Source organism: Ranitomeya imitator, chromosome 3 (genome assembly GCF_032444005.1).
Source record: "Ranitomeya imitator isolate aRanImi1 chromosome 3, aRanImi1.pri, whole genome shotgun sequence".
In the NCBI taxonomy this organism is placed as follows: domain Eukaryota; kingdom Metazoa; phylum Chordata; class Amphibia; order Anura; family Dendrobatidae; genus Ranitomeya; species Ranitomeya imitator.
The window spans coordinates 752,935,545-753,079,723 of NC_091284.1; the positions used below are offsets into that span (position 1 = coordinate 752,935,545).

The window sequence follows — 144,179 nt, forward strand, 5'->3', positions numbered from 1 at the left end:
GAAAAACAAGTGTCCAGTTCATCCGCCTCAGTCCTGAAGCCGTAACACACTCAGGAGGGTTTCACCTCCACACATACCTACCTGTGTTAAGCATTAGGCTTTCTTTTATATGTCTAACCACACCCAGAACCCATCACATGACCAGACATGTGGTTGTGACATCACCACAGGTCCTGAAACACATATAGGTAGCCATGGTTACATCACAGCAACAAGCCATCTATAAGACACATATCTCCCATCGATTAGACATCCTTTAGCCACGCTACAATATATATATATATAATATAATAATAATTATAATAATTTTTATTTATATAGTAATTTGTAAAGCGCTGCGGAATATGTTGGCGCTATATAAATAAAAATTATTATTATTATTATTCCACACTCAGCCATGTTCCTTAGAGCCATTCTGTAACCAACCCTTCCTACCTCTCAAGTTCCAGATCTCATACTACAGGGTTGAACCGTCAAGTCTTCACATGCCTCAGGGCAGCCAGTATTCCGTGACATATACAGCTTGCTGGCCACTTTCAAGCTAATGTGGAAACCGTCAAAAGGAACCTGAAGACCTCTTCGGACAAGCCTACAACCTGCAGTAACCACATATCCACCAAACCACTGCACAGCCATCTCTTCCCTCGCCTACTGTATCCTCACCCATCCCTTATAGATTGTGAGCCCTCGCGGGCAGGGTCCTCTCTCCTCCTGTACCAGTTGTGACTTGTATTGTTTAAGATTATTGTACTTGTCCTTTATTATGTATACCCCTCCTCACATGTAAAGCACCATGGAATAAATGGAGCTATAATAATAAATAGTAATAATATCCCACAGTTTTTAGTAGACCCAGCTATTGCCATCCCAGGGTTATTATTTTCTGCAACTCAACCAATGTTCGCTCCCTATGTTTGACATCTCTCTCAAAGCTCCAGAAGACACCCCAACAACTGACTTCTATTAAAGTTTTAAAGTTGACAGCACAATCAGTCCCTTCCACTTAAAGGACAACCTTTATCACATTGTCCTGCAAGCTGGCCCACACCGACCGCTGCACTATCCCAGACCACTACCCTGAAATAGCAACAGTTTTCCCAGTCAGCCTAAAGTCTGCTCCAATGACTTTCCTCAAGCCTTGATAATGTCTTGATTGTAGATCTGGCCTATGAAATCCCAAAATGCACATTAACCCCTTACCGATCTCCAACATACTATTACAGCGGAGGTCGGATCCCCTGCTTTGATGTGGGCTCCGGCGGTGAGCCCGCATCAAAGCTGGGACATGTCAGCTGTTTTGAACAGCTGACATGTGCCCACAATAGCGGTGGATGAAATCGCGATTCACCCGCCGTTATTAACTAGTTAAATGGCGCTGTCAAATGCTGACAGCGGCATTTAACCAGCGCTTCCAGCCATCGGGCCGGAAATGACCTCATCGCAGACCCCCGTCACATGATCGGGGGTCAGCGATGCGTCGGCATAGCAACCGGAGGTCTCCTTGAGACCTCTATGGTTGCTGATGTCAGCTTGCTGTGAGCGCCACCCTGTGGTCGGCGCTCATAGCAAGCTTGTAATTCAGCTACATAGGAGCGATCTGATGATCGCTCCTATGTAGCAGAGCCGATCAGGCTATGCCAGCTTCTAGCCACCCACGGAGGCTATTGAAGCATGGCAAAAGTAAAAAAAAAAGTTTAAAAAAATATGAAGCAATAAATAAATAAATAAAAGTTTAAATCACCCCCCTTTCGCCCCATTCAAAATAAAACGATTAAAAAAAAAATCAAACCTACACCTACAATTTGCTAGGTGAAATCCCAAGAAACAATGAAAACCCTATATTAAGGGTCACCAATCTAACCCAAGAAGAGGTGCGAAATCGGCTAAATAAGATTAAAATAGATAAATCTCCGGGTCCGGATGGCATACACCCACGAGTACTAAGGGAACTAAGTAATGTAATAGATAAACCATTATTTCTTATTTTTAGGGACTCTATAGCGACAGGATCTGTTCCGCAGGACTGGCACATAGCAAATGTGGTGCCAATATTCAAAAAGGGCTCTAAAAGTGAACCTGGAAATTATAGGCCAGTAAGTCTAACCTCTATTGTTGGTAAAATATTTGAAGGGTTTCTGAGGGATGTTATTCTGGATTATCTCAATGAGAATAACTGTTTAACTCCATATCAGCATGGGTTTATGAGAAATCGCTCCTGTCAAACCAATCTAATCAGTTTTTATTAAGAGGTAAGCTATAGGCTGGACCACGGTGAGTCATTGGACGTGGTATATCTCGATTTTTCCAAAGCGTTTGATACCGTGCCGCACAAGAGGTTGGTACACAAAATGAGAATGCTTGGTCTGGGGGAAAATGTGTGTAAATGGGTTAGTAACTGGCTTAGTGATAGAAAGCAGAGGGTGGTTATAAATGGTATAGTCTCTAACTGGGTCGCTGTGACCAGTGGGGTACCGCAGGGGTCAGTATTGGGACCTGTTCTCTTCAACATATTCATTAATGATCTGGTAGAAGGTTTACACAGTAAAATATCGATATTTGCAGATGATACAAAACTATGTAAAGCAGTTAATACAAGAGAAGATAGTATTCTGCTACAGATGGATCTGGATAAGTTGGAAACTTGGGCTGAAAGGTGGCAGATGAGGTTTAACAATGATAAATGTAAGGTTATACACATGGGAAGAAGGAATCAATATCACCATTACACACTGAATGGGAAACCACTGGGTAAATCTGACAGGGAGAAGGACTTGGGGATCCTAGTTAATGATAAACTTACCTGGAGCAGCCAGTGCCAGGCAGCAGTTGCCAAGGCAAACAGGATCATGGGGTGCATTAAAAGAGGTCTGGATACACATGATGAGAGCATTATACTGCCTCTGTACAAATCCCTAGTTAGACCGCACATGGAGTACTGTGTCCAGTTTTGGGCACCGGTGCTCATGAAGGATATAATGGAACTAGAGAGAGTACAAAGGAGGGCAACAAAATTAATAAAGGGGATGGGAGAACTACAATACCCAGATAGATTAGCGAAATTAGGATTATTTAGTCTAGAAAAAAGACGACTGAGGGGCGATCTAATAACCATGTATAAGTATATAAGGGGACAATACAAATATCTCGCTGAGGATCTGTTTATACCAAGGAAGGTGACGGGCACAAGGGGGCATTCTTTGCGTCTGGAGGAGAGAAGGTTTTTCCACCAACATAGAAGAGGATTCTTTACTGTTAGGGCAGTGAGAATCTGGAATTGCTTGCCTGAGGAGGTGGTGATGGCGAACTCAGTCGAGGGGTTCAAGAGAGGCCTGGATGTCTTCCTGGAGCAGAACAATATTGTATCATACAATTATTAGGTTCTGTAGAAGGACGTAGATCTGGGGATTTATTATGATGGAATATAGGCTGAACTGGATGGACAAATGTCTTTTTTCGGCCTTACTAACTATGTTACTATGTTACTATGTTACACATATTTGGTATCGCCGTGTTCAGAATCACCCGATCTATCAATAAAAATAAGCATTAACCTGATCGCTAAACAGCGTAGCGAGAAAAAAAATTTGAAACGCCAGAATTACGTTTTTTTGGTCGCCGCGACATTGCATTAAAACGGGTGATCAAAAGAACTGCACCAAAGTGGTATCATTAAAAACATCAGCTCAGCACACAAAAAATAAGCCCCCACCTGACCCCAGATCACGAAAAATGGAGACGCTATGGGTATTGGAAAATTGCGCAATTTTTTTGGGGGGGAATTTTTTTTACCACTTAGATAAAACGTAACCTAGACATGTTTGGTGTCTATGAACGCGTAATGACCTGGAGAATCAAAATTGCAGTTATAAAAATTATCAGTTTTAGCATTTAGTGAACCTAGCAAGAAACGCAAACAAAAAACAAGTGTGGGATTGCACTGCAACTGTCCCGCGAAAAACAAGCCCTCAGGCCGGTTTCACACGTCAGTGGCTCCAGTACCTGTAGTGACAGCTTTCTCACATACCGGAGACACTGACACACGTAGACAAATTAAAATGAATGTGTCTGTGCAGATATCAGTGAATTTTCCCGAACCGTGTGCAAAACACAGAGACATGTCAGTGTCCGTGGTAGCGCACGGCTCACGTGGACCCATTAAAGTCAATGGGTGCGTGTAAATACGTACCGCACACGGATGCCGTCCGTGTGCCATCTGTGTGCTGTCCGTGTGCGTTTTTAAAATTAGAGGGTTAACATTCAAAGCAATTGTATCAATACCAGACAGGTGTCTAGACATTGCTTGGCCAAAAGTTTCCCATAAGTCTAGACAGCATTTTAGGCTCTGAGGTGAAGTTGGCAAGTTATCAGAATGCTGGCATCTTTATACTCTGGTGACTGTGGATAATATTATGGCCTCGTGTGGACACAGAGCAGCTAATAAGTTTGGTGGAGCAACATCCGGAACTATGGGACACACGATCCGAAGGATATCATGACAGGTTGGCGATTGAACGTGGTTGGTTTGCTGTAGCTGAGCAGCTGTACCCCAGACCTGGTTGGTCCACATATTCCTCAGCAAAGCAGGCAAAGTTTGGTAAGTTACCCCATAGATGTTCCTTGTTTAATTTAAAATGGAAATAATATAAACATATTAAACTACTTCACATTGTGCTTTATATATGTTATGGTGCATGTCTTACCATCCTAAGCATTATAAACATTAGACTTATGTGTTATTAAGCTTTGTATTTACATGGACCTTATCATATACACTTTACAATATTCTTAGTACTTTACAGTATGTTCCCTGGGTTTAATATCATAATTACTCATAAACCATGCTTGTTAGAAATGGCAAAAAAATGCAGTGTGTGTCTGTGGCAGCATTTTAATTTCTGGTGTGCATCTTTATTTTTCTAAAAGTGTTGTTTTAATTTTTTAAAACAATATTTAATACCTAGGTAAGTCAAGGCCTAGTTGTCTGGCATGTGCCCAAACTGCATTTTTTGCCCACACTTCCCTGGCGTACCAAATCGTGTCACATCATATTTTACACTGTGAACTGTATTCAAGCATATCTCTACAGATGTCTAACATTAGTTGCTCTTATGCTTAACAATGTTTTTTTTGGGAGGATATCTGATAATTGACTGGTGTAATATATGCAAAAAGATTTGCCCTTAAAGTCTCTCATACATTTATTTTTTCAAATTCTGCGAATATTACAATTTTAAACATGTAAGGATCAACATGTGTTGACTGTTCTTTTTAATCCAACATCCATAAAAAATCAAACATAGTAGCTCCTTGGAGTGTTTGATTTTAACAAGTCTTGCTGGCGACACCACAGTTTGCATGTGACTGAGTTCAAACCAATGTTTAAACTTCATTCATGCCATCATACACAATTATTCACACAAGGCAAGCCCTTACATATGGCTAATGGTCATTGCTAATTGGGGTAATGTTTGTGTTGTTATACCCAGCCAAAGTCCTGCAGGCTATATTTGTTCAAACAGTTGAGAACACTGCTCATAGAAGTAAATACTTAATTTTTTAAATTACAACACGGTGATAAATGATCACACACTTCTTAGTCTCAATGGCAAGGGATTAGCTTTTTTATTTCAAAATGTCTTCTGGTACCAGGCATGATGATCAAAAGACAATCTGACATAGCTGAACACATTGTGTTGTTTAATGAATATGTTGCTATTTGTGGGAATGTGACTTGTTGTGTTTACACTTTCCCAACAGTTGATTTGGTTAAACGGCGATGGCGCTCAGCGAGGGACCAGTTTCAGCGGGAATTTAATCTCCTCCCCTCCACGTCAGGTGTTTCAAAAAAGCGGCAATATGTTTTCTACAGAAATTTAGCCCTCCTTCGCCCAATCCTCGAGGTAAATCCGTAAGTGTCACTGTGTATGATTTTACCAACATATTAAAATAACTACACTGTATTTTAACAGATTTACGAATATTCAACATTGAAAAACATTCATGTAAATCTGGGATCACTAGTTATCTTTCATAAGTACATTTGTCCTTTATATAATACTCATGTTTATATGTTCAATTAACAAAAAACAACTTGTTCAAAATCTAACTTAATTTATTATAAAAATAAATTGTTTTGGAATGTTATTTAGGATTAGTTTAACATTGTGACATAAACTGTTAATGTTATCCTTTATCTGATTTTAACTGATGACAACCTTGAGGACTCTGATGAATCGCAAACAACAACAAGATCAGTGCTATGTACCTTGGCATCGGAGACCGAAGCCCAAGCAGAACCCACTCCAACAACACAGCCTGATGAACAGGTGTCTGATGCTGCGGAAACCTCCACTGATTCTGGTCCTGGAAGCACCCAAACAACAGCCCCAACAACATCACAAACATCAGCCCCAGCACCACAGGCAGCATCAACATCCAATCTACCTCAGTATTTATCACACACTCTCCGAGATAGGCGAACCAAGTGACATGAACAGCAACGTATGCTGCCCGAGCTCATTGATGCTCGAGTTTTATCCATACTAAATTCCATGACACCTGAAAATTCCGTAGATTGTTTTTGTCGCTCCCTCTCTCCTTGCCTTGGCAAAGTTCCTGATGGACGACAGGAACGAGTACGGGCTGCTATCTTGACCCTCATTGCTGCAAGCCAAGGAGAGCAGGAACCAAACCAGGTGCTAGGGCCCATTGAACAATGACGAGCTGCCCAGCACCAAATACAGATGCCATCTGCTACCAACATACCACATGCACAAAATGTAGGTACACAACAATCACAGCAAATGCCTGCACCCTCGTCCATGCTTCCACCTCCTGCCTTCAGACATCATTATCCACAAATGTCTGCTCCTGTTTGGTTTCTTCCTGCCCGTTGCTACACCCATGATTATGGGCAAATGTCTTATCCTGACTCAGTGCCTCATGCTCGTGCCAGTACTCAGCAGTATGGGCAAATGTCTGATCCTGACTCACTGCCTCATGCCCGTGCCAGTACTCAGCAATATTGGCAAAGGTCTGATCCAAGCACAACCTACAGCCGACATTCTGAAACAATGTCCTCCAGCATGTCTGGGGTGATAGTAGTGGTGCTCATTTTGCTATGCCACAGCCATACAATCTGCCATCAAGGCACCAGACACCTGTGGTCACCCAATTTGGTCTGCCCAACCGTATGGCAAGAGGTGCTACCTATAGTAGTTCCCAATCATATCCGAGCCAGATTGTTGATTCACAACCTACTTTACCTCAGCCACAAAGTGTTTCTCAAAGATTTTTGGATGTGTCTTACAAGACACAACCTTATCCCCATCTACATCTGTACCAGCATCAGTTTTGCACAACGAACCTCCTCCAACAACCACACGTCAGACCACAATGCCTACAGGACAAATGCCCACACCGTCCTCCAGCCCCGAACGTGTAAGCGCAGAAAACACCACAGATGAATTATTCTCCAGTCATGGTGACTTTGTTGATTTATGACTAACCTAACTAAGTATGTTACCTTTATTTGGTTATTTCAAACTTTGCTTTATTTTGGCTACACACTCGGATTCATTCATGTGTTGTAAGAAAAATAAAACACATTGTTAAAGTGTTAATATGCCTTGTTTATTTGTAAATATATCTGTAATTTTAACAATAATAATTAATTGATATGAGCGTAATCATAATTCTCAAAAAAAAAATAATCTGTCCACCGTTATGTCCCAATAAAGTCAGCCACATCTTGCCCATACACAAATTCCAAACAGGATGGTGGTAATATTTATCCATCATGGATTAAAAATAATGGTAAAGGAGGAGATGGTGGTGAAATTGTACTCTTCAAGTTCAGTATGTCTGAACAACATGATCGAAAGGTCACCCACTCTCCTTCCAGAACACAGTCAGTCAATGAGTGAGGGTCTTAGGTATTTGTTGTAAGCCCACAATTATGTGACCAAATACATACTTTAATACATGGCATATTTAGGACACCCACAGTAAACACATTATAATGAGGTATTAGTTATTTGTTAGGAGTAGCAATGAGGCTTTGAGATGGCCATGTATCAGTTACCCACATCAAATGTAAGCTCGCAACCCACGTCAAGGGTCCTCATTGCCTTGCGAGTCCCTGAACAATTTGTAATTAAAGGAACCTACAAATTTAAAAAAAAAAAAATCTTGGACAGAATGCATATTTAAGTGTAGCATTAGTTGTGCTCCTCCATTTGCCATTGCACAATACCCTCTGGTGTTAGAAAAAAATCAGCAAAAATATTCCTCACTATAAAGGCAGAGTGAGCTACTCGGAGAGCATGCTCTCTATCCTCTGGTAATGCCACATTAACCACTCTCCCATCATCAACATCATCCAAGGATGGTTCTTGTTGTCGGCAGAAATTATGCAAAAGAACGGTTATAACTGCCTGGACATTTTGGGGATGAATTTGGATTTGTGTTTCAAAAATATGCCATCTTGAAGTCAAGATTCCAAAAGCACACTCAACCAATCGACGGGCTTTCATCAGTCGAGTGTTAAAAATTCTTCTCCAGTTGTCCAAACCTTGACGTGGAAAGGGTCTCAGAACATGCCTTGAGAGCGCAAAACCCTCCTCAGCAACGTTGATAAATGGTGCAGGTGGGTCTGACGTACCAGGAAGCACACATGGTTGTGGCAGATTTAAATTAGTGTCAGCAAGTCGCCGAGCTAATCTGGAAGCTCTAAAGATGTGAGCATCACGGGCACTCCCATATGCCCCAATGTCAGCAAGCACTAAACAGTAGTTGCTGTCGGCTACAGCCAGGAGCACAATGGAAAAATATTTTTTGTAATTAAAATAACGAGAACCAGAGATTGGCAGCTTCTTGACACGAATGTGTTTACCATCCAGGGCACCAATGCAGTTTGGGAACTCAGTGGCTTCCATGAAACCCTGGGCAATCCGCAACCAGCCTTGTGTGTTTGGTGAGGCATGAGGTGGCTCTTTAGCTTGTCCCAAATCACATCACAGGTTGAGCGCAGATATGGTTGATGTACCAAGGAGGAATTCAAAATGAAGTGAAGAATATGAGTGGCCAGTAGCCTGGAATCTGTTAAAAAAAAACATAGTTTGGATATCAAACAATCGCCATCAATTGTTGATTATGCTAATGAAAATTTAGAAAGAGTTTTACATAGTGAAGGTAATACAGCACAGATAAACATAAAAAATAAGTTTGCTCCAATATAACCCACACCCATTAATGCACCACACAGGTGTCACTTAGAATGAACATTTCACAAAGTGTCCATGTTATGAGTTTGGTTGAGGACCCTACTATCTGTTTGCTAGTAAGAATACATATCCAAACTGTGTGTTTGGCTTAATTTCTAAGTCAATGTTAACCAAGACATGTTTTGCAGTTACGATTATGGTCATTGTATAACCTAATGAACTGGAACATTACTCACTACTCACTAGAGATTGAAACACTTAACCCACTACAATGATTTGCACGTTATTGGTCACAATATCATGTTTGTTCAAAAATTCTAACTTCAAGGTTACGAGCAAACGCTCCTCCGGAGAAACACTGAGTCGAATGCAGGCGTCTTGTCTGAGAAGGTAAGGCCGCAAAACATGAAGTAGGTTGTCAAAGCCGAGAATGGAAAGACGACAAAAAGCAATAAACTTCACCGGGTATCTGCGAAGTTCATTATATAATTTGGAAAAATGACCATATGCCCCATGTAGCAACAGTAGAGGGTAAACCCATAGCCTCTTTTGCAGCTGTGGTTCCTCATTAAGCATATGGTGGCGAACCCCAAAGCGACGTGATACAAGCCATGCCAACCACAACAACGCCTCATTGTCAGTAGACATATTTGTGACACCTAAGGAGTCCTATCACACACCCCTAAGATGATATGTCATTGTCCAAAACTTTCTAGGAACTGTTTTAAAACATCATCACTAATGGATCACACCTTTGCAACTTCCAAGCCTTTAATTAATGCCTTAACCCCTCATATGGACCTCTAAACCTTTGTGTGTGATACGTATGCACACGGATGGCATACGTGCGCACACGGACACGGATAACTTCGGTACCGTTTTCTCCGATACCGTTTTCTCCAGTACCGGAATTATCTGGACGTGTGAGACTGGCCTCACATGACTATATTGACGGAAAAATAAAAAAAGGTATGGCTCTGGGAAGAAGGGGAGCGAAAAACGAGAATGCAAAAACGGTAAAGGGCAAGGTCTTGAAGGGGTTAAGTGGGTTATAAAGCCTTAGGGTACAAGTGTGAAGTTATTTTATGTGACTGTAGACTTGTGAATTCTCACAGCCCGCATACTGTGCACTGTGAGAATTCTCCAGTGCTGGAACGACATGTCCATGACCGGAAGTATGCAATTTGCATACAAGTGGTCACATGTCGACTAGACATGCACAACCTCACTCAATGCAAGTGAATTGAGCGAGGTCGGACACATCTAGTTGCTATGTGGCCAGAATTATGCAAATCGCACATTTGCAGTCACATGATTGCCTGCTTCCAGCGCTGGAACTGGAGAATCCTCACTGTGCAGTGGGCGCACTGCGAGGTTTCACAAGTCTGCAGTCATGCAGTATGCCTTCAGACTTGTACCTCAAAGCCAGACAACCCCTTCAAATGACTCACTATACAGTATTTCCACAGGTTATTTGCCGCTCACTTAGGTCTCAAGCCCACTCTCTCTTGTGATTAACAAGCCACCCTACCCTTCAGACAACCAACACTTCATAAATATCAAGCTAGCTTCCAGCGCCTGCAATAACGCCGGCAACTCCTGCTTCCTCTATAATGCTGACAGATTCTATGACATATGATGGTGCACTTGTGTACTGTAGTACATCACTCTACCGAATAATACGAAATAGCAAATTATACAGTAACAGAAAAGAATACAAGGCAAAAAAAAATCAGTCCTGTAAAACAAAAAGCTGAAACAGATTTCAATTTCTGACTCATCAACAAATAAAGACTTGCTAATTTTATTAAGGCATCTTCATGAATTAGATGCAGCTTACTGCTCTCCAGCGGGCTGTTGATTCCGGACTTTCATATATAATGCCTGAGTTTCTAAATTCCCCCCCAGACTTTTATAAAGGGGTTGCCTTATCTTGCTTTTCAGGAGGGCACAAGTGGACTGGGGGCAGGGTGCTTGTCAATGATTGACATTTAGGACTAGTGGCATTGCAGCACCGCTGGCCAGGACTATGCACTTTCTAATGCTCCAAGCAGAAGCAGTTTTATCTCTGCAGCATCGGAGCAGCAGTGGCTTTGATCCGACCAGCTTCAGACTAACGCTTAGGCCGGAGTCACACTACAGCCAGATACGGCCGAGTCTTCCAGGTTAAAACCAAGCTCTGGCAGCGGCACTCCAGCATGCGGCTCCATGTATTGCTATGCGGCCGCACGCTCCGCTCCGTGGTGCCGGTGCCAGAGCTTGGTTTTAACCTGCGAGACCCGGCCGTATCTCACTGTGTGATCCCCGACCTTACAAGGTCTTTAGCAAAGAGCTTGTAAGTACTGCTCTCTTTTACTAGGATAGACTGCAGAGATGATCAGTAACCTAGGAAATGAGACACATATCTTGTGAGCACAAATAGAAGTAAATTGCAAAGTTGCATGCTTTTATAAACACATTGCAATTTTAACCATTAAAGCGCCTGAGAATAGCCCTATAAGGGTGAAGAATTATGGATATTCTACCCTTCATCAAGCTGCATTCACATTGCTCCATAATAAGGTATCCCAAGAAATGGACATTGGAGAGTCCATAAGGTTATGTGCACACGTTGCAGATTTGCCTGTGGAATTTTCTGTGCAGATTCTGAATTTCTTGGCAGAAAACGCAGGTCAGAATCTGCACCTTTTTAAGGGTGAGGATACTGGGGAGCATACAAGAAGGACAGTGGACAATAGTGTGCAGATGTCAGATGTCTGCTGGAGAACATGTGGGTAAGGGAGTGACAGCTGCAGGGAAGATTCCTGTTTATTATTTGTTAACACCTATATTTTTAGACTTTCCGAGTTGTTACAGAGAAATGTCCTTGATGTTCTTCAGAAGCATAATATTTGCCTGCACCAATAAAATGTACACAAGCATAAAAGCTGATGCCTTTCTAAGGAAGCACTAAAGCTGCCAATAAAAGGAGCAGGATTTGCCTGATAAAATAAACCGTCATATAATGTTCGTGCTCTCACGGGCAGTGCACAGAAACATCAGGGGATGGAAAGCAAAAATACTTTCTGAAAGTTCTGTCATTATTTTTAGCATATCGTTTAAAGAAGCAATATATCCATTGCTGACATTTATATGGCATTTATATGTTGTGTAAGGATAAAAGTGTACACAGCCAACAGTGAGAAATCAGCAAATCTGTGACCTATGGGACTGCTTAGAATAGGGTATATAACAGGAAAGCATGTATACTATGCAGCAGGGGTGGGCAATTAATTTTCCAGAGGGTCCACATGAGAGCCCGTCACTGTTGTGGAGGGCCGAACCAATAGGCTGAATTAATTCTACTTAATAATAATTATTTTAGATTAATATTCTTTGTATCACTTACAGGGAACCTGTCACCCCCAAAATCGATGGTGAGATAAGCTCACCGTCATCAAGGGCTTATCTACAGCATTCTGTAATGCTGTAGATAAGCCCCCGATGTATCCTGAAAGATGAGAAAAAGAGGTTATATTATACTCACCCAGGGGCGGTCCCGCTGTGGTCCGGTCAAATGGGTGTCTCAGGTCCGCTGCGGCTCCTCCCATCTTCATTCCATGACGTCCTCTTCTGGTCTTCACGCCGCGGCTCCGGCGCAGGCGTACTTTGTCTGCTCTGTTGACCGCTATGTCTTCTGGGTAATTTCGCAAAGCATCGCTGGGAAAGGAAGATGGCGGCAGGCGCGAGCGCCTCAGCGGACAACGGAGGGTGAGTATAGCAGGTTTTTTGTTTTTTTACTATTTTTAATATTACTTTTTTTTACTATTGATGCCGCATAGGCAGCATCAATAATAAAAGGTTGGGGACACACAGGGTTAATAGCGGCGGTAACGGAATGCGTTACCCGTGGCATAACGCGGTCCGTTACCGCCAGCATTAACCCTCTGTTAGCGGTGACCAGAGGGGAGTATGGAGCGGGCGCCGGGGACACTGAATGCTGGGAGCGGAGTGCCGGGGACACTGACTGCAGGGAGCGGAGCGCCGGGGACACTGACTGCGGGGAGCGGAGCGCCGGGGACACTGACTGTGGGGAGCGGAGCACCGGGGACACTGACTGCGGGGAGCGAAGGGCTAGGGACACTGACTGCAGGGAGCGGAACGCCGGGGACACTGACTGCAGGGAGCGGAGCGCCGGGGACACTGACTATGGGGAGCGGAGCGCCGGGGACACTGACTACGGGGAGCGGAGCGCCGGGGACACTGACTGCGGGGAGCGGAGCACCGGGGACACTGACTGCGGGGAGCGGAGGGCTAGGGACACTGACTGCGGGGAGCGGAGCGCCGGGGACACTGACTGCAAGGAGCAGAGCGCCGGGGACACTGACTGCGGGGAGCGGAGCGCCGGGGACACTGACTGCGGGGAGCGGAGCACCGGGGACACTGACTGCGGGGAGCGGAGGGCTAGGGACACTGACTGCGCGGAGCGGAGCGCCGGGGACACTGACTGCAGGGAGCGGAGCGCCGGGGACACTGACTATGGGGAGCGGAGCGCCGGGGACACTGACTACGGGGAGCGGAGCGCCGGGGACACTGACTGCGGGGAGCGGAGCAACGGGGACACTGACTGCGGGGAGCGGAGGTCTAGGGACACTGACTGCGGGGAGCGGAGCGCCGGGGACACTGACTGCAAGGAGCAGAGCGCCGGGGACACTGACTGCGGGGAGCGGAGCGCCGGGGACACTGACTGCGAGAGTTTGGAGCGGCCATTTTCTTCCGGACTGTGCCCGTCGCTGATTGGTCGTGGCTGTTTTGCGGCGACCAATCAGCGACTTGGATTTCCATGATAGACAGAGGCCACGACCAATGAATATCCGTGACAGACAGACAGACAGAAGGACAGACAGAAGTACCCCTTAGACAATTATATAGTAGATGAGTCTATACACAGTCCTCCTATATACAGTATGAGCCCTCATGTAATGAGGTGGCAGGGCCCCTCATAAGCCTCCTCACTCCTGAATATCAAGCACGAGTGTCGCGTGCAGTTCCCTAACGTTTTATTAATGTCATGTGTGGTTTCCATTGTTCTTGTATGGAATAATGTGTTGTACTATAATGTGATGTTTACTACCGTAATTATGTATTCTTTAGCTAAGGGACAGACTGGGGTATTAAGGGTTAAACAGTTGGGAGGAGTTAGGGGGGCGGTGCAAAGCCTCCAGGATGTAGGGAGAGGATTTCCAGCATTTAGAGTAGAGCCTGGGCAGGCTTGCCCAGGACAAGACATGCTTCATAGCAAGGACATATGAGTCCCCGGTCGGGGGGATAAAAGCTGTCCTAGCTTGATGGGCAGCGTGGATGGACACTGGCTCTATGGGATCGTCTAAAGGAGAAATACGCGGTTCAGGACCAGGATAGGAGCTGGTGGCGTGCAACATACTGAGGCCGCAGGGAGAGGATAGGAAACATTGCCTTGTTTGTACCGTGTCACGGGTGTGACTGTTCAGCAAAGTTTTACCATTGGAACCGAACTATGGCTTGTGGTGTTTCCTGAGATCTGGTCCCCTGCAACCGAAGTGAACGTGTGAGGAAGGTATCTGACTGTACTGCAGGACTGGGACTTCACTTGTCTTCCCATGTACAAGGTGCCAGGGTGCTCACTGACTGTTGCTTAAGCGACTCGCCCACGACTACCACCCCGTGCCGCCTTGTTACACTCACATAGCCTCTCTATATAGAGTATGAGCCCCACATAGTATGTAAAATATGAGTCTACACATGGTCCTCCTAAAACAGTATGAGCCCTCACATAGCCTCTCTATATAGAGTATGAGCCCCCACATAGTATATAAAATATGAGTCTACACACAAGCCTCTGATATACAGTATGAGGCCTCACAAAGCCTCTCTATTTAGAGTATGAGCCCCCACATAACATATAAAATATGAGTCTACACACAGTTCTCCTATATACAGTAAGAGCCCGCACACAGCCCCCTTTTTACAATATGAGGTTGCACATAGCCCCCTTTGTACAGTATGAGCCCACACACAGCCCCTGTATAAAATATGAGTCCACCCACATTTCCCCTGTATACAGTATGAGCCCTGACATAGCCTCCCTATATACAGTATCAGCCCTCACATAGCACCCTATATACAGTATGAGCCCTCATATAGTCTACTATATACAGCATGAGCCTAATCATAGCCTTCTATATACAGTATGAGCTCCCACATAGCCCCCTATTTAGTATGTATGAGCACTATATGCACAGTATGAGCCCCTACATGACCCCATTATATAGTATGAGCTCCCACATAGCCCCCTATACACAGTGTGAGCCCCCAAAATGCCTCTCTATATACAATATAAGCAGTGCTGTATTTAGAGTTTCTGCTGCCCTAGGCACTTTTAGTTTTGCCTCCCCCATTGGTGAGTATGACACTATCGGCAGTGACTTTGGCAAAAATCGCTGATGTAAAAGTCGCCTTTTGCAGCAGATCCGGCAGTTTTTCCGCATCTGCCACGTAAAGGATCACTTGTAAGGAGGTTGCTTTCCCTGCTCCTTGCCTGGAACCACTTAGTCAGACAGCTGGGTTGTTGGGGGGAAGACTTTCTGCCCTGGACAGAGGGGATGAGGTGACTGCTGGGAAGAGAGAGGGTGTGGTCAGAAAAAGAGCGAGAGAGCAGAGTGAGGGCAGCGTGCCAAAGAGAGGGCAGGCTGCAGCGCTGTGCTCCCCTAAAGGTAGTGCTCCCCGTGAGGGCACTGAGGCTGAGATACCCACCATAGTGAGGCTGGATGTGAGAGTGTGGACTTGGCAGCCTCTGTAATCCGAAAAGACGCATCTCCTGACAGTGACCTGAGCGCACAGCCCCGGTGACCGCAGTGACAAGCCAGAACCCCTGAGTGTGATAAGTAAACTGCTCAGTGTGTGTAGCATTGCAACTGCAGAAAGCCTGCCAGCCTGATATACAGAGACTGGCAGCAGAGAGTGGCTGAGTTAGGCTACGTTCACATTAGCGTTTCGCTAATGTGCGTCGCTGTTGCGTCAGTGATGCAGCGGCGACGCAGCGGCGATGCGCCCCTATGTTTAACATGGGGGACGCGTGCGTTTTTTTGGTAGCGTTTTCCGACATGTGCGTCATTTTCGACGCTAGCGTCGGACGCAAGAAAATGCAACAAGTTGCATTTTTCGTGCGTCCGATTTTCGTCAAAAAACGACGCACGCGTCGCAAAACGCAGCGTTTTTGCGCGCGTTTTTGGTGCGTCGTGCGTTGCGTCGCCGTTGCGTCGCCGACGCACCGGCGCGCAACGCTAAATGTGAACGTAGCCTTACTTCCTGCTTTCAGCTTCACTGGAAGAAAAGGCTTAACCCCGGAGTCTCCAGTTCCTAGGAGACAGTGAAGAGACTTCAGGATCTTCAAGCGCTGCTGGTGACTGTATCCACATTGGAATAAGGACCCTCAAGTCAGGACCTCCCTGGATTGATAAGTTACCAGAACATTTGTTAACCGTTTGCGATTCCACTTAGCTGTTTACTGTTTGCTTTATCTCTATTAACCCCCTGTTTACTTCCTGCGAGGAGAATCTTACTCCTGTTAATAAATTCCCCTCAACAGTTGGTCTGTCTGTTCCGTGGTGACATACTCAACCCTGCACTCTATTATACTCTTACGGCAACAGTGCATTCGGCCTCTTTCTTTTCCTATGGGACTTGCGGACATGTGCGGCACTTGCGGTTTTGCCGCGATCCGGCAAATGCAGTACTTGCAGCAATGGAAACAAAATGCTGCTAGCAGTGTTTTTTGTCTCACTGCAAGTGCAAAACCACAAATGCTGCACATGTCTGCAAGTAGCCAACACTACTTGTCCCTGCACCTTGCTAGCTCATCCCTAACCATCCCTCCCTGACCTAAAACTACACTATAAAGCTTTATAAAAGCAATTTATTAACTGACATATTCCTATGATAATGAGGGCTCCAGGCTACGGCATAGACTGAGATGGGCAGTCTCCGGGTCTCCATTCTCTCTCTGTGCACACCCTCAGTCCCTGCCTCACTGCCTGTGCACAGACATCCCTCCACCAGACCCGGTAATCACCGCTCACAGTAGCATACCGCCAGGGTTTCTGGCACCCGGGGCAAGAATTCAGTTTGGCCTACCCCCCCACCAAGGTCATATGTGATTTGCAGACTCAGTCATGTGCCCACGAGCTCCTCTCCCTAATGCTCTCAATGATCAGTGAAAAACTGGGAGAAGCAGAAGAGAAGCTCGTTGTCAAATGACCATGAGTATGAAAATCACATATGAGTGAAGTGTCCATGTGACGACTATTGGAACCTGCAGAGCTGAATCCTGACATTGCAGCTTCTGAATTCTCACAATGAATGAGCACTGCACACTTTTAGGATTCTCCCTGGCCGGTGGACGGTCATGTCAGCACAAGTATGCGATTTGTATACTTCTGACCACATTCCGACTAGATGTGCCTGCCTCGCTCAGTTCATTTTCATTGATGGAGGCCACAGTTGTCTAGTCAGCACGTGACAGCATGAATGTAAATTGCCAGCACGAGAGAATCCTGACAGTGTGCAGCGCTCACTGTGAAAATTCAGAAGTCTGCAGTCACAAAGAATGACTGCAGACTCATTACAAACCTGGACATCCCCTTTAATGCTCTTAACATAAATATAAACATGAGAGTTAGTCAGTATCACAAATAACATTTACATCCAGGTAACTTATAGGTGATGTTGTCTCTGGAGTCGTTCTCCTTTTCTTCATCTTGTCCAGACCCCATGATGAGTATTCTCATCCACAGCCGTCTCTGCAGACTTCCATCTTCTCCGCTCTTTTGCAGAAAATCTCCACACGATGCCCCTAAAGATACAAGTGTCATTATAATGCTCCTGAATAAAAAATTGCCCCTCACTATATTGTCTGCACAAAATATGACCCCCACATTGTCCCTATTATGGTACATGATCTTCACACCGACCTCTCCTTTCTATATGGCCCCCTCTTCACACTGTCCTCTCACACTGAGTCCCCCCTATAGGGACCAGTATTTATACTATCATCACACTACCCCTCCTTGGTATACTGGAATCTCCTGGCTGTGCCCTTACACTGTCCTCCCATGCTACGCCCCCACTACTCAGTTTCTATTCTGTGCCCACTCGCTTATCTCCCCCCATACTGTCTCCTCACATTATTCCCCTCTCTCCTCATACTGTCTCCTCTCACATTCCTCCTGTTCACCATACTGCTTCCTCATATATTTACCCCCTCACTTTATATACTGCCTGCTCACCTGACTCCCCATTCTGTGTCTGCACACATCCCATCACCCTCACTCCCAGTACTCTGTCCACATACATTTTTCACATCTCTACTCACTGTGTCCACATACATTCCCCCTTCGCTCCCCATACTGTCTGCACCCATCCCCCATACTGTTTCCTCATACATGCCCCCCATTGCCCAGTACTGTTTCCTCATACATGCCCCCTTTCCCCTGTACTGTTTCCTTACACATGCCCCCCATTCCCCAGTACTGTTTCCTCATACATGCCCCCCATTCCCCGGTACTGTTTCCTCATACATGCCCCCCATTCCCCCGTACTGTTTCCTCATACAAGCCCCCCATTCCCCTGTACTGTTTCCTCATACATGCCCCTCATTCCCCTGTATGGTTTCCCCATCTCCCCCTTTGTTCTTCATTTTGTGTCCTCAAATCTCCCCCACACATTAAATAACCCTATCCCCACTCCAATTCTCCCCACATATAATAAATCCCCCTATCCTCGCTCAAATTGTCTCCACACACAATAAATCCCTCCATCCCCACTCCAATTCTCCCCACTCATAATAAATCTCCCCATCCCCACTCCAATTGTTCCCCCCTTGTGCACTTAATCTTTGGTGTCTTCTGCTCCACTGGAGCACTTACATAGTTACATAGTTACATAGTTACATAGTTATTAAGGTTGAAGGAAGACTTTAAGTCCATCTAGTTCAACCCATAGCCTAACCTAACATGCCCTAACATGTTGATACAGAGGAAGGCAAAAAAAAAACCCTGTGGCAAAGAGTAAGCTCCACATTGGGGAAAAAAATTCCTTCCTTCCTTCCTGACTCCACATACGGCAATCAGACTAGTTCCCTGGATCAACGCCCTATCAAGGAATCTAGTGTATATACCCTGTAACATTATACTTTTCCAGAAAGGTATCCAGTCCCCTCTTAAATTTAAGTAACGAATCACTCATTACAACATCATACGGCAGAGAGTTCCATAGTCTCATTGCTCTTACAGTAAAGAATCCGCGTCTGTTATTATGCTTAAACCTTCTTTCCTCCAGACGTAGAGGATGCCCCCTTGTCCCTGTCTCAGGTCTATGATTAAAAAGATCACCAGAAAGGTCTTTGTACTGTCCCCTCATATATTTATACATTTAAATAAGATCACCCCTTAGTCTTCATTTTTCCAAACTAAATAGCCCCAAGTTTAATAACCTATCTTGGTATTGCAGACCCCCCAGTCCTCTAATAACCTTGGTCGCTCTTCTCTGCACCCGCTCTAGTTCAGCTATGTCTTTCTTATACACCGGAGACCAGAACTGTGCACAGTATTCTAAGTGTGGTCGAACTAGTGACTTGTATAGAGGTAAAATTATGTTCTCCTCATGTGCATCTATGCCTCTTTTAATGCATCCCATTATTTTATTTGCCTTTGTAGCAGCTGCCTGACACTGGCCACTGAATATGAGTTTGTCATCCACCCATACACCCAGGTCTTTGTCATTGACGGTTTTGCCCAGAGTTTTAGAATTAAGCACATAGTTATACATCTTATTACTTCTACCCAAGTGCATGACCTTACATTTATCCCCATTAAAGCTCATTTGCCATTTATCAGCCCAAGTGTTAGGTCTCGAGTTCCCGCTTCTGCACAGGGGGAATCTCGAGCCATCTCCGCTGCGGTCTCCCATTCTTATCCAGCCGCAGTGGAGCCTGCTCAGCAGGAACGTCAGTCTCACTCTGTACAGAGAGTTACTGCTGCTTCTTCAGCTTCTGCCATTAAAGCCAGTGCTGGTCAGCAGCGAGCGGACTTCTCTGGGACTAAGTCCTTGTCTGCACACACTGAGCATGCCCGGGGCAAGATCTCCCGTTGGAGATCGAGGGTCATGTGCTCAGGCTCTGCAGCACATTCCATTGGTCCTCTTGGCAGGTCTTGGAAGGGCAAAGTTTCTGTGGCCACTTCCTGTGCTGCAGCTATATAAACTGCGCATGACCGCACGGCCATGCGCTAGTGTACAATTGTTAATGTGTGTATGTTGTGAGTGCAAGTCGTCCTTGGATACCCCTACCCTATTGAATGTCTGTTCGCGGAAGGTGTATGGCTGCTATCTAGCGCCCGACTTATCCTACTGCACGAATCACACATTACAGCGTCCAGTTGCTGTGACCGCCAGTACGGCGCCGTGCACTTCCTCTGTGCTTTCCTTACCCAAGCCTGGGTGGTTAGTGGCGTTCGTCAGTGCGGCACCGCATGCACTCTTGTGCCTTAATATTGTTATATAGTTTCCTTACACACCCAGTTGCGGTGTTGTGCCAGCAAGGGTCTAATCGGACTTCAATCCTAGTTGGGGTTGAGTTCGCTGACTACTTGCTCGCGCTCTATGTGCGGTACCGCGGTCCTGTGACGCAACAGGATCGCTTCCTTCACGCTGGGTGAAGTTTAACCCACGTGTGTATACTTATGAGTACCGCCATATAGTCCGTCATTACTTGGCAGCAGGTTCCATCTCTGCACGGTGGACCCCGGGCTGCGAACGCACCATACTCTATCTGTCTTATTATTTGGTGCGTTCCGCTAGCCCTAACACCAAGCTTCTAGTTTACATAAATCATCCTGTAATATAAACTTGTCCTCCCCTGTATTGATTACCCTGCAGAGTTTAGTGTCATCTGCAAATATTGAAATTCTACTCTGAATGCCCCCTACAAGGTCATTAATAAATATGTTAAAAAGAAGAGGGCCCAATACTGACCCCTGTGGTACCCCACTGCTAACCGCGACCCAGTCCGAGTGTGTTCCATTAATAACCACCCTTTGTTTCCTATCCCTGAGCCAGCTCTCAACCCACTTACACATATTTTCCCCTATCCCCATTATTCTCATTTTATGTATCAACCTTTTGTGTGGCACCGTATCAAAAGCTTTTGAAAAGTCCATATATACTACATCTACTGGGTTCCCTTGGTCCAGTCCGGAACTTACCTCTTCATAGAAGCTGATTAGATTAGTCTGACAAGAACGGTCCCTAGTAAACCCATGCTGATATTAGGTCATGAGGTTATTTCTCTTCAGATACTCCAGCATAGCATCCCTTAGAATGCCTTCCAGGATTTTACCCACAGTAGAGGTTAAGCTTATTGGCCTATAATTACCGAGTTCAGTTTTTGTCCCCTTTTTGAATATTGGCACCACATTTGCTATACGCCAGTCCTGTGGCACAGATCCTGTTATTATGGACTCTTTGAAGATTAAAAATAATGGTCTATCAATGACTGTACTTAATTCCTGCAGTACTTGGGGGTGTATCCCATCCGGGCCCGGAGATTTGTCAATTTTAGTGATTTTTAGATGCTGCCGTACTTCCTGGTGGGTTAAGCAGGTGACATATTGTCTGCCATGGGATTTTCTTTTGTAAATACTGATGAAAAAAAGTCATTTAGCATATTGGCTTTTTCCTCATCCTCATCCACCATTTCACCCAGACTATTTTTACGGGGGCCAACACTATCATTTTTTAGTTTCTTACTATTTACGTAGTTAAAGAATATTTTGGGATTATTTTTACTCTCTCTGGCAATGAGTCTCTCTGTCTCAATCTTTGCTGCCTTGATTTGCGTTTTACAGACTTACCACCAGTGTCCGCCTCTGCAGCGCGAGTGAACGACGTCAGCAGCGTGATCACATGATCTGATCACGCTGCTCACGTCGCTCTGACCCTGCAGTCAGAGCCTCAATTGTACTCACTTCTGTAAGATGCGAGTACAATTGATCCCTGGGCAGGGGTGGACACTGACAACTTGGGGCCCCTGTGCAAGAACTGTGTCTTGGCCCCCCTCCTTTTATGGCGACAAAGCTATATATAGCCACACACACATACATGTGTATATATTACATACCATATATATTCAAGTATAAACCGACCCGAGTATAAGCCGAGGCACCTAATTTTGCCACGGAAAACTGGGTAAGCTTATTGACTCCCCCCCATCCCATCTTGTATATGTGGCACCCCAGGGTCCGGGTCGTCACAGTAGCATTGCTTTCCTCATGTTAAGTTTGGAAGCGATAAAGGATAACCCTCATCAGGTAACCACAATACACATAACATGTTCACACTCCATGCCACAAGGGGGAGCTTTTGATTCTAATTTCTAGGCGACTCCCCTGCATATAGAAATATATTGTCATTTGGAGGGAAAGTTAGTCAGATAGTGCCGGACAGCAGACTGGAGCGGTCTGAGGCAGGAAGAACGCATGACGGGCCGTGCAGCCACAAGAAAAGTGCTGCAGCTCCTGGACAGAGATAATACCGAAAGCAGAACATTGTTCAGTGAGTGTGTAGGAGAGTGAAGCACAGGAGAGGGATATCAGGGGAGACCAGCTGCGAACAGGCTGCCTCCCTCTGAAGCGCAGATAACCAGTAGCCGGACCACCAAGGTTGTAAGGGACTCTACGGCTTACAGCAGAGACCGGCAGGACAGCTGAACTGCAAGTTACCTGTCCACCACACACACCTGAGACACAGTAACACTTAGAGCCCAGGGCATAATAAAGTCCCTGTAAAAAGGCTTGAGTTACGTGTCATGCAGGTATTGTCCTATCCTATATGGGGGACAGAGAAGAACAGTGAGGACCTTATCTAAAGCCATAGGCAGTAAGGGACTACAACACCACTGCACTTTGAGGAAGGCTTTTAACTCCACCTGGTAAAGGGGACTCTGGATTCGCTTCCAAGCCAGCCGGACCGTGCCTACCCTGTGATCTGGTACCCTGGACTGTGGCTGCCTGAAGTCTTTAGTAAACCAGGTAAAGAGACTGCAAACCTGTGTCCTCGTTCTTTACTGCACCATTCACCATCTTCCATCTAGACAACGGGAGCCCTGGGGATTTACTTCACCTGTGGGAAGTTATACCATCCAGCTGCCATAACATCACCCCAGAGGACACCTCAAAGCAGCGTCGGTCCCCACTGACCAAATACCACAGGTGGCGTCACAAACATAACCTTTATTCAATTTCCCCTTTTACATGGGCGTCCAGGGCCACGGACCGGGTCGCCACCGTGACATCCCCCTGTGAACACCGGATCCGGTACTGGGTACCCCACGGCCCTGGCGGGTGACTCATCTGCATGGCTCTGCTCCCCCTGTCCCATCTTGTATGCATGGCTCCCCCATCCATCCCCCATCCTCCTCTGTCCTCCCTCATCCTCCTCCCGTCCTCCTCCGTCCTCTGTCATCCTTCCCCCGCCCTCCCCTGTCATACTCACCTTTCTCACACCATGCCAAAAGTCCCTGCATCTCGGTCCCGGCGCGGCAGCTTCTTCCTGAGTGAGTGGTCACGTGGTACCGCTCATTAAGGTCATGAATATGCATCCATATTCATCACCTTAATGAGCGGTACCATGTGACCGCTGATCACAGGAAGAAGCTGCCGGCGCTAGATCATCGGAGTTGCAGGCACCGCTGGAGAAGGGTGAGTATGATGAGTTCAAGGAGGTGGTGAGGTTGGCGGGCAGGCGGTGACCCCAGACTTTAAAAAAAAACCACTGCTCAGGTGCCGCCCTCACCCACATCCTGCCGCCCTAGGCACATGCCCCCTCAAGTGCCTAGTGGCAAATATGGCCCTGAATATAAGCCCCTATATACAGTATAAGACCTTACCTAGAACCATAACTACAATATGAGCTTTCATATAGTCCCCTATATACAGGAACACATCCCATACACATACAGTGCCTACAAGTAGTATTCAACCCCCTGCAGATTTAGCAGGTTTACACATTTGGAATTAACTTGGCATTGTGACATTTGGACTGTAGATCAGCCTGGAAGTGTGAAATGCACTGCAGCAAAAAAGAATGTTATTTCTTTGGTTGTTTTTTTTTAAATTGGGAAAAGTTTTTTCAGAGGGTCATTTATTATTCAACCCCTCAACCCACCAGAATTCTGTTTGGTTCCCCTAAAGTATTAAGAAGTAGTTCAGGCACAAAGAACAATGAGCTTCACATGTTTGGGTTAATTATCTCTTTTTCCAGCCTTTTCTGACTATTTAAGACCCTCCCCAAACTTGTGAACAGCACTCAAACATGGTCAACATGGAAAAGACAAAGGAGCATTCCAAGGCCATCAGAGACAAGATCGTGGAGGGTCACAAGGCTGGCAAGGGGTACAAAACCTTTTCCAAGGAGTTGGGCCTACCTGTCTCCACTGTTGGGAGCATCATCCGGAAGTGGAAGGCTTATGGAACTACTGTTAGCCTTCCACGGCCTGGACAGCCTTTGAAAGTTTCCTCCCGTGCCGAGGCCAGGCTTGTCCGAAGAGTCAAGGCTAACCCAAGGACAACAAGGAAAGAGCTTCGGGAAGATCTCATGGCAGTGGGGACATTGGTTTCAGTCAATACCATAAGTAACGTACTCCACCGCAATGGTCTCCGTTCCAGACGAGCCCGTAAGGTACCTTTACTTTCAAAGCGTCATGTCAAGGCTCGTCTATAGTTTGGTCATGATCACTTGGAGGACTCTGAGACTGACTGGTTCAAGGTTCTCTGGTCTGATGAGACCAAGATCGAGATCTTTGGTGCCAACCACACACGTGACGTTTGGAGACTGGATGGCACTGCATACGACCCCAAGAATACCATCCCTACAGTCAAGCATGGTGGTGGCAGCATCATGCTGTGGGGCTGTTTCTCAGCCAAGGGGCCTGGCCATCTGGTCCGCATCCATGGGAAGATGGATAGCACGGCCTACCTGGAGATTTTGGCCAAGAACCTCCGCTCCTCCATCAAGGATCTTAAGATGGGTCGTCATTTCATCTTCCAACAAGACAACGACCCAAAGCACACAGCCAAGAAAACCAAGGCCTGGTTCAAGAGGCAAAAAATCAAGGTGTTGCAGTGGCCTAGTCAGTCTCCTGACCTTAACCCAATTGAAAACTTGTGGAAGGAGCTCAAGATTAAAGTCCACATGAGACACCCAAAGAACCTAGATAACTTGGAGAAGATCTGCATGGAGGAGTGGGCCAAGATAACTCCAGAGACCTGTGCCGGCCTGATCAGGTCTTATAAAAGACGATTATTAGCTGTAATTACAAACAAAGGTTATTCCACAAAATATTAAACCTAGGGGTTGAATAATAATTGACCCACACTTTTATGTTTAAAATTTATAAAAATTTAACTGAGCAACAAAACTTTTTGGTTTGTAAGATTTATGCATCTGTTAATAAATCCTGCTCTTGTTTGAAGTTTGAAGGCTCTAACTTATTTGCATCTTATTAAACCTGCTAAATCTGCAAGGGGTTGAATACTACTTGTAGGCAATGTATGAAAAAAACAGCACATATTCACTTCGCTCCCGTTCCCTCAGAGCTCTGCTCTAGTCTTCGGTGCACTGACGCTCTGCAGAAGTGATGCAGTGTAGTTATCGTGTTTGCTGTCTCAGTCACACAGGCTGATTAATGGAAGTAGGCTCCTTCCTCCACCAATGCAGTTACCGCTATCTGTATTCATAGGATCCTGAGACTTCAGACAACAGTGATGTAAAGATAGGGGCAGCGACGGACAGGGGGTGCACAAGGGCCTGGTGCGGCCTGTGGTCTACTGTTTTTAGCCCTTTGGCTGGCGGACTGGACCGGAACAGCCAAGATGGTAGGATGCGGCCCACAGACCACACTTTACCTGATCCGCTGTATAGTAATGAGAAAGTTCTGAAAATGTGCTGTTTATGTTTTAAATGCAAAATTGCAAAAAGTTAAAGAATTGATTTGTTTACGAATGTAGGAGAGCTGATTTACTAATTTAACTGTTTCTTTTCTGTAACTGTATGATTTAAAGAGTTATTCCCATAAATAAAAGTAATCAGCTATTCATAGGAGCGAGGAGGGTATGACTGCTGGGAAATGCCTAATCTAAGAGTAAGTTGTACCTTTTAGATTTATGTTTTATAAACGGTATTTTCCAAATCTAAAGTGTTTTCTGTATTATCAAAGGGTTACTATGGCATTTCTTTTTATTGACCTCAATGGCTAAAAACAAAATTTTAAATTCCTAAGACAACAGGATGTGATAAATAATCTTTGTTTTACTGTATGGTTTAAGATGCGGCTGCTGCACAGCTTGACACTGCATTACCACATTAATAAGAACTAATGTTCTTTTACTCCAATGCTGTGAAGCAGCGACTATACTTCCATCTCTGGAACTGCGAGCAATGCTGGCATATAACAGGGCACATTTCCAGATTTTTTTTCCACCCCGCACACTTAAAGGGTTTGTCTCAAGTTGTGTCTTGACCAGCACACAGCTCTTCAGTCTCTTTCACCTTCTAGTTGCCTTGTGTGGTGGACTCTCATCCCCTTCTACTTGCTACTATGACACATTAACAGTATCTCATATTTACATTGTTATCACTATATTTGCATTCAGATATAACAATGCCTAAGTATGCATAGAGCATAAATGAGCAATGAAAAGAACTACTGTGAAAATTGCAGATGGTGCAGATTGTGGACACCAACCAGAGGATTGTGATTTTGCAGGACTGATAACAGATCAGGAGCTGTGAGAGAGTGGGAGGTAGATGAGCAGGTAACTGCTTTAAAAACATCAATAGGCTGAATGGAGCTGACTGGGATCTTAGGAGTTAACTCCTCAGCTAGGATTGTAACTACTGTGCACACTCAGCCAGGCTCTGGTTATCGGTCTCCTTGGCAACAAGCTGTACACTATGTCAGATAAAAGCTCTCATAATAGCAGAATGAAAACAGTTAAAAAAAGCAAATTGATTACAAACTTACTTATTTTCATGCTATGTAACTAAATGAGACAACCCCTTTAAGGCCTGTTTAAGCAAAATAATAATTGGGAATCAACATTTGTTAAAATGCTCATTCACAGATTATCAGCTTGTAGAAACATGCCAGCATTTAAATAATCATTGTTAAACATTTTTGTTGATATTTTAAGGGTCTAAACAAGCCATTCATTTTCATGGCCACATAACAGTTTGGGGCGGCAGGAGTAAATGAACATGGAGTGTTTTGGAGGCTGAAAATTCAGACAAGTTTTTCAAGTGGAACCCACTTCAAGAAATACTCTTATTTTTGTTTATTGGAAGCATTTTTTTCCCTGAAGCGGTTTTGAAGAGGTTTTAAAGAGATCTTTGATGCATTTCTTCCACACAGTGTTCTGCAGCCTTTTTTTACTGAAAGAAAAGTGACATGTCATTTCTTTATTTATAGATGAGAGGTTTGTTTTATTTTAAATACTCAACAAACTGCAACGTGGATTTTATACTGGAATGAAAAGGAAGATGAAGGGTATACAAAGCATATTTGAAGGACGATTCCAAAAGTCTTCTAAAAAAACAGTAAACTTAGCTGTGAACTTGGCCTTAGGATATGTCAAGATGTCAGGGGGGTTTTTTACACACAAAACTCCGGAAAGTTTTTTAGGCAATATCGCTTAAGGAAATGTTTGTTTTGCCTTTTTTCTTTATTGCGCCATTTCTTCCTTTCCAGTGTATGAATCTAGCCTTTTAACCCCTTCATGACCTTGGGATTTTTCGTTTTTCCGTGTTCGTTTTTCACTCCCCTCCTTCCCAGAGCCATAACTTTTTTATTTTTCCGTGAATTTGGCCATGTGAGGGCTTATTTTTTGCGGGACGAGTTGTACTTTTGAACGACATCATTGGTTTTAGCATGTCGTGTACTAGAAAATGGGAAAAAAATTCCAAGTGCGGTGAAATTGCAAAAAAAGTGCAATCCCACACTTGTTTTTTGTTTGGCTTTTTTGCTAGGTTCACTAAATGCTAAAACTGACTTGACATTATGATTCTCCAGGTCAGTACGAGTTCATAGACACCTAACATTACTAGGTTATTTTTATGCTAAGTGGTGAAAAAAAATTCCAAACTTTGCTAAAAAAAAATAAATAAAAATTGCGCCATTTTCCGATACTCGTAGCGTCTCCATTTTTCGTGATCTGGGGTCGGTTGAGGGCTTATTTTTTGCGTGCCGAGATGACGTTTTTAATTATAGCATTTTGGTGCAGATACGTTCTTTTGATCGCCCGTTATTGCATTTTAATGCAATGTCGCGGCGACCTAAAAAACGTAATTCTGGCATTTCGAATTTTTTTCTCGCTACGCCATTAAGGCTATGTTCACATTTGCATTGTGCGGCGACGCACCGCACAACGCAAACAAAAACGCAACAAAACGCATGCTAAAACGCTGCATTTTGCGACGCATGCGTCCTTTTTTGCCGAAAAATGGACGCGAAAAAAATGCAACTTGCTCCGTCCTCTGCACCCTACGCTTGCGGCCAAAAAAACGCATGCGTCGCAAAACGCAGCACAACGCATGTCCATGCGCCCCCCATGTTAAATATAGGGGCGCATGACGCATGCGTCGCCGCGGGTGCGCCTGACGCAACCGCGCAAAACGCTAATGTGAACGTAGCCTTAGCGATCAGGTTAATGCTTTTTTTTAATTGATAGATCGGGAGATTCTGAGCGCGGCGATATCAAATATGTGTAGATTTGATTTTTTTTTATTGATTTATTTTGATTGGGGCGAAAGGGGGGTGATTTAAACTTTTATATTTTTTTTATTTTTTTCACATTTTTTTTTACTTTTTTTTTTTACTTTTGCCATGCTTCAATAGCCTCCATGGGAGGCTAGAAGCAGGCACAACGCGATCGGCTCTGCTACATAGCAGCGATCTGCTGATCGCTGCTATGTAGCAGAAATGGAGGTGTGCTGTGAGCGCCGACCACAGGGTGGCGCTCACAGCCACCGGTCATCAGTAACCATAGAGGTCTCAAGGACCTCTATGGTTACAATGGAGACGCATCGCCGACCCCCGATCATGTGACGGGGGTCGGCGATGACGTCATTTCCGGCCACCCGGCCGGATGCGGTAGTTAAATGCCGCTGTCTGCGATTGACAGCGGCATTTAACTAGTTAATAGGTGCGGGCAGATCGCGATTCTGCCCGCACCTATTGCGGGCACATGTCAGCTGTTCAAAACAGCTGACATGTCCCGGCTTTGATGCGGGCTCACCGCGGAGCCCTGCATCAAAGCAGAGGATCTGACCTCGGACGTACTATCCCGTCCGAGGTCAGATAGGGGTTAATGGCAAGACAGGGGAACATAAAAAGATTTGATGCTTATTCTACAATCTATATAAATTAGTAATCATTATTGTATCATTAACAAGTGGAAATACAAATACGTCTCGATAAATTAGAATATCATCAAAAAGTTAATTTATTTCAGTTCTTCAATGCAAAAAGTGAAACTCATATATTACATAGAGTCACTACAAACAGAGTGATCTATTTCAAGTGTTTATTTCTGTTAATGTTGATGATTATGGCTTGCAGCCAATGAAAACCCAAAAGTCATTATCTCAGTAAATTAGAATACTTTCGAACACCAGCTTGAAAAATGATTTTAAAATCCAAAATGTTGGCCTACTGAAATGTATGTTCAGTAAATGCACTCAATACTTGGTCTTGGCTCCTTTTGCATCAATTACTGCATCAATGTGGAGTGGCGTGGAGGCGATCAGCCTGTGGCACTGCTGAGGTGTTATGGAAGCCCAGGTTGCTTTGATAGCAGCCTTCAGCTCGTCTACATTGCTGGGTCTGGTGTCTGTCATCTTCCTCTTAACAATACCCCATAGATTCTTTATGGGGTTAAATTCAGGTGAGTTTGCTGGCCAATCAAGCACAGTGATACTGTTGTTTTTAAACCAGACATTGGTGCTTTTGGCAGTGTGGACAGGTACCAAGTCCTGCTGGAGAATTAAATTCCCTTCTCCAAAAAGCTTGTTGGCAGAGGGAAGCATGAAGTCTCCTGGTAGACGGCTACGCTGAATTTGGTCTTGATAAAACACAGTGGACCTACAACAGCAGATGACATGGATCCCCAAACCATCACTGATTGTGGAAACTTCACACTATACCTCAAGCAGTCCACTTGAATATCCCCAAAATTTTTGAATGGCCTTTTCTTAACAATCCTTTCAAGGCTGCTGTTATCCCGGTTGCTTGTGCACCTTTTTCTACCTTACTTTTTCCTTCCACTTAACTTTCCATTAATATGCTTGGATACAGCACTCTGTGAACAGCCAGCTTCTTAAGCAATGACCTTTTGTGGCTTACCCTCCTTGTGGAGTGTGTCAATGACTGCCTTCTGGACATCTGTCAAGTCAGCAGTCTTCCCCATGATTGTGGAGCCTACTGAAACAGACTAAGGGACTTTTTTTGGCTGTAAGGCACAATCATCAACATAAACCGAAATAAACACTTGAAATAGATCACTCTGTTTGTAATGACTCTATATAATATAGGAGTCACTTTTTGTATTGAAGAACTGAAATAAATTAACTTTTTGATGATATTCTAATTTATTGAGAAGCATTTGTATGATATATTTTATGCTCTAGGGAAAGGTAAATAAGCAGCTCTGCAACATAAAACTGTAGAGAAGCATTATAGGTGCAAAGAATGCCCACAGCTACCTAAGACAAAGCAGCCATGAGTCCCCCTTCCCACTCCTCCTAATCCCTACCAGGTTCAGATCACCAGCTGCTGAGTGGTTGCAGTGGTGATGTTCTGTCTGAGCTGGAAGAAACAACCTTAGCTATTTTTCTGGTTTGAACAGAGTATGACCACTTACACTGCAGCCATGGAGGAGCGACAGGGGTGAAGTTCTTTAACCCCTTCGCGCCATGCGCCGTACTAGTACGGCGCTGCCGGCACTGCATTAGTGCCAGCCGCAGTACTAGTACGGCGCCGCCATTTTCCGGTCACCGCGCGGCACCGCGCGGTGATCGGGTTCCGGTGTCTGCTGTCCCTGACAGCAGACCATCCGTGCACGCAGCCCCGAGTGCCTGCACCGCCCCCCCGCATCAGCGATCGCTGTGATTGGCTGGTCAATTCTGACCAGCCAATCACAGCGATTTGACAATAAAGTTTAAAAAAAAAAAAAAAAAAGCATGTGACAGGCTGTGATTGATGCTGTGTGACGTCGCACCAATCACAGCCGTCACAGTAGGTGGGGTGATCACCACGTCACCTCACCTGATTAACCCCTATGGCGCTGATTGGCTGAACAATAGCTTCTAGCCAATCAGCGCCAAAGGGGTTAATTTAAAATACCGATCAGCGCCCTGCACGCCATCATTCTCTCAGATTTGGCGTGCAGAGCGGTGGTCTAAGCCCCTCTGTCACCTTAGTCAAATAATCCATTGGTGGCCAGTGCGATCGTCCCTGCGATCTCCTGCTTCCAGCTTGTGCTCCAGCTTGTGCTCCAGTGCTGTGTGCTCTCTGCTGCCATCTGCCTGCTGTGTGACTCCTGTGATCACAGCAGCAGCAGCACCTCCCCCACCCCTTTCCCATCCCCCCATCCCTGTTCCAGTACCCCCTCCCTCCCCCACCCTCCAATTGAAATTTTTGCGCACTTTTTTGCGCTTTTTTTCCTGTGCGCGGCGTCCCGCGCAGAGCATTCGTGCTCTTCCTGTGTCCGCAGCGCTCTGATCAGTATCGCTGCTGATCAGAGACTGCGCCACAGGACTTTTTTTTTTTAGTTAGTTAGTGTAGCGGACATTGCAGTCTAAGCGACGTCCGTTTTTTTTTTTTTAGAAAAAAAATTGTAGTTAGTACAGTGTAGTTTTAGACGTAACAAGGTAGCGTAGCCGGCGTCAGTGTTTGGTGACGTCCCTCCATCCCTGTTCAAGTACCCCCCTCCAATTCAATTTTTGCGCACTTTTTTGCGCTTTTTTTCCTGTGCGCGGCGTCCCGCGCAGAGCATTCGTGCTCTTCCTGTGTCCGCAGCGCTCTGATCAGTATCGCTGCTGATCAGAGACTGCGCCACAGGACTTTTATTTTTTAGCTAGTTAGTGTAACGGACTTCGCAGTCTAAGCGACGTCCGATTTTTTTTTTTTTTCTTTTACAAAAATATAATAGTAGTTTGTACAGTGTAGTCTTAGACGTAGATTAGCTGGTGTCACAGCGTTCGTGACGACCGGTCTTTTTTTTTTTTTAGAGAAAAAAAAAAATTGTACAGAGTAGTTTAGTGGTAGCGTGTTAGTGTAGCCGGCGTCACAGCGTTAGTGACGACCGATCATCTTTTAGAAAAAAAAAATCGTACTGAGTTTTATAGGTAGGGAGGTAGCGTCTTGTGCATAAAAAAAATCTGCTATCGCCGGATAATCTCTAGTGCATTAGGGGAGCGTACGTCACACTGTTAGTGGCGTTCGCTTTTCTTTTGTAAAAAGAATAATTAGTTGCGTCGTCTAATTTTTAGTGCGTTTGGGAAAAAAAAAATGGCCCATTCGTCAACAAGGCGCTATTCACCAGAGGAGGCTTACGCCATCCTTGCGTCTGACACAGATTCAGCCAGTGAGGAAGATCCCACGTTCCTCTATTCCTCCTCCTCCTCCTCCTCATCCTCCTCCTCATCTGGTGAGGAAAGACCCCTAATAAGGCGCCGTAGGACCCAGGCAACTCCTGCAGCAATCGATCCCGTATGGATTGCACCCCCGGAAAATTTTCAGCCCGTCATTCCGGATTTCAGCAGCAGCTCAGGAATCCAGTTTGACACGACTGGCCTCACTGAAATTGATTTCTTCAAATTCTTTTTCAGTGATGAAATAATAAATATTATGGTGGCCCAGACGAACCTGTATGCCCAACAATTTTTCACCCAAAATCCCACGTCATTTTATGCCAGATGGACCCCCGTAAATGCAGCAGAGATGATGACATTTTGGGGAATTGTGCTGCATATGGGCCTAATCAAAAAGCCAAAGCTTCGGCAATACTGGAGTACTGACATTCTCTACAGTACACCGGTATTCCGCATGGCCATGAAAAGGACACGATTTGAAGCGATCCAAAAATTTTTGCATTTCAGTGATAATGCGCAGTGTCCTCCCCGAGACGATCCAAACTTTGATCGTCTATATAAAATTCGTCCAGTGGTTGAACACTTCAGCAGAAAATTTGCTGAGGCGTACACACCCCAGAGGGACATCGCTATTGATGAATCTCTCGTTCATTTCAAAGGGAGGCTAAAATTCCGACAGTACCTGCCCAGTAAGAGGTCCAGGTACGGAATAAAGTTGTACAAACTGTGCGAGAGTACCTCAGGGTACACCCACAGATTTAGGGTCTACGAGGGTAAGGACACCCAGATTAACCCCCCTGAATGCCCCCCCATCCTGGGGGTGAGTGGGAAAATTGTGTGGGAATTGCTGCACCCACTGCTGGATAAGGGTTATCACCTCTACATTGACAACTTTTACACCAGCATCCCACTCTTCAAGGCCCTCTCTGCCAGAGGTACAGCTGCATGTGGCACCGTGCGAAAAAATCAGCGAGGCCTCCCTAAGCCGCTAATTGGGCAAACGCTAAGAAAAGGGGAAAGCAGAGCCAAATGCAGCGACAACATGCTGGTGGTCAAGTATAAGGACAAAAGGGATGTCCTTATCCTGACCACCATACACCGTGACAACAGCACCCTTGTCACTGTTCGTGGGACCACAACACAAGTCCCAAAGCCAGATTGTATCCTGGATTACAATCGGTACATGGGTGGTGTGGATCTCTCAGATCAGGTTCTCCAACCATACAGTGCCATGCGAAAAGCTTACGTATGGTACAAAAAATTGGCCATGCACATTGTACAGATGGCACTGTACAATGCTTTTGTGCTGTCCCGATCTGCAGGCAATACGGGGACCTTCCTTCAGTTTCAGGAGGTAGTCATCAAGGCCCTAATGTTTGGCACTCAGGGAGGTGAGGGTCCCAGTACTTCTGAATCTGATAGTGCCCGTATTGTCCAAGGTCAACATTTCCCAGGACAGGTTCCCCAAACAGCGAGGACAGGACGATCACAAAAACGGTGCAGAGTATGTTCCAAGAGGGGAATCCGAAAGGACACAATTTACCATTGTGAAACCTGCCCTGAGAAACCTGGCCTTTGCATTAAGGATTGCTTCAAAGCATACCACACGTCCACAAATTAATAAAAATTAGTTTATACCCTGTTGACACAACACACTGTGTAGTTTCCAACATGGGGTCACTTGTGGAGTGAGGCACTTGCAGGTTTACGGTGCTCACCACATATCTAAATAAATTCCTTGGGAGGTCCAGTTTTAAAAATAGGGTCACTTGTGGAGTGAGGCACTTGGAGGTTTACGGTGCTCACCACATATCTAAATAAATTCCTTGGGAGGTCCAGTTTTAAAAATAGGGTCACTTGTGGAGTGAGGCACTTGGAGGTTTACGGTGCTCACCACATATCTAAATAAATTCCTTGGGAGGTCCAGTTTTAAAAATAGGGTCACTTGTGGAGTGAGGCACTTGGAGGTTTACGGTGCTCACCACATATCTAAATAAATTCCTTGGGAGGTCCAGTTTTAAAAATAGGGTCACTTGTGGAGTGAGGCACTTGGAGGTTTACGGTGCTCACCACATATCTAAATAAATTCCTTGGGAGGTCCAGTTTTCAAAATGGTGTCACTTGTGGAGTGAGGCACTTGGAGGTTTACGGTGCTCACCACATATCTAAATAAATTCCTTGGGAGGTCCAGTTTTCAAAATGGGGTCACTTGTGGAGTGAGGCACTTGGAGGTTTACGGTGCTCACCACATATCTAAATAAATTCCTTGGGAGGTCCAGTTTTCAAAATGGGGTCACTTGTGGAGTGAGGCACTTGGAGGTTTACGGTGCTCACCACATATCTAAATAAATTCCTTGGGAGGTCCAGTTTTCAAAATGGGGTCACTTGTGGCGGTTTTCCACTGTTTAGGCACATCAGGGGCTCTGCAAATGCAACGTGACGCCTGCAGACCAATCCATCTAAGTCTGCATTCCAAATGGTGCTCCTTCCCTTCCGAGCTCTGCCATGCGCACAAACAGTGGTTTTTCCCCACATATGGGGTATCAGTGTATTCAGGATAAATTGGTCAACAACTTTAGTGGTCCATTTTCTCCTTTTACACTTGTGAAGATAAAAAAATTGTTGTTAAAAGATCATTTTTGGGAAAAAAATGTGAATTTTTATTTTTACGCCTCTACGTTCTAAACTTTTGTGAAGCACCTGGGGGTTCAATGTGCTCACCACATAGCTAGATAAGTTCCTTGAAGGGTCTAGTTTCCAAAATGGGGTCACTTGTGGCGGTTTTCCACTGTTTAGGCACATCAGGGGCTCTCCAAACGGGACATGGTGTCCGATCTCAATTCCAGCCAATTTTGGTTTGTAAAAGTCAAATGGCGCTCCTTCCCTTCCGAGCCCTGCCGTGTGCCCAAACAGTGGTTTTCCCCCACATATGGGGTATCAGTGTATTCAGGATAAATTGGTCAACAACGTTAGTGGTCCATTTTCTCCTTTTACACTTGTGAAGATAAAAAAATTGTTATTAAAAGATCATTTTTGGGGGAAAAATGTGAATTTTTATTTTTACGCCTCCACGTTCTAAACTTTTGTGAAGCACCTGGGGATTCAATGTGCTCACCACATAGCTAGATAAGTTCCTTGAAGGGTCTAGTTTCCAAAATGGGGTCACGTGTGGCGGTTTTCCACTGTTTAGGCACATCAGTGGCTCTCCAAACGGGACATGGTGTCCAATCTCAATTCCAGCCAATTTTGGTTTGTAAAAGTCAAATGGCGCTCCTTCCCTTCCGAGCCCTGCCGTGTGCCCAAGCAGTGGTTTTCCCCCACATATGGGGTATCAGTGTATTCAGGATAAATTGGTCAACAACTTTAGTGGTCCATTTTCTCCTTTTACACTTGTGAAGATAAAAAAATTGTTGTTAAAAGATCATTTTTGGGGGAAAAATGTGAATTTTTATTTTTACGCCTCCACGTTCTAAACTTTTGTGAAGCACCTGGGGGTTCAATGTGCTCACCACATAGCTAGATAAGTTCCTTGAAGGGTCTAGTTTCCAAAATGGGGTCACGTGTGGCGGTTTTCCACTGTTTAGGCACATCAGTGGCTCTCCAAACGGGACATGGTGTCCAATCTCAATTCCAGCCAATTTTGGTTTGTAAAAGTCAAATGGCGCTCCTTCCCTTCCGAGCCCTGCCGTGTGCCCAAACAGTGGTTTTCCCCCACATATGGGGTATCAGTGTATTCAGGATAAATTGGTCAACAACGTTAGTGGTCCATTTTCTCCTTTTACACTTGTGAAGATAAAAAAAATTGTAGCTAAAAGATCATTTTTGGGGAAAAAATGTAATTTTTTATTTTCACGCCTCTACGTTCTAAACTTCTGTGAAGCACCTGGGGGTTCAATGTGCTCACCACATAGCTAGATAAGTTCCTTGAAGGGTCTAGTTTCCAAAATGGGGTCACTTGTGGCGGTTTTCCACTGTTTAGGTACATCAGGGGCTCTCCAAACGGGACATGGTGTCCGATCTCAATTCCAGCCAATTTTGGTTTGAAATAGTCAAAAGGCGCTCCTTCCCTTCCGAGCCCTGCCGTGCACCCAGACAGTGGTTTTCTCCCACATATGGGGTATCAGTGTATTCAGAAGGAATTGCACAACAACTTTCGTGGTCCATTTTCTTCTTTTACCCTTGTGAAAATAAAAAAAATGTTGCTAAAAGATCATTATGTGGAAAAAAAAGTTAAATGTTATTTTTTTCCTTCCACATTCCGTTAATTCCTGTGAAGCACCTGAAGGGTTAATAAACTTCTTGAATGTGGTTTTGAGTACCTCGGGGGGTGTAGTTTTTAGAATGGTGTCACTTTTGGGTATTTTAAATCCTATAAGCCTCTCAAAGTGACTTCAAATATGATGTGGTCCCTACAAAAAATGGTTTTATAAAAGTTGATGAAAAAATGAGAAATCGCTGTTTAACTTTTAACCCTTATAACTCCCTAACGAAAAAAAAATTGGTTCCAAAATGTTGCTGATGTAAAGTAGACATGTGGGAAATGTTATTTATTAACTAATTTGTGCGATATGAGTCTCTAATGCAAGGGTATAAAAATTCAAAGTTTAAAAATTGCAAAATTTTCAAAATTTTTGCCAAATTTCCATTTTTTTCACAAATAAACAAAGGTAATATCAAATAAATTTTACCACTATCATGAAGTATAATATGTCACGAGAAAACAATGTCAGAATCGCCAGGATCCATTGAAGCGTTTCAGAGTTATAACCTCATAAAGGGACAGTGGTCAGAATTGTTAAAATTGGCCCTGTCACTTAGGTGAAAACAGGCTTCGGGGTGAAGGGGTTAATTAGGGGGACAGACCCCACTAGACGTCACAGCACCCCCTGTAATATGAACTAAGCATATATTGGCTCAACATCAATAAACCAGACAATAGGAACAGTTCCACTTGGCTTTACTTACAATCTTCCAGGATGGAGTCACTTGTACTTTTAACATTGCACAAATTTTCCAAAAGTATATAAAGTTTCTATTCTCTCCACCTTTCCTGGCATGCATGAGCTCATGTCGCAATTTAATCACTGGACTTTTAACCATACTGTCAGTCCACATCATAAAGACCACAGATTATGAGGCTACACAATGCTACAGACCCCACAGATTTCAGCCCCATTTACACCTACTGACCCTGTCTACTTAATGAAAAACAGATGCACCTATGATCATGTAAAATAAAACAAATCAAGCCATCACCCAGCCCCAGATCCCAAAAAATTAAAAATGTCACCAGACTCAGAAAATGGTGACACAAGCAAACTTTTTTTTCTAACAAATTTTGAAACAAAATGTCTAGATAAAGTCCTTGAGGAGTCTAGTTTCCAAAATGGGTCACTTGTGGGGGATTTTCACTGTTTAGGCACAACAGAGGCTCTCCAAATACGATATGACACTTCCAGACCATTCAATATCAATCCTTCCTTTCCGTGCCCTGCCATTCACCCAAACAGTTGTTTTCCCCCACATATGGGCTATTGGCGTACTCAGGAGAAATTGCACAACACATTTTGGAGTCAATTTTCTCCTGTTACCCCTGAGAAAATAAAAAAAATTGAAATAAAACAACATTTTTGAGGGAAAAAGTTAAATGTTCATTAATTCCTGTGAAGCACCTGAAGGGGTAATAAACTTCTTTAATGTGGTTTTGAGAACTTTGAGGGGTGCAGGTTTTTTTTTTAGAATTGTTCCACTTTGGGGTATTTTCTGTCACATAGGCCCTCCAAAGTCACTTCAAATGTGATGCGGTCTCTAAAAAGTGTTTTTGTAAATTTGATTTTGTAAATTCTCAAAAATTTGAAATTAAAGATCAACTTTTAACCCATCTAAGAAAAAATTATGTTTCAAAAAAATGATGCAGATGTAAAGTAGACATGTGTTAAATGTTATTTATTAATTATTTTGTGTGAAATAACTGTATAGTTGAAGGGCATAAAAATTAAAATTTTGAATACGCCAAATTTACGATATTTTCACAAGTAAATGCAAGTCATATCGAACAAATTTTACCACTATCATGAAGTACAATATGTCACGAGAAAACATTTTCAGAAAAAGTGGGATCCGGTGAAGCGTTCTAGAGTTATGACCTCATAAAGTGACACTGGTCAGAATTGAAAAAATTGTCCTGGTCAGGAAGATGAAAACAGGCTTGGGGGTGAAGAGGTCAACAAAAACAGTTGCATAATGTTATTTTTGTCTTTAAGTTTTCTAACTGTGCAAAATTTTAATAATTTCAATACGGAAATATATCTATCCAACATATAAATATTTTATTAGAAATTAAGTGATGTCTGCGCAAAGCTTTTTTAATATCCCATGAAAGATTTGAAGTGTGCAATTACTTCTGTGATTTCACACCGTGTATAAAAAGGCTGATTGCTAGCAAGCATAATTTGATTTTCCACCATATATCTGCAAGGCATCTATCATCCAGTCATTTAATTAGATGCCTCTGAGCAGCTGATTTTCATTTATAGAAAAAGACTAATGCTTATTCTCTAAGAAGACTAAATGCAGTAATCATAGCTATTCATTTCTATTAATTTTTCATAGTGCACGTGGTCATTCTTAGATCTATATTTCATTGACCTACACATCTAAAATGTTATCATTATACTTCTCTACTCAGGGTATGTGGACATATTAGGTATTGCAGACAATTTTGCTTCAAAAACGTGCTCCTTGCGAGGAAAAACACAACATATAAAATGTTCGTTTTGATGCCATTTTTACGCTATTTTCTCATTTTTTACAATGGGTGAAAATGCTGCAAAAATACTGAAAAGAACTGACATACTGCAGATACGAAACAGCTTCAAATCTGTAAGGAAAAACTAAGCAACATGTGCTTGAGATTTTAAAAATGTCACTCACTTTGTTGGGACAGCATTTTTCACATGAAAGAAAACGCACGGAAAAACGCGGCAAAAATGTAGTGTGTGAACATTCTCTTACATGGATAATCAAATAACGAATTAGGGAAGGTTCAAATGATCATATTGCCTCCACATGTTGTCATCTGTATTACAGCCTCAACTCCCGCCCAATCATGGGTATCGCAAATAAAACTGAGTTCATCATATATAATAAATATGGAGTTATAAATTCAGGTCATGAGACACAGAAGCTGAAGCATCAAGACTGGACCAAGAAACATCTGAATAAAGATTTTTCAAAGGTTTTATGGACTGATGAGAGGAGAGTGACTCTTAATAGACCACATGGATATGTCGGTGGTTGGATCAGTAACTGCACAGACCTCCACTTCAACTCAGACACCAGGAAGGTGTAGATGTAGTACTGCTAAGGTTTGTTATGAATAAAGATGAACTAGATGGAACCTTTTGGGTTGAAGATGGATTCAAACTAACTCTGAAAAATTCCAGTTTTTATACACTTTCTTCAAGCAGTGGTACAGGAAAAAGTCTGCATATTTAAAAAAAAAATAATGATTTTTACGCAGAACAATGCTCCATCACAGCATCAATGTCTCCACTGTTAGGCTGCCAGTAAAGGCCTTATAGATGAAATGAGAATGATATGGCCCCTTCATCGCTTGACCCAAACCCTATTGAGAACTTGTGGGTCCTTCTTAAATGTGAGATTTATGATGAAGGAAATCAGTCACCTCTCTGATCAGTATCTGAGAGGCTGCGGTTGGTGCTGCCCAAAAAGTTAATTGTCAAGAGATTAATAAAACTCACAGACTTCCTAGTTTGAAGGCTTATGACTAGGGTTGAGCGAAACGGATTGGTCATTTTCATAAGTCGCCGACTTTTGGCAAAGAAACCCGACCCGATCCCTGTGTGGGGTCGGCCACGCGGTCGGCGACCTTCGCGCCAAAGTCGCGTTTCATATGACGCATTCAGCACCATTTTTCAGCCAATGAAGGTGGACGCAGAGTGTGGGCAGCGTGATGACATAGGTCCTGGTCCCCACCATCTTAGAGAAGGGCATGGCAGTGATTGGCTTGCTTTTTGCGGCGTCACAGGGGCTATAAAGGGGCGTGCACGCCGACAGCCATCTTACTGCTGTCGATCTGAGCATAGGGAGAGGTTGCTGCCGCTTCGTCAGAAGCAGGGATAGCGTTAGGTAGGGTAGATTCACCCCCAAACCACTTGTGCTGTAGCGATTTCCACTGTCCAACACCACCTTTTCTTTGCAGGGACAGTGGAGGCTAGATTTTTCTTCATCAGCTCTGTAGCTTATTGGGCTGCCCTAGAAGGCTCCCAGATAGCTGCATTGCTGTTTGTACGCCACAGTGCAAACCAACTGCTTTTTTCAAAGCACAAATCCTGTTGCTCCTTCCTTTCTGCACAGCTATCTTGTTTGTTTGTCCACACTTTTGTGTGCAGCAGTCCTTTTTATTGCTGCCTGCCATACTTTTCTGAGATTATTGTAGGGAGATAGGAATTGTAGTATAGCCCCTTTTTTATACATATATATATATATATATACCTTCAAGCCACTTTCTGCCCCTGAAACTGTGTAGTGTAAAAGAGTGGGCCTGTATTTTTCTGCACCGTCCCACACCTAAAAAGGAGATTTATATTGCCAATCAGTGCATCTGCGCCAGTCCAGTCTGCGGTATCTCTGTCAGTCATTTTCTGCCACAGAAACTATACTGTAATACAGTGGGCCTGATTTATTCACTACTCTCCCAGAAAAAAAGAAAAAAGGGGGAGATTAAGTTTGGCAAATCTGCATCTGTGCCAGTCCTGTCTGTGGTATCTGTCACTCATTTTCTGCCACAGAAAATATACTGTTATACGGTGGGCCAAATTTATTCACTAGTCTCCCAGAAAAAAAAAGGGGGGGAGATTAATATTGGCAAATCTGCATCTGTGCCAGTCCTGTCTGTGCCATCTGTCTGTCATTTGCTGCCACAGAAAATATACTGTTCAACAGTGGGCCAGATTTATTCACTAGTCTCCCAGAAAAAATAAAAAATGGGGGAGATTAATATTGGCACATCTGCATCTGTGCCAGTCCTGTCTGTGGCATCTGTCTGTCTTTTTCTGCCACAGAAAATATACTGTTCAACAGTGGGCCAGATTTATTCACTAGTCTCCCAGAAAAATAAAAAAGGGGGAGATTAATATTGGCAAATCTGCATCTGTGCCAGTCCTGTCTGTGACATCTGTCATTTTCTGCCACAGAAAATATACTGTTCAACAGTGGGCCTGATTTATTCACTAGTCTCCCATAAAAAAGGGGGAGATTAATATTGGCAAATCTGCATCTGTGCCAGTCCTGTCTGTGGCATCTGTCTGTCTTTTTCTGCCACAGAAAATATACTGTTCAACAGTGGGCCAGATTTATTCATTAGTCTCCCAGAAAAGTAAAAAAGGGGGAGATTAATATTGGCAAATCTGCATCTGTGCCAGTCCTGTCTGTGGCATCTGTCATTTTCTGCCACAGAAAATATACTGTTCAACAGTGGGCCTGATTTATTCACTAGTCTCCCATAAAAAAGGGGGAGATTAATATTGGCAAATCTGCATCTGTGCCAGTCCTGTCTGTGGCATCTGTCTGTCATTTTCTGCCACAGAAAATATACTGTTCAACAGTGGGCCAGATTTATTCACTAGTCTCCCAGAAAAAAAGGGGGAGATTAATATTGGCAAATCTGCATCTGTGCCAGTCCTGTCTGTGGTATCTGTCTGTCATTTTCTGCCACAGAAAATACAGTGGGGCAAAAAAGTATTTAGTCAGTCAGCAATAGTGCAAGTTCCACCACTTAAAAAGATGAGAGGCGTCTGTAATTTACATCATAGGTAGACCTCAACTATGGGAGACAAACTGAGAAAAAAAAATCCAGAAAATCACATTGTCTGTTTTTTTTAACATTTTATTTGCATATTATGGTGGAAAATAAGTATTTGGTCAGAAACAAACAATCAAGATTTCTGGCTCTCACAGACCTGTAACTTCTTCTTTAAGAGTCTCCTCTTTCCTCCACTCATTACCTGTAGTAATGGCACCTGTTTATACTTGTTATCAGTATAAAAAGACACCTGTGCACACCCTCAAACAGTCTGACTCCAAACTCCACTATGGTGAAGACCAAAGAGCTGTCAAAGGACACCAGAAACAAAATTGTAGCCCTGCACCAGGCTGGGAAGACTGAATCTGCAATAGCCAACCAGCTTGGAGTGAAGAAATCAACAGTGGGAGCAATAATTGGAAAATGGAAGACATACAAGACCACTGATAATCTCCCTCGATCTGGGGCTCCACGCAAAATCCCACCCCGTGGGGTCAGAATGATCACAAGAACGGTGAGCAAAAATCCCAGAACCACGCAGGGGGACCTAGTGAATGAACTGCAGAGAGCTGGGACCAATGTAACAAGGCCTACCATAAGTAACACACTACGCCACCATGGACTCAGATCCTGCAGTGCCAGACGTGTCCCACTGCTTAAGCCAGTACATGTCCGGGTCCGTCTGAAGTTTGCTAGAGAGCATTTGGATGATCCAGAGGAGTTTTGGAAGAATGTCCTATGGTCTGATGAAACCAAACTGGAACTGTTTGGTAAAAACACAACTTGTCGTGTTTGGAGGAAAAAGAATACTGAGTTGCATCCATCAAACACCATACCTACTGTAAAGCATGGTGGTGGAAACATCATGCTTTGGGGCTGTTTCTCTGCAAAGGGGCCAGGACAACTGATCCGGGTACATGAAAGAATGAATGGGGCCATGTATCGTGAGATTTTGAGTGCAAACCTCCTTCCATCAGCAAGGGCATTGAAGATGAAACGTGGCTGGGTCTTTCAACATGACAATGATCCAAAGCACACCGCCAGGGCAACAAAGGAGTGGCTTCGTAAGAAGCATTTCAAGGTCCTGGAATGGCCTAGCCAGTCTCCAGATCTCAACCCTATAGAAAACCTTTGGAGGGAGTTGAAAGTTCGTGTTGCCAAGCGAAAAGCCAAAAACATCACTGCTCTAGAGGAGATCTGAATGGAGGAATGGGCCAACATACCAACAACAGTGTGTGGCAACCTTGTGAAGACTTACAGAAAACGTTTGACCTCTGTCATTGCCAACAAAGGATATATTACAAAGTATTGAGATGAAATTTTGGTTCTGACCAAATACTTATTTTCCACCATAATATGCAAATAAAATGTTAAAAAAACAGACAATGTGATTTTCTGGATTTTTTTTCTCAGTTTGTCTCCCATAGTTGAGGTCTACCCATGATGTAAATTACAGACGCCTCTCATCTTTTTAAGTGGTGGAACTTGCACTATTGCTGACTGACTAAATACTTTTTTGCCCCACTGTATACTGTTCAACAGTGGGCCAGATTTATTCACCAGTCTCCCAGAAAAAATAAAAAAGGGGAGATTAATATTGGCAAATCTGCATCTGTGCCAGTCCTGTCTGTGTCATCTGTCTGTCATTTTCTGCCACAGAAAATATACTGTAATAGAGTGGGCCAGATTTATTCACTAGTCTCCCAGAAAAAAAGGGGGAGATTAATATTGGCAAATCTGCATCTATGCCAGTCCTGTCTGTGGTATCTGTCTGTCATTTTCTGCCACAGAAAATATACTGTTCAACAGTGGGCCAGATTTATTCACTAGTCTCCCAGAAAAATAAAAAAGGGGGAGATTAATATTGGCAAATCTGCATCTGTGCCAGTCCTGTCTGTGGCATCTGTCATTTTCTGCCACAGAAAATATACTGTTCAACAGTGGGCCTGATTTATTCACTAGTCTCCCATAAAAAAGGGGGAGATTAATATTGGCAAATCTGCATCTGTGCCAGTCCTGTCTGTGGCATCTGTCTGTCATTTTCTGCCACAGAAAATATACTGTTCAACAGTGGGCCAGATTTATTCACTAGTCTCCCAGAAAAAAAGGGGGAGATTAATATTGGCAAATCTGCATCTGTGCCAGTCCTGTCTGTGGTATCTGTCTGTCATTTTCTGCCACAGAAAATATACTGTTCAACAGTGGGCCAGATTTATTCACCAGTCTCCCAGAAAAAATAAAAAAGGGGAGATTAATATTGGCAAATCTGCATCTGTGCCAGTCCTGTCTGTGGCATCTGTCTTTCATTTTCTGCCACAGAAAATATACTGTTCAACAGTGGGCCAGATTTATTCACTAGTCTCCCAGAAAAAAAAGGGGGGAAGATTAATACTGGCAAATCTGCATCTGTGCCAGTGCTGCCTGTGGCACCTGTTTGTCATTTTCTGCCACGGAGAATATACTGTTCAACAGTGGGCCTGATTTATTCACTAGTCTCCCATAAAAAAGGGGGAGATTAATATTGGCAAATCTGCATCTGTGCAAGTCCTGTCTGTGGCATCTGTCTGTCATTTTCTGCCACAGAAAATATACTCTAATACAGTGGGCCAGATTTATTCACTAGTTGTCCCAGAAAAAAAAAGGGGGAGATTAATATTGGCAAATCTGCATCTGTGCCAGTCCTTTCTGTGGCATCTGTCTGTCATTTTCTGCCACAGAAAATATACTGTTCAACAGTGGGCCAGATTTATTCACTAGTCTCCCAGAAAAAAAAGGGGGGGAGATTAATACTGGCAAATCTGCATCTGTGCCAGTACTGCCTGTGGCACCTGTTTGTCATTTTCTGCCACGGAAAATATACTGTTCAACAGTGGGCCTGATTTATTCACTAGTCTCCCATAAAAAAAAGGGGGAGATTAATATTGGCAAATCTGCATCTGTGCCAGTCCTGTCTGTGGCATCTGTCTGTCATTTTCTGCCACAGAAAATATACTGTAATACAGTGGGCCAGATTTATTCACTAGTCTCCCAGAAAAAAAGGGGGAGATTAATATTGGCAAATCTGCATCTGTGCCAGTGCTGTCTGTGGCATCTGTCTCTCATTTTCTGCCACAGAAAATATACTGTTCAACAGTGGGCCTGATTTATTCACTAGTCTCCCATATAAAAAAGGGGGAGATTGTTATTGCCAGTGTGTGCATCTGTGTCAGTCCTGTTAGTGGCATATCTGTCAGCCACTGCCTGCCCCTGAAGCTGTGTACTGTTATACAGTGGGCCTGATTTTTCCTCCAGTCTCACACACCTATAAAGGGAGATTTAAATTCACCACAAGTTTGCGTACACCTTCTAACTGGTTTTACAGTACCAAATACCGTTTGTTTGGTGACATTTTTCAAAGAATGAGGAAGTCTGGTGGAAGAGGTCGTGGCCGTGGGCGGTCATTGCCAGCTGGTAATGATGGTAGTCTTGGTGGAGCATCAGGTGGTCGTGGGAAAAGCAATATAGCAATAAGCAATAAAGCAATAAGTCTAGAGTTGTTGAGCCAGCGTCATCGTCTGGCTACACAAGGCCTCGAACGCTCCCTTTTCTGGGAGTAGGAAAACCGCTTTTAAAGCCGGAGCAGCAGGAACAAGTTTTGGCTTTCCTTGCTGACTCTGCCTCTAGCTCTTTCGCCTCCTCTTCGGAAAGTGCAAAATGTAAAAGCAGCACGTCGTCAGTGGATGTTCCCGGTCAGGGACAAGTCGCTTCCTTGTGTTCTTCACCCAGAACAACAGAGAAGGATGCGTCAGGCGACAACGGGTTACTCCATGGAGCTCTTAACAATTTCCCTTTCTAACCCAGGCACGGTATGTGTTAACAGGCCATGCCCATTACAAGATGAATCGGACATGGAGTGCACAGATGCACAGCTACAGCCAGATTATTATGCTGTTCCTTTGACTCAGATCACAACATTGCCCTCGCAGTGTACTGAGCCAGAATCTGACCCTGATGAGACTATGGAGCCCCGTCACGAACGCTATAGCACCGGCTTACACGGTGACACAGAGGAAGGTGCACAGGACATAGAAGAGGAGGTCATAGATGACACAGTTGTTGACCCCGATTGGCAGCCATTGGGGAAACAGGGTGCAGCCAGCAGTAGCTCTGAAGTGGAGGAGGAGGAGCTGCAGCAGGCATCAACATCGCAACAGGTTCCATCTGGCAGGCCCGTATCTAGCCAAAAACATGTGGCAAAACCAAAAACAGTTGAAGGACAGCGTGGCCATCCGGTTAAAGTGTGCAATGCCTGAAAAGGTATCCAATAGTAGGAAGAGTGCAGTCTGGCATTTTTTTAACCAAGATCCAAATGATCAGTGCAAAGTCATCTGTAAGAAATGCTCAAGGACCTTCAGCAGAGGTCAGAATGTAAAAATCTAAATACAAGTTGCATGCGTAGACATTTAACCACCATGCACTTGCAAGCCTGGACTAACTACCAAACGTCCCTTAACATTGTTGCACCCTCTCACAATGAAGCTAGTCAGCAACGCTACATCCCTTCCCTCACTGTAAGCCCACCATTTACCACACCACCTGCAGTAAATGTGGAGGTTTCGTCGCAAGGCCAAAGCAGTCAGGGAATCACCAGGTTCGTGGTAGGAAACACTGTATGTAGGGCAACAGCAAGAATACCATCACCAACCCTCTCTCAGTCTGCCATGTCAACCAGCACCCCCGCTAGTTCCACCATATGCAGCTCTACAGTCCAGCTCACCCTACAAGAGACTCTCATTAGGAAAAGGAAGTACTCATCCTCTCATCCGTGTACACAGTGTTTGAACGTCCACATTGCTAGACTAATCTCGTTAGAGATGATGCCCTACCGGTTAGTTGAAAGCGAAGCTTTCAAAGCCCTGATGGTACGCTGTACCACGCTACGAGCTACCGAGTCAACACTTCTTTTCAAGAAAAGCCATCCCAGCCCTCCACCAGAATATAAAAGACCGCATTGTCCATGCACTCAGGCAATCTGTGAGTAGAAAGGTGCACCTGACAACAGATGCATGGACCAGTAGGCATGGCCAGGGGCGTTACGTCTCCATCACGGCACACTGGGTTAATGTGGTGGATGCAGGGTCCACAGAGAACAGCAATATTGGGACAGTTCTGCCTAGCCCACGGTCTATGAAACAGTTGGTTGTAGGTGTTCGCCCCCCCTCCTCCTCCTCATCCTCCAGCAGAAGCGAGAGCTCGTCCACAGACCGCAGTCGCATGACCACTCCATCCGCAGCTGCCACTGTTGCAAATGAGGTGTCCCATTATGGAATAGCTAGTGGTGAGCGTCAGCAGGTTGTATTGGCAATGAAGTGTTTGGGCGACAACAGACACACCGCGGAAGTTCTGTCCGAGTTCTTGCAGCAAGAAACTCAGTCAAGCTGGGCACTGTACATCTTGAGGCAGGCAAGGTAGTGAGTGATAACGGAAGGAATTTTATGGCTGCCATAGCCCTTTCACAATTGAAACACATTCCTTGCCTGGCTCACACCTTAAACCTGGTGGTGCAGTGCTTCCTGAAAAGTTATCCGGGGTTACCCGACCTGCTCCTCAAGGTGCGCAGACTTTGCTCGCACATCCGCCGTTCGCCTGTACACTCCAGCCGTATGCAGAACCATCAGCGATCTTTGAACCTTCCCCAGCATCACCTAATCATCGACGTTGCAACAAGGTGGAACTCCACACTGCACATGCTTCAGAGACTGTGCGAACAGAGGCGTGCTGTTATGTATTTATGGGAGGATACACATGTTGGATGGCAGACATGGAGTTGTCAGGTGTGCAGTGGTCGAAGCTACAAGACCTGTGTCAAGTCCTTCAGTGTTTTGAGGAATGCACATGGCTGGTTAGTGCAGACAACGCCATAATAAGCATGAGCATCCCCCTAATGCGTCTGCTGATGCAAAGTTTGACGCACATAAAGGATCAGGAGTCTGCAGCCGAGGACGAGGGAAGCCTTGATGACAGTCAGCCATTGTCTGGTCAGGGAAGTCTACTGGACGAGGTGGCGGGCGAGGAGGAGGACGAGGAGGATGATGGGGATGAGTATTTTTTGGATGAGGAAGCTTCTCAGGGGGCAATAAAAACTGCTGGCGTTGCAAGGCCATGTTTAGGGTTTTTGAGGGAGACAAGTGACGTTGATTTGCCCGAAAGTGCTCCTCAACCCAGCACAAGCAGTGATTTGACAACTGGAACATTGGCCCACATGGCGGATTATGCCTTGCGTATCCTCAAAAGGGACCCACGCATTATAAAAAATGATGCCCGATGATGATTACTGGTTGGCCTGCCTCCTAGATCCACGCTATAAAGGGAAATTGCAAAATATCATGCCACATGAGAACCTTGAACAAATCTTGGCAACCAAACAAGCAACTCTTTTAGACCGTTTGATTCAGGCATTCCCAGCACACAGTGATGGTTCTCACACGAGCTGCAGGGGGCAACAGGGCAGAGGTGTTAGAGGTGCACAAATCAGAAGTGGCATTGGACAGAGGGGTTTTCTGACCAGGTTGTGGAGTGATTTCGCAATGACCGAAGACAGGACAGGTACTGCAGCATCAATTCAAAGTGACAGGAGACAACATTTGTCCAGTATGGTTATAAACTATTTTTCCTCCCTTATCGATGTTCTCCCTCAACCGTCATTCCCATTTGATTACTGGGCATCCAAAATAGACACCTGGCCTGAATTGGCCGAATATGCATTGCAGGAGCTTGCTTGCCCAGCAGCTAGTGTGCTATCAGAAAGAGTATTCAGTGCTGCTGGTTCAATACTGACCGAAAAAAGGACTCGTCTGGCTACTCAAAATGTAGATGATCTAACCTTCATTAAAATGAACCACTCATGAATTATTTGCCCCACCTTTCCCGGCTGACACCTAGCTTTCCTGTAAAAAGGTCTTGCTTTCGGACAGGTCTTACTCACTGTTCCAATCTCATATTTTGCCGCTGCTGTATGTCCAGCATACGACATGTTTACACCTCCCTAAATGGGCTGACTCCCCCCACAGGGCCATGGTCGCCACTTGGCGCCAGCACCCGTGAGAGTGCCATTTGTCTGAAGAGGTGGGTGTGCCCACTTTTGGGCGACGGCACTGGCACTGGGTCCCTCTTAGTACAATGAAGTATCTCTGGCGGTGGTGGCGCGCACCCAACGTCAGACACACCGTTGTAACATGAGGGGCCCTGGGCCAGTACCGCCAGACACGAGAGAGTGTCCCCCCCCCAGCTCAAGCAGTGCCCTACCACTTGCAAAATTATCTCTCCACCACTGTTTAATCTATGCAGTGAAATCCTTCAATGCCTGGCACGGACAATACCAAATTGTTGACATGTATGATGCTAGTTGAAATATTCAGGGGCCCTGTCCTACATTTACACCAGTAAATACTTTGCGCCAAATAACAATGTCTGAAAGTCAGCAGAGGAGCCCACCCCTGTACCAAAGTATGCCACCTGTTTTTTGTTTTTTTGAGAGAGATATTAACATCTATTTATTATTTTGGAGTACTAACTGTGTCAGACACTACTTCCAATTGTCCTCCGCTGACCACACCAATGCTGCCTGTGCACTCCTGCAACATAATCGAACCTGCATAGAAGCTATTTTTTTATTTTAGGCCTACTAAGTCTGTCTGCGGCCCATCCTTCAAATTGTCCTCCGCTGACCACACCAATGCTGCCTGTGCACCCCTGCAACATTATTGAACCTGCATTGAGCCAATTTTTTTATTTTAGGCCTACTAAGTCTGTCTGCGGCCCATCCTTCAAATTGTCCTCCGCTGACCACACCAATGCTGCCTGTGTACCCCTGCAACATAACTGAACCTGCATTGAGCCTATTTTTGATATTTTAGGCCTACTATGTCTGTCTGTGGTCCATCCTTCAAATTGTCCTCCGCTGACCACACCAATGCTGCCTGTGCACCCCTGCAACATAATTGAACCTGCATTGAGCCTATTTTTTGTTATTTTAGGCCTAAAAAGTCTGTCTGCGGCCAATCCTTCAAATTGTCCTCCACTGACCACACTGTTATGAAAGGTAATTCAGTACCACAATGGACATAGAGGTCAGCGCACATACAGTGACCTGGCAATAACCCAAAAAACAAGAATGAGCTCTGAGACGTGGGAACTCTGTTGACCGCAATCCCTAATCCTCTCCAACACACTAAAGGCAGCCGTGGATTGCGCCTAACGCTCCCTATGCAACTCGGCACGGCCTGAGAAACTAGCTAGCCTGAAGATAGAAAATAAGCCTACCTTGCCTCAGAGAAATACCCCAAAGGAAAAGGCAGCCCCCACATATAATGACTGTGAGTTAAGATGAAAAGACAAACGTAGAGATGAAATAGATTTAGCAAAGTGAGGCCCAACTTTCTGAACAGAGCGAGGATAGGAAAGGTAACTTTGCGGTCAGCACAAAACCCTACAAAAACCACGCAAAGGGGGCAAAAAGACCCTCCGTACCGAACTAACGGCACGGAGGTACACCCTCTGCGTCCCAGAACTTCCAGCAAGCAGTAAAAAACAAATAGACAAGCTGGACAGAAAAAAACAGCAAACAAATAGCAAAGAGTAACTTAGCTATGCAGAGCAGCAGGCCACAGGAACGATCCAGGAGGAAACAGGTCCAATACTAGAACATTGATTGGAGGCCAGGATCAAAGCACTAGGTGGAGTTAAATAGAGCAGCACCTAACGACTTCACCACATCACCTGAGGAAGGAAACTCAGAAGCCGCAGTACCACTTTCCTCCACCAACGGAAGCTCACAGAGAGAACCAGCCGAAGTACCACTTGTGACCACAGGAGGGAGCTCTGCCACAGAATTCACAACAGTACCCCCCCTTGAGGAGGGGTCACCGAACCCTCACCAGAGCTCCCAGGACGACCAGGATGAGCCATATGAAAGGCACGAACAAGATCGGGAGCATGGACATCAGAGGCAAAGACCCAGGAATTATCTTCCTGAGCATATCCCTTCCACTTAATCAGATACTGGAGTTTCCGCCTTGAAACACGAGAATCCAAAATCTTCTCCACAATATACTCCAACTCCCCCTCCACCAAAACCGGGGCAGGAGGATCAACAGATGGAACCATAGGTGCCACGTATCTCCGCAACAATGACCTATGGAATACGTTATGTATGGAAAAAGAATCTGGAAGGGTTAGACGAAAAGACACAGGATTAAGAACCTCAGAAATCCTATACGGACCAATAAAACGAGGTTTAAACTTAGGAGAGGAAACCTTCATAGGAATATGACGAGAAGATAACCAAACCAAGTCCCCAACCCGAAGTCGGGGACCCACATAGCGTCTGCGATTAGCGAAACGTTGAGCCTTCTCCTGGGACAAAGTCAAATTGTCCACTACATGAGTCCAAATCTGCTGCAACCTGTCCACCACAGTATCCACACCAGGACAGTCCGAAGACTCAACCTGCCCTGAAGAGAAACGAGGATGGAACCCAGAGTTGCAGAAAAACGGTGAAACCAAGGTAGCCGAGCTGGCCCGATTATTAAGGGCGAACTCAGCCAAAGGCAAAAAGGACACCCAGTCATCCTGATCAGCAGAAACAAAGCATCTCAGATATGTTTCCAAGGTCTGATTGGTTCGTTCGGTCTGGCCATTAGTCTGAGGATGGAAAGCCGAGGAAAAAGACAAGTCAATGCCCATCCTATCACAAAAGGCTCGCCAAAACCTCGAAACAAACTGGGAACCTCTGTCAGAAACGATATTCTCTGGAATGCCATGTAAACGAACCACATGCTGGAAAAACAATGGCACCAAATCAGATGAGGAAGGCAATTTAGACAAGGGTACCAAATGGACCATTTTAGAGAAGCGATCACAGACCACCCAAATGACTGACATCTTTTGAGAGACGGGAAGATCTGAAATAAAATCCATAGAGATATGTGTCCAAGGCCTCTTCGGGACCGGCAAGGGCAAAAGCAACCCACTGGCACGAGAACAGCAGGGCTTAGCCCTAGCACAAATCCCACAGGACTGCACAAAAGTACGCACATCCCGCGACAGAGATGGCCACCAAAAGGATCTAGCCACTAACTCTCTGGTACCAAAGATTCCAGGATGACCAGCCAACACCGAACAATGAACCTCAGAGATAACTTTATTCGTCCACCTATCAGGGACAAACAGTTTCTCCGCTGGGCAACGATCAGGTTTATTAGCCTGAAATTTTTGCAGCACCCGCCGCAAATCAGGGGAGATGGCAGACACAATTACTCCCTCTTTGAGGATACCCGCCGGCTCAGATACACCCGGAGAGTCGGGCACAAAACTCCTAGACAGAGCATCCGCCTTCACATTTTTAGAGCCCGGAAGGTATGAAATCACAAAGTCAAAACGGGCAAAAAACAATGACCAACGAGCTTGTCTAGGATTCAACCGCTTGGCGGACTCGAGATAAGTCAAGTTCTTATGATCAGTCAAGACCACCACGCGATGCTTAGCTCCTTCAAGCCAATGACGCCACTCCTCGAATGCCCACTTCATGGCCAGCAACTCTCGATTGGCCACATCATAATTTCGTTCAGCAGGCGAAAACTTCCTGGAAAAGAAGGCGCATGGTTTCATCACCGAGCAATCAGAACTTCTCTGCGACAAAACAGCCCCTGCTCCAATCTCAGAAGCATGAACCTCGACCTGGAACGGAAGCGAAACATCTGGTTTACACAACACAGGGGCAGAAGAAAAACGACGCTTCAACTCTTGAAAAGCTTCCACCGCAGCAGAAGACCAATTGACCACATCAGCACCTTTCTTGGTCAAATCGGTCAATGGTTTAGCAATACTAGAAAAATTGCAGATGAAGCGACGATAAAAATTAGCAAAGCCCAGGAACTTTTGCAGACTTTTCAGAGATGTCGGCTGAGTAAAATTATGGATGGCTTGGACCTTAACAGGGTCCATCTCGATAGTAGAAGGGGAAAAGATGAACCCCAAAAATGAAACCTTCTGAACACCAAAGAGACACTTTGATCCCTTCACAAACAAAGAATTAGCACGCAGGACCTGAAACACCGTTCTGACCTGCTTCACATGAGACTCCCAATCATCCGAGAATATCAAAAAGTCATCTAAGTACACAATCAGGAATTTATCCAGGTACTCTCGGAAGATGTCATGCATAAAGGACTGAAACACTGATGGAGCATTGGCAAGTCCGAACGGCATTACTAGATACTCAAAATGGCCCTTGGGCGTATTAAATGCAGTTTTCTGCTCATCGCCTCGCTTAATACACACAAGATTATACGCACCACGAAGATCTATCTTGGTGAACCAACTAGCCCCCTTAATCCGAGCAAACAAATCAGATAACAATGGCAAGGGGTACTGAAATTTAACCGTGATCTTATTTAGAAGGCGGTAATCTATACAAGGTCTCAGTGAACCATCCTTCTCGGCTACAAAAAAGAACCCTGCTCCTAATGGCGACGATGACGGGCGAATATGCCCCTTCTCTAAAGACTCCTTCACATAACTCCGCATAGCGGCGTGCTCAGGCACAGATAAATTAAACAGTCGACCTTTTGGGAATTTACTACCAGGAATCAAATCGATAGCACAATCACAATCCCTATGCGGAGGTAGGGTATCGGACTTGGGCTCATCAAATAAATCCCGGTAATCAGACAAGAACTCAGGAACCTCAGAAGGGGTGGATGACGAAATAGTCAGAAATGGGACATCACCATGTACCCCCTGACAACCCCAGCTGGACACAGACATGGATTTCCAATCTAATACTGGATTATGGACTTGTAGCCATGGTAACCCCAACACGACCACATCATGCAGATTATGCAACACCAGAAAGCGAATAACCTCCTGATGTGCAGGAGCCATGCACATGGTCAGCTGGGTCCAGTACTGAGGCTTATTCTTGGCCAAAGGCGTAGCATCAATTCCTCTCAATGGAATAGGACACTGCAAGGGCTCCAAGAAAAACCCACAACGCCTAGCATACTCCAAGTCCATCAAATTCAGAGCAGCGCCTGAGTCAACAAATGCCATGACAGAATATGATGACAAAGAGCAGATCAAGGTAACAGACAGAAGAAATTTTGACTGTACCGTACCAATGGTGGCAGACCTAGCGAACCGCTTAGTGCGCTTAGGACAATCAGAGATAGCATGAGTGGAATCACCACAGTAGAAACACAGCCCATTCAGACGTCTGTGTTCTTGCCGTTCAACTCTGGTCAAAGTCCTATCGCACTGCATAGGCTCAGGTTTAAGCTTAGGTAATACCGCCAAATGGTGCACAGATTTACGCTCGCGCAAGCGTCGACCGATCTGAATGGCCAAAGACATAGACTCATTCAGACCAGCAGGCATAGGAAATCCCACCATGACATCCTTAAGGGCTTCAGAGAGACCTTTTCTGAAAATAGCTGCGAGCGCACCTTCATTCCACTGAGTGAGTACGGACCACTTTCTAAATTTCTGACAATATACCTCTATTTCATCCTGACCCTGACACAGAGCCAGCAAATTCTTCTCTGCCTGATCCACAGAATTAGGCTCATCGTACAGCAATCCGAGCGCCAGGAAAAATGCATCGATATTACTTAATGCAGGATCTCCTGACGCAAGAGAAAATGCCCAGTCCTGAGGGTCGTCACGCAAAAAAGAAATAACGATCCTAACTTGTTGAACTGGGTCACCAGAGGAGCGAGGTTTCAAAGCCAGAAATAGTTTACAATTATTTTTGAAACTCAGAAATTTAGTTCTATCTCCAAAAAACAAATCAGGAATAGGAATTCTCGGTTCTAACATAGAATTCTGAACCACAAAGTCTTGAATACTTTGTACTCTTGCCGTGAGCTGATCCACACATGAAGACAGACCTTTAATGTCCATTGCTACACCTGTGTCCTGAACCACCCAAATGTCTAGGGGGAAAAAAAGGCAAAACACAGTGCAAAGAAAAAAAAATGGTCTCAGAACTTCTTTTTTCCCTCTATTGAGAATCATTAGTACTTTTGGCCTTCAGTACTGTTATGAAAGGTAATTCAGTACCAAAATGGACATAGAGGTCAGCGCACATACAGTGACCTGGCAATAACCCAAAAAACAAGAACGAGTTCTGAGATGTGGGAACTCTGTTGACCGCAATCCCTAATCCTCTCCAACACACTAAAGGCAGCCGTGGATTGCGCCTAACGCTCCCTATGCAACTCGGCACGGCCTGAGAAACTAGCTAGCCTGAAGATAGAAAATAAGCCTACCTTGCCTCAGAGAAATACCCCAAAGGAAAAGGCAGCCCCCACATATAATGACTGTGAGTTAAGATGAAAAGACAAATGTAGAGATGAAATAGATTTAGCAAAGTGAGGCCCAACTTTCTGAACAGAGCGAGGATAGGAAAGGTAACTTTGCGGTCAACACAAAACCCTACAAAAACCACGCAAAGGGGGCAAAAAGACCCTCCGTACCGAACTAACGGCACGGAGGTACACCCTCTGCGTCCCAGAGCTTCCAGCAAGCAGTAAAAAACAAATAGACAAGCTGGACAGAAAAAAACAGCAAACAAATAGCAAAGAGTAACTTAGCTATGCAGAGCAGCAGGCCACAGGAACGATCCAGGAGGAAACAGGTCCACTACTAGAACATTGACTGGAGGCCAGGATCAAAGCACTAGGTGGAGTTAAATAGAGCAGCACCTAACGACTTCACCACATCACCTGAGGAAGGAAACTCAGAAGCCGCAGTACCACTTTCCTCCACCAACGGAAGCTCACAGAGAGAACCAGCCGAAGTACCACTTGTGACCACAGGAGGGAGCTCTGCCACAGAATTCACAACACCACACCAATGCTGCCTGTGCACCCCTGCAACATAATTGAACCTGCATTGAGCCTATTTTTTGTTATTTTAGGCCTAATAAGTCTGTCTGCGGCCCATCCTTCAAATTGTCCTCCGCTGACCACACCATTGCTGCCTCTGCACCCCTGCAACAATATTGAACCTGCATTGAGCCTATTTTTTTATTTTAGGCCTACTAAGTCTGTCTGCGGCCCATCCTTCAAATTGTCCTCCGCTGACCACACCAATGCTGCCTGTGCACCCCTGCAACATTATTGAACCTGCATTGAGCCTATTTTTTTATTTTAGGCCTACTAAGTCGGTCTGCAGTCCATCCTTCAAATTGTCCTCCGCTGACCACAACAATGCTGCCCTTGTACCCATGTAACCTTTTTTAAATCTGCAGCGAGCAAACTTTGTGGTGTAAGGTCTACTAACAGTGTCTGTCTGCGCCACTCAATACAGCTGTCCTCCTCTTAAAAAAACTGAGCTGCAATTGTCAGGTTTTCAGCCTGTCGGAATTTTAAAAGTGCATTGGGGCCACAAGTTGGGTTGGGTTCTAGAAACGGTGTCTGCCGCTCCAAGGTGTTCTCCAGGTTGCCTTTTCTTAGCTTCAGTCTTGAGGCTCTCGTTAAGAAGTTGGTAATATAACACTGCTTTAGGCCTACAAGTTGGGTTTGGGTTCTAGAAACGGTGTCTGCCGCTCCAAGGTGTTCTCCAGGTTGCCTTTCCTTAGCTTCAATTTTGAGGCTCTCGTTAAGTAGTTGTTAATATAACACTGCATTAGGCCTACAAGTTGGGTTGGGTTCTAGAAATGGTGTCGGCCGCTCCAAGGTGTTCTCCTGTTTGCCTTTCCTGAGCTTCTATCTTGAGGCTCTCGTTAAGTAGTTGTTAATATAACACTGCATTAGGCCTACAAGTTGGGTTTGGGTTCTAGAAACGGTGTCTGCTGATCCAAGGTGTTCTCCTGGTTTCCTTTCCTTAGCTTCAATTTTGAGGCTCTTGTTAAGTAGTTGTTAATATAACACTGCATTAGGCCTACAAGTTGGGTTTGGGTTCTGGAAACGGTGTCTGCGGCTCCAAGGTGTTCTCCAGGTTGCCTTTCCTGAGCTTCAATCTTGAGGCTCTCGTTAAGTAGTTGTTAATATAACACTGCATTAGGCCTACAAGTTGGGTTTCGGTTCTAGAAACGGTGTCTGCAGCTCCAAGGTGTTCTCCAGGTTGCCTTTCCTTAGCTTCAATCTTGAGGCTCTCGTTAAATTGTTTTTAATATAACACTGCATTTGGTCTACTTGTTTTGTTGGCCCTACTAACGGTGTCTGCCACTCCTTGCTGTTCTCCTCCACTGAACAAACCAGTGCCGCCTGTTTACTTCTGTTTCCAATTTTGAACTGCATTTAGCCTACTTACTGATTTGGGCCTACTCACTGTGTCAGCCTCTCATTACAGTTGTCCTCCACTGAACAAAGCAATGCCGTCAGGTTAGTCCTGTTACCAATTTTGAACTGCATTTAGCCCACTTTATTATTTGGGCCTATATCTGTGTTTCCTCCTCATCCTGCCCATTGCCCAGCCAGTGATAGATGAGTCTGCTGGTACATTGACCCAGAACGCTACATTCCCCGTGCACGCTACACAGCCAGAATGTGACCCTGCTGAAAGTCAGGTTCCCCTTCCCGCATACCATACCACCTTACACGGGGACAAAGAGGAAGGTGCAGATGAAAGTGCAGGTTCCTTCATCAGGTGGGGGGGAAATAATCATTGGCGACGTCACTGGAACAGGGCCCCTCATAGTGCGCAATTGTGTCGCTGCCGGTGGGAGGCGCCCCCGCCGTGCAAACACACCGCCGTACTTTGAGGGGCCCTTTGCCAGTGGCAATGCCAACGAGTGGGCCCCCCCTGCTTGCTCAGGATCACAGCACTTGCAAAGTTTAAATACTTACCTCTCCCTGCTCCACTGCCGTGACGTGGTCCAGATTTCCTGGGCCCACTAAATACTGGAACCAGCCCTACCCCCCACAACTTTAGCCAAATGACCCCCACTTTCCAATGCCTAACTATTATTATAAGGTAAATTAAGATTGGCAAGCTTCAGTAACAAGAATGGATGTTTTTGCCATTAAAATGGGCACTGTAGGTGTTTTCCTGGCCCCCACTCACTGCCGACTATGCTTCCCCATTGACTTGCATTGGGTTTCATGTTTTGGTTGATCCCCGACTTTTCGAGATAATCGGCCGATTGCACTTGACTTGACTTTTGAGATAGTCGGGTTTCGCGAAACCCGACTTGACCCTAAAAAAGTAAAAGTCGCTCAACCCTAGTTATCACATCAAAATGCTTTATAGAGATGAGCGAACTCTGGTTCGTACTGGACAGTTAGTGTCCGGTGCTATTTGCCGAACACAGACTACTCCCAAAAGTCTTTTGTAATGTTCGGATTTCTGGAGGAAGTCCAAAGAGAGAGAGACAAACTTTTCAGGTCTCCATTGTTTTCAATGGGGTTTGGGTTCTGGCTCAAGTTTGTGTACAGCACTGGTATTCAAATCGAACTTTGGAATAAAGTTTGGGTAGGGTACCAGAACCCAAAATTCCATGGGTTCACTTATCCCTATTTGTAAAGAAGAATGACAATATATCACCCATCATATGATGTGGCTTGAGGCATCTGTGGTGCCCCTGGGGTCCAGTCATCACAGAGATGCTGGACCTCACCCAGAGGTGTGGTATCCCACTCCCGGGTAATGAGGGAGCACTACCCAGAACTCTAACACTCACATCCAACATACATCAGTTCAGTCGGGGCATCTGGGTGTACCCTTAGGGAGGAAGGCCTCATCCCAGGCTGGATAGGAAAGGGTGTTGGGGGAGTGGGTGGGGTAGGTCGAGTAGGGGAGGAGCTTAGGAAGCAAGAGTCAGTCAGAAGGAGGGAGGAGTGGAGCAGACGTGTCAGAGGGAGCTATAGAGTGCTTGTGAGAGAAGTGGAGCTGAGCAGACATGTGGGTCTGCAGCAACTGACAGACAGAACAGAGAATTGAGAGAGACAGAAAGAAGCTTCCAGAAGGACAGAAGGGGCCCTAGGGGCAGGGGTAGTGCAGAAGCCACCCGTGGGGCCCACATCCAGAGTAGAAGGAACAGGTCACAGGCAAGGGGAATGGCCCCATCTCATCCCAGTCTGGATAGGAAATGGTGTTGGAGGAGTGGGTGGGGTACGAAGAGTAGAGGAGGAACTTAGTAAGCAAGAGTCAGAAAAGATCTAGAAAGTGAGAGAGATTGTGAGAGGAGTGGAGCCGAGCAGACGTGAGGGTCTGCAGCTCCTGACAGACAGAACAGAGAAGTGAAAGCAGAAAGAAGCTCCCAGAAGGAAAGAAGGGGTCCTAGAGGCATGGGTATTGAGAAATCCACCTGTGGGGCTCCTATCCACGCTGACCATCTTCAGGTGGAGGGACCAGGTTGCAGTGAGGGACCGGCCCTCAAACTAGTGGAGAAACTAAGGACTCAGCTAGATAACCGGCGGCTGTGGTATGTGTATGTGCCACAGCCACATCCGCACACATTCACTGAAAAAGCAGCCATATAGGATCCAGGGGGATTCAGTGCACACCGCCCGACAAGATCCGCGGCTGCTGGCTTAGGATACGTAGGGCAGGAGAGGCGAAGCCAGCGCAGAGAGATGGCCTGGAAAGGACATATGGAAGAGGGTTCTGGAAAGTGCACCAAAATTGTTTGAGAGCTGGCTGGCTACTCGGAGGACACAGCACCCCAGGTGGGGCAACTAAGAGCTGTGAGTAAAGCATTGGAAACTGCATCTCGCTGTGTCCTCACACTTATTTACTGTGCCATCCACCCTGCACTACATCCACCATCAGCATCTTCATCTTTTACAACCTAAGTGCCCTGAGACTAAAGCTCTACCTGTAGGGAGCTGTCCCAACTCTTCTGCATGACCATCAGCCCCAGCGGTCCCTTTGAGCAGCGTCGGCTAACACCTTTATTGCCAAATACCACAGGTGGCGTCACGTACATTTTAATTTATAAACTTTACTTCCATTTACTTCATCCCCTTTTATTGGACGCTCAGGGCCATGGACCGGGTCACTGCTGCCGTGACACGTCCCGTTTAAGAACCGACCCTATACCGAGTACCCCACGGCCCTGGCGGCGCTTCATAGTGAGACGGCCAGAGAAAGGCATACGAAAGGAGTCCTTGACAGGTGCATCCCAATTTTCCTGGGAGTTTGCTGGACCACTAACCTGAAGAACACAGCATCCGGCTGGCGTTTGCGGACTGGAGAACTGTGAGTAAAGCATTGGAAACCTTGCTGTGTCCTTGTGTCATTTCTGCAACACCTGCCCGGCCCACTACAACCACCATCATCTCATCACTTACACATACAGTTGCCCTGGGGTCTAGCTCTGCCTGTGGAGAACTGCACCAATTCTGCTGCATCACCACCAGCCCAGCGGACTCTGAAGCAGCGTCGACTAACATCTTTATTGCCAAGTACCACAGGTGGTGTCACGAACAATTCCCCTAGAAACTTTATTCCCCTGTACATCATCTTTTATTGGATGCCCAGGGCCACGGACCGGGTCGTTGCTGTCGTGACCATTTCCCCTTTAAGAACCGCCGGCCCGGTACCGAGTATCCACAAAGCCCTTTGGGGCGCTCCACATCTTAAGTAAGAGACATGCTGCCTTCCCCATATTATATTCAGACAATTAATATAATTATGTGCATATTTCAGTATTCTGTACCATTTCATTCACAAGCAGAAGGCATTGACTAAAGTACACGCATTAGAAACATTTCTAAGTTTTATACTTTGTAATATTTCCTTTCATTAGCTTCATAAAATATCCATTACAAGTAATTAATAACTAATGAAATGAAAATCCCATTCCATTTAGTTATAAAATATTGAAACTATTTTGACTGGTGAGATTTGTAGGGGCCAGGTGGAAGGACTTATCCTTATATACAGTGCTTGGCTGCCCTCTGGTGGTGACGTTCTCACTACACAGCTGAAAATTTTGTTTTGCTAGAAGTATTGGAATTAGTGATTACTAGTGAAAGTGGTTGAATAAGGTGTTATCTGAGCATGCTCGGGTGCTAACCGAGTGTCTTCGACGTGCTCGAATAATATGTTCAAGCCCCCGCGTCTGTATGTCTCGCGGCTGTTTGACAGCTGCAACACATGCGGGGGTTGTTTAACAAACAGCCAATCCCTGCATGTGTTATTGCTGTCTAACAGCCACGAGACATGCAGCCACCTTATCCCAGCAAGTTTGCTCATCACTAACTGGAACCATTTTGGCTCATTTACAACTAACTCCATTAGGGAAGTTCTTACTTTTTTGAGATTGTAATTTTCCAAATTCTGTACCTTTTTTGTGAAAATCACCCATATGTTTTGCAAGCTGGCACGGCGAGACAGAAACATGTGTTTGGCAGCCAAACATCCTCCGATCTGGAAGCCAGCTTGATCTTCTCCTTGGTGGCCTCTTGTAGGGACTGCATGGTCCGGGCTAGCGTAGCAAAGTTCTTGGTCAGCTCCTGCAGCTGGAGGCGTAGTCCTGAGGGAGAATCATCTTCAAGGATCTGGGCATCGGCCTCAGCAGGGACTTGAGGATCTGGCACCACCTCCTGGCGGTACGTGAGGGCTTGACGCCTAGGGGGTACTGCACGGCTGGGCTGCCGTTCCTGTAGCACCTCGATGGCCTTGTCTTTGAATTGCGCAAAGGCTAGGTCCAGATTCTGCATGGCCAGGAGGTGCAGTTGGGCCCTTTGGTTATTTCACAGGAGTCCCTCAATGAACCGCTCTTTTAAGAATTTGTCTTCATCTTGCACGCTGTTAGGGTCAGCCTGCCTGATTGCCCGCAGTGCTTCCTGGAGATTAAGGGCATAGTCCCGTAGGCTATCCTGCGGCCTCTGCTTGCACCCATAAAATTTCAATTTGATTTCTGTAGCGGTGCGGGTGTCAAAGGTGGTTTTAAGCTTAGCAAAGATCCGCTGCACAGTCTCTTTATCTGCAGCTGGCCAGGATTTCACCTCCCTCAGGGCCGCTCCAAACAGTTGGCCCGCTACAATGTGAACTTTCTGATGCTCTGTCAGAGGATAAACCTCAAGCAGGCTGCAGAGTCTTTCTTTAAAGTCAGCTAACATATGCGATTCTCCAGAATATTGCGGGAGCCAGGCTGCTCCAGGTATGTACGGCATGGACAAGGGTATGATGGCTGCTGTAGCTGGGGCGGTGCCTGGCTGGCTGATGGGAGTGGTGGGTTCTGCGGGACCTGGCGGCGGTATAAGGCCTGCGGCTGCATCTAACGCGGGGCCTGCGGGCATGTCCGCGGTGAGGCCTGGGGGTGCTATTAGGTCTGCGGCTGCGACCGCCGCCAACTCCCCTCCCGGGTTAGACATTGTTCTTACCCCTCGCTAATCTGGCGGAAGTCAGGGCTTCTCTCCAGAATCAGCAGCGGTTCCTCCGGTGCTCCGCTCTTTGCAGCATCTCTCTTTTTTACGGCTCCGTGGCACATCTTCACTTCCGGCGTTCCAGGCAGAAGCGCAGCACCCGTTCTTCCTGCTTCACGCTCTTTTTGGCTAGCTCCACCCACGAAGGTACAGTACAGACCAAAAGTTTGGACACACCTTGTCATTTAAAGATTTTTCTGTATTTTCATGACTATGAAAAGTGAAAATTCACACTGAAGGCATCAAAACTATTAATTAACACATGTGGAATTATATACTTAGCAAAAAAGCGTGAAACAACTGAAATTATGTCTTATATTCTAGGTTCTTCAAAGTAGCCACCTTTTGCTTTGATGACTGCTTTGCACACTCTTGGCATTCTCTTGATGAGCTTCACGAGGTAGTCACCGGGAATGGTCTTCCAACAGTCTTGAAGGAGTTCCCAGAGATGATTAGCACGTGTTGGACCTTTTGCCTTCACTCTGCGGTCCAGCTCACCCCAAACCATCTCGATTGGGTCAGGTCATCTGAAGTAGCACCCCATCACTCTCCTTTTTGGTCAAATAGGTTTCCTAGAAGCTATTTTACCATGAAGGCCTGCTGCACAAAGTCTCCTCTTAACAGTTGTTGTAGAGATGTGTCTGCTGCTAGAACTCTGTGTGGCATTGACCTGGTCTCTAATCTGAGCTGCTGTCAACCTGAGATTTCTGAGGCTGGTGACTCGGATAAACTTATCCTCAGAAGCAGAGGTGACTCTTGGTCTTCCTTTCCTGGGGCGGTCCTCATGTGAGCCAGTTTCTTTGTAGCGCTTGATGGTTTTTGCCACTGCACTTGGGGACACTTTCAAAGTTTTCCCAACTTTTCAGACTGACTGACCTGCATTTCTTAAAGTATTTCTTTACTTAGAATTTGTATTATGGCAAGCAAAAAGCAGCTAACAGTCTATTCAGTAGGACTATCAGCTGTGTATCCACCAGACAACTGATGGTCCCAACCTCATTTATAAGGCAAGAAATCCCACTTATTAAACCTGACAGGGCACACCTGTGAAGTGAAAACCATTTCCGGTGACTACCTCTTGAAGCTCATCAAGAGAATGCCAAGAGTGTGCAAAGCAGTCATCAGAGGAAATGGTGGCTACTTTGAAGAACCTAGAATATAAGACATATTTTCAGTTGTTTCACACTTTTTTGTTAAGTATATAATTCCACATGTGTTATTTCATAGTTTTGATGCCTTCAGTGTGAATTTACAATTTTCATAGTCATGAAAATACAGAAAAATCTTTAAATGACAAGGTGTGTCCAAACTTTTAGTCTGTACTGTACATCTCCTCCCCCTCCTGCTCCACGCGGCGCGGCAATGGATGATTTTGGCAGCAATGTGCAATGCACAGTCTTTAGCACAAATCACGGTTAAGCACTTTTTTTAGGTGCACATGACCCGATTTTCAGGCTTTAGTAGATCCTGTTCGTGACGCCAAAAGATTGAGCACCCCCAAGGGCAGTAGGGTGCTCGGTACCGGTTCTCAGGGGGATGTCACGGTGACAGACCCGGTCCGTGGCCCTTGGGACGTCCGTGTATAAGGGGGAAAGGTCTTTAAAGGGAATGTTCGTGACGCCACCTGTGGTATTCGGTCAGGGTGACCGACGCTGCTTTAAGGGGTCCGCTGGGGTGATATTATGGCAGCTAGATGTATACCTTCCCACGGGTGAAGTATGTCCCCAGGGCTTCCCAGTGTAGAGATGGTGGATGGTGAGAGGCGCAGTGAAGAACGAGGACACAAGGTTGCAGTCTCTTTACCTTTACTGAAGACTTCAGCATCCACAGTCCAGGGCACCAGACCACAGGGCAGGCAGAGTCTGGCCGGTTTGGAGGCAAATTCAGAGTCCCCTTATCCAGGTGGAAATCAGTAGCCTTCCTCTAGCGCTGCAGTGTTGTAGTCCCTCACTGCTAAGCTTCTCATAAGGTCCTCACAACTGTTGTAGATGTTATGTCTCTCTCTCTGTCCCCCGGATAGGATAGAACAAACCCGTATGACTGGTGGCTTGAGGTGGTTTATAGGGACTCTATCATGCCCCAGCCTCTGAGAGGTGCCACCGTGCCTCCTGGGTGTAGGTGCAGACAGGTAACTTGCAATTAGCTGTCCAGTCTCTGAAGTAAAGCGTAGAGATCCTTACTCTCTCGGTATTCTGGCTACCGGATTTCTGCGCCTCAGAAGGAGGCAGCCTGTGTAGGGCAGAACTCCTCTGATATCCACTCCTTTGCTATGACTTCTTCACCCTCTCTACAATACAGTTCTCTTTCAGTGTCTTTTCCCAGGAGCTGTAGCACTTCATGCCACACGGCTCCTATGCTTCCTCTCCCTTTGTCTTCCTGACAGGAACTGAACCCTTTCCCTCCAGATCAGGATGTTCTTATAGGGGAGTTCACCTTAAACAGGCTTAGAGCTCCCCCTTCTGGTCTGGAGTGTAAACATGTTGCATGCATTGTGTTACCTGACAAAGAGTTCTCCTTTATTGCCTCCAAACGTAACATCACTCCCCCCTAGAGGAAAATGACATTACTGCAATGACCAGGAGCCTGGGGCGCTGCACATATTCTATGACAGTGCAAGTAAATCCTGGCAGTCACACTGGAAGTATTTCTTCCATCTTTGGCTATTATACTGTGTTTTTATTGAAGGCTTTGGCTTTAAAAAACTTTTTTTCATTTTTGATGCAAAATAATAGCATATTCTTAGAATACAGCACAGTTATTGGTACAAGGGCAAAATTTAGTATTTAGTCCACCCGTAAATTTTAGATTATACTTTACCAAGAGGCTTGGTAAGTGTTGCAGTTAGTTCATGATGACCATGAATATCTTTTACAGGCTTGTTGTAGGTTTAACCGAACAGATTGAATTGAGTGCTTTGATTATTTTCTTTTAACCTGCAGCACCCGCCTTTTTACGACAGAGTATTTCTTTCAACTCTACTGACAATCAAGAGGAAAGGGTTGTCATTTCCTCCCAATGGCATGATCTACACTCCAGCACTGCATTTTCACAAAGGCTGCTAGCAGGTAACCTAAATGATCATTTTAAAGGGATTGTCCCCCATGGTTAAACATCAATAATTGCATACACTGTTTGTAATTTAGGGGCTGAAGAAAAAAAGAAAAAAAAAAATCCCGTGAAGAGTTATGACATTTACTTCTGGCACCACCTTGTGTTCATAGTGTGTAGCACATCCACCTTATTATTAATTATTATAGCGCCATTTATTCCATGTGAAAAGGGGTATACATAATAAAAAACAAGTACAATAATCATAAACAATACAAGTCATAACTGGTACAGGAGGAGAGAGGACCCTGCCCGCGAGGGCTCACAATCTACAAGGGATGGGTGAGAATACAGTAGGTGAGGATAGAGCTGGTCGTGCAGCGGTTTGGTGGAACGAGGGTTATTGCAGGTTGTAGGCTTGTCGGAAGAGGTGGGTTTTCAGGTTCTTTTTGAAGGTTGAGATTCTGACATGTTGAGGTAGAGAATTTCAGAGTAGGGGGAATGCACGGGAGAAATCTTGTATGCGATTGTGGGAAGATGAGATAAGAGGGGAGTACAGAAGGAGATCTTGTGAGGATCGGAGGTTGCGTGCAGGAAAGTACCGGGAGACGAGGTCACAGATGTATGGAGGAGACAGGTTGTGGATGGCTTTGTATGTCATGGTTAGGGTTTTGTACTGGAGACTCTGGGTAATGGGGAGCGAGTGCAGGGATTGACAGAGGGGAGATGCCGGGGAATAGCGGGGGGACAGGTGGATTAGTCAGACAGCAGTGTTTAGAATAGATTGGAGGGGTGCGAGAGTGTTAGAGGGAAGGTCACAGAGCAGGAGGTTGCAGAAGTCGAAGCGGGAGATGATGAGGGTTTTTGCAGATTCTTGGTTGATGAATGTGAGGATCCAGGAAATATTTTTGCGTTGAAGTTGGCAAGAAGTGGAAGGGGCTTGGATATGTGGTTTGAAGGAGAAATCAGAGTCAAGGGTTATCCAGAGGCAGCAAGCTTGCGAGACCGGGGTGAGTGAGCAGCAATTTACTTTAATGGACAAGTCTGTTGGGGGGGGGGTTTGAGTGAGATGGGGTAACTATGATGAATTCTGTTTTGTCTGTGTTAAATTTTATTAATCGACAGAGAAGAGATTAAATAGATTAGATATTAGTAAAAACTTTTTGACAGTGGGGGGTGAGTGGAACAGGCTGCCACGAGAGGTGGTGAGTTCTCCTTCAATGGAAGCCTTCAAACAGAGGCTGGATAGACATTTGTCTGAGATGTTTTAGTAAATCTTGCATTGAGCAGGGGAGATTAGACATGATGAACCTTGAGGTCCCTTCTAACTCTAACATTTTATGACTCTATGATTCGAGCGGTACAGTATATTCTTAGCTACCAGAAGGGGAAGGAAACCAATTCAGCTCATTACCCACCCCTAGCAGTACTCATGGGAAGCAAACAATGGTGGGTACTTTTTATGCTATAGGCACTTCAAATTACCTTAAAGCACCCTTTAGCCATAAATCCAAAAAGTGGAATATTTTTAGCAGACCTGATCTTTGTGCCAATGTTTCACACGATTCTTATTCTAATGTACAGAAAAAAAAGTCTACAAAAAAAACAAGCCGATCCTGTATTAACAAGTGGAAATGTTTAGTGTCTCATTAAGATAATGGGGAGAGCGGGATTATGGCGTCAGTGCGGATCCTTCTTGTCCTGTTCCTCTTTCACTTTGGTTTCACTTTTTTTCACTATTGCCTTTACACCTAAATGGTCAATAGTAAGGGCAGTGACCCCAACATTGATTGCAGAATTTACTGCATCATCAGTGGCTTGACCAGCATCTTTTCCATACCTACAAAAAAAAGTCAATTAGGTTACTTCTCAATAAAACTGTTAACGATTAAATTGGTAGAATTTGTGCATCTGTGTAATTAATGTGCCAGGACGAGTTCTCCAGTTAGTATAGATAACCCACGTGCTACAGGCTCAGGCCATACAGATACTGAAATGTCACCATTATACAGTGGGGCAAAAAAGTATTTAGTCAGTCAGCAATAGTGCAAGTTCCACCACTTAAAAAGATGAGAGGCGTCTGTAATTTACATCATAGGTAGACCTCAACTATGGGAGACAAACTGAGAAAAAAAAAATCCAGAAAATCACATTGTCTGTTTTTTTAACATTTTATTTGCATATTATGGTGGAAAATAAGTATTTGGTCAGAAACAAAATTTCATCTCAATACTTTGTAATATATCCTTTGTTGGCAATGACAGAGGTCAAACGTTTTCTGTAAGTCTTCACAAGGTTGCCACACACTGTTGTTGGTATGTTGGCCCATTCCTCCATGCAGATCTCCTCTAGAGCAGTGATGTTTTTGGCTTTTCACTTGGCAACACGGACTTTCAACTCCCTCCAAAGGTTTTCTATAGGGTTGAGATCTGGAGACTGGCTAGGCCACTCCAGGACCTTGAAATGCTTCTTACGAAGCCACTCCTTTGTTGCCCTGGCGGTGTGCTTTGGATCATTGTCATGTTGAAAGACCCAGCCACGTTTCATCTTCAATGCCCTTGCTGATGGAACATAGTAACATAATAACATAGTTAGTAAGGCCAAAAAAAGACATTTGTCCATCCAGTTCAGCCTATATTCCATCATAATAAATCCCCAGATCTACGTCCTTCTACAGAACCTAATAATTGTATGATACAATATTGTTCTGCTCCAGGAAGACATCCAGGCCTCTCTTGAACCCCTCGACTGAGTTCGCCATCACCACCTCCTCAGGCAAGCAATTCCAGATTCTCACTGCCCTAACAGTAAAGAATCCTCTTCTATGTTGGTGGAAAAACCTTCTCTCCTCCAGACGCAAAGAATGCCCCCTTGTGCCCGTCACCTTCCTTGGTATAAACAGATCCTCAGCGAGATATTTGTATTGTCCCCTTATATACTTATACATGGTTATTAGATCGCCCCTCAGTCGTCTTTTTTCTAGACTAAATAATCCTAATTTCGCTAATCTATCTGGGTATTGTAGTTCTCCCATCCCCTTTATTAATTTTGTTGCCCTCCTTTGTACTCTCTCTAGTTCCATTATATCCTTCCTGAGCACCGGTGCCCAAAACTGGACACAGTACTCCATGTGCGGTCTAACTAGGGATTTGTACAGAGGCAGTATAATGCTCTCATCATGTGTATCCAGACCTCCAGGTAAGTTTATCATTAACTAGGATCCCCAAGTCCTTCTCCCTGTCAGATTTACCCAGTGGTTTCCCATTCAGTGTGTAATGGTGACATTGATTCCTTCTTCCCATGTGTATAACCTTACATTTATCATTGTTAAACCTCATCTGCCACCTTTCAGCCCAAGTTTCCAACTTATCCAGATCCATCTGTAGCAGAATACTATCTTCTCTTGTATTAACTGCTTTACATAGTTTTGTATCATCTGCAAATATCGATATTTTACTGTGTAAACCTTCCACCAGATCATTAATGAATATGTTGAAGAGAACAGGTCCCAATACCGACCCCTGCGGTACCCCACTGGTCACAGCGACCCAGTTAGAGACTATACCATTTATAACCACCCTCTGCTTTCTATCACTAAGCCAGTTACTAACCCATTTACACACATTTTCCCCCAGACCAAGCATTCTCATTTTGTGTACCAACCTCTTGTGCAGCACGGTATCAAACGCTTTGGAAAAATCGAGATATACCACGTCCAATGACTCACCGTTGTCCAGCCTATAGCTTACCTCTTCATAAAAACTGATTAGATTGGTTTGACAGGAGCGATTTCTCATAAACCCATGCTGATATGGAGTTAAACAGTTATTCTCATTGAGATAATCCAGAATAACATCCCTCAGAAACCCTTCAAATATTTTACCAACAATAGAGGTTAGACTTACTGGCCTATAATTTCCAGGTTCACTTTTAGAGCCCTTTTTGAATATTGGCACCACATTTGCTATGCGCCAATCCTGCGGAACAGACCCTGTCGCTATAGAGTCCCTAAAAATAAGAAATAATGGTTTATCTATTACATTACTTAGTTCTCTTAGTACTCGTGGGTGTATGCCATCCGGACCCGGAGATTTATCTATTTTAATCTTATTTAGCCGGTTTCGCACCTCTTCTTGGGTTAGATTGGTGACCCATAATATAGGGTTTTCATTGTTTCTTGGGATTTCACCTAGCATTTCATTTTCCACCGTGAATACCGTGGAGAAGAAGGTGTTTAATATGTTAGCTTTTTCCTCGTCATCTACAACCATTCTTTCCTCACTATTTTTTAAGGGGCCTACATTTTCAGTTTTTATTCTTTTACTATTGATATAGTTGAAGAACAGTTTGGGATTAGTTTTACTCTCCTTAGCAATGTGCTTCTCTGTTTCCTTTTTGGCAGCTTTAATTAGTTTTTTAGATAAAGTATTTTTCTCCCTATAGTTTTTTAGAGCTTCAATGGTGCCATCCTGCTTTAGTAGTGCAAATGCTTTCTTTTTACTGTTAATTGCCTGTCTTACTTCTTTGTTTAGCCACATTGGGTTTTTCCTATTTCTAGTCCTTTTATTCCCACAAGGTATAAACCGCTTACACTGCCTATTTAGGATGTTCTTAAACATTTCCCATTTATTATCTGTATTCTTATTTCTGAGGATATTGTCCCAGTCTACCAGATTAAGGGCATCTCTAAGCTGGTCAAACTTTGCCTTCCTAAAGTTCAGTGTTTTTGTGACTCCCTGACAAGTCCCCCTAGTGGAAGGAGGTCTGCACTCAAAATATCACGATACATGGCCCCATTCATTCTTTCATGTACCCGGATCAGTCATCCTGGCCCCTTTGCAGAGAAACAGCCCCAAAGCATGATGTTTCCACCACCATGCTTTACAGTAGGTATGGTGTTTGATGGATGCAACTCAGTATTCTTTTTCCTCCAAACACGACAAGTTGTGTTTCTACCAAACAGTTCCAGTTTGGTTTCATCAGACCATAGGACATTCTCCCAAAACTCCTCTGGATCATCCAAATGCTCTCTAGCAAACTTCAGACGGGCCCGGACATGTACTGGCTTAAGTAGTGGGACACGTCTGGCACTGCAGGATCTGAGTCCATGGTGGCGTAGTGTGTTACTTATGGTAGGCCTTGTTACATTGGTCCCAGCTCTCTGCAGTTCATTCACTAGGTCCCCCCGCGTGGTTCTGGGATTTTTGCTCACCGTTCTTGTGATCATTCTGACCCCACGGGGTGGGATTTTGCGTGGAGCCCCAGATCGAGGGAGATTATCAGTGGTCTTGTATGTCTTCCATTTTCTAATTATTGCTTCCACTGTTGATTTCTTCACTCCAAGCTGGTTGGCTATTGCAGATTCAGTCTTCCCAGCCTGGTGCAGGGCTACAATTTTGTTTCTGGTGTCCTTTGACAGCTCTTTGGTCTTCACCATAGTGGAGTTTGGAGTCAGACTGTTTGAGGGTGTGCACAGGTGTCTTTTTATACTGATAACAAGTTTAAACAGGCGCCATTACTACAGGTAATGAGTGGAGGAAAGAGGAGACTCTTAAAGAAGAAGTTACAGGTCTGTGAGAGCCAGAAATCTTGATTGTTTGTTTCTGACCAAATACTTATTTTCCACCATAATATGCAAATAAAATGTTAAAAAAACAGACAATGTGATTTTCTGGATTTTTTTTTCTCAGTTTGTCTCCCATAGTTGAGGTCTACCTATGATGTAAATTACAGACGCCTCTCATCTTTTTAAGTGGTGGAACTTGCACTATTGCTGACTGACTAAATACTTTTTTGCCCCACTATATGGAGGGATCACTCTACTTTTTTGCTTGATATTTGAGAAAAGGCCTTATCCGAGAGTGATCAGCAAAAGGAAAAAGGGGGCAGGATTTCCTCCCCCCCCCCCCCCCCACTTACTGCGCTTCCTGTCAAAATAATTGCACATTGGTGAAAAGGTAAGTGGACATTAACAGGATGCAAAATTGTTTTAAGAGTGTAATTGCTGAAAAAAATTACATGGAATTAACAGAATGTAAAAGGTTGTTCCCAAGACATCAAGTTATCACCTATCTGAGGGATGATGGATAATCCAATGATCACTAGGGGTCAGTCTACAGGAGTACCCAGTAATCGTGTGATTGATACCTTAGACTATGAGAACTGGACTCAGCAGAGTACAGACCTCCTCTATTTCAAGCACTGACACAGAGCGCAGCAGCTTATTCATCAGTGATTCTCAGTCTGGACAGTCGCATCTTGGTACTCTCCAGGATGAAAACTATTTATCCCCAGACATGGATTACAGAATGGGACAGAACAACGGACATGGTTTTTTTTATTACAGGAGACAAGGGCTTCAATGAAATGGCCATTAGATGAGTATAACTGTATTTGTCAGTTTTAAATAAAAAGGGAAAAGTATCTTTTGTTTTTAGTTCAAATAAAAGTCTTTATACTTGCTGTGCATTTGTTTACAATACAACTAAAGGATAAGTAATGGAGAGGCCTCTTATAGAGGCCTCTTATAGATGCACCTTATCTGGGCGGCTGCGGGCTAATATTTTTAGGCTGGTGGGGGGGGGTCAATATCCACGGCCCCTTAAAAGCCTAAGAATATGAGCCTACAGCTGTCTGCTTTAGCAAGGCTGGTTGTCAAACATGTGAGAGACCCCATGCTTTTTTTTATTATTTAAACGATTTTTTTTTTTAAAAAACAGCGTGGGGACGCCTCTATTCTTGATAACCAGCCTTGCTGAAGTTGACAGCTGAGGCTTGCAGCCCACAGCTGTCAGCTTTACCTGGCTGGTTATAAAAAAAAAAAACAGGGGAACTCAAGCCTTTTTTATTTATTTATAGTGCAAGCTGCAGCTGATGAATACTCCTATCAGCCGCCAACTGCTCTCACTGTTGTCAGTTGAGCTCAACTCAACATTCTCTCCCACTAGCGCTGATCTCTGCACGAGCAGCAGAGAGTGATGAGAGCGGTCTTCAGTACCCGGCACCGGGGATCAGCGCAAACAGTACCGCTTCTTCCCAGGCGCCAGTACGTGTGATACTGATGAGGAACACAGTTGCCACATGTATGCCACAAATATTACACATACGGACACATATCTCCAGTACCAGAAAAATCAGAATGTGTGAAAGAGGCCTAACACTGATTTAGACAAATTTGTGAACTATTTGAGAGAAAAAGACCTTTTGTGTACATAGAAAAAAAATCTTAGATCTTTGAGCTCACCTCATTAAAAAATGGGAGCAAAAATAAAGAGAGAGTATTGCTGTCAGGATTCTAACCCAGCAGCTCTTGTGCACCAGGCGGCAGCTCTTGCCTCAGAGCTATTCAGCTCCCTGGACAGTGCTGTACTAATCCAAATACTTGTACCTGTGTTGTTTCTGATAGGAACAGTGTCCACCCTGAGTTCCTGAGGTGTTCAATCAGGGTGGAGCCAACTATTTAACCCTGGCATCGCATTCCCTTCCTTACGAGATTATTTCACCTGCTGCTTATCCTCAATATTCTACTGCTGCTCCATGTACCGACCCCTGGCCATCCCTGACTATGCTACCTGCCGCTCCTAGTGGTTGCAATACTACTACTCCAACAGTTACATTATATTTTTGCCCAGTATAGATTCACTTTTTGGTAATAGTTAAAACAGTATAACTTGGAACTGCTTGGATAATTTCATATTTGCAACCATTAACCCCTTTCTGCCATTGGACGTAATATTCCGTCCATGTGGGGTGGGCCTTAATTCCCAAGGACGGAATATTACGTCCAGCGCGATCGGCCGCGCTCACGGGGGGAGCGCCGCCGATCGCGGCCGGGTGTCAGCTGCTTATCGCAGCTGACATCCGGCACTATGTGCCAGGAGCGGTCACGGACCGCCCCCGGCACATTAACCCCCGGCACACCGCGATCAAAGATGATCGCGATGTGCCGGCGGTGCAGGGAAGCATCGCGCAGGGAGGGGGCTCCCTGCGGGCTTCCCTGAGACCCCCGCAGCAACGCGATGTGATCGCGTTGCTCCGGGGGTCTCCTACCTCCCTCCCTGCAGTAAGTCCCGGATCCAAAATGGCCACGGATCCGGGTCCTGCAGGGAGGGAGGTGGCTTACCAAGTGCCTGCTCAGAGCAGGCACTTGGTAACGCTGCACTGCTCTCAGACAGATCGGTGATCTGTCAGAGTGCTGTGCAAACTGGCAGATCACCGATCTGTATTGTCCCCCCCTGGGGCAAAGTAAAAAAGTAAAAAAAAAAATTTCCAAGTGTGTAAAAAAAAAAAAAAAAAAAAAATCCTAAATAATGAAAAAAAAAAAAATATTATTCCAATAAATACATTTCTTTATCTAAATAAAAAAAACAAAACAATAAAAGTACACATATTTAGTATCGCCGCGTCCGTAACGACCCCACCTATAAAACTGGCCCACTAGTTAACCCCTTCAGTAAACACCGTAAGAAAAAAAAAAAAAAACCCAGGCAAAAAACAACGCTTTATTATCATACCACCAAACAAAAAGTGGAATAACACGCGATCAAAAAGACAGATATAAATAACCATGGTACCGCTGAAAACGTCATCTTGTCCCGCAAAAAACGAGCCGCCATACAGCATCATCAGCAAAAAAATAAAAAAAGTTATAGTCCTGAGAATAAAGCGATGCCAAAATAATTATTTTTTCTATAAAATAGTTTTTATCGTATAAAAGCGCCAAAACATAAAAAAATGATATAAATGAGGTGTCGCTGTAATCGTACTGACCCGAAGAATAAAACTGCTTTATCAATTTTACCAAACGCGGAACGGTATAAACGCCTCCCCCAAAAGAAATTCATGAATAGCTGGTTTTTGGTCATTCTGCCTCACAAAAATCGGAATAAAAAGCGATCAAAAAATGTCACGTGCCCGAAAATGTTACCAATAAAAACGTCCACTCGTCCCGCAAAAAACAAGACCTCACATGACTCTGTGGACCAAAATATAGAAAAATTATAGCTCTCAAAATGTGGTAACGCAAAAAATATTTTTTGCAATAAAAAGCGTCTTTCAGTGTGTGACAGCTGCCAATCATAAAAATCCGCTAAAAAACCCGCTATAAAAGTAAATGAAAAAAATGTATTCATTTCCATTTTCCCATTAGGGTTAGGGCTAGGGCTAGGGTTAGGGCTAGGGTTAGGGCTAGGGTTAGGGCTAGGGCTAGGGTTAGGGCTAGGGCTAGGGTTAGGGCTAGGGTTGGGACTAGGGTTAGGGTTAGGGTTGGGGCTTGGGTTAGGGCTAGGGTTAGGGCTAGGGTTAGGGCTAGGGTTAGGGTTGGGGCTAGGGTTAGGGCTAGGGTTAGGGTTGGGACTAGGGTTAGGGCTAGGGTTAGGGCTTGGGTTAGGGCTAGGGTTAGGGCTAGGGTTAGGGTTGGGGCTAGGGTTAGGGCTAGGGTTAGGGTTAGGGTAAGGGCTAGGGTTAGGGTTAAGGCTACAGTTAGGGTTGGGGCTAAAGTTAGGGTTAGGGTTTGGATTACATTTGCGATTGGGATTAGGATTAGGGGTGTGTCTGGGTTAGAGGTGTGGTTAGGGTTACCGTTGGGATTAGGGTTAGGGGTGTGTTTGGATTAGGGTTTCAGTTATAATTGGGGGGTTTCCACTGTTTAGGCACATCAGGGGGATCTCCAAACGCGACATGGCGACCGATCTCAATTCTATCCAATTCTGCATTGAAAAAGTAAAACAGTGCTCCTTCCCTTCCGAGCTCTCCCGTGTGCCCAAACAGGAGTTTACCCCAACATATGGGGTATCAGCGTACTCAGGACAAATTGGACAACAACTTTTGGGGTCCAATTTCTCCTGTTACCCTTGGGAAAATACAAAACTGGGGGCTAAAAAATAATTTTTGTGGGAAAAAAAGAGATTTTTTATTTTCACGGCTCTGCGTTATAAACTGTAGTGAAACACTTGGGGGCTCAAAATTCTCACAACACATCTAGATAAGTTCGTGGGGGGGTCTAGTTTCCAACATGGGGTCACTTGTGGGGGTTTCTACTGTTTAGGTATATTAGGGGCTCCGCAAACGCAATGTGACGCCTGCAGACCATTCCATCTAAGTCTGCATTCCAAATGGCGCTCCTTCCCTTCCGAGCCCTCCCATGCGCCCAAACGCTGGTTCACCCCACATATGGGGTATCAACGCACTCAGGACAAATTGGACAACAACTTTTGGGGTCCAATTTCTCCTTTTACCCTCGAGAAAATACAAAACTGGGGGCTAAAAAATAATTTTGAGGGGAAATTTTTTATTTTATTTTCACGGCTCTGCGTTATAAACTGTAGTGAAATACTTGGGGGCTCAAAGTTCTCACAACACATCTAAATAAGTTCCTTAGGGGGTCTAGTTTCCAATATGGGGTCACTTGTGGGGGGTTTCTACTGTTTAGGTACATTAGGGGCTCTGCAAACACAATGTGACGCCTGCAGACCATTCCATCTAAGTCTGTATTCCAAATGGCGCTCCTTCCCTTCCGAGCCCTCCCATGCGCCCAAACGCTGGTTCTCCCCCACATATAGGGTATCAGCGCACTCAGGACAAATTGCACAACAACTTTTGGGGTCCAATTTCTCCTGTTACCCTCAGGAAAATACAAAACTGGGGGCTAAAAAATTATTTTTGTGGGAAAAAAATTTTGTTTTATTTTTACGGCTCTGCATTATAAACTTCTGTGAAGCTCTTATTGGGTCAAAGTGCTCACCACACATCTAGATAAGTTCCTCAGGGGGTCTACTTTTCAAAATGGTGTCACTTGTGGGGGGTTTCAATGTTTAGGTACATCAGTGGCTCTCCAAACGCAACATGGCGTCCAATCTCAATTCCTATCAATTTTGCATTGAAAGGTCAAACGGCGCTCCTTCCCTTCCGAGCTCTCCCATGCGCCCAAACAATGGTTTACCCCCACATATGGGGTATCAGAGTACTCAGGACAAATTGTGCCACAACTTTTGTGGTCCAATTTCTTCTCTTACCATTGGGAAAATAAAAAATTGGGGGCAAAAAGATAATTTTTGTGAAAAAAAAAATGATTTTTTATTTTTACGGTTCTGCATTATAAACTTCTGTGAAGCACTTGGTGGGTCAAAGTGCTCACCACACCTCTAGATAAGTTCCTTAGGGGGTCTACTTTCCAAAATGGTGTCACTTGTGGGGGGTTTCAATGTTTAGGCACATCAGTGGCTCTCCAAACGCAACATGGCGTCTCATCTCAATTCCTGTCAATTTTGCATTGAAAGGTCAAACGGCGCTCCTTCCCTTCCGAGCTCTCCCATGCGCCCAAACAATGGTTTACCCCCACATATGGGGTATCAGAGTACTCAGGACAAATTGTGCCACAACTTTTGTGGTCCAATTTCTTCTCTTACCATTGGGAAAATAAAAAATTGGGGGCGAAAAGATAATGTTTGTGAAAAAAAATGATTTTTTATTTTTACGGTTCTGCATTATAAACTTCTGTGAAGCACTTGGTGGGTCAAAGTGCTCACCACACCTCTAGATAAGTTCCTTAGGGGGTCTACTTTCCAAAATGGTGTCACTTGTGGGGGGTTTCAATGTTTAGCCACATCAGTGGCTCTCCAAACGCAACATGGCGTCCCATCTCAATTCCAGTCAATTTTGCATTGAAAAGTCAAATGGCGCTCCTTCCCTTCCGAGCTCTGCCATGTGCACAAACTGTGGTTAACCCCCACATATGGGGTATCAGCGTACTCAGGACAAATTGTACAACAACTTTTGGGGTCCATTTTCTCCTGTTACCCTTGGTAAAATAAAACAAATTGGAGCTGAAGTAAATTTTTTGTGAAAAAAAGTTAAATGTTCATTTTTATTTAAACATTCCAAAAATTCCTGTGAAGCACCTGAAGGGTTAATAAACTTCTTGAATGTGGTTTTGAGAACCTTGAGGGGTGCAGTTTTTAGAATGGTGTCAAACTTGGGTATTTTCTATCATATAGACCCCTCAAAATGACTTCAAATGAGATGTGGTCCCTAAAATAAAATGGTGTTGTAAAAATGAGAAATTGCTGGTCAACTTTTAACCCTTATAACTCCCTAACAAAAAAAAATTTTGGTTCCAAAATTGTGCTGATGTAAAGTAGACATGTGGGAAATGTTACTTATTAAGTATTTTGTGTGACATATCTCTGTGATTTAATTGCATAAAAATTCAAAGTTGGAAAATTGCGAAATTTTCAAAATTTTCGCCAAATTTCCATTTTTTTCACAAATAAACGCAGGTAATATCAAAGAAATTTTACCACTATCATGAAGTACAATATGTCACGAGAAAACAATGTCAGAATCACCGGGATCCGTTGAAGCGTTCCAGAGTTATAACCTCATAAAGGGACAGTGGTCAGAATTGTAAAAATTGACCCGGTCCATAACGTGCAAACCACCCTTGGGGGTAAAGGGGTTAAAAGTGGATCTGTCCGCAGAATAAAATATTGTAATATTTGGGTAATTGCAGTTGTCAAAAAAAAATAAAAAGGTTCTATTAGTTGATAGGCGCTTTTGCAAATATTTTGCATTGTTTTGGCTGATGGTAGTAAAGCATTAACCCCTTCCTGCCCAATTATGTACTATTGCATCATAGAGCAAAAACTTGCCATTTTTAATTGCTGCCCCTTCCACAAAAAAAAAAATAAAAAAAAACACAGGCAGTCAGACATACTTGTAGTTGACCGTATGCACAGTCTCTGAGGCCACACTCTTGGTGACGTTCTTTGCAGCGTACTCTAAACCCTGCCAGACCGTTGCAAATCCTTTAAATAAAGCACAAGAAAAGTGTAACTGTGGGAGGTGGATCAACAAAACCACAAATAATATCTTTATAGCCATGAACATACCTTGTACTCCACTTGCTGCTACCACCATAGCGCCATCCAGTGGAGATTTACCGTCCTTGTCCCGCTTCAGTGATTCAGGGAGAAGTTTGCTGCCATGTTTCTTCACGTGTGGCCCCAGCTCTCTCCCAACACAACTTGCAACAGCACAGACTCCATCCACTAGGACAAAGAAACACCCATCAGTCATGGATATTTAGCAAAAAATAATCAAAGGTAAGCTCGCCAGTAAAGCAGACATGACTTGTTACCAAATAAACATTCATCTATAAACAGATGTACCCATAACACCATTATCTAGGATCCATTTATCATCAAAGTTCAGAGGCCTAATTATAGTGGGTGCAGGCGTTGCAGTTGATCTTGTCCCTGGAGCCTAGGAAGGTAGGTGACCCAAATGGTCTGTTTACTAGTATTCATTTATCAAATGAACCAAAAAGATTCTCTGAGAATATGCTACAAATGGCCACCACCACATATTTCAAGCTGCAACCCATTTAACTCATGTCATGATGGACTATAACCTGAAGAAACACCACCTGAGACTTGAACTATCAGAGTAGCACTGTAAGCAAACACATCTGATCTGCCCCCTCAGCTGCAGAGCAGGACTGTAACATGAGAAAAGTTAAATTTCTCCTAGACTGATCACATTGGGCTTTTTCTTCTGGCATTATCACACCGTGCTCTAATTTGTAAACCCATTCTGCTGAGTCAGTCTGATAGTCAGTATCTGTGCCCTGCTGTAAAGCTGAGTGCCAGTCAGACTGAAAGTAGGCAAAAAAAATAAAAAAAAAATAAAAAAATAAAAAAAAATCACACCCCCTCCATTGTGCCAAGTTTGCTGAGTTGGGGGGGATGTTTCTCCTGTTACCGCCTTGGTCTGCAGCTTAGTGAGCAGAGCAGGTAGGTTTGTTCATGATGCTGCTTCTCTGACACTTGGGACAGGTCTTAAGCGGTATTTCTTCACCCTAAAAGCAGCCTTTGCAGTTTGATGTATGTGATGGCGGTCATTTTTGTTACATTCTTGGAGAACCCCTTTAAAATGACCTGTTGTTGGAGATTTTGCATTGTGGCACACAAGCTTCAAGTTACACAATTGTCAAGGCTTTAGCCCTACTATTCATTTCCAATAACTTTTAAAAAGGGAAGCATGCTTTACATCTTCACCTAGGAAGTGACTGACTTTAACTGCTCCTCCGGTGGCTTGCTTGGCTATGTTAAGCCCTTTGACCACTGTGGGATTGACCTCGATAGGTTTATCCCCGGGCTGTATGTGCTCTCTTAGTTTGGTAGCACCTTTGTGAATGTTTTTTTCAGTCAATTCTGCTCCTTTAACGAGACCCGAACTCAGCCAAGAAGCTCCTAGATAATGAAAAAAAAAAAATATTAAAAAGACATTGAACCATAAAATTGTGCTGCTAAGTCTGCATACCAGCAGTACAGAAATGTATGGCCATATACATTTAAAAGTTAGCAATTTTGCTAAATCCAGAATCATGTTTTAGACACATGACTGATACTACTTTAATTTTAAATGATTTTTGCAATGTAGAGCAGCAAAGATGGAGTACAAATTGTACTAGAGTATGCTTTTTTGATGGCTCTTGAGAGGATCAACATCATCTAATACAATACATTGAATGGTCATCAAATTGGTATAGACGTCTCCCATTATGGTCAGCAAACTGCCTCTCAATTGGAGATCAAATCAGTACAAAACATTCATGGCATCAATGCTCATCCTCTTTAAATTACTGGCACACCGTCAATATACAGGGAATAAAGTACAAGTAGAAGGTTTCGACCCCTTGATCTCTTACGACAGCTGGAGCTTGGAGTGAACATTTGGGATTGAGGACACCCCATTTTTCAGGAGCATCCATTGGGAGTTTGTGCTGACATGTGCATAATTAAAGGGAGTTTCTGGTCTGAACATACATTTCTGTAGTTACCATAAGTGACTGCTGAATCCCGACACTGTTCAATATCTGCTATGAACTGGTGATTCAGAAACACAATGGACCTGGTGGTTAAGAGCACACAAAGTGACCTGATAGTTACTAATAACATAGGACGAGCTCTGAGACGTGGGAACTCTGCTGACCGCAATCCTTAATTCTATCACACCACACTAGAAGTAGCCGTGGAGCGCTCCTGACCAGACCTAGGCGCCTCGGGCACAGCCTGAGAAACTAGCTAGCCCTGAAGATCGAAAATAAGCCTACCTTGCATCAGAGAAATTCCCCAAAGGAAAAGGCAGCCCCCCACATATAATGACTGAGTAAAGATGAAAATACAAACACAGAGATGAAATAGGTTTTAGCAAAGTGAGGCCCGACTTACTGAATAGACCGAGGATAGTAAAGATAGCTTTGCGGTCAGCACAAAAACCTACAAACAACCACGCAGAGGGCGCAAAAAGACCCTCCGTACCGACTAACGGCACGGAGGTGCTCCCTCTGCGTCCCAGAGCTTCCAGCAAGCAAGAAAAACCAATATAGCAAGCTGGACAGAAAAAAATAGCAAACAAAAGGAACACAAGCAGAACTTAGCTTATGCAGGGCAGACAGGCCACAAGACGATCCAGGAGAGAGATCAAGACCAATACTGGAACATTGACTGGAGGCCAGGAACAAAGAACTAGGTGGAGTTAAATAGAGCAGCACCTAACAACTCAACCTCGTCACCTGAGGAAGGGAACTCAGAAGCCGCAGCCCCACTCACATCCACCAGAGGAAGCTCATAGACAGAACCAGCCGAAGTACCACTCATGACCACAGGAGGGAGCTTGACCACAGAATTCACAACAGTACCCCCCCTTGAGGAGGGGTCACCGAACCCTCACCAGAGCCCCCAGGCCGACCAGGATGAGCCAAATGAAAGGCACGAACCAGATCGGCAGCATGAACATCAGAGGCAAAGACCCAGGAATTATCTTCCTGACCATAACCCTTCCACTTAACCAGGTACTGGAGTTTCCGTCTCGAAATGCGAGATTCCAAAATCTTCTCCACTATATACTCCAACTCCCCCTCAACCAAAACCGGGGCAGGAGGATCAACGGATGGAACCACAGGTGCCACGTATCTCCGCAACAATGACCTATGGAATACATTATGGATGTAAAAAGAAGCTGGAAGGGTCAAACGAAAAGACACAGGATTAAGAACCTCAGAAATCCTATACGGACCAATGAAACGAGGCTTAAACTTAGGAGAGGAAACTTTCATAGGAATATAACGAGACGACAACCAAACCAAATCCCCAACACGAAGTCGGGGACCCACACAGCGCCTGCGGTTAGCGAAACGTTGAGCCTTCTCCTGGGACAATGTCAAATTGTCCACTACATGAGTCCAAATCTGCTGCAACCTATCCACCACAGTATCCACACCAGGACAGTCCGAAGACTCAACCTGCCCTGAAGAGAAACGAGGATGGAAACCAGAATTGCAGAAAAACGGCGAAACCAAAGTAGCCGAGCTGGCCCGATTATTAAGGGCGAACTCAGCCAACGGCAAAAAGGACACCCAATCATCCTGATCAGCAGAAAAAAAAAACCAGATATGATATGTTTCCAAGGTCTGATTGGTTCGTTCAGTTTGGCCATTTGTCTGAGGATGGAAAGCCGAGGAAAAAGACAAATCAATGCCCATCCTAGCACAAAAGGCTCGCCAAAACCTCGAAACAAACTGGGAACCTCTGTCAGAAACGATGTTCTCCGGAATGCCATGTAAACGAACCACATGCTGGAAAAACAATGGCACCAAATCAGAGGAGGAGGGCAATTTAGACAAGGGTACCAAATGGACCATCTTAGAGAAGCGATCACAAACCACCCAAATGACCGACATCTTTTGAGAGATGGGGAGATCCGAAATAAAATCCATAGAGATGTGTCCAGGGCCTCTTTGGGACCGGCAAGGGCAAAAGCAACCCACTGGCACGAGAACAGCAGGGCTTAGCCCGAGCACAAATCCCACAGGACTGCACAAACGAACGCACATCCCGTGACAGAGACGGCCACCAAAAGGATCTAACCACCAAATCTCTGGTACCAAAGATTCCAGGATGACCAGCCAACACCAAACAATGAACCTCAGAGATAACTCTACTCGTCCATTTATCAGGGACAAACAGTTTCTCCTCTGGGCAACGGTCAGGTCTATTAGCTTGAAATTTTTGCAACACACGCCGCAAATCAAGGGAGATGGCAGACAAAATTACCCCCTCTTTGAGAATACCCGCCGGCTCAGGCAAACCCGGAGAGTCGGGCACAAAACTCCTAGACAGGGCATCCGCCTTCACATTTTTAGAGCCCGGAAGGTACGAAACCACAAAGTCAAAACGGGAGAAAAACAGCGACCAACAAGCCTGTCTAGGATTCAACCGTTTGGCAGACTCAAGATAAGTCAAGTTCTTGTGATCAGTCAAGACCACCACGCGATGCTTAGCTCCTTCAAGCCAATGACGCCACTCCTCGAATGCCCACTTCATGGCCAGCAACTCTCGATTGCCCACATCATAATTACGCTCAGCAGGCGAAAACTTCCTGGAAAAGAAGGCACATGGCTTCATCACCGAGCCATCAGAACTTCTTTGCGACAAAACAGCCCCTGCTCCAATCTCAGAAGCATCAACCTCGACCTGGAACGGGAGCGAAACATCCGGTTGGCACAACACAGGGGCAGAAGAAAAACGACGCTTCATCTCCTGAAAAGCCTCCACAGCAGCAGAAGACCAATTGACCACATCAGCACCCTTCTTGGTTAAATCATTCAACGGTTTAGCAATACTAGAAAAATTATTGATGAAGTGACGATAAAAATTAGCAAAGCCCAGGAACTTTTGCAGACTCTTCAGAGATGTCGGCTGAGTCCAATCATAAATGGCCTGAACTTTAACAGGGTCCATCTCGACAGTAGAAGGGGAAAAAATGAAACCCAAAAATATAACATAGTAACATAGTTAGTAAGGCCGAAAAAAGACATTTGTCCATCCAGTTCAGCCTATATTCCATCATAATAAATCCCCAGATCTACGTCCTTCTACAGAACCTAATTGTATGATACAATATTGTTCTGCTCCAGGAAGACATCCAGGCCTCTCTTGAACCCCTCGACTGAGTTCGCCATCACCACCTCCTCAGGCAAGCAATTCCAGATTCTCACTGCCCTAACAGTAAAGAATCCTCTTCTATGTTGGTGGAAAAACCTTCTCTCCTCCAGACGCAAAGAATGCCCCCTTGTGCCCGTCACCTTCCTTGGTATAAACAGATCCTCAGCGAGATATTTGTATTGTCCCCTTATATACTTATACATGGTTATTAGATCGCCCCTCAGTCGTCTTTTTTCTAGACTAAATAATCCTAATTTCGCTAATCTATCTGGGTATTGTAGTTCTCCCATCCCCTTTATTAATTTTGTTGCCCTCCTTTGTACTCTCTCTAGTTCCATTATATCCTTCCTGAGCACCGGTGCCCAAAACTGGACACAGTACTCAATGTGCGGTCTAACTAGGGATTTGTACAGAGGCAGTATAATGCTCTCATCATGTGTATCCAGACCTCTTTTAATGCACCCCATGATCCTGTTTGCCTTGGCAGCTGCTGCCTGGCACTGGCTGCTCCAGGTAAGTTTATCATTAACTAGGATCCCCAAGTCCTTCTCCCTGTCAGATTTACCCAGTGGTTTCCCATTCAGTGTGTAATGGTGACATTGATTCCTTCTTCCCATGTGTATAACCTTACATTTATCATTGTTAAACCTCATCTGCCACCTTTCAGCCCAAGTTTCCAACTTATCCAGATCCATCTGTAGCAGAATACTATCTTCTCTTGTATTAACTGCTTTACATAGTTTTGTATCATCTGCAAATATCGATATTTTACTGTGTAAACCTTCTACCAGATCATTAATGAATATGTTGAAGAGAACAGGTCCCAATACTGACCCCTGCGGTACCCCACTGGTCACAGCGACCCAGTTAGAGACTATACCATTTATAACCACCCTCTGCTTTCTATCACTAAGCCAGTTACTAACCCATTTACACACATTTTCCCCCAGACCAAGCATTCTCATTTTGTGTACCAACCTCTTGTGCGGCACGGTATCAAACGCTTTGGAAAAATCGAGATATACCACGTCCAATGACTCACCGTGGTCCAGCCTATAGCTTACCTCTTCATAAAAACTGATTAGATTGGTTTGACAGGAGCGATTTCTCATAAACCCATGCTGATATGGAGTTACACAGTTATTCTCATTGAGATAATCCAGAATAACATCCCTCAGAAACCCTTCAAATATTTTACCAACAATAGAGGTTAGACTTACTGGCCTATAATTTCCAGGTTCACTTTTAGAGCCCTTTTTGAATATTGGCACCACATTTGCTATGCGCCAATCCTGCGGAACAGACCCTGTCGCTATAGAGTCCCTAAAAATAAGAAATAATGGTTTATCTATTACATTACTTAGTTCTCTTAGTACTCGTGGGTGTATGCCATCCGGACCCAGAGATTTATCTATTTTAATCTTATTTAGCCGGTTTCGCACCTCTTCTTGGGTTAGATTGGTGACCCTTAATATAGGGTTTTCATTGTTTCTTGGGATTTCACCTAGCATTTCATTTTCCACCGTGAATACCGTGGAGAAGAAGGTGTTTAATATGTTAGCTTTTTCCTCGTCATCTACAACCATTCTTTCCTCACTATTTTTTAAGGGGCCTACATTTTCAGTTTTTATTCTTTTACTATTGATATAGTTGAAGAACAGTTTGGGATTAGTTTTACTCTCCTTAGCAATGTGCTTCTCTGTTTCCTTTTTGGCAGCTTTAATTAGTTTTTTAGATAAAGTATTTTTCTCCCTATAGTTTTTTAGAGCTTCAATGGTGCCATCCTGCTTTAGTAGTGCAAATGCTTTCTTTTTACTGTTAATTGCCTGTCTTACTTCTTTGTTTAGCCACATTGGGTTTTTCCTATTTCTAGTCCTTTTATTCCCACAAGGTATAAATCGCTTACACTGCCTATTTAGGATGTTCTTAAACATTTCCCATTTATTATCTGTATTCTTATTTCTGAGGATATTGTCCCAGTCTACCAGATTAAGGGCATCTCTAAGCTGGTCAAACTTTGCCTTCCTAAAGTTCAGTGTTTTTGTGACTCCCTGACAAGTCCCCCTAGTGAAAGACAGGTGAAACTGTACAATATTGTGGTCGCTATTTCCTAGATGCCCGACCACCTGCAGATTTGTTATTCTGTCAGGTCTATTAGATAGTATTAGGTCTAAAAGTGCTGCTCCTCTGGTTGGATTCTGCACCAATTGTGAAAGATAATTTTTCTTGGTTATTAGCAGAAACCTGTTGCCTTTATGGGTTTCACAGGTTTCTGTTTCCCAGTTAATATCCGGGTAGTTAAAGTCCTCCATAACCAGGACCTCATTATGGGTTGCAGCTTCATCTATCTGCTTTAGAAGTAGACTTTCCATGGTTTCTGTTATATTTGGGGGTTTGTAACAGACCAATGAAAATGAAACCTTCTGAACACCAAAGAGACACTTTGACCCCTTCACAAACAAAGAATTAGCACGCAGGACCTGGAACACCATTCTAACCTGCCTCACGTGAGACTCCCAATCATCCGAGAAGACCAAAATATCATCCAAGTATACAATCAGGAATTTATCCAGGTACTCTCGGAAGATGTCATGCATAAAGGACTGAAATACTGATGGAGCATTAGAAAGCCCGAATGGCATAACCAGGTACTCAAAATGGCCCTCGGGCGTATTAAATGCTGTTTTCCATTCATCGCCCTGTTTAATACGCACAAGATTATACGCACCACGAAGATCTATCTTGGTGAACCAACTAGCCCCCTTAATCCGAGCAAACAAATCAGACAGCAGCGGCAAGGGGTACTGAAATTTGACTGTGATTTTATTTAGAAGGCGGTAATCAATACAAGGTCTCAGCGAACTATCCTTCTTGGCCACAAAAAAGAACCCTGCTCCCAATGGCGACGACGACGGGCGAATATGACCCTTCTCCAAGGATTCCTTTACGTAACTCCGCATAGCGGCGTGCTCAGGCACAGACAAATTAAACAGTCGACCCTTAGGAAACTTACTACCAGGAATCAAATCGATAGCACAATCGCAATCCCTATGCGGAGGTAGGGCCCTGGACTTGGGCTCATCAAATACATCCCGGTAATCCGACAAGAACTCTGGGACCTCAGAAGGGGCGGATGACGAAATAGACAGAAATGGAACATCACCATGTACCCCCTGACAACCCCAGCTGGACACAGACATTGATTTCCAATCCAATACTGTGTTATGGACTTGTAGCCATGGCAACCCCAACACGACCACATCATGCAGATTATGCAACGAAAAAGCGAATATCCTCCTGATGCGCAGGAGCCATGCACATGGTCAGCTGGGTCCAGTATTGAGGCTTATTCTTGGCCAAAGGCGTAGCATCAATTCCTCTCAATGGAATAGGATACTGCAAGGGCTCCAAGAAAAACCCACAGCGCCAAGCAAACTCCAAGTCCATCAAATTCAGGGCAGCGCCTGAATCCACAAATGCCATGACAGAATATGATGACAAAGAGCAGATCAAAGTAACGGACAAAAGAAATTTCGACTGTACCGTACCAATGGTGGCAGACCTAGCGAACCGCTTAGTGCGCTTAGGACAATCGGAGATAGCATGAGTGGAATCACCACAGTAAAAACACAGCCCATTCCGACGTCTGTGTTCTTGCCGTTCAGCTCTGGTCAAAGTCCTATCACATTGCATAGGCTCAGGTTTATGCTCAGGTAATACCGCCAAATGGTGCACAGTTTTACGCTCACGCAAGCGTTGATCGATCTGAATGGCCAAAGACAGACTCATTCAGACCAGCAGGCATAGGAAATCCCACCATGACATCCTTAAGGGCTTCAGAGAGACCCTTTCTGAAAATTGCTGCCAGCGCACATTCATTCCATTGAGTGAGCACAGACCACTTCCTAAACTTCTGACAATATATCTCTACCTCATCCTGACCCTGACACAGAGCCAGCAAATTTTTCTCTGCCTGATCCACTGAATTAGGTTCATCATAAAGCAATCCGAGCGCCAGAAAAAACGCATCAATATTACATAATGCAGGATCTCCTGGCGCAAGGGAAAATGCCCAGTCTTGAGGGTCGCCACGTAATAAAGAAATAATGATCTTAACTTGTTGAACTGGGTCACCAGAGGAGCGGGGTTTCAAAGCCAGAAACAGTTTACAATTATTTTTAAAACTCAGAAACTTAGCTCTATCTCCAGAAAACAAATCAGGAATAGGAATTCTTGGTTCTAACATAGAATTCTGAACCACAAAGTCTTGAATATTTTGTACTCTTGCAGTGAGATGATCCACACAAGAAGACAGACCTTTAATGTCCATCACTACACCTGTGTCCTGAACCACCCAAATGTCTAGGGGAAAAGAAAGACAAAACACAGTGCAGAAAAAAAAATGGTCTCAGAACTTCTCTTTTCCCTCTATTGAGAAGCATTAGTACTTTGGGCCTCCAGTACTGTTATGGACTGGTGATTCAGAAACACAATGGACCTGGTGGTTAAGAGCACACAAAGTGACCTGATAGTTACTAATAACATAGGACGAGCTCTGAGATGTGGGAACTCTGCTGACCGCAATCCCTAATTCTATCACACCACACTAGAGGTAGCCGTGGAGCGCTCCTGACCAGACCTAGGCGCCTCGGTCACAGCCTGAGAAACTAGCTAGCCCTGAAGATAGAAAAATAAGCCTACCTTGCCTCAGAGAAATTCCCCAAAGGAAAAGGCAGCCCCCCACATATAATGACTGTGAGTAAAGATGAAAATACAAACACAGAGATGAAATAGGTTTTAGCAAAGTGAGGCCCGACTTACTGAATAGACCGAGGATAGTAAAGATAGCTTTGCGGTCAGCACAAAAACCTACAAACAACCACACAGAGGGCGCAAAAAGACCCTCCATACCGACTAATGGCACGGAGGTGCTCCCTCTGCGTCCCAGAGCTTCCAGCAAGCAAGAAAAATCAATATAGCAAGCTGGACAGAAAAAATAGCAAACAAAAGTAACACAAGCAGAACTTAGCTTATGCAGGGCAGACTGTTATGAAAGGTAATTCAGTACCACAATGGACATAGAGGTCAGCGCACATACAGTGACCTGGCAATAACCCAAAAAACAAGAACGAGCTCTGAGACGTGGGAACTCTGTTGACCGCAATCCCTAATCCTCTCCAACACACTAAAGGCAGCCGTGGATTGCGCCTAACGCTCCCTATGCAACTCGGCACGGCCTGAGAAACTAGCTAGCCTGAAGATAGAAAATAAGCCTACCTTGCCTCAGAGAAATACCCCAAAGGAAAAGGCAGCCCCCCACATATAATGACTGTGAGTTAAGATGAAAAGACAAACGTAGAGATGAAATAGATTTAGCAAAGTGAGGCCCAACTTTCTGAACAGAGCGAGGATAGGAAAGGTAACTTTGCGGTCAACACAAAACCCTACAAAAACCACGCAAAGGGGGCAAAAAGACCCTCCGTACCGAACTAACGGCACGGAGGTACACCCTCTGCGTCCCAGAGCTTCCAGCAAGCAGAAAAAAACAAATTGACAAGCTGGACAGAAAAAAAACAGCAAACAAATAGCAAAGAGGAACTTAGCTATGCAGAGCAGCAGGCCACAGGAACGATCCAGGAGGAAACAGGTCCAATACTAGAACATTGACTGGAAGCCAGGATCAAAGCACTAGCTGGAGTTAAATAGAACAGCACCTAACAACTTCACCACATCACCTGAGGAAGGAAACTCAGAAGCCGCAGTACCACTTTCCTCCACCAACGGAAGCTCACAGAGAGAACCAGCCGAAGTACCACTTGTGACCACAGGAGGGAGCTCTGCCACAGAATTCACAACAGCAGACAGGCCACAAGACGATCCAGGAGAGAGAGCAAGACCAATACTGGAACATTGACTGGAGGCCAGGAACAAAGAACTAGGTGGAGTTAAATAGAGCAGCACCTAACGACTTAACCTCGTCACCTGAGGAAGGGAACTCAGAAGCCGCAGCCCCACTCACATCCACCAGAGGAAGCTCATAGACAGAACCAGCTGAAGTACCACTCATGAGCATAGGAGGGAGCTTGACCACAGAATTCACAACAAATATCCACACTGTCAGGATTCCCCACTTTTGTCAGCTTGAGCCGTCATCACGTGACCCAAGTATGTGATTTGCTTAGTCTTGATTCCACTGAGACTCACTTTTCATCTGCTTCTTTCAATGAAACATTGCGAGGAGGAGTATAAAGATTGCCAATTGGGACATGACGACCACTTGAGTGGACCATAGAGAAGTCTGATATTTAGGTTTAGCCTGGAAACTCCTTTAAACCTCCATAAAAAAATATAATTACCATCTATAAAAGTAGTTACCAAGCGGTGGTTCAGACGTCACATGTGTCTGACCACATGACAGTATGTACTAGCTGCAATACAGTAGTCACAATGATTAGATTGCAAATAATGCGTCAAGTTTCACCTTGAAAAGGGTTTTATGCTTTCAAGTTTTGTAACTAATAAGTCCTGGCTGGGATATAGGAATCTCAAACTCTATAGGTGCCAGGTCCACACTTGGGTCTGGTCCTTGTTAGGGCAGGAGCTACGGCACGGGGAACGACAGGGAATGGAGCAGTTTTTTTCCACACCCCAGGCTCCTGCTCCGTTCTGAATGGTCCATCTTCATTACGGAGACTAAACCATTTTCCTTTTATATGAGCACTGTTACTATTGGAACCATTGTATAGGTCCCTACATTTTATCTATGACACTCTGGTTATTATGTGTTGTCTGGTCAGACTACATTTAAGCTTAGTTTATCGTTTAAGTTTTATTTAATACATTTAGATTCCTTGCTTCTTATCTGATAATTTTCTCTGAGAGATCTGGTTAGGGGGTCTTTGCATTGTTTATTGAGCCAAGTCTTGGCTCTATTATAAATATAATCAGCCGATGGTCTGCCTCACCGACTCCATTGCTCCGTCTCCACCGCTGCAGTCAGACCAGCGAGAAGCTGATTTTATTATGGTTATACGTTGGCAATGAGAAGTAAATAATACAAAAAAAAATTCCCCCATTCTTGAAGGGAAAAAAAGTAAGTTTTTAATACAAATAAAAAAAATTGAGCTTGGTATACATGCAGCACACAAAACGCAAGCTCACTTTGGCCATAAAGCATGCAAAAAGCAAAATGAACATAAACCTTTAACAATGTAGGACCATCCTCCACCCTGAACAGGGTCACCTTGCTGATGGTGGGATGGCTTTTATGCTATTTTTGATCAAAAAACAGTATTACTAACAACTCTGTCATTTAAATGCACTTCTGCTTTTTACTTATTTAGTTACAGCAGGGTCTATGTTCATTTTACTTCTTGTAGGTTTTGTATGCTTTATAGCCTATGTGAACATGCGTTTATGTGCTGCATGTATACCAACTTAAATCAAGCTCAATTTTTGAGTTTTTTTTCCTTGTATTTTTGCATTTTGTGCAAGCCGGCGCATGGACTCCCTTCCTTGAACTGGAAATTACATTTAAATACTTCCCAAGGCTGGTGTCCACAGGTCGGGACCCGGTCCTTTGTCTGCTCTTATTCTCACTGAGGTTAATTGACACATGGTAAGATTTTTAATATTAAACAGCGTAGGACCATCCCAAAAAGGGTCACCTTGCTGACGGTGGGATGGCTTTTATGCCATTTGATCAAAAACAGTATTACTAAGAACTCTTATGTTATTTAAATGCACTTTTGCTTTTTACTTACCGGTATTTAGTTAAAGTAGGGTTTATGTTCATTTTGCTTCTTGTAGGTTTTGTAAATTTTTAATAGGTAGTAAATTGCAAAGTTGCTTTTTTGCAAGCAATTCTAGCCATTTAACAAGATAAGACTAACACGTTAATGCTCAATATGTAACAGCATGTATAAAAGAATGAGAATGGTCCCCTTGAATCTGTTTCTCCCATTCATGTACAGTTTCCTCCATTGCCGTACAGGCAGCGTGGCCGTCTTCATAGACCAGTGTCATGGAGATGCTAGAGCATGGCAGCGACGCCAGAACATACAGTAGGTATGGAATTCAGGACATTACCCAGATTCCTGAACACTTATTTCTTTCTACCTCCTTAAAAGAATTGAACGAATTCCATGACACTGTTATTACATTTCTTTCAGCTTCTTCTCAGATGTTTTTCCCTTCTCTTATGAAGAATCATGTATCAGTAATAGTCATGGCTCCGGTATCTTTACCTTGGCGAATTCCCTGGGCCACCTTCTCACTCCATGGAGGTTGTTCTTCCTCCTCTTTTGGCATCGGCTCAGGCTCGGGCATAGAAATCACGTGTATTGTCCGAGTCAGGTCAATGACTTCACCTGATGCTTCACCGGGCTTCATAGGAGAAATAATAAATAGTTCCGTAAATCACACCATGAGCCGATACAGCTGTCCGGTCTGTATAATATTTAGTTTATCTATTTTCAATATTTCGTAGGGCATGTCAACCACCTCTCCTCCCAAGTGGATCCCTTGGGTCCGGGACACTGACTCCATAGATTATGAATGCATTTATCCCAGCATATCTGGACGTACCATAACTGCCAGCCAAAAATCAGCTAGTGGTCTACCCCAATCCTCAATATAAATATACAGGCATGGCTTGGTTGTATTATATGGGGGGGGTGATTTAAGTTTCAGGGTCAAGTAGTACCCCCTCTAGTGTAATTGGGGTCTATGTCTAGAAATGGGTCAGAAATGCGCATTTTCTGTCTTAGCACAGCTGTGAAGCAAGGGACGGAAACTTATATTCTTCTGCCAGATTGTAGGCTCTCCGGATTCCACCATGGGAGGTTTGGAAACATTTTTTGGTACAATGACAACATTGTCCCAATTGAATAATTAAAGACAAAGGGAATGGACACGATCCAAAATGTATGTATGCATTTACTAAGAGACGACTGACAGGACTTGTTCCTGCAACACTTCTGATTGAAATTAAAAAGAAAAAAAAACAACAATTATCAGTGTCCCACAGACATTAGGATCATCAGCTTACAGTAGATCTATCATCAGACTATGTGACCACATAGGTTAGTTGTGCTATTTGGCTAATAGGTGTAACCAGAGCGGACAGTTATGAGTCTGGTGTAGCCATGAGAGGAAAGCTTCCCCCACCCTGATTATTGTGATTGACAGGTCACTGTATGTTCTCATACACAGCAGCCATCAAACACGCGGCTTTATTCTTCGATTGCTCCCATTAGCAAAATGGCACAATATTTTTGTTGCAGTTTTTGCTGCAAAGATGGCAGATCTGTCTCTGTATTATACGGCCTCCACATAGATGACATTCTGATGACAGATCTGCTTTAGCTCCTGGATCCTGTAGGTGCAACGCAGAAAATACTGCGGTCACTATATCAAATCGATATCATAAAACCAGCGAGTAAAACTCCGTTCTGCCCAAGCCATGTATGTATGTCGTATGACCTGGGTGATTTTTCTTGCTTTTCACTTACTTGAATTCTCAGGTCGGACATTTGTTTCATTAGGTCTTCAAAGAGCTCCAGATCCGCTGCTGGGAGCTCAGCGGAGAGCACTACCCCCACGTAAGAGCCGGGGAGCTGCGACATCAGGTCGGGGAACATGTACACCCCATTATTAGAGAGTAAGACTGGAGACTGGTTAGACATGAGCGGGTACAGCCAGTCACACACCTGCCAAACAAAACGAGGTTAGGTGTTATTGTACAGATTTCTTCATTTTTGCACCCTCCTATGTAACATTAATAAATGGGGCCACTCACATCCGCAAATTGCAGGTGCGATTGGCTCCGTATGCTTGACGACATCGCGGACGGCTGCAGGAGCAGCTTTCTATCGCATGCACCATTTTGGGTTGTAAATATGGACCAGAGTAGCGTATGGAGTGTGGAAAGTCGGCCATGTGCGATAGCGATACAGGTTGGACAGGTTGAGCATGAACTTTCTCAGGTTAATGTTTTTTGCACTACCACAATGACAGATCTATTTGTGTAACTCACTACTTCTATCACCACGCCCTGACAAAGTCTTCATTCACAGAAGCTACAGCAGTGGCAGATAGATAGTAGCAGAGACCCGACGCTGCACTTAGATCTGCTTTTTCGCAGGAACATGGGCTCACACAATTTGACGACATTGTGCTCTACCTCAGATTTAGAAGTCTAGTTTATATAGCCATAATGCAGACCTGAATGTTTATATTCACTGTTCACATCTGTACATTTATTTCATTTTGCTCAGAGGCACTGGTCAATTTAGGGTTTTTTTGCATTTGGGAGGGTGTGGGGGGAATAAGTGACTACCTCCATATTTGATGAGCACTCCTCCCATTTCTTCTTAGTCTGGTTTTAATTAGAGCTAGATCCTATCTACCCATTACATATATAGGAATAGGCCCTGGAGAGGCAAGTTTGTTCGTCTAGGAACCCATCTAGGGGGCACCTTCCTGCTTTTTGATGGGCACAGTTCTGCCACAAGTTGCTCAAATTTATAAATATGTAATGTTGGCAGATAAATATATATATAGACGGTGGCCCCATCACTGGAAGGTTTTGGAGGTTCTACAACTCCTTCTTTTCTTGCATATTGTACCAAATATACAACTTACCTGGAGGAAAGCAGGAGGGCGGTTCGGGTCCATTTCACTACTGGTGTCCATAAAGTTAATAATACGGAGATACCCTGGATATGAGGGGGCGCTCACTAATCCATCGGGTGTCACATAGAAGATCTGGACTCCTCTGGGTATAAGGATCAGTTCTTCTGCGTCTACTCCCAGACTCTGCACTGGCGGTGGCTGTGTGGGCATAGCGTAAAACTCATCCCCGAATATCGAATGTTCCCCAGACTCAGTCCCATAAGAAACAGTGTAATGTCCATCTGTGGCCTGAGGGGTATATGCTGGGGGTGCGGAGACCCCCGCTACATGCGGATCCATTGCTGCTCCACTGTTCTGTGCTATATACGAAACCCCATTCACAGGCTCTGAAGGAAATGGTGGTAACGTTAGCGGTGTTACCCTTTCAGGTTTTTCTTTTTCTTTTGGTGGCAGTGATGGATATACCGTGGGCACTGGGGTAGATGCACCCACAGCGGGAGGGTTTGCAGGGGGTCCTGACATGCTCTGCTGTAAGATATTCAGTCTGGTATTGATGTTCTCCAGGGTCTCTCGCATTTTCCCTTGCATTTGTCTGGCGGCATCCCATGCTGGTCCGATGCACTCAGGTCCCTGTAAGGAGACACTTAGTCCTCTTATCAGATGCTCCTGGCCTTGCTTGTAATAGTTGCGAGCTTCTTCCTTGTATCCGGTCTCATCGGTGTTCAAACCTTTGTTAATGTAGACAAACGCTTTCCTGTATTCTTCCTCGATACTTCGTATTAAAGTGTTGTCCTGCATCTCTGCTAGGGGCTGCTTTTCAATTACTGAAAAACAACAAAAGGTGCAACATATCAGAAGAAAATACAACTCAGGCACATAGAAATGGCATCACTATCCGTACGACTGACTATGGCAGAGTTGAAATCATCATTCATCTTTTTAACTTATGCAGAATATGGACACTTTTGGAGGAAAATTTTATTTTTTTACTCAAATGCAGATTTTGGGGGCCTAAAAAACACAATTTTTGCAATTTTTTTTTTCTTTTTTAACTTTTGCGTTGCTGGTAATTTTATTTTTTTTTTTTGCCCTAGGCATAAGCGAATGCCTCCATACTGGCTGAGAACTCCTCCTATTGCATCGGTCTAAGGCAGTTTTTAATTTTGCACCACTTTCCTTTCCCAACCTCTTTGCATTAGAGAAGCACATCATATTATATAGCACTATGTACTTAGTTGCTCATTTTACCTTTCTACTCAGTTTTTTTACAGGACTATTTACAGGAAATAGTAATGTAGTAACAGAATTTGCAATGTCTCCATAAAAATCAGATGTGTGTCACAGCATGCTGCTATTTTTTTTCCCCTCTTGCATTGCACTTGTTCAATTTATAAGCCAGTGTGAGCAAGCCCTTAAAGGGAAACCATCACCTGAAAAAAAAAATGCTACTTGCAGTCTTTAATGGTAATCTGCAAATAACGTTTAGAACAATGTCCACAAGGCTTTCTGGAAGCTCAACTACAGGGAGGAAATGAAGCTATACTTTCCCTGTATCCGCTTGCTCCCAGTCATCAGGGCGCTGCAGGGAGCCGATACAGTCACCATAGACTTCACAATGAGCGCACTGTCACCACTCCCTGGCACACTGATCTAGAGAGATTACAGCCACACTGACTATGTAGTGAGCAGAGACTATAACCGCTCCCTGCACCGTCCCAATGACTGGAAGGATAGAGGAAGCATATAGATTTGCGGCCTCCTATCAAGCTGCCAGGTCGCAGTGACTTGCACGCTGGACCAGAGACTCGTGAATTGATCATCTCATCTCTAGTCCCAACTGTCCCAGATACAGCTGATAGTCGCGATTTGGGTCTAGGTCCTGCAGTCTCAGACATCTGCAGAATTTCCCTCATTAACACATCTCCTGCCAGGGTCGAAAGAAAAAGTAAATGAGTGTGGATTGGGTTGTAGTCAGTGCAGGGCCAAATAATCTGTCCCTTTATCTGTTCTTCAAAAGTTGGGAGGTATGCTACCAGCTTCTTTAAATAACAGAATTGGCTCTGAAGAAACATACAGCTTTGTTCGGCACTTTAGATGACATCCCAAAGATCGGACCTACCAGTCAGCAGATCATGGCGCATCCCTGTATACCTTATAAAGCGAAACATACTAATGTATTCTTCAACTAAAAATCCAATGGAGTGCAAATATATAGTCCAGCAAGGCTATATTCAGAAAAATAAACTTAGACTTACCAGTTTCTAATAATCCACCACGACAGCTCACAGTAGGATGTCATCTCATCCTAATAGGGACAGGAAACACAAAAGAGGTAAAATAGACCCTCCCTCCTCCTTTCCCCAGTGTTATTATAAAGGACCACAATAATATGACTGCTTTAAATCATATTTATTATTATTACTATATTCAATAATTGAGCAAGGTGAGAGAATTACCTGTGCTGTCATGGTGGGTTATTAGAAACCGAATTACTAGTAAGTCTAATTCTATTTTCTTTAATAAACCACCCCCACGATAGCACACAGGAAGAATACCAAAGACTAATGTCTAGGGAGGGACAACCACCTGTAGAATCTCTCCCAAATGATAAATACTTAATGGATGTCAAGTCAAGTCTTTAATGCTTGACAAAAGGTGTGGACAGACGACCAGGTAGCGGCTCTGCATATCTGTTCGACGGAGGCGTTGGCTTTTTCCGCTCATGAGACTGCTAAGGCTCGGGTGGAATGAGCTGTGAATTTCTCTGGAGGTGTGAGATTATACACCTGGTAAGGTTACACAATTGTGCTCTTTATCCAATTTAGTTTTGCATGCCTTCTTTCCCCTATTCTGACCATAGGATTGGATGAACAGGTTATTATCCCCCCTCCATTCTTTGGTTACGGGGAGATAATGTAGTACCACTCTTCTTATATCAAGAGCATGGAACTCTACTTCTTTCCTGTTCTTTGGGTTCTGGCAGAAGGAAGGTAGTATTATGCCCTTACTCTTACAAAAGTCTGAAACTACCATTGGCACAAATGAAGGGTCAAGACAGAATACCAGCCGGTCTTCTAATATCCTCAAGTAGGGTTCATTTAATGAATGAGCCTGTAACTGCCCCACTCATTTGGCTGTTCTGATTGCCACCAGGAAAGCAGTTTTCCAGGACAGCTTGTCCAGCATTATTGATGATAGGGGCTCAAATGGTGGAGGTGGGACCAGATTGATTGGTCTGGGACGAAGCTGGGTGGCTGCTGTCATGATTAGTCTCACCCAACGATGTTCAGCAAGGGCCTGGTCGAAGTATGAGCTCAACGCCGCCATTTGTACTTTAAGAGTACTGGGTCTGAGCCCTTTTTCCATGCCTTCCTGTAGGAAATATAGGATCTGGGCGATGTTGACCTGTCAGGGATCTGGTTGGTTCAATGCACACTATGACACAAATGTCTGCCAGGTTTTGTGGTATATGGTGTTTGTCACTGGCTTCCTACTTTTTTGTAGGGTGTTGATGACTCTCTCAGAGAGACCCTCGGCCTTCAAAAACGAGAACTCAGAAGCCTGCCATAATTTTTGTGAATGTCCGGGGTGCCGAAGATATTCTGAGTGGGAATACGATGAATTGATAATGTGTTATCAGCTCCCCGTGGGCAACTGCAAATCTCAGGAACTTCCAGTGGTTGGGATGAATTGGGACATTATAGTACGCGTACTGCAGATCGATTGTCGCCATGGCAAAGTTTTTCCCGATCAGGGGAACTGCTGATTTGAGGGACTTCATGTTGATCCTTCTGTATCTGATTTATTGGTTCAGCGGCTTCAAATGTATTATGATCCTGTAGGATCTGCTTGGCTTTTTTTTATTAAGAACAGACCGGAGTAATGACCCCTGTTCTTCTCCACCTCTGGAACTAGTGAAATTGCCCCTGAGGCCAGTAAGTTTTACAGCTCTGACTTCAGGGCATCCTGGAGCATCTGAGCAGAGAGCTGTGTTATTCTTACCCCTATCTATCTTCACCCCTTCCTGTATGGATTCTAGAAATGAGGGATTGGTGGATATATTCAACCATTGTGGAAGGTAACGTGAGATGCGACCTCCTACTCTTCCTTGAACGTCATGGTTTACTTTGACACTGGCCTTGGGAGAGAAACAGATTTAGCTCCACCTTCATGTTTTCCCTTTACCAAGAAGGTTGCTCCTGATGAGGCCAAAAGGACCTCTTGGCACTTTTTGGCTCGGGCAGATTTTTTTCTTGTCCAAAACCTTCTCCAACAAGTTATCCAGGGCTGGCCGAAACACATATTTTCCCTTAAAGGGAATGAAGCATAGCTTGATTTTAGATGCTACATTACCACTCCATGACTTCAGCCAAAGAGCCTGTCTCACCAAGTTGGATAGGGCTGATGATCTAGCCGCTACTCTGAGGGATTCCACCGAGGCGTCCGCCAAGAAGGCTGTAGCATTTTGGAGAAGGTGTAGTGAGGCAACGATTTCCTCTTTGAGGGTCCCTGCCGGCAGGTGTTCTTCTAGATGCCCCGACCAGCGAGACATTGACCTGGCTACTGATGTAGAGACCGGATTTGTGTTCTGTAATGCTGCTGATGTTTCCCAGGATTTTCTGAGGAGGCCCTCCATCTTGCGCTCTAAGAGATCCCTTAACTGGGAAGAATCCTCAAATGGCAAGGTAGTCTTCTTGGTCACCTGGGCTACTTGAGCGTCTACTTTAGGCACCTCGGACCAGCATTCCACAGTCTCCTCATCTGCAAGAAATTTATCCTTCAACTCTGAGGGGGTGCTTGGCATCCTCTCTGGAGTATCCCTTTCTTCCAGAACCAGCTCCCGGATGTTTTTATGTATTGGGAATACCAGCTTTCTTTTAGACCAGAGACCCCCGAGCATTTCCTTCTGCACTGTACATGCTGGTCTTTCCTCTTCCACCTCCATGGTTCTCCTTACAGCTGTGAGGAGTTCCTCCATGCTTTCTGAGGAAAAGTAGTATCTTCTATCCTGTCTTTCTGGACCGGGACTCAGCTCACCCTCCTCCAGGAACTCCTCCGACATGGACTCCTGGGAATTCAGATCCTCTTACTGATAGATTCTTCTCTTCTTGACTGCTAGAGGGATGCTGGGAGCAGGTATTGTCTGGGAGAAGGAGGCCAGGGAAGACCATCTCTTGGCGTACTATTCCTTTAATTTCCTCTCTTAGGGAGGGCTGTTCCTCTATAAGCACTTTCTCTATACAGAGCTGACATAGGGGGCTTTCCATATGGGAAAGGTAAAAAAGCAATAAGCTACTTACTGGTAGCGGCATTTTTTGGAGGCCCATGACAGCACTACGAGTTCTCTACGAGAGAGGGCATCCGCCCTTAAGGAACAGGAAACCTACAGATACAAAAAGGGCGGTACCTCTCCCATGCATCAGTTGTATTTCAGAGCCTGAGAGGACTACCGTGGTTAGTGGTACACAAATATACATTATATACATTTTGAAAACAAAAATATCCTATTATATTGTAACTAGATACCACACGTGAGATCTACATATCACACTATATCCATATTAGGAAGTGCAACCCCCACATGAATAGGGAGGGAACTAAGGGTGCGGTCATGGGCCTACGAAAAATGCCGCTACCAGTAAGTAGCTTAATGCTTTATTCGGACTCCCATGACAGCACTACGAGAGATTTACAGAGATGTAAGCTACCTTAGGGAGGGACTATAGTTTGTAGCACCCTTAACCCGAAAGAGATCAGAGGAGGACCCCAAATCCAACCGATAGTGCTTAAAGAATGTGGAAGGGGATGACCATGTGGCCGCCTTACATATTTGTTGCACTGATACTCCAGATCTTTCTGCCCAGGATGACGCCATGGCCCGGGTGAAATGTGCCTTTAGATTCTGCGGAGCTGGCCCCCCACCCGCTGTATAAGCCAGAGAGATAGTTTCTCTAATCCATTTAGCCAGTGAATATTTCGATACTCTACACCCTTTCCTTGGACCTTGGAAGGAAAGAAGCAGTGCCTCATCTTTCTTTCAATTATCGGTGACTGAAATATACTGTAGAAGAGATATCCTAACGTCTAACGTATGAAGCTCCTGCTCTTTAGGATTAGAAATAAAAGATGGCAAAACTATCTCCTGTGATCTATGAAAACATGTCGCTACCTTCGGCAGATATGCTGGGTCTGGCCTAAGGACTACCCTGTCTGACAAGATTTCTGTGTATGGGGGGGGGGGGGAAGTCTGGAAGTGCCTGGATATCCCCTATCCTGCGAGCTGAGGTTATGGCAATCAAGAAGGCTGTCTTAAGTGTCAACATTTTGATCGAGGCATCTAGTAGAGGTTCAAAGGGGGGTTTTGTTAGAGAGGACAGAACTAAATTTAGATCCCACGGAACCGTTCTGTCTTTATATCATGGTCTAGTTCTACTAACTGCCTTCATAAATCTCGCTATCCAATAGTTGTTAGCTATATTACAGGAAAACAGGGCACCCAAGGCTGAGACCTGTACTCTAAGGGTACTAATAGAGAGTTTTAACTCAAACCCCTTCTGCAGAAACTCTAAAATTTGTTGTATCGGCACCCCTTCTTGGATATTCAATTTTGAACAGGTCAAGAACTTCCTCCAAGTCCTAGAGTAGATTTTCGTAGTTACCGCTCTGCTTTCCGGCCGCTGTGCTTACACAGGGCAGAGAAGCAGAGCGCCGAGGGAGAGACAGCAGAAGGTAAGTATGTAGTGTTTGTTTTTTTTTTACTTTTACGCTGGTAACCAGGGTAAACATCGGGTTACTAAGCGCGGCCCTGCGCTTAGTAACCCGATGGTTACCCTGGTTACCAGCGAAGACATAGCTGAATCGGCGTTACACACGCCGATTCAGCGATGTCAGCAGGAAGTCCAGCGATGAAATAAAGTGCTGGACTTTCTGCAGCGACCAACGACATCACAGCAGGATTCTGATCGCTGCTGTGTGTCAAACTGAACAATATCGCTAGCCAGGACACTGCAACGTCACGGATCGCTAGCGATATCGTTTAGTGTGACGGTACCTTATGAGTGACAAAGAGCAGCAAGATGCGCAGGAGAGCGTACTATTGTCTCCTGAGCAAGTGCAGGTACAGCGGCACCAGCGCCCACAGCATCAGCGCAAAGGAAACGCTTCCTCTCAGAAGCGCAGCAGCAGTGGACGATCAGGGTCACAACGCAGCCGGGTCTCTGGGACACGACCGGTGACGAATCCAGTGGATATAGTCCCCAGGCCAGAGACGGTATCTCTTATTCACAGGGGTGAGTGATCTACGTGAAAGTACTAATGTAATACGGGGTTACTCTTTTTCCTAGGGAAGAAAATGTACAGCCAAATCAAAGCACAAGGTGTGTGCTATATGTTTAGAAGAGCTACCTTCATCCTGGGAGAAAAAGCTATGCGGCTCTTGCATAGAGAAAACAATTCAGGAGGAATCCCCGGCGTTTGCATCAGACCTAAAATTGGTAATAAAAAAAAAATCAGGTGGAGAGTACCCTCAAAGGCATTAAAGCTTCAAAGAAAAAACACAGATCAAGTCACAAGTCTCCTGAATCTAGTGTAGACGAGTCAGAAAGTGAAACATCTGATTCTAACGATTCTTCAACATCCGAGACCTCTTCGCTATCATCAGAAGAAGGATGCAGTTGCTTCCCCATCGAAAAGACAGACGCACTGGTAAAGGCCATCAGAACGACCATGGGTCTGGTAGATGAACGCCCTAAAAGAACAGCACAGGACATAATGTTCAGCGGATTGGAACAAAAGAAGAGTATTCCCGATAAACGAGAAAATTCACTCTTTGATCAAAAAAGAATGGAAAAAAAAAAACGGATAAAAAAGTTCTCTTGACCCCCAAGAGAAAATACCCGTTTGATGACCCAGCCTACTCATCCTGGAGCAAGGCACCCAAATTGGATGTGGCCATAGCAAAGGCCTCTACAAAATTCGCCCTGCCCTTCGAGGACATGGGTACCCTAAAGGACCCGATGGACAAAAAAGCTGACACTTTCTTAAAAAACTCCTGGGAAGCAGCAGGAGGCGGTCTAAAACCAGCCATCGCAGCCACTTGTACGGTCCGTGCCTTAATGGTATGGCTCGAGCACTTGGATTCCCAATTAAAGGAAAAAGTCTCAAGAGAGACAATCCAAAAGTCTGTGTCCATGATGAAAGGGGCGGCAGCCTTCTTGGCAGACGCATCGGTGGATTCGGCGAGATTAGCAGCCAGGTCGGCCTCCTTCTCAAACACCGCAAGAGGTGCCCTGTGGCTAAAGTGCTGGCCGGGGGACTTGCAAACGAAGACCAAATTATGCTCAATACCTTGCGAAGGTGAATTTCTGTTTGGGTCAACATTGGACGACATCCTTGACAAAGCGGGGTATAAGAAGAAATCTTTCCCCGGGTTTCCCAACCAGTCTTATAGGCGTTCCTTTCGGAACAGAAAATTCATGTGGAGAAGACCCCCAAAAGGGAATAAAGATGGATGGGAAGACAGAAGGAACAAAAACAGAGGCTTCTTGTTCAACAAACCCCCCCCCCCCCTCCGGATAATAAAAAATCACAATGAAGGTACTCCCGGGGTCGGAGGGAGACTAGCCGAGTTTCTTCCAGCCTGGGAGAAAATTTCAAACAGTCCCTGGATTTTAGGTATAATACGAGAAGGTCTCAGACTCAAATTTCGTATCCCTCCCGGCAACTCCTTCATGATAACGCCTCAGAAACAGTCACACGAACAGTCAGCTCTCCAGGAGGAAATTCTGAACTTAATCCAGAAAGGAGTATTGCAAGAAGTCCCATACCGGGAAAGAGGCACGGGCTTCTATTCTCCCCTCTTCCTCCGCAGGAAACCGGACGGATCGTACAGAGCGATCATAAATCTCAAAAAATTAAACAGTTTCCTAGAGATCCAACATTTCAAAATGGAGACAATAAAATCTTGCGTGAAAATACTCTTTCCCTTGTGTTTCATGACTGTTCTAGACTTACGAGACGCATATTACCATGTGCCCATACACAGAGATCATCAAAAATATCTCAGACTGGCAGTGAATATCCAGGGGGAAGTAAAACACTACCAATTCCGAGCTCTCCCCTTCGGGATAGCCGTCGCTCCTCGGGTATTCACGAAAATAATGTCTGAAGTGATGGCCCACATACGGGAACAGAATGTCCTAATAGTTCCCTATCTGGACGACCTCCTCGTGGTAGGGACCTCATTCCAACATTGCAACCAACAGTTGGATCTGGTCATGGCTTCACTGTCGAGTCTAGGGTGGCTGCTAAACATACCCAAATCCAAAATAGTGCCATCCCAGGTACAGGAGTACTTAGGGATAGTCCTAGACTCGATCACGCAGAAGCGCTACCTTCCTCAGGGGAAGATTCAAAAAATGACACAGGCAGTGTTACAGTTGACGGTATCCCCAGTCACTTCTCTGAGGAAAGCAATGTCCCTGCTGGGCTCTATGACTGCCTGTATCCCGGCCGTGCAGTGGGTACAATGTCATTCCCAGGACCTACAATGGGAGACTTTAGATTCAGGCATATCTCTGCACGGAAATTTAGACGGGCAGTTAAGTATCTCATCAAACATGATACACTCCCTAGTATGGTGGGCAGACCCAGGGAATTTAACCAAGGGGGTTCCTTGGGCACTACCGATGGAGAAAATCCTAACGACGGATGCAAGCCTCTGGGGGTGGGGAGCACATATAGACGATCAAGTGGCACAGGGGAATTGGAGCAAAAGTCAAGAGCTAGCTTCTTCAAACATGAAAGAACTGTTAGCGGTAAAACTGTCCCTAACGCACTTTCTATATCTCCTTCACTCCCATCACGTAAAAGTCTTTTCGGACAACCAAGTAGTGGTTGCATATCTAAACCACCAAGGGGGCACCAGGTGTCGAGCATTGATGGAGGTAACCCAATCCATCTTCCACATAGCGGAACACAGTCTAAAGTCCTTGACAGCTCTCCACTTAAAGGGCTCAGAAAACCAAACTGCAGACTTCCTGAGCAGAACATGCTTAAAGCAGGGGGAGTGGGAACTAAACCAGTCGGTCTTCAATCAAATCGTTAATCTCTGGGGTCTGCCAGAAATAGACCTATTCGCGAACAGCCAAAACCACAAAGTAAAAACATTCTGCTCAATCGATCCCTGGGGGAGCCCAGTAGCTCTAGACGCCCTAACAATTCCTTGGAACTATCACCTCGCCTACGCGTTCCCTCCGATATCGCTCATCCCCTTAGTGTTGAGGAAAATTCAGGAGGAGGGAGCAACAGTGATAGTAATAGCGCCATTCTGGCCCCGCAGAATATGGTTTTCTTGGCTAAGAAAAATGTCCATATCAAGTCCATGGGTTCTACCAGACTCTCCGAAACTTCTATCCCAGGGTCTGGTATTTCACCCCAATGTAAAGAATCTACACATCACAGCCTGGCTTTTGAAAGGAGGCTTCTAAGGGATAAAGGGTTCTCACCCAATCTACTGTCCACTCTACTACAGAGTAGAAAACTCGTAACCACTAAAATATATGGGAAAGTGTGGAAAAAATTTATGTCAGTATCGGGTGCAGACCTGTCCGGGGAGATCCCAATAGAGAAAATCCTTGAGTTCCTACAGAAAGGTTTGGAAAGAGGTTTGGCTACAAGTACTCTAAAGGTTCAGGTAGCAGCCTTGGGAGCACTGTATAATTATGATTTGGCCAGAAATCGGTGGGTCATGCGATTTATTAAAGCCTCAAGTAGGTCCAGGCCTATTCCCCTCCACAATTCTCCTCCGTGGGATCTAAACCTTGTATTAAATGCTCTAACCAAACCTCCCTTTGAACCCCTGGCAGAAGTTCCCTTAAAGATCTTATCTCTAAAAACCACACTCCTAGTGGCCCTAACCTCGGCTCGTCGTGTCAGCGATATACAAGCGTTATCTGCATGCCTACCCTTTACTCAGATACTCGAGGACAGAGTCATTCTTAAAACTGACCCGGCTTACCTCCCTAAAATAGAGTCACAATTTCACAGAAGGCAAGAGATTTCTTTGCCCTCCTTTTGTCCCAACCCTAAAAGTGAGGGTGAAAAAACACTGCATACCCTAGACGTAAAAAGATGTCTGGTCCAATATCTATCAGCCACTAGGGAGTGCAGGAAGGATAGGGCTCTGTTTGTCTGCTTCCAGGGTCCATGGAAGGGACAAAAAGCATCGAAAGCCACGTTAGCGAGATGGATAAGAGACGCCATCGCCCTATCCTACTCATCCTGCGGGACAGCCATCCTGGAGAATATAAAGGCTCATTCGACCAGAGCAGTGGCATCATCCTGGGCGGAGAGAGCTGGCGCTTCAATACAACAGATATGTAGAGCGGCCACTTGGTCTTCCCAGTCTACATTTTTCAAACATTACCGTTTAGACTTGACCTCCTCTGATCCTACCTTTGGGCGAAGGGTTCTAGAGGCAGTGGTCCCTCCCTAAGAGTTCTATCTATGCAAATCTCTCCGTGTGCCATCATGGGGATAGGGAAAATGGTAGTTACTTACCGATAACGGTATTTCTCTGATCCCATGATGGCACCCGTATATTCCCTTCCTTTTCACACACAGGTGTGCACTTTGTAATGTACTAGTAATTAATTTTAGTCACAGTGCCTCTGTTAAGTTAAATAGGTTAAGTTGAATTTGTGCAAATATTGAGTTGCAGCTGAAGTTCTGTATAAGGCCCTGTAATCCAACTGATGTGGGAGAGAGGTATGCCCTTTTTTACGTGTAGGTTTCCTGTCCCTCGGGGCGGACCCCTCTCTCCGTGGTGCCATCATGGGATCAGAGAAATACCGTTATCGGTAAGTAACTACCATTTTACTGGTGCTTTTCTTCCCCTGTGAAAACCTATACGAGGAGAGACTAGTCACTGAGTGAACATTCTCGAAGATCACTTACCAGTGGATGCCCATACCCAGAAAGCTACCGAAGTACGAGGGGGATTTTTCCTGGCTGCTGCTCCAGACCCCTGTCTGGAGGAGCTTCTGCGGCCAGATCCATCGCTCCTTTTCTCATGTTCCTTCTTCATAGGCTTCTGGGGTGCTTCATCCAGCAGCAGAGGCTGCTGATCCTGATCAGACTCCATCCTCAGAAATTTGGAGACCAGAAGCAAGGAACACGCACCTAAAGCCTGTTATATAGCGCCTCCTTCGGTCAGCATAATTGCGCAGCGCTCCTCCGGTTATCCACCCCCACCCCCACCCCCGCAGCTGCAGGGGATCGCCCGACACCTGAGGGTGATCAGCGCACATTTTCCGGTGGGCGCCGCCATCTTGGAGCTCCTGCGCATGTGCAGAAGCTCCGCAACCCGGAAGTCATCGCCGGCTCCGCCTTCCGACGTCACCCCCAGTCCACAGCGCTTCCTGTCAGCGCTGCGAACATCGTGGGACGCCGAGACATTGCCAGCAGAACTCCGGGTGGTGCCACCATGATGCCGCCGCCCCAACAGAGCCCCCACAGCACTCGAGGGAGGGGAATCCGTGATACTCACCACGCGCCGGCTCCGGAGACAGGACACCCCTGGCGACCGTTTCTTGCTGATCAGCCACCACCGTGCAGCCCTACCAGGACCACTGTGATTGCTTCAGGTACCCCGCACCGGCCGAGGTAGGAGACTGCCTCGCTACCTGAATCGGTCTGGCCGGCCTGGAAATCCTAAGCTTCTTCTGTAGGATCCAGTCCCTTTAGGAACAGGAAGCCAACTGATGCATGGGAGAGGTACCGCCCTTTTTGTATCTGTAGGTTTCCTGTTCCTAAAGGGCGGATCCCCTCTCATGTAGAGAACTCGTAGTGCTGTCATGGGAGTCCGAATAAAAAGGACTTTAAATATCTATACCTGCACAATTGGGGAGATCCAATGCCTGTATATTTACATGGACCAGAATAACGCTGGGCTCCACACATACTGAGCGGGAAGGATCAGACTCCATGCTACCACACAGTATTGTCCTACCTTGCTTGATCTTCCATCCGGGGCTCGGTAAGTAAGGTGACTGGAGCAGCACTCCCCCTAATAACAGGGGCTCCACCCTCACTTTTCCTGGTTAAGGGTATCTCCAGGTGGTGTCCATATGTGTCCTGCGTTTGAATTTCCCTGTGCGTTACACTGTGGAATGCAAAACCGGAAGTGACGATCTCAGAATGCCAGCCAGCGTCTGACGTCATATCTGGCTGCCGGGACCGCATCAGGTTTACCCTAAGGGAGGCCGGAAGCACACTTCCATCACCGTGATCCAGCAGGAGCAGGGGGAGAAGATGGGACCCCAGAGAGGCCTCCCACCCGAGAACTCCCTCAGACTTTACCTGGTGCAGACTGGGGGGACAAACACATCAATGGAGCCAGGAACCCAAAGAGGGAGGGCAAGACACTGACTAATCTCCCGTTGTCCGGCTATAATAAATGTCTGGGGTCTGCCACCGGCAGAGAGCAGCACAGGAGGACTTCTTCATCACATAGTGACAGGAAAAAACCCTTGGGAAAGGAGGTGGAAGGGTCTATTTTACCTCTTTTGTGTTTCCTGTCCCTATTAGGATGAAATGGCATCCTCCTGTGTGCTGTCATGGGGGGATTATTAGAGAAAAAATATAGTTCACTTTTGGGGCATAAGGCTACCTTAAACAGACCTTGCTGTAGTCAGAAGAAGAAAAGAAATTTAATAGGCACAATCAAATCTGATAATAAAATCATTCTTTATTGGAGCAGTTTAAAAAGACCCAGAAGTCTGACGCGTTTCTGGTGTGCACAGACATCCTTACTCATACGGCATGAGAGGTAGAATGAAGTAAGACCATATAAAACCAACATGGAAATGGTTGAGCTAATTAACATAATTGAAAAACAGACCGCTGTGAAAAAGAAGGATAAACTAATCACCACACATGAACATACCATCAGGAAATACAAATAAGCAAAAAACAAGTTAGAGAAACCATTAAGTATTGCACACTGCAGCAGAATACCATGATAAGTGAATAACGTATGGCATAATTGTTGTGAATTCCACTCTTGGGCTCCCTCCGGTGGTTGTAAGTAGCATTTTTGTGAGTTCTGCTCTTTGGCTCCCTCCTGTGGTTTTGAGTGGTATGGCTGCTTCTTGGATTTAGCTTCAGCAGCTGTTTTCTCTGATCGTCTTTCTGGCTCGGCTATATTAGTCTGGCCTTATCCCTCATTCAATGCCAGTTGTCAATTGTTCCTGCCTGGAGTCATTGCTCTTAGGACTTTCCTGACACTCTGACCAGTTCATCAAAGCTAAGTCCTTGCTTGTCCTTTTGCGGTTCTCTTGTTGTGGACTTTGTTGTTCAGCACTTTCTTTGTTTTTGTTCATTTGTCCAGCTTTTCAGTATGGATCTATTCAGTTAAGCTGGAAGCTCTGGGCAGCAGAGTTTGCCCTCCACACCTTTAGTCAGGTGTGGAGATTTTTGCATTTCTCTGCGGTGGACTTTTTCTAGTTTTTATTACTGACCGCACAGCGTTCTGTTCTGTACTATTTCTATCTAGCTAGAAGTGGCCTCCTGTGCTAAATCTTGTTTCATACTACGTATGTCATTTCCTTCTCCTCTCACAGTCATTATTTGTGGGGGGCTAATCTATCCTTTGGGGATTTTCTCTGAGGCAAGATAGTTTTCCTGCTTCTATCTTTAGGGGTAGTTAGCTCTTAGGCTGTGACGAGATGCCTAGGCAGAGTTAGGAGCATTCCACAGCTACTTCTAGTGTTGTGTTGAGCTTAGGGACTGCGGTCAGTATAGTTGCCACCTGCTCAGAGCTAGACGCATGTCGCTCCCTAATCACCAGATCATAACACATTACACCACATTAAATCATTTTTTGAATTGCAACTCTAAATAAAGTCATTTATTGTATCAGTTGCAATAGCTGCAATTTCCAATATATTGGGTAAACAACAAGAAAATTGAAAAGAAAGATGGCTGAGCATGTCTCTAATATTAATGGTAATAATGCTCGTCACAGCCTAAGAGCTAACTACCCCTAAAGATAGAAGCAGGAAAACTATCTTGCCTCAGAGAAAATCCCCAAAGGATAGATTAGCCCCCGACAAATAATGACTGTGAGAGAAGGAAATGACATACGTAGTATGAAACAAGATTTAGCACAGGAGGCCACTTCTAGCTAAATAGAAATAGTACAGAACAGAACGCTGTGCGGTCAGTAAAAAAAACTAGAAAAAGTCCACCGCAGAGAAATGCAAAAATCTCCACACCTGACTAAAGGTGTGGAGGGCAAACTCTGCTGCCCAGAGCTTCCAGCTTAACTGAATAGATCCATACTGAAAAGCTGGACAAATGAACAAAAACAAAGAAAGTGCAGAACAACAAAGTCCACAACAAGAGAACCGCAAAAGGACAAGCAAGGACTTAGCTTTGATGAACTGGTCAGAGTGTCAGGAAAGTCCTAAGAGCAATGACTCCAGGCAGGAACAATTGACAACTGGCATTGAATGAGGGATAAGGCCAGACTAATATAGCCGAGCCAGAAAGACGATCAGTGAAAACAGCTGCTGAAGCTAAATCCAAGAAGCAGCCATACCACTCAAAACCACAGGAGGGTAGCCAAAGAGCAGAACTCACAAAAATGCTACTTACAACCACCGGAGGGAGCCCAAGAGCGGAATTCACAACAGTAATGTGCCTTTAGATTGAAATGTGCACTTTCTATGCTCCTATATAGGGCATGCAGAGCAACGGTTTTAAGGCAGTAGAGAATACCATGGAGGAGGGAGAAAATGAGTAAATATAACAAATCATCGCACCTGATATGCTGCACCTGTTCAAAAGCGCTTTTAATGTTGGATTTACTATAACCCCTACTGAGAAGTCTGTGATTGATCACAGAACTCCTTTAGAAACATGTCACTGCTGGAACATATTTTTTTAGCTTGAATAAACTCCCCTTTGCATAGCATGAATCACGTTTTTGGGATTGGAGTTGGAGGACAGTAAAACGGTGTTCCCAGCAGTGCTTTTTCAGTAAATGGAAGATTCAACTCTGTTGGTAATTGTATTACCTTATCAGTAAATGTCAAGAAAAGGAATGTGAACAGACAGGTCACTGTCAGTGAAGCGTAAATTTACACTCAATAGAATTGAGATAAGATAAGAAGGCAAGATAAGTGGACGTGTCCCCCTGCCACACCCTGAGCACGTCGTCAACATATCTCCCATACCAAACTATGGATATACAAAAAGGGTTGCTGTCAGAAAAAAATAAAAAATTCCCACCATCAGGAAACAAACAAAATAGCTAGAGAAGGGCAAAATTTTGAGCCCATCGGGGCACCAAGAATTTGAAGAAAAAAACATGAATGGAACATTAAAAAAATAATGTTTTAACAGGTATTGCATGGACAGCAAAATAAAATTCTTTTAACTGTGGTGAATATGCAGTACATTTATCAAGATGGTATTTAATCGCAAACAGTGCTAGAGAATGAGGAATATAAATTTACAACATCAAAAGTAGAAAATTTGAAGGTGGACTTCCATAAGAATTTATCAAAAACGCGCAACACCATAGGATAGGTCCCTGAGAAAACCTGGAGTCCTGACAATAAGAGGTTGGAGATGGCCATCAAGCCACTCGATTTTCATTAAGTGAGCCTATTCCTGCAATAATGTGAATTTTGTTGGTAATGATGCCCATTCTTAAACATCTAGACAATTCTAGTTTATAGGAGTCGGTAGGATCCGATCTCAACCTGACATAAGTGGCTGCATCATCTAGAATTAAAAAAAAAACATGTTGCAAAATAATGCAGTGTCAATGACAGCAATGCAGCCTCCCTTGTCAGATTGACGGATTGTAAGGTTGAGATTGTTCGTAGCTCCCTCACAGCCCCAAACTGACTGTCAGAAAAATTCTTACGATGTTGTGCAATTTTTTTAAATCATGTTCATCCAGAGATTGAAAAAACATCTAAACAAGGGTCTCTAGATTGAAGGACATAATACGACGGATTGGGAAGAACAATACTAATGTTACAGTCTTGTATTTTGTGATCCTTAGATGTCAGATCCGGGAGTGAGGTTAAAGTAAGCAGAGCATTCCGTCCTGCAAATGTGAGGGGCGCATCATTTGGAGGCAGAGCTCTAGCTGCAGATATGTCCTTGTCCAAGGTTTGTTGGTTTTCAGAAAAAAAATTTTTTTCCACAAGCAAGACACATCTGCAGAAAGGACTGTGTACTGAGAAGTCTTGAGCCGCTGTATGATCCCACACTCTCCACTGAATATTGCCCCCTTAGTGTCTGTGCACATGGAGCCTTTTTCAGGTAGATTCCATTCGGAACCTGCCTGAAAAAGTTCTGCAGAAGATCCCTATGAAATGGAAATAGTCGCCAGCAATGTAAGCGACATTGTCCTGCACGTGATTCGTCTTATGTCACGTCTATTAACCAATACAGGGTTCATTCATCGGACAGTCTCATTCATCGGACGGTCTCATTCATCGGGCGGTCTCATTCATCGGACGGTCTCATTCATCGGACAGTCTCATTCATCGGACGGTCTCATTCATCGGGCGGTCTCATTCATCGGCGGCTTCTGCTGGGAAGTCACCAGCTCCCCACGCTATAGAGAAAGACATCAGCGCTGGAGCCACCACAAGAATGGCCGCAAAGTCTAAAAGCGGCATCGTCTGGGAAAACTCAGTGACTATATCTAAAAGATGCCATGTGCACAAAGCCTCAACATGACATTCCCATGATGAGCTTTGATTCTCTGCACCTATTTAGTAAAATAAGTTTTTTTTGTTTTTTTAAATCTACAGCATATAAAAAAAAAAAAAACCATCATGGGAACGTAGCCTAATGGGGGCTTTCTGGTTTTGAAAAATCTGTCCGTCAGATGCAGGTTGCATAAAATAAAAAAGAACTTTAGTCACCCTCCTCGGGTCCATCACCGACTCTCCGCCACTGCTACTGGTGTCTGTTATTGTCTACTGTATTGACATCACATTGGCAGCGCTGCAGACAATCAGTGAATTCATACAACACAAGCCTCTGAGCCCACTGATTGGCTGCTGTGCACATTGTAGATAACAGATCAAAGGGGAGGGTTACACTGTAGGGGGCAATATATGAAACACATTTCCCAGAGTGATACTATATGTCTTGCCCTTTAATAGCAGCATTACACGCAACAAGACACACAGATGTAGCAGAGCTGAGTTTTCTCTTTAGAGCTGCGTCTAGTTATGGGTAATGGGGTAAGTTTTCCTGCAGTCCTATGTAAAAGTACATAATGCATATTGTAATCTAACAATCTCGGCTCTGCTACGTCTGTAACAGATATCTGCACAGAACTGATTTAGCAGCAATAAGGCTGTAGTAAGGGTCACAAGAGCACTGTAGTAAAAACAGTAGTCACAAAGAGTTGTGCTATGAGCTACAGGTGTAGTGGCCAGTGTCCGCAGTCTCCCATCACCTGGTGCTACTTACAGCGGGGTATACAGGTGCTCCTCTCTGGGTGAGTGCTGTCACTGCTCTGTCAGTTCTACCCACACCTCTTCTTTTACACAACTCTGCTACACCACCCACTCTCCCAGCATGCAGCCGGAACAAACATTCCTTAAAGGTGCAGCAGCATATTTTAACTTAAAGCAATGACAATGTACTGAAAAATTTATCAGCTGAAAAATCAACTCTTTGTCGTCTACCCTTGTTGTTGTTAAAAAGCAATGTATTTCCTTAAGACGCTGTTCGTTCATTTAATTAGATCATAGGCCAAGCCATATTATTGTCATGAGGGTGTCATGTTCCCCTGGAAGACCTGGAGTTAGATGGTGACGTCGGTAAATAGTCACAGGTGTTCTTTAGAAATGGTGTGATTTGTGTCCAATATTAAATGGATTTAGTTTCCTATGGTGCTGAAGAGCTTACCAATCCTTTCTATGATGGTCAGAAACATGCAGCTCCATTTCAGTTGCTTCTGATTTGGTCATTACCTCTTAATATAAAAACTAGCCAGATCGTCTTGTCCCTGCCAGGGAAAGATTTGTCTTCCTGTACTAAGTGCTAAAGCTTATTGGTTGGAGTGGAGTTGTTGTAGCAGTTATCTGTAGTTGGCTGTACTATGTATGTGTTTATCTCTTGGTCCCTGTTCCCATTTAGATTATTCCTCCCTGGGCATATCCTCCTCCCTGTTGTTGGTTAGTGTGTTTGTATGTTAACGGTATGTGCACACGTTGCGGATTCTCTGCGGATCTGCAGCGTTTTTTTTGCAGTGCAGAAACGCTGCAGATCCGCAATTGATTTACAGTACAATGTAAATCAATGAGAAAAAAAAAAACGCTGTCCACACTTTGCGGAAAATCCGCTGCGGAAACACTGCGGTTTATAAGAAGTAGCATGTAACTTCTTTTTTGTGAATCTGCAGTGTTTTTGTACCCATTCCATTATAGAAAACCGCAGGGGTAAAAAACGCAGCAAATCGGCAAGAAAACAGCAGCAAAAATGCACAAAAAACGCTGCGGAACTGCACAAAAAACGTGACAAATCCGCAGGTGCGTTTTCTGCCAGGAGAGGCAGAATCCGCACCAGAAATTCCTGAGCCTAATCCGCAACATGTGCACATACCCTAAAGGTTTTCTGTCATGCCTGTTGGAGCGAAGGAGGCTCAACGTATATTGGTATACTTTGTCAGGAGCACTTCCTACCAGCAGAAAAACCCGATAACCCCCGCTAGAGCCATTGCTTCAAGTGAAGCCAACATACAGGGTGGGCCATTTATATGGATACACCTAAATAAAATGGGAATGGTTGGTGATATCAACTTCCTCTTTGTGTCACATTAGTATATGGGAGAGGGAAAACTTTTCAAGAAGGATGGTGACCATGGCGGCCATTTTGAAGTTGGACATTTTTGAATGCAACTTTATAAATGGCCCACCCAGGAGTATCCATAAAAATGGCCCACCCTGTACTGTAGTAGTCTAAGGAGGAGACATGGCCGCGGCGTGCCTTTTCCAAAACGAGTCCAGAACCATCGGTGCTGTCACCCTAGTTGCAGGGGGGAGAGCTTAGTTCCCCGGACTGACCAACGAAATTAAGACCAGGGGGTGTGGAGGACATAAAAGGGCTACATTACACGGGAACCCGATTAGATTGGGCGGGAAGCTATAGTGTGCGGAAACAGAGTGCGAGTCTCCATGCACAGTACGGTCAGGACAAAGTAGGCCTAAGCCAAAGGGGCCTATGCCAGCTTACTGGAGATCACAGGCGCAGACACTTCCAGAAACCTCTGACCGTGCCGACTCCCGCAGCGCTTCCGACCTAGATTCGGTTCTCTCCTCAGCCATGCCGTAGAGGGCGCACCTCAGACGAGAACACCAGGCCGCAGACAGTGTGCGGCTATCTGACATACCCGCTCCTGTAAGATCCCGTACTGTGTCAGTACCTAAGAGAAAGGACTATTCCTCCTTCAGTGAATTTTGCCCCTGGATCCAGAACCCGCGACCGGATATTTCAGGACTATTGGCGACACCAGGATTCAAGGCCTTTCTAAACCAGGACAACACCGGATTATCCAAGCGTTCAGTCCAGAACGCCTCCGCGACTATCTCAGAGACTACCCCTCAACAACGCCGGATTGATAACTTTATGCTTTTGAACTCTTTTCTGTCTAATCATATACCGGTAACTCCTAAGCTAATTGTATACAGTTGTACTGCCCCATGTTTCATTTATTTCCTCCCTGTGTGGAGTAACACTGTTAGAATAAATTATTTTTCTCTGCCTCCGACCGTTACTACATCCTTTTACCTGCTTTCAGTAGCTCCCATAATAACAGGTGTATCACCCCTGTCAGAGGGACAATAGCATAGACCCTAAGAGATTCATCTGTCATTCCATGTGAACTTTAAGTTTCATTATATGTTCCGTATTGTATAATTTACTTGTGATTACTTTGTGTCAGGCCGGTTTCACATGTCAGTGCCTCTGGTACGTGTAGTGACGGTTTTCTCACGTACCGGAGACACTGACACACGTAGACCCATGAATGGGTTTATGCACATGTCAAGGTGTTTTTACGGACCATGTGTCCGAGTGCAAAACACGGAGACATGTCCGTTTTTTACGGCCAGAATGTACCGCAATGCGTCCCGCATACTTGCACACGGAGAACAGTGTACACTCTCCTCTGTCACACAGATAGCCATGGGAGAAACAGCACTACTGTAAGCGCTGTCCCCCTGTGTGTGGTGCTGAAGCTGACTGTTATCCGCTCTCCCCTGCTCGGCCGAAAGCAGCGCGAGCAGGAAGGAAGGGATGAAAGACAACCCGACGTGCGGTCCCCCCTTATATTTTCCAACCAACCCGGCAAAACTCACAGGTGCGGACTTCTATTCTCAGGCTGGTAAGGGACCATGGATATGGGCCCCCACAGCCTTAAAAAAGCAGCCCGCAGCTGCCCAGAAAAGGCGCATCTATTAGATGTGCCAATTCTGGAGCTTTGCCCGGTTCTTGCCACTGCCATGTGGCATTGGCATATGGGGTAATAAGGGGTTAATGTTACCTTGCTATTGTAAGGTGACATTAAGCCAGCTTAGTAATGGAGAGGTGTCAATAAGACATTACTAATCCCACAGTTATGAAATAATGAAACACACAGGTTTTTAAATTCTTTATTGCACGCTCAATCCAAGCGAAGCCCTCGTTCTCCTGTAAAAAATTCCTAAATAAAAAAGCCACAATATCCCATACCTGTCCGCCGTACAGTCAAGTCCCATGCTGTAAATCCATCTCAAGGGGTTAAATAGTTTACAACCGGGAGCGCTGCTAATGCGGCCGCTCCTGGCTGTAAATGACTGGTGAATGAATGAAATGCAGGGGGCGGAGCTTCAGTGACTAGCGGTGCTGTCACCGAAGCTGCGCCCCCTGACAGCATGAACTGATATGAACTCTGTAGCATGGGAAAATGCTCAGAAACTTTCCCACGCTATAGAGCTTACTGTAGCGCTGCTTCCCGGTGGCCACCCGTGTGGTCCTAGTGCGGCACACGGGTGGCACACGGTTGCCGCACGTGTGCCACACAGATGTACCACGTGAGCACACGGACACGGATATCTCCGGTACCGATTTTTCCGGTGTGTGAAACAGCCCTCATACTGTTTCTGAACCACTGCAAGTTCCCATCATGTCAAAGGAAATAAATAGTTAATTGGTGTAACAACTCTGCTGGCATCACGTCATGGCCTCACATCTCTCACACTATCTTACCCACTGCTCCAGGTCATGATGTGGTTTCTGTTTCATGCCAGCTCCATGTTCTGTGTCTCTGCTCTCTGCATGCCTCATGGCTATGTGTATAGGGGGCCGGCGCCTGAACTCTCTGGTTCTTATAGGAATCAGGTGCATCTGTCTAATCAGTTCCTGACCAATTATCAAGAGGCCTCCTGTATATAGTGCAGCTCCACCCTGTGGTCTGGGCCTGTGCAATGTGTTAGCTCAGTTAGTGTTTAGCTGCCGAGTTTGCCAGGCCTTGCTCTGAGTTACTCCCTCTCTGGAGGCTTTTCTCTGTGCTATTGCCTTGATCTTGTAGTCTGCCCTCCAGGAGGCAGAATATGCTGGTCACTGTGTCTTTGTCCCTGTGTCTTGTTCCATTGCCTTGTCTGTACTTAGTCTTATCTCGGTCTCCTTGCCTGTGGCTTCCTTCCCTGTTGTGTCTTTCCTTGTGTTCTCAGTCTGCTTACACTCCGCACTCTTGTGGCTCTGCCTGCTCTGTATCTTGGTGGCTTTGCCGCTGCTCCGCACTCCTGCGGTTCTGCTCCGTTCTACTCTGCTCCGCTCTGCTCCCGTTGCTGCAGAAACCTTTTGCTGCAGTTCCTCTCTGCAATCCTTGCGGTTCCACTCTGCTTAGCTTCTGCAGTATCTCTTGCTGCAGCTTCTCTCCACATTCTTTGTGGCTCTGCTCAGCTTTTGTTGCTACGCTATCTCTTGCTGCTTTTCCACTCCTATCTGCAGTCTTGCACTCCTCTCCTGTGTGAACAGGTCCCTACCTGTTTCTTCATACCTCATTCCTTTCTGCTTGTTTCCTTTCCTGCACCTCCAGTGTGAACAGGTCCCTACCTGTTCCTCCAAACTACATATCTGTTCCTGCACCTCCAGTGTGAACAGGTCCCTACCTGTTCCTCCAAACTACATATCTGTACCTTCACCTCCAGTGTGAACAGGCCCCTACCTGTTCCTTCATATACCACATCAACCAATCCTGTGTTCCTGCCAGTCCTGCCGTTCCTGCCCTGCCTTCCAGTCCTGTGTTCTCTGCAGTGCCTCCCAATCCTGTGTTCCTGCCGATCCTGCCCTGCCTTCCAGTCCTGTGTTCCTGCTGTCCTAGCCAGTCCTGTGTTCTCTGCCGTGTCTCTGCCAGCCTACTCGTCTGAGTTCCAGCCGTGCTCTTCTGCCAGTCCTGCCTAATGCCCGCACCAATCCTGGTGTTCCTGTCTCCCAAGTGGGATCAGCAGCCACAGCCAGACACCACCCTGGAGTAGCACCTGGCAGATGCCTGCTGCAGAAGCCTGTCCTCACCATCAGAGGCTCCAGTGAAAACCCAGGCAGCTGTCATAGTCACGCCCCTTCCAGGGTAGTCTGGTTTGTGGCACAGTGGGGCCACAAACCCCCCGAGCTCACGCCCACCAGTCAGGGCGTGAGCGTGACAATTGGCTGTTCCTGCCTAGTGTCTATCTGCGCATCGCATCTGGTGGTCATGATGCGGCTTTAAATTGCAGCAGCCCTGTGCCACGATTGCCTTTGTACTGTTTCCCTGCACAACCAATTAATGTGAAGGGAAATAGCTATTTAATCTGCAAGATGAAGTGATTGTGCAGGGAAACAGTAGAAAGGCCATAGTGGCACAGGGCTGCGGCTGATTAAAGCCGCAGCTCAACTACTGTGTGTCGAATGCAGCTTTAGGGCTCATTTAGGGTATTTGCACACGTTGCGGATTTGGCTGCGGATCCGCAGTGGATTTGACGCTGCGGATTCGCAGCAGTTTTCCATGCATTGTACAGTACCATGTAAACCTATGGAAAACCAAATCCGCAGTGCACATGCTGCGGAAAATTCCGTGCGGAATTTCATTTTTTTTTTTACAAAAATGTCAGTCTCATTCATAATGCCCCATACGAACAGTGCCTAACCGTCTAGAGCCATTTCCTGCGACTACACAGATAATGTGATCACTTATTATGGCTGTTATGGAATTTGGTATCTTACTAAGTTTATATCCTTCTAACTGCCATGTTGCTTGTACTTTGCACTCTGGCTGATTGGAAAATAGATCTGTAATAAAAGGATTGCTATAAATTAGTTTTAACCCCTTAGTGACCAATTTTTGAAATCTGACCTGTGTCCCTTTATGTAGTAATAACTCTGGAACGCTTCAACAAATCCCAGTGATTTTGAGAGTGTTTTTTTTTTTGTGGCACATTATATTTTATGATAATGGTAAATTTAGGTCAATATATTTTGTGTTTATTTATTAAAAAAAATCAGAAAATTGACAGAAATGTAAAAAAAAAGCAATTTTCAAACTTTGAATGATTATTATCCCTTGAATCCAGATTGTCGTACCACAGAAAAACATTAATAAATAACATTTCCCTCATGTCTGCTCTATCTCAACACCATTTGTAAAAATAGTTGTTAGCATTGTAGGAAGCATTTTTTTTTATCTTTCAAGGAAATTAACAAAATTTATTTTTTAGGGACCTATCCAGGTTTGAAGTGACTTTGGGGTCCAATATATTGGAAAAGAGAACATTTAAAAAAAAACAAACTGCACCCCGTGAGATATTGAAAACTGTTGTTAGGTAGTTTATTAATCCTTCAGGTGCTTTTCAGGAGTTAATGCAATTGGCATGACAGGAATGAAGACATTTATTTTTACCACCTAAATGTCGCTAACATCTGAACAGGTCAATATTAGTGATGAGCGAATATACTCGTTAATTAAGGTTTCTCGAGCACGCTCGGGGGTCCTCAGAATATTTTTTAGTGCTCGGAGATTTAGTTTTCAGCGCCGCAGCTGAATGATTTACATCTGTTAGGCCAGCGTCACATTAGCGAGTTTTACGGACGTATGAGAGGCGCAGAAAATACAGATTGCATACGGTACAATGATTCTCTATGGCCCAGCTCCTAGCTGCCGTATTTTACGAATCCGTATTATACGGTTTTGTATGACCGTAGAAAATCGCAGCATGCTGCGTTTGTCAGCGTATTGCGCAAAAAAATCAATGAAAGTCTATGGGGGTGAGAAAATTACAGATTACACATGGACCATGCGTGTGACTTGTGAGAAATACGCAGCGGTGTTCTATAGAAAAGCCGGCAATTCAGCGCGGTGTACAGTAAAATCACACTGACAGAATAGAATAGGTAGAATAAATGTGTACACGTAGAATATATATATATATATATATATATATATATATATATCTCTATAATATAACGCTGGGAGTGTCACTCTGTCCGAAGCCTTTATAGACTGCGCAAGCGCCGGTGCAGTCTGGGCCTCACAGAGTGACGCTCCCAGGAGATCGTGGTATGCGTAAGCACTGAACGCACACCGCGATCTCCACCGGAGAGTCAGGGACCGCCAGAAGGGTAAGTATATTCACCTGTCCCCCGTTCCAGAGTTGCGTGCGGCTCCGTCTCCCGGCTCCTCTGCTGTGACGTTCCCAGTTCAGAGGGAGCGATGACGTGCTTAATGCGCAGTCACAGTCACAGTCACAGCCAGAGGACCGGGAAGATGGCAGCGCGCAGCGGTGGAACGGGACAGACAGGTGAGTATAGCAAGTGCTGGGGGCCTGAACTACCGGCGATACCGGCACCTGACCCCCACAGCGCGCCGGTGTCCCCGCCTGCTCAGGCCCCCCAGCACTCGGCGCCCAGCGACGATAGGTGAGTATGGTTTTTTTTTTTTTTTATATATGGCAGCAGCATACGGGGCATATATAATGGAGCATCTTATGGGGGGCATATAATACAATGGTGGCGCAGGATGGGAGCAGCACATGACAGAACGGGGGCGCAGGATGGCAGCAGCACATGACAGAACGGGCACAGGATGGCAGCAGCACATGACAGAACGGGCGCAGGATGGCAGCAGCACATGACAGAACGGGGGCGCAGGATGGCAGCAGCACATGACAGAGCGGGCACAGGATGGCAGCAGCACATGACAGAACGGGCGCAGGATGGCAGCAGCACATGACAGAACGGGCGCAGGATGGCAGCAGCACATGACAGAACGGGCGCAGGATGGCAGCAGCACATGACAGAACGGGCGCAGGATGGTAGCAGCACATGACAGAACGGGGGCGCAGGATGGTAGCAGCACATGACAGAACAGGGGCGCAGGATGGGAGCAGCACATGACAGAACGGGGCGCAGGATGGCAGCAGCACATGACAGAACGGGCGCAGGATGGTAGCACCACATGACAGAACGGGGGCGCAGGATGGCAGCAGCACATGACAGAATGGGGGCGCAAGATGGGAGCAGCACATGACAGAACGTGGGCACAGGATGGCAGCAGCACATGACAAAACGGGCGCAGGATGGGAGCAGCACATGACAGAACGGGGGCGCAGGATGGCAGCAGCACATGACAGAACGGGCGCAGGATGGGAGCAGCACATGACAGAATGGGGGCGCAAGATGGGAACAGCACATTACAGAACGGGCGCACGATGGCAGCAGCACATGACAAAACGGGCGCAGGATGGGAGCAGCACATGACAGAACGGGGGCGCAGGATGGCAGCAGCACATGACAGAACGGGCGCAGGATGGGAGCAGCACATGACAGAACGGGGGCGCAGGATGGGAGCAGCACATGACAGAACGGGAGCACAGGATGGGAGCAGCACATGACAGGATGGGAGCAGCAAATGACAGAATGGAGGCGCAGGATGGGTGCAGAACATGTCAGAATGGAGGCGCAGGATGGGTGCAGCATATGTCACAATGGGGGCGCAGGATGGGAGCAGCACATGACAGAATGGGGGCGCAGGATGGGTGCAACACATGACAGAATGGGGGTGCAAGATGGGTGCAGAACATGTCAGAATGGGGGCGCAGGATGGGAGCAGCACATGTCACAATGGGGGCGCAGGATGGGAGCAGCACATGACAGAATGGGGACGCAGGATGGCAGCAGCACATGACAGAACGGGGGCGCAGGATGGCAGCAGCACATGACAGAACGGGCGCAGGATGGTAGCACCACATGACAGAACGGGGGCGCAGGATGGCAGCAGCACATGACCGAATGGGGGCGCAAGATGGGAGCAGCACATGACAGAACGTGGGTACAGGATGGCAGCAGCACATGACAAAACGGGCGCAGGATGGCAGCAGCACATGACAGAACGGGCACAGGATGGCAGCAGCACATGACAGAACGGGGGCGCAGGATGGCAGCAGCACATGACAGAACGGGCACAGGATGGCAGCAGCACATGACAGAACGGGCGCAGGATGGCAGCAGCACATGACAGAATGGGCGCAGGATGGCAGCAGCACATGACAGAATGGGCGCAGGATGGTAGCAGCACATGACAGAACGGGGGCGCAGGATGGTAGCAGCACATGACAGAACAGGGGCGCAGGATGGGAGCAGCACATGACAGAATGGGGGTGCAAGATGGGAGCAGCACATGACAGAACGGGCGCAGGATGGCAGCAGCACATGACAGAACGGGCGCAGGATGGGAGCAGCACATGACAGAATGGGGGCGCAAGATGGGAGCAGCACATGACAGAACGGGCGCACGATGGCAGCAGCACATGACAAAACGGGCGCAGGATGGGAGCAGCACATGACAGAACGGGGACGCAGGATGGCAGCAGCACATGACAGAACGGGCGCAGGATGGGAGCAGCACATGACAGAACGGGGGCGCAGGATGGGAGCAGCACATGACAGAACGGGAGCACAGGATGGGAGCAACACATGACAGGATGGGAGCAGCAAATGACAGAATGGAGGCGCAGGATGGGTGCAGAACATGTCAGAATGGAGGCGCAGGATGGGTGCAGCACATGTCACAATGGGGGCGCAGGATGGGATCAGCACATGACAGAATGGGGGCGCAGGATGGGTGCAACACATGACAGAATGGGGGCGCAAGATGGGTGCAGAACATGTCAGAATGGGGGCGCAGGATGGGAGCAGCACATGTCACAATGGGGGCGCAGGATGGTAGCAGCACATGACAGAATGGGGGTGCAAGATGGGAGCAGCACATGACAGAACGGGGGCGCAGGATGGCAGCAGCACATGACAGAACGGGCGCAGGATGGTAGCACCACATGACAGAAAGGGGGCGCAGGATGGCAGCAGCACATGACAAAACGGGCGCAGGATGGGAGCAGCACATGACAGAACGGGGGCGCAGGATGGCAGCAGCACATGACAGAACGGGCGCAGGATGGGAGCAGCACGTGACAGAATGGGGGCGCAAGATGGGAGCAGCACATGACAGAACGGGCGCACGATGGCAGCAGCACATGACAAAACGGGCGCAGGATGGGAGCAGCACATGACAGAACGGGGGCGCAGGATGGCAGCAGCACATGACAGAACGGGCGCAGGATGGGAGCAGCACATGACAGAACGGGGGCGCAGGATGGGAGCAGCACATGACAGAACGGGAGCACAGGATGGGAGCAGCACATGACAGGATGGGAGCAGCAAATGACAGTATGGAGGCGCAGGATGGGTGCAGAACATGTCAGAATGGAGGCGCAGGATGGGTGCAGCACATGTCACAATGGGGGCGCAGGATGGGAGCAGCACATGACAGAATGGGGGCGCAGGATGGGTGCAACACATGACAGAATGGGGGCGCAAGATGGGTGCAGAACATGTCAGAATGGGGGCGCAGGATGGGAGCAGCACATGTCACAATGGGGGCGCAGGATGGCAGCAGCACATGACAGAATGGGGACGCAGGATGGCAGCAGCACATGACAGAACGGGGGCTCAGGATGGCAGCAGCACATGACAGAACGGGCGCAGGATGGTAGCACCACATGACAGAACGGGGGCGCAGGATGGCAGCAGCACATGACCGAATGGGGGCGCAAGATGGGAGCAGCACATGACAGAACGTGGGCACAGGATGGCAGCAGCACATGACAAAATGGGCGCAGGATGGCAGCAGCACATGACAGAACGGGCACAGGATGGCAGCAGCACATGACAGAACGGGGGCGCAGGATGGCAGCAGCACATGACAGAATGGGCGCAGGATGGTAGCAGCACATGACAGAACGGGGGCGCAGGATGGTAGCAGCACATGACAGAACAGGGGCGCAGGATGGGAGCAGCACATGACAGAATGGGGGTGCAAGATGGGAGCAGCACATGACAGAACGGGGGTGCAGGATGGTAGCAGCACATGACAGAACGGGCGCAGGATGGTAGCACCACATGACAGAACGGGGGGGCAGGATGGCAGCAGCACATGACAGAATGGGGGCGCAAGATGGGAGCAGCACATGACAGAACGTGGGCACAGGATGGCAGCAGCACATGACAGAACGGGCGCAGGATGGGAGCAGCACATGACAGAATGGGGGCGCAAGATGGGAGCAGCACATGACAGAACGGGCGCACGATGGCAGCAGCACATGACAAAACGGGCGCAGGATGGGAGCAGCACATGACAGAACGGGGACGCAGGATGGCAGCAGCACATGACAGAATGGGCGCAGGATGGGAGCAGCACATGACAGAACGGGGCGCAGGATGGGAGCAGCACATGACAGAATGGGAGCACAGGATGGGAGCAGCACATGACAGGATGGGAGCAGCAAATGACAGAATGGAGGCGCAGGATGGGTGCAGAACATGTCAGAATGGAGGCGCAGGATGGGTGCAGAACATGTCACAATGGGGGCGCAGGATGGGAGCAGCACATGACAGAATGGGGGCGCAGGATGGGTGCAACACATGACAGAATGGGGGCGCAAGATGGGTGCAGAACATGTCAGAATGGGGGGCGCAGGATGGTAGCAGCACATGACAGAACAGGGGCGCAGGATGGGAGCAGCACATGACAGAATGGGGGTGCAAGATGGGAGCAGCACATGACAGAACGGGGGCGCAGGATGGTAGCAGCACATGACAGAACAGGGGCGCAGGATGGGAGCAGCACATGACAGAATGGGGGTGCAAGATGGGAGCAGCACATGACAGAACGGGGGCGCAGGATGGCAGCAGCACATGACAGAACGGGCGCAGGATGGTAGCACCACATGACAGAACGGGGGCGCAGGATGGCAGCAGCACATGACAGAATGGGGGCGCAAGGTGGGAGCAGCACATGACAGAATGTGGGCACAGGATGGCAGCAGCACATGACAAAACGGGCGCAGGATGGGAGCAGCACATGACAGAACGGGGGCGCAGGATGGCAGCAGCACATGACAGAACGGGCGCAGGATGGGAGCAGCACATGACAGAATGGGGACGCAAGATGGGTGCAGAACATGTCAGAATGGGGCGCAGGATGGGAGCAGCACATGTCACAATGGGGGCGCAGGATGGGAGCAGCACATGACAGAATGGGGACGCAGGATGGGTGCAACACATGACAGAATGGGGGCGCAAGATGGGTGCAACACATGGCAGGATGGGGGCGCAGGATGGGTGCAGCACATGACAGGATGGGGACGCAGAATGGAGCAGCACATGTCAGAATGGGGGTGCAGGAAGGGAGCAGCACATGTCAGAATGGGGACGCAGGATGGAGCAGCTCATGACAGGATGGGGACGCAGGATGGAGCAGCACATCACAGGATGGGGACGCAGGATGGAGCAGCACATACCAGGATGGAGACCATATACCAATATAGATGCTAGCCACCCGGGCGTAGAACGGGTTCAATAGCTCGTACATATATATATATATATATATACAGTATATATCAGTGAGACACACATATATATATATATTTACATTTAATTCAGCGCTAGATAGCAGAAAGGCTGGTAATTCAATTTTTTCCGGGATTTAACCCTTTAATTTAATAGCTAGAGACACCAAATTTGACACAAAGACACGTCTTACATTAGTAAAGAGGAATATGTAACAAAAGAAGGGATATGAGATAGTTTACTGTATGTAACCATGGCTCATATCCTGTCGGGTTTGTGAAGGAGATAGGAAAAGCCGGCAATTGAATTACTGGCTTTTCTGCTATCTAGCGCTGTATGAAATATACATATCTATATATATAATTGTCTAAGGGTTTTTCCGTCTGTCTGTCTGTCCTGGAAATCCCACGTCTCTGATTTGTCGAGGCCACCAGGCCTCGACCAATCAGCGACGGGCACAGTATCGACGTAGAAATCCCGCGTCTCTGATTGGTCGAGGCCTGGCAGCCTCGACCAATCAGACGGGCACAGCGACGATGACATCATAAAGGACGTAGACTGTTGTGAGTTCTGTTGTCGGGCTCCCTCCTGTGGTCGTGAATGGTACTTCGGCTGGTTCTGTCCATGGACTTCCTCTGGTGGGTGTTTCTGAGTTTCCTTCCACAGGTGACGAGGTTAATTCATTAGCTGGCTGCTCTATTTAACTCCACTTAGATCTTTGCTCCATGCCACCTGTCAATGTTCCAGTATTGGTCTAGTTCACTCCTGGATCGTTCTTGTGACCTGTCTTCCCTGCAGAAGCTAAGTTCCTGCTTGTATTTTCTTTGGTTTGCTATTTTTCTGTCCAGCTTGCTATTTTTATTGTTGTCTTGCTTGCTGGAAGCTCTGGGACGCAGAGAGTGCGGAGGGTCTTTTTGCGCCCTCTGCGTGGTCTTTTTGTAGGTTTTTGTGCTGACCGCAAAGCAACCTTTCCTATCCTCAGTCTGTTCAGTAAGTCGGGCCTCACTTTGCTAAATCTATTTAATCTCTGTGTTTGTATTTTCATCTTTACTCACAGTCATTATATGTGGGGGCTGCCTTTTCCTTTGGGGAATTTCTCTGAGGCAAGGTAGGCTTTATTTTTCTATCTTCAGGGCTAGCTAGTTCCTTAGGCTGTGCCGAGTTGCATAGGGAGCGTTAGGAGCAATCCACGGCTATTTCTAATGTGTGTGATAGGATTAGGGATTGCGGTCAGCAGAGTTCCCACGTCCCAGAGCTCGTCCTTTATTATCAGTAACTATCAGGTCATTCCGTGTGCTCTTAACCACCAGGTCCATTATTGTCCTTACCACCAGGTCATAACAGTACAGGTGGCCCAAAGTACTAATGCATCTCAATAGAGGGATAAGAGAAGTTCTGAGACCATTTTTTTTTCTTTGCACTGTGTTTTGTCTCTCTTTTCCCCTTTACCTCTGGGTGGTTCAGGACACAGGTGTAAACATGGACATTCAAGGTCTGTCCTCTTGGATGGATAATCTCACTACAAGGGGACAAAACATTCAAGATTTTGTGGTTCAGAATCCGATGTCAGAGCCTAGGATTCCAATTCCTGATTTGGTTTTTGGTGATAGATCTAAGTTCTTGAATTTCAAAAATAATTGTAAATTGTTTCTTGCCTTGAAACCTCGCTCCTCAGGTGACCCTGTTCAACAAGTAAGGATCATTATTTCTTTGTTACATGGTGACCCTCAAGACTGGGCATTTTCCCTTGCGCCAGGAGATCCGGCATTGCGTGATGCTTTATGACGAACCTAATTCAGTGGATCAGGCAGAGAAAATCTTGCTGGCTCTGTGTCAGGGTCAGGATGAAGCGGACATATATTGTCAGAAGTTTAGAAAGTGGTCTGTGCTCACTCAGTGGAATGAATGTGCCCTGGCAGCAATCTTCAGAAAGGGTCTCTCTGAAGCCCTTAAGGATGTCATGGTGGGATTTCCCATGCCTGCTGGTCTGAATGAGTCTATGTCTTTGGCCATTCAGATCGATCGACGCTTGCGTGAGCGTAAAGCTGTGCACCATTTGGCGGTACTATCTGAGCATGGGCCTGAGCCTATGCAATGTGATAGGACTTTGACCAGAGCTGAACGGCAAGAACACAGACGTCGGAATGGGCTGTTTTTACTGTGGTGATTCCACTCATGTTATCTCCAATTGTCCTAAGCGCACTAAGCGGTTCGCTAGGTCTGCCACCATTGGTACGGTACAGTCTAAATTTCTATTGTCTGTTACTCTGATTTGCTCTTTGTCATCCTATTCTGTTATGGCATTTGTGGATTCGGGCGCTGCCCTGAATTTGATGGACTTGGAGTATGCTAGGCGCTGTGGTTTTTTCTTGGAGCCCTTGCAGTATCCTATTCCATTGAGAGGAATTGATGCTACGCCTTTGGCCAAGAATAAGCCTCAGTACTGGACCCAATTGACCATGTACATGGCTCCTGCACATCAGGAGGATATCCGCTTTCTGGTGTTGCATAATCTGCATGATGTGGTCGTTTTGGGGTTGCCATGGCTACAGGTTCATAATCCACTATTGGACTGGAAATCTATGTCTGTGTCCAACTGGGGTTGCCAGGGGGTACATGGTGATGTTCCATTTTTGTCTATTTCGTCTTCCACTCCTTCTGAAGTTCCAGAGTTTTTGTCGGATTATCGGGATGTATTTGATGAGCCCAAAGCCAGTGCCGTACCTCCTCATAGGGATTGCGATTGTGCAATTAATTTGATTCCTGGTAGTAAGTTTCCTAAGGGCCGATTGTTCAATTTATCTGTGCCAGAACACGCCGCTATGCGGAGTTATATAAAGGAATCCTTGGAGAAAGGCCATTTTCGCCCGTCGTCATCACCGTTAGGAGCAGGGTTCTTTTTTGTGGCCAAGAAGGATGGTTCTTTGAGACCTTGTATTGATTACCGCCTTCATAATAAAATTACAGTCAAATTTCAGTATCCTTTGCCGTTGCTGTCTGATTTGTTTACTCGTATTAAAGGGGCTAGTTGGTTCACCAAGATAGATCTTCGAGGGGTGTATAATCTTGTGCGTATTAAACAAGGCGATGAATGGAAAACAAAATTTAATACGCCCGAGGGCCATTTTGAGTACCTGGTTATGCCATTCGGGCTTTCCAATGCTCCATCAGTATTTCAGTCCTTTATGCATGACATCTTCCGAGAGTACCTGGATAAATTCCTGATTGTGTATTTGGATGATATTTTGGTCTTTTCGGATGATTGGGAGTCTCATGTGAAGCAGGTCAGAATGGTGTTCCAGGTCCTTCGTGCAAATTCCCTGTTTGTGAAGGGGTCAAAGTGTCTCTTTGGAGTTCAGAAGGTTTCATTTTTGGGGTTCATTTTTTCCCCTTCTACTATCGAGATGGACCCTGTTAAAGTCCAGGCCATTTACGATTGGACTCAGCCGACATCTGTGAAGAGCCTGCAAAAGTTCCTGGGCTTTGCTAATTTTTATCGGCGCTTCATCGCTAATTTTTCTAGTGTTGCTAAACCGTTGACTGATTTGACCAAGAAGGGTGCTGATGTGGTCAAATTGGTCTTCTGCAGCTGTAGAGGCTTTTCAGGAGTTGAAGCGTCGTTTTTCTTCTGCCCCTGTGTTGTGCCAGCCAGATGTTTCGCTCCCGTTTCAGGTTGAGGTTGATGCTTCTGAGATTGGAGCAGGGGCTGGTTTGTCGCAAAGAAGTTCTGATGGCTCGGTGATGAAGCCATGTGCTTTCTTTTCTAGAAAGTTTTCGCCTGCTGAGCGTAATTATGATGTTGGTAATCGAGAGTTGTTGGCCATGAAGTGGGCATTCGAGGAGTGGCGTCATTGGCTTGAAGGAGCCAAGCATCGCGTGGTGGTCTTGACAGATCACAAGAATTTGACTTATCTTGAGTCTGCCAAACGGTTGAATCCGAGACAGGCTCGATGGTCGTTATTTTTCTCCCGTTTTGATTTTGTGGTTTCGTACCTTCCGGGCTCTAAGAATGTGAAGGCTGATGCCCTGTCAAGGAGTTTTGTGCCTGACTCTCCGGGTGTTCCTGAGCCGGCAGGTATTCTCAAAGAGGGGGTAATTTTGTCTGCCATCTCCCCTGATTTGCGGCGGGTGCTGCAAAAATTTCAAGCTGATAGACCTGACCGTTGCCCAGCGGAGAAACTGTTTGTCCCTGATAGATGGACTAGTAGAGTTATCTCTGAGATTCATTGTTCATTGTTGGCTGGGCATCCTGGAATCTTTGGTACCAGAGATTTGGTGGCTAGATCCTTTTGGTGGCCGTCTTTGTCACGGGATGTGCGTTCTTTTGTGCAGTCCTGTGGAACTTGTGCTCGGGCTAAGCCCTGCTGTTCTCGTGCCAGTGGGTTGCTTTTGCCCTTGCCGGTCCCGAAGAGGCCCTGGACGCATATTTCTATGGATTTTATTTCAGATCTCCCCGTCTCTCAAAAGATGTCGGTCATTTGGGTGGTTTGTGATCGCTTTTCTAAGATGGTCCATTTGGTACCTTTGTCTAAATTGCCTTCCTCCTCTGATTTGGTGCCATTATTTTTCCAGCATGTGGTTCGTTTACATGGTATCCCGGAGAACATCGTTTCTGACAGAGGTTCCCAGTTTGTTTCGAGGTTTTGGCGATCCTTTTGTGCTAGGATGGGCATTGATTTGTCTTTTTCCTCGGCTTTCCATCCTCAGACAAATGGCCAAACCGAACGAACTAATCAAACTTTGGAAACATATCTGAGATGCTTTGTTTCTGCTGATCAGGATGATTGGGTGTCCTTTTTGCCGATGGCTGAGTTCGCCCTTAATAATCGTGCCAGCTCGGCTACTTTGGTTTCGCCGTTTTTCTGCAATTTTGGTTTCCATCCTCGTTTCTCTTCTGGGCAGGTTGAGTCTTCGGACTGTCCTGGTGTAGATACTGTGGTGGATAGGTTGCAGCAGATTTGGACTCATGTGGTGGACAATTTGACATTGTCCCAGGAGAAGGCTCAACGTTTCGCTAACCGCCGGCGCTGTGTGGGTCCCCGACTTCGTGTTGGGGATTTGGTTTGGTTGTCGTCTCGTTATGTTCCTATGAAGGTTTCCTCTCCTAAGTTTAAGCCTCGTTTCATTGGTCCGTATAAAATTTCTGAGGTTCTCAATCCTGTGTCATTTCGTTTGGCCCTTCCTGCTTCTTTTGCCATCCATAATGTGTTCCATAGGTCGTTATTGCGGAGATACGTGGCTCCTGTGGTTCCATCCGTTGATCCTCCTGCCCCGGTGTTGGTTGAGGGGGAGTTGGAGTATGTGGTGGAGAAGATTTTGGATTCTCGTATTTCGAGACGGAAACTCCAGTACCTGGTCAAGTGGAAGGGTTATGGTCAGGAAGATAATTCCTGGGTTTTTGCCTCTGATGTTCATGCTGCCGATCTGGTTCGTGCCTTTCATTTGGTTCATCCTGGTCGGCCTGGGGGCTCTGGTGAGGGTTCGGTGACCCCTCCTCAAGGGGGGGTACTGTTGTGAGTTCTGTTGTCGGGCTCCCTCCTGTGGTCGTGAATGGTACTACGGCTGGTTCTGTCCATGGACTTCCTCTGGTGGGTGTTTCTGAGTTTCCTTCCACAGGTGACGAGGTTAATTCGTTAGCTGGCTGCTCTATTTAACTCCACTTAGATCTTTGCTCCATGCCACCTGTCAATGTTCCAGTATTGGTCTAGTTCACTCCTGGATTGTTCTTGTGACCTGTCTTCCCTGCAGAAGCTAAGTTCCTGCTTGTATTTTCTTTGGTTTGCTATTTTTCTGTCCAGCTTGCTATTTTTATTGTTGTGTTGCTTGCTGGAAGCTCTGGGACGCAGAGGGAGCGCCTCCGCACCGTGAGTTGGTGCGGAGGGTCTTTTTGCGCCCTCTGCGTGGTCTTTTTGTAGGTTTTTGTGCTGACCGCAAAGCAACCTTTCCTATCCTCAGTCTGTTCAGTAAGTCGGGCCTCACTTTGCTAAATCTATTTCATCTCTGTGTTTGTATTTTCATCTTTACTCACAGTCATTATATGTGGGGGGCTGTCTTTTCCTTTGGGGAATTTCTCTGAGGCAAGGTAGGCTTAATTTTTCTATCTTCAGGGCTAGCTAGTTCCTTAGGCTGTGCCAAGTTGCATAGGGAGCGTTAGGAGCAATCCACGGCTATTTCTAGTGTGTGTGATAGGATTAGGGATTGCGGTCAGCAGAGTTCCCACGTCCCAGAGCTCGTCCTTTTTTATCAGTAACTATCAGGTCATTCCGTGTGCTCTTAACCACCAGGTCCATTATTGTCCTGACCACCAGGTCATAACAGTAGACATCCCGCGTCTATGATTGGTCGAGGCAGCCAGGCCTCGACCAATCAGCAACGAGCACAGTATCGACGTAGATGTCATAATGGTTGCCATGGCGACGATGATGTCATAAAGGTTGCCTCGACCAATCAGCGACGGGCACAGTCTGCCGCGAATTCTGGAATCATCATTGTCCATATACTACGGGGACATGCATATTCTAGAATACCCGATGCGTTAGAATCGGGCCACAATCTAGTATATATATACATTCAATTCAAAGTATATATATCTACTGTATATACTGTGTGTATATATATATATATATATATATATATATATATAGACTGTATATATGCTTTAACGAATATTTGAGCCCATGGATCCATTGTATGTCCGTTTTGCAAGCCGGCGAGAAAATCTCGCAGTACGGATGCCATACGGATGACATACGGAGGATGACATGCACAAAATACGCTGCCACACCCTGCCTACGGATGACATACGGATCACTATTTTGGGAACATTTCTGCATATTACGGTCGTAAAAAACGGACCGTATTTTCGTACGCCTAGTGTGACGCCGGCCTTAGCCAGGCTGAGTACATGTGGAGATTCCCTAGCAACCAGGCAGCCCCCACATGTTCTTATGCTGGCTAACAGATGTAAATCATTCAGCTGCGGCAAAGAAAACTAAATCTCTGAGCTCTAAAAAATACTCGGAGGACACCCGAGCGTGCTCGGGAAATCTCGAGTAATGAGTATATTCGCTCATCACTAGTCAATATAGCTCGGAGACTCTAAGGCCGCTATTTGGCCATGATTTGCTATGGCACCACACAATGGTGATCTCAGGGTTCTGATGGGGTTAAAGAGTGGGGCCCCACACTCTGTTAACCATTTAGATGATGTAGTTACTATTGACAGCAGCATCTAAGGGGTTAAACAGTCATTGACAGTGCCAACACTGATCATGGCTGTTGCAGCACTTTGTCAGCTGTAGTGGACAGCAGGCAGCTGCTGGATTGTCACCAGTATATGGATGCTATTCTCTTATATCTCAGGTCATTAAAAAGATGTATTGGCGGTCATTAAGGGGTTAATTAGTCACCGGTAGAGATAATCAGATCTGTCAAGATTTAAAATTGACCAAATAACACAAATTTTACAGGGAAATTTTATTCATAGGTCATTTAGTTAATGTAAACTGAATGGTATTTTATTAAGGCCTGAGTCTCTCTAGACCACAGAGAATGAAAAACATAGAATGTAAAAAAAAATAAAATAAATAATACTCCTCACCTCACTGCCCACCAGTCCACTGCCCACCTGCGGTCTTCTGCACCTCTTCTTTCCCTTTAGCATGGGTCCTCTTCGGCCTCTCCAATGTAGGCCGTGGCTTATGGAGCAACTAGGCCTCTAACGTCACTGCGTGATGTGTCGTCACTCGGGAATCGTGCATCGTGACGTGACAACGTGCACTTTGATGTCAGAGGCCTAGTCGAGCCGAAGCCGACGGTCCGGACTGTAGAGGCCAAAGAGAATATGTGCGATGGGTAGAGGAAAAGGAGGTGCAGATGAGACGACAACAGTAGACAGTAGGGCCGGCAGGACACGTGAGCGCTGAGGTGAAATATCCTCCCTTGTGGCCCCCATACAATATTAATACAGGGTGGAGCGCGGTAATTTGCTGATTTGGGAATGAAATAAAAAAATTATGATCATTAGAAAAATTTATTTTATATTTTAATTATACTGAACAGTAATGGAATTTTTAAATTACATGGTTTTAAATAGTGTATCTGGCAAATGTCGACCTTCGCTATCCACACACTGCTGCATACGTTTTCTGAAATTTTCATGAACTCTAACAAGCATGTCCACTGGTATTCTGCCAATTTCAGCTTCAATATTGTTCCTTAGGTCTTCCAAGGTGTTGGGACGGTTGATATACACCTTAGACTTCAGGTAACCCCAAAGGAAAAAATCGCATGGGGCTAAATCCGGTGAGTGTGCTGGCCAGTTCACATCTCCCCTCAAAGAGATAAGCTGTCCAGGAAACATTTGCCTCAAACAATTCATGGTAACCCTCGCTGTGTGTGCAGTGGCACCATCTTGTTGGAACCATGTATCCTCTAGTTCCATTGCCTCAAGAGCCGGCTGAAAATAATCCTGTATCATAGACAAGTACCGTTCGGAGTTCACAGTTATGGCACGACCATTATCCTGAAAAAAGTAAGGACCAATGATGCCTACTCGTGATATGGCGCACCACACAGTGACGCGGTCCGAATGCAGAGGTCTCTCGTGAACTTCTCTGGGGTTTGTTTCACTCCAGTAACGCATATTTTGTTTGTTTACACACCCACTGAGGTGAAAATGTGCCTCATCATGCATTCACCAAATTTACAATTGATTGCCGTCCAGGAACACGTCCGCGTGGAGGAACAGCGAATTGTAAACGAAAAGCACGCTGCACTGCAATGATCGAGTGGGCATTTGAAAAATACGCTTCAACACAAAATGACCTCTCCTCACGTGTCCACTGCATGATGGCAACTGAAAGGCAGAGGAATACAAATCTCCCATCAGCCACTGTAAGCCACACCCACTCTCCCCTCTCTTCGACCGACAGTGCCGCCACAGCATGCAGTGCAAAAAAGCAAATTACCGCGCTCCACCCTGTACTTGTGTCACTTTTTCTGGCTCCAAAACAATAGTAAAAATCCTCTTTGTGCTCAGATGTAGCAGTAATGGCTGTCTTTGCGCCCAAACACAGTAGTAATGCCCCTCCCCAGTGGCTTCCATACAGTAGTAGCAAACACCATTTCTGCCTCATTCAGACGTCTATGTTACACGTACGTGTTGTATTTGTTTTTTTTTTCTCCATGACCACAACACGTATAATCTATGGTGCTATTCACATATCAGTGTTTTTCTGGTATCACCGGTGACAAGTGCTGATACAAGTCTATGGCTTCCTGAAAAGCATGTACAGCATGATGTACGTACATAGACCCCGATTCCAATAATTTATCCCTTAGTTTACTGGGTGCAGCAGTTATGCTACAATCAGTCTTCTCTGCTGCAGATCTAGCAGAGCTCAGAATGCTGAGCTGTTTATAGCTAATTAGCTCATATCCTACTGGAAGTCACCGGCTTTCGGCCATGGAGGTGGTGCACGGAGGGGCTATAGTCACTGCTGATTGTACACTATCATATGAACTGTCAATCAAAGTGCCAGGGGTGAGCTAAAATCCATCGCTCACAGTATAGTGAGTGGTGCTGTGACCAGTGACAGTAGACGATCCATGCAAGACCCCATGACTGAAAAGCAGCCTCCCCCAGGAGAAAATAAGTCCATTTTCTCTTGGTAGCCACACTTCTAGTTCAGTAGTCAGACCCGATTGTAATGCTATTTACCTGCAGATTAGTCCTACGTATAAAGAGAAGAAGTGTATTCCAAGGTGACAGGTTCCCTCTAATTACTGTCTTCCTATACCCTAGAGGGTTTTAAAGGGACTCTGTCACCTCAAATTGGCAGGATATTTAAATGACTTTTTACCTGTCTGATAGGCGCACTTTCATCTTCATTTCTCCACCCCATCCGTCCCTGTTGTCCGCAATATGTTAGTGAATTAGAGTACTTGTGCTTAGTTGGCGCGTGCGCAATGCAATCTTCGATCGTGCATGCGCAGTATTCTTTGCCCAACTGCGGGCAAAGCCGAACAGCATTACTATACATGCGCCCGCGCACTATGTTCCGGAAGTATTTCGCTCTCTTGCGGGACATAGTGCACGGGCACATGCGCAGTAATGCTTTTCGGCTTTGCCCGCAGTTGGGCAAAGCATACTGCACGTGCGCGACCGAAGATAGCATTGCGCACGCGCCAACTATGGCGCACACATACTATAACTCACTAACATATTGTGGGCAACAAGGACGGATGGGGTGGAGAAATGAAGATGAAACGCCGCCCATCGGACCGGTAAAAACTCATTTAAATATCCCGCCAATTTGAGGTGACAGAGTCCCTTTCTGTACCCACTGTAACTACATCCACTTTGCACAAGGACTTTGCAGTTTTAATGGAAAAACAAAGAATTGGAAATTTTAAAAGGAGCTGGAACTACTAACTTTTTTCACATATTGGATTGAAGACACGTTGGGTCAGGACGGGTTCCGTGCACCTGTGAAGCGAATCGGTGAGCTGGCTGAGGATTCGCCTCATATCTATTTATTCCCTTTAAGTAACCCCGAAAACCCCTCAAAATGCACCCCTGCAGTAGGTAATGCATCTTCACTTGTGTATCGTTTTAAGCTTATTTCTATTATCAGCTGCAATTGTTTATTGCCTGGTCGGTACTAAGTTCTCCATCGCTGGCATTTAACCACTTGTGTACTGCGCCCTACATTGTGCCACCTATGTTAGTGTGAAGATGACATCAGATCTAACAAATAATATTCCAGAATTGCACACAGCTAGCACATGACATTGCTTTCCTCATGTGACCATAAAGACATGCTAATGGCTGTAGTATCTGACTCAGAATCACCTGATTATTTTTGCTTACTGGTTGTCACCTGAGCCCTGTGAGGGATTTCCTATCACCTGTTCTTACGAGCCTGATGAAGTCATCCATGTACTCGGCGTGTTACTAGACGTCTGTGTAGATATGATGTGTTCTGTACACAGGACGCTGTGAGACACAGCAGCATGGCAGCAATTACAGAAAGAAAGCAACTGATCTAGATTACCATGTAAATATCAAGTGATGACGTCACCCCTTTAATGTTCACCTTGAAGATGCAAGAATAATTCTTTGTCCATGGGGCGAGTAGACATAACTGAGTCCTTTATCAGAAGCCCAAATTATAACCTTCTTGCTATTGTTTTAATTATGTAAGAATTCAGATTATGCTTCTTTTTTGAGTGCCCCATTCAGTTGCATTACATAAATCCGATGTTTCTATTTTTTTCTTTTTTTTTTTTTTTCTTTTTCTTCACCCGTTTTCACCTTCCTCACCTGGCCAATCTTTACAATTCTGACCACTCTCACTTTATGAGGTCATAACTCTGGAACGCTTCAATGGATCCCAGTGATTCTGAAATTGGTTTTCTGGTGACATATTGTAGTTTATGATAGTGGTAAAATTTCTTTGATATGACTTGGGTTTATTTGTGAAAAAAAAAACGGAAATTTGGCAAAAATGTTGAAAATTTTGCAATTTTCAAACTTTTCATTTTTATGCCCTTAAGTCAGAGAGTCACATCACACAAAATAGTTAATAATATTTCCCACATGTCGACTTTACACCAGCACAATTTTTGGAAATTTTTTTGTTAGGAAGTTATAAGGGTTAAAAGTTGACCAGCGATTTCTCATTTTTACAACAAAATTTGCAAAACCATTTTTTTAGGGACCACCTCACATTTGAAGTGACTTTGAGGAGCCTATATGACGGAAAATACCCAAAAATGACACCATTCTAAAAACACCACTCAAGGTACTCAAAACCACATTCAAGAAGTTTATTAACCCTTCACATGAATTTTTGGAATGTGGAAGAAAAAAATTTACCTTTTGCCTTTCTTTCACAAAAATTTTCCTTTACACCTAATTTTTTTTAACTTTCGCAAAGGTAACACGAGAAAATGGACCATACATTTTGTTGTGCAATTTCTCCTGAGCATGCCGATCTCCCATATGTGAGGGAAACCTACGGTTTGGGCACATGGCAGGGCTTGGAAAGGAAGAAGCACCATTTGACTTTTAGGCCGGCGTCACATTCAGCGTATAAAAATACGATCCGTATTTTACCGCCGTAATACGCCACAAAAGTCCAAAAATGGTGATCGGTAAGTACTCCGTAGGCAGGGTGTGTCAGTGTATTTTGCGCATGGCATCCTCCGTATGTAATCCGTATGGCATCCGTACTGCGATATTTTCTCGCAGGCTTGCAAAACCGACATACGGACATACAATGGATCCATGTGCTCAAAAAATCATAAAAACATATGTACTGTCTCTATATATATATATATATATATATATATATATGTCAGTGAGACACATACATATATATATATATATATATATTAATATTTCATACAGCACTAGATAGCTTAAAAGCCGGTAATTCAATTGCCGGCTTTTGCTATCTCCTTCCTAAACCCGACATGATATGAGACATGGTTTACATACTGTAAACCATCTCATATCCCTTTTTTTTGCATATTCCACACTACTTATGTTAGTAGTGTGTATGTGCAAAATTTGGGCACTCTAGCTATTAAATTTAAGGGTTAAATTGCAGAAAAAATTGGCGCAATTTTCTCCGCCAGAATGGTAAAGCCAGTGACTGAGGGCAGATATTACTAGCCTGGAGAGGGTCCATGGTTATTGCCCCCCCCCTATCCCCTGGCTAAAAACATCTGCCCCCAGCCACCCCAGAAAAGGCACATCTGGAAGATTCGCCTATTCTGGCACTTGGCCACTCTCTTCCCACTCCCGTGTAGCGGTGGGATATGGGGTAATGAAGGGCTAATGTCACCTTGCTATTGTAAGGTGACATTAAGCCAGATTAATAATGGAGAGGCATCAATTATGACACCTATCCATTATTAATGCAATAGTATGAAATGGTTAAAAAATACACACACACATTATTACAAAGTATTTTAATGAAATAAATACAGAGGTTGTTGTAATATTTTATTATACTGGTAATCCACCTGAAGACCCTCGTTCTGTAAAAAAAGGTAAAATAAAAAAACAACAATATTCCATACCTTCCGTCGATCTGTAACGTCCCACGATGTAAATCCATCTGAAGGGGTTAAATCATTTTACAGCCAGGAGCTCTGCTATAATGCAGCTGTGTTCCTGGCTGTAAAACCCTGGGGAATGAATGGAATGTAGGTCAATGACCTGTATTTTCCTTCAGTCGCGGTGATGCGCCCTGGATGTCCTCATATGAACTCGAGCCTGGGAACTTTTCTGAATTACTTTGAATTACTTTGTAATAATGTGTGTGTGTATTTTTTAACCATTTCATACTATTGGATTAATAATGGATAGGTGTCATAATTGACGCCTCTCCTTCATTAATCTGGCTTTTTGTATCCCTTTCCTGTTTTATACAGTTCAGCTACCTTTTCCCATAGATCCATTAAAAATTCATTTGCTTTCCCCATGACTGACAATCCAGAAATGTCAGTGGCTAAATGAAAGATGCAAGAGTCTGTCTTTATCACAGCTTTTATGCACAGACACTGATTACAAGCAAACAGGTCACAGGTGAGGATGTTACCTTTAGTGGCCATTCAAACCTATTAGTGTCATCTTCTGTGCATGCTATCAGGCCAAAATCACCAGGGTATGTGAACTTTTGATCAGAGTCATTTGGATGTTTTGGGTCGTCATTATGATTTAAAAAGAGAAAACACAGTAGTTTGATAATAAATGGCTTCACCCAACCACTAACCATGAATGGAGAAAAAATGTAGTGTTATCATTCATATTCTCTGAAAAAAGGCCAAGAAAGCAAAAATTCTGCTGGGGCATGTAAACTTTTGAGCACAACTGTAGAGTCTGCCTATGGGGAATGCATTATACAATTTAGAGTCTGCCTATGTATGTGGGGGGGGGGGGGCATTATACTATAGAGACCTATGAGGAGTGCATTATACTATATTGCGGTCTATCTGATGCATTATACTATATATAGGCTATCTAGGGGGCCAGGTTACTGTGACTGTCAAAGGGGCACACAGTATTATTACTTTCTAGGGGGGAAAATGTGGGCACTGTTTTCTAGGGCACTTACATAGGGCATTACTATATTCCAGAGGTTTGTTTCACCATCTAGAGGACATACAGTACCACACAGTAGGTGCAGTAATAGTGACACATACAGCAGCAGCAGTTCAGCATTGGGGTATCAGAATGATAAAGAGTTTGTGCAGGCTGAGGATAGATGGGGACAATCCTGAAAATATGAGTAGTGAAATGTGCCTTTATTGTAATCTCTGCAGCCGAGTTGTGGCTGGCAGAAATTGTCATGTTGGTCTGGGCCACATGGAAATGACGGGAAAAGAGAACGATTTCAATCAAAAAGAATGTCATCTGTATGTCACTACATATAACCGTACCGTAATCACTTATGGTATGTATTCCAAAGGGCTGGAATCTACCACTGACCACATGGCGATAATATCAATGTTGGTCTTTGTATAGAGAATATTTTCTGCAACAGCGCGGCCATCTGCTGAGGTTCTCCTACATCCACTATTAGGGTGCGTCACCCAGGTGTGATCAAGGTTACCTGGTTTAGGGCCCACTCAGAAGTTTTGCCTGCCCTCTGTTCCCCTCACCCTCCCCTCCCCCCCAAACCAGAACCCTAGCTACGCCTCTGCATCTAAGGTATGTAAATTTTCCAGCAGTAGTAATACTGCAATTTTTTTTCAGCAGTGAAATTTTAGATGGGATTTATCGGTGTCCACTTGTGCCTCAAGGCAAAAAAAATTTGGTTAGAAATAGCATTGCTATATTGATACTGCAGTCTAAGAAGTCCATCTGAAGTGCGCACATTTTCCTGCCATTGTAATACTGCAATGTTTTATCAACAGAGATATATCATACATAGTTTAAAATGGGCAGGGTACGTGGTTAGGGACGGGGAAGTGGACATGATGCTGATGGTGAGTGCAGAGGTCGTGGCTGTGGGAAAGGTGAAACTGTGCCTGCCACGGGAACACAACAAACACACACATTATGTTGATCTAGCTTCCTGTCCCACTTTGTAGGAGGGGTGCGGAACACCACTCTTGAAGCCAGACTAGTGTGAAAAGGTTGTTGGATGGATAGCAGATAATGCTTCCAGTCAGTTTGCCAGCACGACCCTGTCTTCCACACAGTCCAGTCTCAGTAGCCGTGATTCTGTACCACATAATCCTCACCCTGATGCTTCCTCCCACCATGCCGAGTGCCCGGAAACAAGTGATCCTACGCTTGGACACTTTGAAGAGCTATTCACATTTCCCTGCCCATTTCAAGTGGGACAGGAAGAGATCGCATGTGGCGATGCCCAAATATTTGGCCAGCCATGCTCCCAAGAAGGCGATGGTGGGAAAATGCTATTACTGTCACAAGAGCTGGATGATGACGAGACACAATTGCCAACAAGTGGTGTTGTTATCTTAGCAAGAAAGGAGGAGGACAGGGTGTGGAAGAGGAAAACAAAGTGGTGGACGATGAAGTCACTGACCCAAATTGGGAAGGTGACATGCAGAGCGAGGACAGCAGCGCACAGTAGTAGGGATCCGCAGAACCACAATAGGCATTAAGAGACAGTGGGGTGGCCTTCACGGGTGAAGTTGCCAAACCAAGAGATAGGCGTTTGAGTCTGGGGCTTTTTTAAAGTCAGTCCAGTAAAGGTCATTTGCAACATCTACCATTCAAGCATCAGCAGGGGCAGCACAACTACCAGCCTGACCTCCATCAGCATGCTCAGGCACATGCAAGCAAAGCACCCGACTGCTTGGGCCAGGGTCCAGAAACTGTGTCTGAGGGTGACAGCACTGCCTTACCCCCTGTTCTACGTGCCCTTCAATCCTCTGTCCATGATGTAGGCGAAGATGACTCCCACTCTGCACATGTTTTTGAATACTTGCATCCGCTGTCAGCACTGTCTTGTAACCCCCGTCCCAGCAAGCGTAAATACACAGCCACAATACTAGACACCCAGACTGCTTGCCCTGGAAATGTTGCGGTTGGGTATGTGAAGACAGAAGCTTTCCACAACCTCATGGTGGCGGCCGTCCCTTGGTATCCAGGCCCCATCTGCCACTATTTCTCCCAGTGTGCCTTACACAAGCGTGTAAACAAAAAGGCAGCACTCTGTAGCGCCATAGCATGCAAATATGAAATATGAAAATTGAATTGCATTACTGCTCTAGAAATATGAAAAATTGAGAATGCTTAGCGCATAAATTGGCCAATTCATGTGTACCTGGAAGCCATGCTAAGGCGATTCTCATTTCTAGGACCTAACTTAATGCCAATCCTCTCTTAGAATAAAGTCTTCATCTGTATGGGAACTTAATGTGAATCCTCTCTTAGACTGAAATCTATATCTCGGTGGAGGGATAGTGGTCCTGCTGGGATTAAAAACGCCTGAGGCTAAGAGGCGGAGTGCTTAGTCAGAAGGCTAATGAATTTTCATATTTCATATTTGCATGCTTTGGCACTAGAGTGCTGCCTTTTTTTGTTTGAGTGTACAGTATATGAGTTGATGACTCTAGGTAAGCACCTGTTCACACTTAGTTCATACTTAGTTTATGTTTGGATGTGATGGTCAGTTTTTTTACATTTTTTACACAATCGTGTGTCCCATAGCATCAGCCATGCCCTGACCAACGCTGTTACTGGGAAGGTCCACTTAACCACGTTGGTTTTCTCCTGTCAGACAACTGTTTCTTCACCTAAATCCCACTGCCACCCTCTGTTACTCTCCCTTTCTTTGAGGTGCACTCTGTGTGCCTCTACTCTCCCTCCAACCTTCAACTGGCTGTCATTTACTGCCTTCAGGGTCAGCCACCAACTTCTTCGACCACTTCACCACCTGGCTACTTCATTTCCTCTCCACTGACCTCCCCACCATCATCATGGGCGACTTTAACATTCCCATTGACACTTCCCTTCTCAGCTGCCACTAAATTTCTACCTCTCACTTCCTCCTTCGGCCTCGCACAATGGTCTTCTGCAGCCACTCACAGAGATGGCTACACATTGGTCCTCACCCACCTCTGGTCCCTATCTAACCTCTCTAAATCACCTCTCCCTCTTTCTAACCAGAACCTATTTATATTCTCTTCCCTTCCTCTCCAGGTACACAATCCCCACTCCACAAATTTGCACACCCTTGCAGAAATTGCACACACTCACTCTCTGAATCCCTTCTAGCTCTTGCAGATATAAGTTCCACTGCCGCTTTAAATAACACCACAATAGCTGTAGCTCTTGAATTGGTCGCACCTTTCACACATACCAAAGCTTGAAAAATCAACAGGCAACCCTGGCACACCAGCCTTGCTAAAAAAACTGAGGCAGGCTTCCAGGGTTGCTGATCGGAGATGGAAAAGATCCCACACCAACGAGCACTTCATTGCATTCAAACAGTCCATCGCTACTTTCAAAGCCACACTTGCTGCAGCAAAACAAACCTACTGGTCATCTCTCATATCCTCCCTGTCTCATAACCCTAAACAGCTATTCAACACTTTCAATTCTCTCCTCCGTCCCCAGCATCTTCTCCTTTTCCACTTATCTCAGCTGAAGACTTTGCCTCATTCTTCAAGCAGAAGATTGATAGCATCAGAGAAACTTTTGGCCCAGGCATAAATACAGACTTTACACTTAGTGCAACATATTTGTTGCTGGTATAAAAATAGAAGTGACAATGAGTAGTATAAAACAACTAATTTTTATTTCAATATTTAAAATAATTTAAAAACAGGAATAGGTACTGAAATAAATACAGAGGCGCAAATTAACTCACATGATTGAAGTTTTAGCACGGCAGGTACAATATCATATCCATTGCATAATTCATTGGCTCAAAAGAAATGAAAAAATATAAAATATTATTATGATGTGAAAAAGTACATACTGTACTAGCCTAAACAAAAATAAAGTATTGGTTTTGATGGAGAACTAATGCCTTACTTAATCCAAATCATCATTCAAAAAGGGAGCTAATATTTCACATAGCCACTAGATGGCAATATCATCAATATAAAGTCCCTATGTTAACTGAGGTTATAGGATATGTGTATAAGTAAATGTGATACATCTGTTAGTCTTTCTCAGTACATTTTATGTCCATTTAAACCTACATAGAAAAGAAATACCAATAATAGCATTGGGTACAAGAATAGGGTACTAAAAACCAACATATAAACCCAAAAAGAAGTATCCAAAAACAATGTAACAACATATAAATTTTATTTAGTGAAACATAACAGCACATGATTGTACAACATATTTAAAAAGCATGTACAACATGCTACAACAAAACATAAAACCAAAATGCTGGAAAAATATATATAA

At 45.3% G+C, this 144,179-nt stretch overlaps 1 protein-coding gene across 3 annotated transcripts; it reads right to left on the reverse strand.

Annotated features, from left to right (window-relative positions):
• Positions 1-65,787: 65,787 nt before the first annotated feature.
• Positions 65,788-113,396, reverse strand: LOC138671073 (spartin-like). 3 transcript variants are annotated; one of them, XM_069758958.1, is made up of 9 exons: positions 113,318-113,344; positions 97,066-97,115; positions 94,820-95,634; positions 93,688-93,885; positions 92,422-92,560; positions 80,225-80,419; positions 79,058-79,216; positions 78,883-78,973; positions 65,791-68,010 (listed from the first exon to the last, which is right to left on the reverse strand). In XM_069758958.1, exons 3-9 carry the CDS (start codon positions 95,606-95,608, stop codon positions 67,851-67,853), a joined length of 1,731 nt encoding a protein of 576 aa, XP_069615059.1. In that variant the 5' UTR covers positions 95,609-95,634; positions 97,066-97,115; positions 113,318-113,344; the 3' UTR covers positions 65,791-67,850. The 3 variants fall into 3 exon arrangements, with proteins under 3 accessions (XP_069615060.1, XP_069615059.1, XP_069615058.1); XM_069758957.1 differs by lacking the exon at positions 97,066-97,115 and having other exon boundaries at positions 65,792-68,010; positions 113,318-113,396; XM_069758959.1 differs by lacking the exons at positions 78,883-78,973; positions 97,066-97,115 and having other exon boundaries at positions 65,788-68,010; positions 113,318-113,392.
• Positions 113,397-144,179: the final 30,783 nt, after the last annotated feature.

Bases quoted from the DNA above. Each gene is read 5' to 3' on its own strand.
- LOC138671073 (XM_069758958.1), bottom strand. From the start codon at position 95,608: ATGCAGGACAACACTTTAATACGAAGTATCGAGGAAGAATACAGGAAA. The intron at 80,420-92,421 runs GTAAAGATACCG...TTCATTATCTAG, and splicing joins GGCCCAGGGAATTCGCCAAG to GAGCTTCTTGGCTGAGTTCG. The intron at 68,011-78,882 runs GTATGTCTGACT...TTTTTTTTGTAG, and splicing joins GTGCATACGGTCAACTACAA to GTATGGAAAAGATGCTGGTC.